Source organism: Buteo buteo, chromosome 7 (genome assembly GCF_964188355.1).
Source record: "Buteo buteo chromosome 7, bButBut1.hap1.1, whole genome shotgun sequence".
Taxonomy (NCBI): Eukaryota; Metazoa; Chordata; class Aves; order Accipitriformes; family Accipitridae; genus Buteo; species Buteo buteo.
Window position 1 is genome coordinate 4,570,451 of NC_134177.1, and position 124,881 is coordinate 4,695,331.

Genomic DNA, 124,881 nt, shown 5'->3' on the forward strand with positions numbered 1-124,881 from the left:
GAAAGCACCACTAGAGGTCACTCAAAATTAGTTGTTACCTAATTAGCACATTTTGACCCTACAGTTTAGGACCTTCTACCACTTGCATGTTTAAGGCATTGTTAACTTTGACTCTTCAGCTAATTCTGACAAAACTCAGAAGAGCTGGAGACAGAAAAGGTTCCTTCAGCTCTTCCTTCATATGACTCTTCGCAAGGCTCCCAAATCAGCTTTGCAGTTGCCTCTGTAGGCAGCAAATTGTTCTTTCCTCGGCAATGAGCTTAATAATGCTGGCAGTGATGAACCTCTAGAAGTGTTGGGTTTAGAGGCATTCAGCCCTAGCTGCATTATCTCAAATAGCTGGTCACCCATTTTGAAAATTAGACCAAAGTGAATTGTACAAGTGAGGGAATATATAGGGAAAAAACCCTTTTTAATGTTTCCAGGTCCTTCCTCCACCACACTGCCCCCCCCCCCCGGTAAATTTTTGACCACTGCTATATAGAAGAAAAAGTAGATCTTTATAACAATTTTTTGACTAACCAAAAGAGGTGAAAAGCAAAGTTTAAGTTTGATTAATGGGTATGTGTTGACATGTCTCTGCATGTGTTTAATCAAAAGCAGATGTTCTATTTGCAGGGGTTTTTTTCATAATCTGTGAACATGATGATACCAATTTATTTGCCAAAGACAACAGGAAAAGGGATATCTAATTAGTATGTACTATAACTGCTGGTGCACATGCATATATCACCTGATATATGTAATCAAACACTCTCAAGGAACTAAGTCCTCCCATTGCTCAGTAGATAATTCATGTTCGACCAAAGTGAGGAGACTTTCGTTTCAAATGCAGCTTAGTGTAGGAAAACTCTTGGGCAGCTAAGCTCCCATAAAGGATGCTCTATCAAAAATGACCTACTCTTATTTAATTTCTCTTTTTGGGTTGCTGCTGATCCTCTCCCCATCGCCACCCCTTCCACTCAGTTTAATTGACAAAAGGTGGATTAGCTAGTGAGTTTATCCATTTGTATGAACATGACAACCGTAAAGAACATTGCAGTTTCCTGAAAAATCATGTAATAACCTCACAAGACCAGCATGTGTGCAGCTGGGGAAAAAAAAATAATTAAAGCATTGTAAGATGAGCAAGAAATTTATAAGAGGCTCTGGTATCCTAGTTTCTTCATCAAGGTTAATAAATAGATCATCAGCATCTGAAAAATCTCATGGCTTCTTTCTCCACTTTCTAGAGAGATTAATCTTGCAGAGGTAGAAAGACAAAGTTAGCCACAAAATAGCATACTCACAGACTCAACTGATGGAATTTGGATGTAATTATCATTTTTTAAAACAGTGAACCATCCTCTCAACTTCTACCCAAGAAGCCTGTAGGGCCTGTTGCAATAGGACAAGGGTTAACAGTTTTAAACTAAAGGAGGGTAAATTCAGGCTAGATTTAAGGAAGATGAGGGTGGTGAGGCACTGGAACAGGTTGCCCAGAGAGGTGGTAGATGCCCCATCCCTGGAAATATTCAAGGTCAGGCTGGACGGGGCTCTAGCAACCTGATCTGGTTGAAGATGTCCCTGCTCATTGCAGGAGGGTTGGAACTAGATGACCTTTAAAGGTCCCTTCCAACCCAAACTGTTCTATGATTCTATGATTCTATGAAGCCAGCAAAGTAAAGGAAAAGAATTCTTTCCTTTAAAATCTGTAGCTACTGAATAATAAGAATAATACTGTTTCAAGGTCTTCCATGATCTGAGGCATCCTTCATCTGCATATACTTAATATGTCCTAAAGACACCGGCTTTCTAGTATTGCTGAAAGTTCTGTCTTGCATCATGCAATCACATCTGACTATTTACTAGGGCAAGCTTTGACCCGTTGGTGACCACATTGCTCCTTCTGAGGAAGCTCTTGGTTGAACATGGTCCCTTTAGTTAGTCCCTACTGCATCCACAAAGATTCAAACTGTATTTGAATTAGAAAAGAAGTCTTCATGCTAGACATATAATTCATGTGTTCTCTGCTCTAAAAAGGGATGGATAAAAAAGATTAAGGGCTGTTTAACAGAAACCCTACTTAAAAGCCAAGCTTATCAGAGCCTTTTCTTTGGGAGACCTCTGCTACTGGAGCTCTTACACTAGAATGAGTAAAAGAGCTATTTAACATACTCACCTTCTCCTGAGCTTGCACAGAAATGCTTGCTGAACTGTCATCATGCAACAAAACATAATTTTTAAAAGTCAGGGAGGAATAAGATAGTAAGCAGCCAAAGCTTTAAGCCTCATCTAGAGAAATAGAGGAACAGATTTGCCTTTTTTTTCCCAAAAAAGTAGCTCTAAATAGGGAAAAAGCCCACACCAAAGAAGAGTTAATACAAAAGATCAATGGTTGAAGAGTCTTACTAGAGAAAATAAAAATCAGGTGGGCTCAGTCAGAGAAACTGCCACTCATTTTCAAGGAAAATTGCAGCTTTTGATATGTAAATAGCTATCAAACTCCAAAAGTCTTGAATGCCAGGTGCCTAAAGCTATCAGTTGCCCCGGCTGGGTCGCCACAGAGCGATTTTTGCCAATTATGTATCCCTTGTTCCCTGATCAGTCTATTTTTCTATGCATTGTTATACTAGCATCTATTGTAAAATATTCTCAGTTGGGGCAAATTACCTCCTATTCCTTTCCTTTTCAGCTCCCCCAAAAGATCACCTAGCAGCAGAGAAAAGTTCCTAGCAACATTTCTAGCCAGCTGACACAACAATTTGCAAAGACTTCTTCCCCCCCTACAAACCTGCCTTTTATTCTGTATGCTTCATCATCAAAAAGCTGATTTCCAATTTACAACATCTTCTAAATCCCAGCCACATGAGCCTCCTCCTCTCAATCCCCTGTACAGATTTAACCCCAAAATTAGAAAGTTGGGAAAAACCAAACTTTTCTCTTCTTGTTGAAAAGCAGGCACAGATGGTTTTTACCAAACACATACTTTGGATAATGCAGTCGTCAGCGACACACTTTTTTACCAGGCTTTTCTTTTAAAAGCATTGAATGCTGAAGAATAAATGTAAGCTTTCCACCCTACATTAAAGTCTTCATAGAGGTATAAAATCACTTCATATATAGCAGGGTTTAAGTGCTCTGATTTTTGCAATAATCCAGTAAAGGTTCAAGCTTCACTTCAAAATTAGCACTGAAGGCTAAGGGAAATAAAACAATTCTGAGGTATTAGTGAAATTAGTGGGCATTATATTCGAATGTACGGAGACGAACATCTGAATTCATATGGCGTAAGTTTTTTATTTTAAACTAATCCATAATCTGCTTTTGTAATTCTCTAAAAGCATATAAAAATATGGACAATTCATTTAAAGTGTCCCTGTCAATCCAATCAAAAGTCATAAATTGCAAATGGTAACAAATATCTGTGATACTAAAAATATTCTACCTTATTAAATTAAAACTGATTTTGCAATCTCTGTTACAGTCATTTCTGTGGCTTATACTCTGCTTTCCCTGGGGAGGATTGTGACCAGCACTGCTCTGAGCTTTGTGTCTCCTGCTCTCCTCGGTGAAGGGGTTCAAATGTGCAAAGGCATTCTTTCTTTTAAAGAACTGGGTTTGATGGCAATCTCTCAAATGAACCAATTAAAAAAACAGAGCATGTTTCCTAAGTAAGCTGAAATATGATGTGAGAAGACCCAGATAGAAGTAGCACAGCTATGGGAAATGAATGGAACAAAATTCAATACAAAAATGCAAAACCTTAAGAAGGGGAAGGATTTGGCCGAATGTCTCGGTTTGTTTGACCTGCTCAGTCTTACCCTTGCATGCTCCTAAGGGCCGAGATGTGTGTGCCCAAGTGGTCCAGTCAGGATCACTTGTGTGTGACAGAGGACAAAGGACATTGCTGACTTCCTCACTTTATCTTCTGGTTCTTCTCGAGTGAAGACAGCAAACTAATTCTGGGTGTGCCTTTTATATGCTTTAGAAATTGATGTTGGCCAGATATTTTGCCTCATATATTTTATGGTTCTAGTTCTGTTCTTCATCGTCCTGTCACTTATCTTTATGTCATTTGGTCTCCATCTTCTGTAGCGATTAAAAATGTCATTCCTTTAACCCCTGTTTTGCTGTTTCTTCTGGTGCTTTCCACACATTCCCGTTCCTCTGCATTTGTGACTGTCACCAGCCTGTGCGCAATGACTTCTGCCTGGGTACAAAACAGTCATCATAAAACCATTAAATACCAGCTTACTTTACTCTGTGCTTTGCTTTAGTTACTTTTACCGTGATGGGGTATGTGGCCGCATACACAAATTCCAGCACACGCAGTCACTGCGGCAGCAGAGAGATCCTGGAAGCGCCCGCTCTCTGTAGGCAGATTTCTTTTACCACTGCACACGGTAAATCCTGGAATCGCAGCAGCTTGGAAATTGCCCCAGACAAGGCACACAAGGGAGACTGGGAATCACATGCTGGAATCACACCCTCTACATTTAGTGACAAAACCTTGGACATAGGCTCTAGCCTCTGAGGATGAGAAGAAAAGAGGTGCTCAGCTAGTATTTTCTGGTAACGTGAAGATAACTATAGATAAAAAGGGCTTTCTGTGTCCAGAAAAGAAGCCATTAAATTCCCCAAGAACCGTGTGTTTGCAAATAGAAAGAGTAATTTGAAGCTCAGTTGTTAAAATTGCCTTTGGACATTTCTGGGTGCCCAGAGCTGGTGTTCTGAAGCCCGTGAAGATGTTAGCAGGTATTCAGCATGTGTTGTGTAAGGGTAACCAGTAACCTCTAAAACCGATATCACTGGCCAAGCATTTTGATATATCCACATGCCCGTGAGGGTATTTTTTTCTTTCAGCATTCATGGTGGAATCCTGGAGAGGCACTGGAGGACAGTTAGCACTTCAGTTAGCTTGCACGCTGTCCTGGTTTTGGCTGGGATAGAGTTAATTTTCTTTCTGGTAGCTGGTATAGTGTTATGTTTTGGGTTCAGTATGAGAAGAGTGTTGATAAGACACTGACGTTTTCAGTTGTTGCTAAGTAGTGTTTACACCAAGTCAAGGATTTTTCAGCTTCTGATGCCCAGCCAGCAAGAAGGCTGGAGGGACACGAGAAGTTGGGAGGGGACACAGCCAGGGCAACTGACCCAAACTGGCCAACAGGGTATTCCATACCGTGTGATATCATGCCCAGTATATAAACTGGGGAGAGTTGGCCGGGGGGGATCACTGCTTGGGAGCTAACTGGCCATCGGTCAGCAAATGGTGAGCAATTGCACTGTGCATCACTTGGTTTGTATATTCCAATTCTTTTATTAGTATTGTCATTTTACTATTGTTATTATTATCATTAGTTTCTTCCCTTTCTGTCCTATTAAACTGTTCTTATCTCAACCCACGAGTTTTACCTTTTTCCTTCCGATTCTCTCCCCCATCCCGCTGGGTGGGGGGCAGTGAGCGAGCGGCTGCGTGGTGCTTAGTTGCTGGCTGGGGTTAAACCACGACACACGCTCAGCGTAAACTCATTCTTTGGCATTGCCAGTGCCGGGTAGGTTGGCCATCGAGCCAAGTGCAAGAAGGACCAGGGCAAAAACCTCCCCAGACTTGGGCAAGAAAGCGGGATGCGTGTGTGTCTCCCAGCACACCCGATGCTGTTGCCCGGACGGTTTGCAGCGAGGCAAAGCCCTGGGCCCAGAGGCAATGCTAAAGGCTCCTCTGAAACTGCGGAGACTGTGCAGACACAACTAGTAATTTGTTATCTTTGAATGAAAGTGTTGGGAGGCATTAAGAGGATGATAGGTGTCACCTGCAGATGTGCCGTAAAGATGCTCTTTCCCTTTTTCATATTCTTTGTAAGATATCTTCCTTAATCTTCAGCGCAGTTCTCTCCCCAAACCTGGAAGTCTGAATTGAAATGACAATTTGCTCCTCTCCTAGCTAATTGGAACTAGAGCACAGATATTTCACAAGAGAAAAATGATGAGCTGGCTTCCCTGCATCTGCTCTGTTTGTCTCCATTTTTATGTTTGTACTGTCTCGTCTGCTCTGCTAAACTGCCAGTCATCTCCTGGGGACCCTTTCTCTCCTTGACAGCTCGTAGAACTCTCTGACTTTCCTCCTCTCCAGCGTACGCTTTCGGGACCTGAGGCTGAGACACGCCATCTGGAAGCTGGACCTGTGGACAAGGCGGCTGCTCAGAAAGCGCCTCGTAGTTATGGGTCTCCTCATTACCACCGTGGCAGATGTTTCGGAGCTTGGAGGAGCTCGCCGCTAACGAAGGAGCGTTGCCCTCCTTCCGCTGCGCTAGGTCCGCTCCTTGCTTGGCTCTGGAGGAGCTGGTGGCTGAATTGCCTCCGGCTCCCCTCAATCAACTCCATTTATTTAAGGGGTTTAAGTCACTGCCTGTGAAAGCCTCACCGATGGAGGTATCACGTGGCTTTCCTTCGCCCACAGACAACGATTTCGTCTTATTAATCTTATTGTCAGATTTCGGCGCTGCCTTCTGCGCCGTTGAGCGCGAGCTCCTACGACTCCCAGAATGCAGCAGCTTTACAAGAAAAAAAAATACCGGACGGAATAATTTCTTTTTCCTTTCAGTAATCCTGAAAATGGGCCATGACTGACAAGTCTGAGGCAGAGAGATTTGAAGCACTTGATTTTCTTTTTTCAGAGTATTTTATATTGAAACAGTGGATGCCACTGTCATTGCAGGAAGGGTTATGAGAACATGAAAAGGGAGAGTTTAGCTAGGCCTGGGGACACTTATAAGCTCTGTATAAGCTGTACTGCTCTACCCTATCAGGTTTCTTTCTTGTTGAAATACTGACTTATATAATTGCCTAATTCATATAAATTTGCAAGGCAATAAATGGAATGAAAAAGCTTCTGCTCACATACCTTGGAAACACCAGCATTACATAAAAATACATATAAATCAGATAAGCCTCTCAAACACCTAAAATGACATGTAGCCACATTCAATTCCTGCACTGCAAGCTGCTAAGCCTATGAAACATAGTAAAAATGCAAAGCACAAAGAAAAAAATGTGCAGCCTCTTTAGAAAGCTGTGCATATCATTGTCAAGGGCTGGTTTGCATTAGTGTCTCTCAGTCCTTTGACTGATTTATTTCTTAGGTGTAACAGCTGCCTACAGGTTGTACCTACACAAGCGAATCGAATGTGACACAAAGCCAGAACATTGCGGTACGTTGCTTCTTGTACTAATAAATATTTAAGGATAAAGCCTAAGTACTTCTTCAGCATCAGATACTTCTCTGTTGCAATTGGCAAAAAACAACTTGGAAATTTCTATCTATAATGGGAAACATATAAAAAGGATGTTGATAAGCTTATGATAATGGGTCGTATTTTCTGAATTGATTTTTGCTTCTCAGTAAAATTCCACAAACATTTTATTTCTTTTTTTATATAATTTCTAATAGCCAACCCTGTCTCTCTACTTATAGCTCAACCATGAGGGAATGGAGAAAAAAAATTGCCTACAGGCCGCACTTCAAAGTTCTTTTCTTCATGAAATTTTGCCTAGGAAGGGGAAGAAAAGCACGTCACCCATTCAGGGTTGGAGCATCCTTCCCTCCTTTTCCCCCACTTAGTGTCAAGCGAGAGACTTACCCAGCTCAGACCCCAATGACACTCGTTAGCAAAATGTCTTGGCTCCAAATGACAACGCCAAATCATTTTCTAAGCTCACCTTGCCTAGTCAGTTCTGTGACTCTGGGATAAGCAATCCTAGCTTTACCAGAAACCCTGAAAATAATATTTGTACAGTTCACATGACAAACAGGCATGGGCAGAATGCTTTTATAAGACCAGACAATGTTAATTGCTTCCGGGAGTGTCTAGAGATTACTCTACCTGAAAATATTTGAGGGTTTTGATGAAAACTCATATATTGTGGCACACAGACAGCAAAGCAAACATTTCACTCATTTCCTCTCTGGATTTTGAAATTAAGCACAAAGGGAAAAAAAATGCAGCTGGTATTTAAAAAAAAAAACAAACTAAACAAAAAAGCCACATCTGTGTTTAGGAGTCATTTAAAAACTCCCCATCCAGCTCTGTTGGCTTTCATGGCTGGACAGTCTTTTGAGTAGAGTAGGTCATAAATTTGGGATTTACTTCTAGATCCTCAAGTGCTTACACCTCTTGGGCCATTTCTTGCTTGAAAATTCGGAATTCAGGAGAAGAAAAAAGGGGGGGAAAGTAGCTCAATGTTTTCTTCTAGGAACACCCTCCATCCTCAATTCTACCATGAGATTTGGCTTCTGTGGGCATTTTCTTCTGAGTTAGGGTAAAGTCTGTGGTGCAAAATTTGTTGTTTCACTTGCTGTGAGTATTGTTTCCTTTCTCTCAGAAAAGCCCCTCAATCAGAGGATAAAATCCTAAAGCCATTTTTTGTGTGGCAAGATTTTTATTGATAAAAAAGAGAAGAATAAAGTAAAGCAATGACTTTTCACCAGCTTTACCAATCTTTATTTAATGTGCCAGGAAATTTCCACTGGTTCAGTGGGAGCAGGAGATATGTTTGGCCTCACTATGGGTTTTATTTCTATTATTCTGGAATACCCATTTATTTTTCTCAAGCGGTGAAAGAAAATTAACCAATGTAAATATACTTTCTTATTTCTGAATGTTGGTGTGGAGTTAGCTTGGGGAAAGCTTGAAAACTGATGCTATCAAGATTCTATGGGAAAAAACAACCATTTAAAATTCATAGTTTCTTTTTTTATGAGATATGAATCCATTCTGTTTCATTATAGACTAGAAAGGGTTTTTCGCTGGGATCCCAGAAGTAAACTGGAAACAAGAAGGTGGAACAGAGATTCAGAATGACTATTTGGGAGCTGTGATCTTTACATAGGATAATTAATGCTGCAGACTGAAAGAATGCAAGGAAACACGGCTAGGAAACATATTTCACGGAAAATATATTCTACGGAATTGTATATTCACTTTAACAGAACCCACGTCTGACTTCCCACATATCTTTGCCAGTGTTCCCATTAGGCTTACTTAGGTAATATAAGTTCACCCCAACAATTACCCTTGCATTTTAAGTGGGAGCTAAAATCTTGTAAATACTGTGTTCTTTCCCCACTGTGTTGCACACTGGGATGCTTGGGGCTGTGATTTGTGGGGCAAATTGGAAAAAAAAACACCCACAGAGCTTCAGCCTCGAACAATGCAAAAGTCTGTTTTCTTCCATCATGCATACAGAGTATATCCCAGGACTTCAGAAGTGGAATTTCATAAGTAAATACGAGATTGGATTGAATTTGGTGAATCCACGAAGTGGATTTTCGATACTGAAGGACTGTCATTCTGGAGGGTGATTTAAGAGCTTTGAATATTGTTGTCATCCTCAGTGTTATGAAATGCATGCATCTAGCCGTGCTGTCTGAGATCCCTTCCAGCTGCTTCAAAAGAGCAGTTATTATCATCTGCAGGCAAGATTGTTTTGCACCACAGCAGATATTAGAAGGAAGCCTATGTAATCATTTATAGCATGTGTGGATCTTAGCACTGTAGCTGAGGTTTTTAGAATAGGCTGTAATAAATTCTGGCATCACAAATTTTCTTCATCGTTACTCATGTTTCTCCATCTCAACAAATCAAAATAAATGCAAAAGGGCTGCTCGTATGTTAGCAGTGAGCACTCTATCTGACATATTTTGAATGTAGGTTAAGAAGACAAAAAAAAGGCAAAATAATTGTTATGCTACACAACACATACTCACAGTCAATAGTCTATGAAGAAGTAATTTATGTAGACAAATCGACACTGCAAATTTTCAAAGTCCTCTTTAAAAAGACACTATTTCTTCTGAATTTTCTTCAGTTGTGAATGACAGAGGTCTCTGATTCCCAAGAAAATGCAAAAGGACCTTGAAATAAAATGATGCCATAATGGCTTGCAGTGATACACTCCTCCCAAGTTTTCAGCACAATTATATGCTTATTACTTTGGAAGAGTTAGAAAACAAGCAAGCTGCAGCTTTTAATGAAGCTTTCATAGCAGTGAGAAGAACTATGAAAAAGCATTTAAAGCGGCTCATCTCCTCCTCTATTCAGGCTCTCTTTCATTTCCAGAGGCAGTTGCGATGAGAAATTGGATGCTATCCAGTTCGGATTTATAAGGAAGCAGAAAAGGAGATAATGGCGGAAGTATGTGCTTTTTTCCCCCCATGTAAATTCAGATCATCTTTAACGTTTGATCAGATTTTGAGGAACATGAGACAAAAAAGCAGCAGATATTTCCAATCATACATTTTAAAAACTCAAAAGAGCTTTGCAGAGTCTCCCTGTATCCAGAGCTGCTTCAGACTTGCCTTTTATTATTTTTTGGGAAGATGTAGAACATAACCATTTACTTAGCTCTGCTATCTGATTATAAAATCCTGAGTCAGAGCATCTAAAAGTTATGCTTACAATGCACAGACATACATCCCAGTCCTTTGTACTGTCATGCTGTCACCCTAACAAGCTAGAAATATGTATGTGAGTGGAGAAGACATTTCAGGATCAGAGGAACAGTCAGTTAACAATATATTACTGAGACCGATTTCCTTGTCAGTCCATAAAAACTAAATGTGACCCCAACGGAGACATTTTTTATTATGGGGAAGCAATTTTCTTACCCTTTTATGACACTATTTTTATTACCAGCATTATTCACTATTCTTTAATTAGAGAGCACAACATTGTTACGCTAGTTTTTACTCTTCGATTCGGATCCGCACAGGCATTATGGATGCCATGAGAAGGTGTCTTAGTGCAATAAGGGTGAATAATGCTCCTTTTCCTTTTTGGTTTTTCTGTACAGAGGCCGGTGGGCCACAATATTTTACTATGAGCCTGCTCTAATCCTGTGACCTTACATATCCACTTGAAAAGAAATGGGGAGGCTGAAGAAACTGTTCATTTGTTTTTCTCTTTAAAAGAGCTTATCTGAAACTTTGCAATCGAAGCTTAGTTCAGGTTTTATTTCTAAAGGTGTACACACCCATTACAGTCAAAAAAGTAACAAATGTTGATGTATGCAAAATTGTTCCGACTCAAGGACTTGAATTCAGGACCCTGCCTGACCCTTCTGTGCTCTCCAGTGGGTAACGTGGCTTTGTGTGCGAACATGGAACTGCCCCAGGGGACTGCAGAAAGAAGCCATTGCTTCGTACGTGCCCAAAACTTGACCAATGGAATTTAACTTTGGAAGGGATATTGCTTGTTGCTTTGTCTGTTCGTTTTCATAAGAATTGCTATTCATAGCAGGGTATAAAACCTCAACTTGAAGAGAAAAAACTATGGAACATTTCTGGGTTCCCAAAGAGTTTCTGGACAACTGTGAAGAAGTCTCATCATGCAGCAAGCTATTAATACCAGAGAGAGTACAAACTGCCCCAAATCTTCCTTTTCCAGACCTTGAAGAGTCATAACTCTTTGGCATTTCGAGGGAAGTTGTGAATCAATTCCCTACTCAGGATTTCACTTGAAAGACCCAGTACGGCCCTAAATGTCAACTGTGTGGAAATGGTTCCTCTTTTTTTTTTTTTTTCCCTCATCTGAAGTCTGTATATATTTCACTGCTCAGAAGTCAATGAAGGGGTTTTACAGCAGGTCTAGTAAAGTGCTGTTCTCCAATTACAACCTAGCTGTAAAATATACAGTAGGGTTTTTTCCTTTTTACTTCCAGGCAATAAGTTTTGGTCATGTCAGTTAAACCCACCTAAAAGAAGGAGAAAGAAAGAGAGAAATGACTGTTCAGTGAACCTCAGGAGAATTATGAAGTTATACAGCCTCAGAAGGATTTTAGGCAGTTTTATATTGCCCAGTTCAGCTCACATTTATATCATCTGCCTCAGTGCCTGAAATGAGCTAAGCTATGTGCTTGATAGAGAAAAGTACCTCTGCTGACTGATGTATCTAAGAAATCTGGTTTGGATATGGCTGGATGAAACAGAAAAGAGGGTTGCTAGCTGCACAGAAGATGAACTTTGCTATAATATATTTCATCTAAGCAAGAACTAGATAATGCTCAAAAAAAAAGAAAAAAGTACATGGAGGAAAACAAGGAACCAGTAAAGAGCTAGGAATTTTTTTAAAATTAAACACTTTCATGTGAACTTAGTTATGTCCAAATTACTGCTTGAACTTGGAGGAGGAAAAACTGCAGCAATCTGGAAGGTTGTGCTGCAAATTTAACTGCTATTCTAGATAAAAACATAAACATATCCTAATTCAGTGTAATTATCCAGTTGTGCCTGGATTTTGACTATGTGAGACGCTGGGAAAGTCTTCGAAGAACCTAGAGATATTCTGAAGCGTAATGTTCTGCCAGTGAAGATTTATCTACAGTTTCACCTGATAAGATTTTTCATCTTGTTTTGAACAGCATAATTTACCATACTCAGCATGCTGTATTGCATTCATATATGTAGAGAAGAACTGGATTGATTATCTTTAGGCTTCCTGCCACTAAACTCAGCAAATTAGCTGCTCATGATTCCAGCAAATGACTGCTCTTTTTTTTTCTAGTGCTCCAGGAGAAATTGAACTGTAAAGCTTTGGCTGGGAAGCTAAGAACTTGTTTAGAAACTCCCGAAAGAGGAAAGAGATATATAGCTGCTGTTATAATTAGTAAAGTAGTGCAGCAATACATGAGATGATTATGATATCTCAGAGAACCCGAAGAAACTGAGCTCCATTCCTCCTGGTGTCTTTTCTGCAGAGGTAGACGGCTGATGTGTGTTGCATTCAGTGGTAATATCCACTTGTAGCAGAGCTGATGGCGGCTGGCCCACTTCCTTGCGGTCACCAGAAAGGTCCCAGAACACATCCTCATTTAATTTGTTGCCTAATGAGGGCAGGTTAAGTCCTTCAGCCAGCAAGGGTTTACCAAGAGCAACCCATGCTTGGCCAACCTGACTCCTCTCCGTGGTGAGACAAGAGCCTGTGTGGAGGTTCCCCAACCTCCTCCTCCGTGAGCCGAGGAGGTCGGGTTGGATGATCAGCCCCTTAGAGTGGCCCAACCTTGCCCGAGAGGCTCTCTGGAAAGGAAATTATAAAACTGCGGAGCCAAACTCTGGTTGGCGCTGGCCACTGGGAAGTGGTCGGACTTTATAGAAACTTCTTGACTAGGCGGCGCTGGACCAGGTCACCCAGAGTAACTGTGATGTCTCCAGACTTGGGGGATTTCAAGACCCACCCAGAAAACCACCGCTGACCTGATCTCATGCTGCTGACAGTCCTGCATTAGGCAGGAGGTTGGGTTAGGTGTCCTCCGGAGGTCCTTTCCAGTCAATCCTTCTGCTATGATATGATTCTGTGAAAAGAAAAGAAAAGAAAAAAAAAGGAAAAAAAGAAAAAAAAAGAAAACAAAGTGGGATCTGAATCCTAAAGTTTTCAACTTTGGGCATTCACCAACACTCTTTTGTTTTGAAAGTGGATTCCACATTGAAATGGATTAGATTTCTGATTCCCATTTTCAAAAAAAATGCTAGGATCAAGGAACAACAACTGCAGTCAGAAAATATGGTGGAAATCAGGCAAAAATATTTTGGCTTAGGTTATCCAGGACTAGGTAGGACAGAAAACACACCTGAGACATGACAAGCCCACTGAAGAGAAAAGTTCTGGTTCAGTGAGCTGAAAAGATCTGGAGCCAGCACTGATAAACCCACTATCCATTGCAAGGTCTTCAACTCAAATGACCTGTCCCATTCCTAATATTAGAATTATACAATTATAGACCCAGACTGTATATGCAGACTATATAAAACTATATAAACCAACAAGAATCTTTACATTTAGGTATTGAACTATACTGAGCACCTTGTAAGTGCAGCACAGACAGCAACCACATTTATTCATACTATTCATATTATTTCTTGAGTAGCATCTACCCTGGAGGTCGGTCTCTGAGGTAGTATCATAATGTGGGAGGACCTGACATCACTGGCATTAATCCGTTGTCTCGAGTAGGGCATAATGGCCGAGGAAACAGGAGGGGAGTAGATAGAGGAGAATGAAGAAGAGGAGAATTCACACACCAATTATCTTGCTGCTGTAGTGCCTGGTCATGGATGAGGCACACAATTAAAGTGCTCTACGAACACATGACAAAAATGGCCTCTGTGCAAACCAGCTTACATTAAATTTCCCAAAATAGAAAAAAACCCCACTTCTCTTTTCAAAATTAATGCAGTTACCCACGTCTCCCTAAGCCTGGATGAATCCCACATGACTTTAGAGTGGCATAGAAATAGCAGAAATAAGTCTTCAGAAGGAAAATCACATCTTTAATGGAACGAGGCACCCTTTAGCGCTCTCCACTCCACAGAGACTCTCTCAGACGCTCCCTTTCAGTTGAGAGGGAACAATTTGATATGGTGTATCTGGGCCCCGTGTCCAGACGAGGAGTTAATCCATGTTTGATCCATTATCAGAAATGGTCTGGCTGCCTTTTCTCCTTGGCCAATTGTACGAGATGAGTCTACTTCTGCAAGCGGGGCTGAACCACTCTCAACGAGTGATATACGGTGCTTGCGTAAAGCGCATGGGATATTAGAATCCTGGGGCTGAAGCGGTTCCCAGTAGAGGCCAAAGCGTGCGTGAGGATGGCTTAAAAGAAAATGTGCGTGGGAAGAACGGCTTTGTCAAATTAGCTTGTTTCCTAACGTAGAAAAAGGCTTCTGGTGTCCACACAGGACAGACACATCTTTCTGTCTGTGGGACACTCGGGCTCATACTCATCCTCTGAAAGTTCATTGAAGTCAGTGCTCTTAAATGAGAGTTGACTACTAGGGACTAAAACCCGAACAAAACCAAACTAAAATAAACCCAAAACACATTTCTAAGGAGAAATACAGTGCATTTCCCACAATTTATGGTAAAAAAAGTAGGTTGTAAAGTCCTCAGGGGAGGATTTGTATCTTCCTATGTGTTTTTGTAAAGCTAAACTCGCATTCCCACAGGTAATTATGGCTGCAGCACAAATAATAAATACTAACAATTATCATCAAAGAATAGATGATGAGCATTGGGTATATTTTTTTAATTTTCCATTCAAAATGCAATGTTCTTTTCATTGCACAGATATTGTGTATGGACGACTATATAGTTATCCTGTTATTAGATTAACAAGATGCTTTTATAGTTAAATTGTTATCACTTCATGCCACAATCCTTAAATTATTTAAAATATGTTTTCTTAATTGTTCTTGATCTCAGTTTATCTTGTTATTCTACTGCAAAACTATAGAGAAACGGCTAGTATTTTCAAGTTTTTTAGAGGGTTTTTCATTTTTAAAGATAAATTAAGATGAAGTCTTCAACATTTCATTAAAAACATGAAAAGTTTTAAAATGTTGCTGATGGATTTCTCTTTATGGAAGTGAAAACATTTAAATCATTTATGGAAAATGTTTAAACTGATTTAACTGTGGGAGAAATTGTGCCAACAGTTGCCTCAGTGTAAATTTGGGGTAGCTGTATCAACAGACTGCCAGATTAAAACAAATTTAAACACAAACAGAATTTAGGTTGTGACTTATTTCTGTTCACACTGGACAGGTTTGAAGTCTAGTAGCTTTGGGAGAGGCCTTTTAAGGAAACAAAATCAACAAATGCTATGATGTAATTATTTGGCTAATTAATTACTGTATTTCATAATTCTTCCAGATCAATTTTCTTTATATATTTAGAGAAATAATTTTAAATGGACTATGTCTATGAATACCTCCAAGTTTTTTTCCCACTCCACAATGGCAGACCATGCTTGTACAATATCTTTTGCAGAAATATGTCTGAGAGCCTGAGGTGTAAGGACAGATTATAGGACATTTATATCTTGCAGGTGGGGCTTATTCACCCATGCAGTGAAGTTTCGTAGATCACTCTCAGGAATATATTTTTTTCCATACAGGACAGGTTATACACAGTCAGAGATAATATTTTTAAAAACCCTAGTGTGATAGAGTATATAACAGAATACACTGTAGCCTTCTAATAATTTTGTGATGTAAAGGATGAAGGATGCAGGACCCTGCAACCAAATATTGTATGCAAACCATCTTTGGTGCTTGGGGGATAATCAGCAGGGACTCAGAAATCTGGAAAAATCTTTTGTGCAGCCATCCTTATGTGAGCATACATCGGGAGCAAATCCAGCCTCTAGAAATCAAGGCTAAAGCTAAAGTGAAGTCTGTCAAACGTGCATTTCTCAGGAGTTTCCTTGTTTCCACCCAGAGATGGTGCTGGGTGGGAGCAGAGCATCTCGCAGACGGTCCATGCATAGGCAGTGAAGCCAGTGATGCCTCTGCAGAGCGCACACCGCATCTCAAATCTCAGCTCAGCTCTCCAGCCGGTTGTAGTACAGCTATATGATCTTGGACAAAGCACTTTAATTTTGTCTCCTTGTTTTCTTTTCACTTTAACGATACACTTTCTGCCATTTAGGAGAAACTAATTTCTCCGGTGAGTTTTGGCTGGGGCATGGACTTTCCAACACAAGTAAGAAATAATAATCCATCATTTTTCAGCTGTAATACCTCTGCCAAAAAAAAAGAAAGAAAAAAAAAGGGGGGCAAAAAAAGTTGATTCAAAGCTGGCAGAGGCTGTGATCCTTTAAGGAGTAAAGACATCTTCCAGTCTGGAAAATTTTAGGTTGCTGTGGCTACACCTCTCTCAACAGATGAGCTAAAACTGCAGCAACTGTAAGGCGGTGAGAGCAGGACAGGTATGGCCTGGCTAAGAGAGGGGTCCCTGAGCTCCCTGCATGGGAGAGAATTTGAGGCAAAAGTCCCACTTTGCAGCAAAAATAAAGTTTGAAATAGTGCAGGGAGAGGGAAAGCACAGGGACCAGGCACTTTCCTGGGCTTCAGCACACCGCTCCGTGTGCTCACTTGCTATTTCTCTTGAAAAAAGTTTAATTAGGTTCAGATACACTATTTTCATTTTCTCTCTGACCATTCATTTTTCTCAAGCAAGGAGCAAGGCACTTCTCTGAATACAAATCTGGCTGCTGTCAGAGCCACGTGTGATGAGTTTCTTACCCATGGGAAGCAGGAGAGCGAAGCCTTGTGAGCTCTCTGTGAAGACCCCGGGCGCGTGTGACACCCCGACCTGCCCAGTATGTTTCAACCATTTCCCTCTCCTTTCTGTTCAGCCTTCTTAATTCTAAATGCCTCTTCTTCCTTTGTCTTTTAAATGTTATTTGTACCATTTTATCCTCGCTGTTCATTTTTTTCCCTTCCATAAAAAACAATAAAATATTAATGTGGCATAAAAAATCTGTCTGTGTTGGTAGTCTCTTGAAACCATTGATGAATCCATGAATAAAATATGAATCTTTATTTTGCTTGTGGTATATCAGATTTCACGTGTTTATTATATTTCCTGTGAAGTAAGCTTTGTCCAACAGAGTTTTTGTTTGTTTGTTTGCCTGCTTTTGTTTTCGGTAGCCCTTGATTTATTAACCTTTGGAAAAGCTAATGCCTGATGTAGTCTTACATGAAACATGAAACTTTCATTTGGATCAATTTTATAGTCTCTCTCATCTGAAAAAAGGAAAAAGAAAAAAAGAGAAACCTTGCTTATCCCAGCAAAAGCATATTTTTTTCATCCTTATGCAGTTGAGCTGCATCTTCCAGTATTACCTTGGCCTAAGAAAAAGTCTTTTGAATGCGATGAGTGATGTTCACTACGAAAAAACCAAAATCCCCAGACCTGAGGTATTGTAACAGTAATGCTATTTTCTTTGGAAAATATATCTTTCTTTAGCAATCTTAATCAACATTTTTATTCCAATTACACGCTAATTTGAAAGTTTAAGTGTGGTTTGTTTTTTTAAACTATAATTATGCCTTAGTCTTTTTGTGCAACACTGATGGCAATATAAATCTGAAGTAGTTTTTCTCGAGACGTCTACTCTGCCTACAGTTCTGCTGGTTTACTGACAAAAGATCTGCTTGTTTGGGCGTCATATTCTTGAGATAATCTTATCAGAGATGGATTTTTTATAACATCACTTTTCTAACAATCCATTTAACGGAGGCAAAAGACAGTTTTGAGTTAAATCTGTGAAACAGAGACAAAGAATGCATGACGAACAGCTGTCACTTCAAGGGATGATAACAAACATAGCTGCTGGCATAAACTAAGAAATCACTGCCTATTTAGGCTCTTTCACTTGTCCCTCTGGGCCACACAGCACTTAGAATATAGATTTTCCTGCTCCAGAAATGCAGGTGAAAATCCTGATAAGCTGAACATTACGAGTTTAGTTTGGAGAAGAAAAGTCTACTCTTTTAATGAAAAGCATATTATGCATTTAGAACAATGCATATAGAAAAGAATAAGAAAGATGCCCAGGAATCCTTAAAAAAATAAATATAGAAATTGCAACATTAATATGCAACATTAATACGTGAAGCCTTTTAAAATTCATTCTGAAAGAGGTCTTTCCAAGTTTGGTAACTGCATATAGTATTATCATAGCTTTATAATTGTACTTTCGGCACATTTCTTATTGAATATTTCTCAGGTAAACTGTGCCTCATGCTTAATATGACATTAAGTCCTAAAGCTCAGCAATGGCCATCCAAAGAGGAGACAAGCAAAAAGGAAGATGAAATCCAGGCAGAGTTTTGGCTTAAGCTAGAAGGGTGAGGAAAAGCTGACTCTCGGGTAATGTCCCCTGACAAAAGTCCTCTAAACTCACAAGTCTAAGCAGAGCTGTAAGGGAAAATGCACTGTTTGGCTTACAGTACTTTCTGTAGTACGTTAATATTTATTACTAAGGATTAATGACCTACTGGACAAATACCACTGTATGATGGCAATGCAGTATAGAGGATTTTCTTTCTTTCTTCTTTCTTCTAAACAAAGTTCACCTCCACAGCACATTCAAAGCAGCGGTTTTTTCCAGTAATTCACTTCAGTTCCTTAAAATAGAAATCAGGTGATTAATAATTATAAAAGGAATAGCCACTACTAATTTTCCAAGAGTGTTTCCTATTTGAGGTGCATAGTCCGTACCGTGAAGTGTGACCCATGTGAGCCTGGGCTACCTTGCCCCCCCCGCCCCAGATCTTTAGCATTACAGGTTGCAATGCAGCAAACCATTTAAGAGCTCTCTTAGACATAAAGGGATTTTTTTCCACAGATTGGTAGCAGCATCTGCCTTCCCTTTGAAAGAAGCAGGTATGGATAATTACTGGGTAACTGCAAGTGCATTTTCAGACCCTCGAGAAAGGGTGCAGAGGTGGGGAAGGAGCATCTCCCACCACCCCTCCACTTTGTGACTCTGCTGCCCACCTTCTTCTAGAGTCTATAACTGCCTGAATTCAGAAAACACGGACAATAACGTGGAAAATGTCCAATCGGATGAAAAAAAAGGAAACTCCGAGGAGTGTATGTGGAATGGAGATTAGTTGCTGCAGTGGGCACCGAGGGATTTTCATTGAATGAACGTGACAAATGGCAAATGCAGGTACAAATCAAGACCTACCCACAGACAGATCGCAAGCAAACAAGAAAGGGGTTGTTTTAAAGAGACTACTTAAACCATTCTGCTTGTGACAGAAAATAAAAGATGATGACAGGACTTATGCTACCTAAAAAATGAGGTGAATTTGCTGAGCAGGGAGAAAATACATTGCATCCTCTTTTCAAGGAGGAATCATAGGTTTCTACTTTTTTTTTTCTTTTTTTTTTTTTTTAGTGAAAAGCTCCCTAGAGGAATAACAGTCATTGTCTCTTGTGGAACTCAGACAAAAGAGACTACTTGATCGATCGCTACTCCTTACTGCAAAGTTATAATTAAAAATAAGTATTAAAACTGGTTACAGTATAACCTGGCACTCTATAGCTGGCTGTGTACAATAAAAATCACATCATGTTCTCCTCGTCAGAAAAGCCATCACCGATCCAATTTCAAAGTTCTGCAGTGGTAATTGAAGGCTGCAGGAGGTTGTTCAGCAAAACTTAAGATTAGGACTTAGCTGAGAACATGTCAGCATGCAGCTACATCTCAGCCTCATCTTGTGCAAATTCTGGGTAGGCAGCGCTGCAGAATAGGGCTTAATATTCTGACGAGCTGAGAAGCCTATTACTCTGCATACTCAAGAATTAAGGGCATTTAAAGTATATGCCAGGCAGTGGATACATCTTATTTTTTATTAGCAATTACTTTTAAAAAAAGCTATTGATCTTTTATATCTGCTGACTTCTGAACTCTGACAGTTGGGTTGGGGTTTTTTTGGCTAGGAAGAAAAATGATAACACTGCCAGATGATCGGTCTCCGAGACTGGAAGATCAGTCTCTGAGTACATAAACAGTATGAATACATATGCCATAAATATATTCATAAATATGGTCAGGATAGTATATGTTTAAACAGGAAAGGTCAGGATTAAGCCCTCAGGAATCTCATTTCAGACAAACCGAAGCTTGCACTTCTGTGACTGTTTACACCCGCTCGCTCACATTTCACAGTTGAAATCGCCTCTATTACATTTTATTTTATTTTTTTCTTGCAACTGGGTGATTTTTAAAATCTAAGTAGTCTGTATTGAGTTCTCAGACTCTACGACATCACTGTGCAAGATTTTGTACCTTTGAAAAGCATCTCAGACCTTGTGCAGCCTGTCCTCAACCCCAGCCCTACCCCAGAACTTTGAATTTGTCAACTTTTGTGCATTTTTTTCAAAAATGAGCAAGTACGCTGTGATCTTATCTAGCTACTGATTTGTGGTAGCTGCTGATCTTATGTGCGTTGGTGGTAGATGGATGATATGAGTTGTAAATTACTAAGGCAAAGAAAAGGGTAACCTGTGAGATTACTAATCAATTTTCTAAAGAATTATCTAGCAGAAAGGCCAGTTTTAAATTGTTTCATATTTCTTTTTAATTTAAATAAAACCATCTAAGGTGACCTGCTGGCATCTGTCTATGTTGACTTTCATGTATTTTATTGGTCTTTTAGCATTGCTTCTATTGCTCGTCAGTGCCTCTGAATGTCCCTGTAAAGTTTCCCAAGGAAAATGAAGATGCTTACTGTGGAAATTATTTCCGTCATTTTGGGACACATTACATTTGTTAATCTAATGCCGAATCTCTTTGTATTACTGCTTTTGAAAGAGTGATTGGCAATTTAGGCTCTCCTGTGCTGGGTGCTCTGCTTCTTAATGGGACGTATGCTGACACTTGATCTCGCAGGCTGAATGAAGAGATAAAACATGTGGCAGAAAAATTATCACCAGTCTCTTTCACAGACACAGAGCTGAGGTGCAGGAAGACTCGTTCAAGTTTATATCAAATAGGCTGTGGCATGGTCAGGTGCTGAACTTTTGTGTTGGGCTCTTCATCTCAGCTCCAGGTACACATACATCCATCCTCGGAGAAATATGGACAAATCTTTTGGGAGAAGTTAGAATGAATCAAGGGGAGAAAATGATAATTTGTTAGACTGTGAATTTGAAAGTTACTGTCTGTAGGAGTAACATTACAAAAATTGCTGTATATCACTTGCATTTTTTAAATAATGTGAAAGCTGCTTTGACTTTAGAGTGTAGAGAAAATTAACTGTCAGCTTTTCTAAAATTTGCTACGTCTCTCAGACAAGAAAGGAAAAAGTCTTGCCGTTTAAAAACAATAATTGAAGTTTGTTAATTTGCAGCTCTTCACTTTTGCTTTCAAACAATTGTAATGTAACAGCTAAAGAAGGATGTGTGATAGTGCCTGCAATAATAACACTTATAATGAAATGATTTGGTTTTGTTATTAATACATCTGAAGAAAACTTAGCATAGCTTTCAGAAAAGCTTATTGGACTTTTCTACCCATTTCTACAACCTGACATCTGATTATCCTCTTCGTTATTTCCATCAGACACTAATAGTACTTCACATTACTTAAAAATTGAGGACTGCTTTGAATGGGAAAGCTGCCTGGGCTCACAGTCCCTCGATTACACCCACGAGAATCTCGCTCCTACTTTAAACAATATAAAGCGTTTATGTCAGGAAGAGCAAGATGCTGCATTTGTTTAAGCTGCTTCAATAAAGGTAAAATACCCCTTCAATTATTTTATTTTCTCTTTAGCTTCCAACATTCTTTCTTTCTGATAGTAATTTTTATAATAAGAGGAAAATCCTGGGTAGGACAAATGGTTTAAATATTCAAATATAGAGATTAAACCAGTTGCTGTAAGCTTACTTAATCTGGAAAAGCCAAGCAGTGAAATGATAATGTGAATTAGCAAAGACACAGCAAATGGGAGCAGGGCTTGGAAAACGCAGCCGTAGCAGTGCCAAGCAGCACAGCTTGGTACCGCACTCCTGTTACCAAAAAGTCCGCAATGATTGGGAAGTTTGGTTCAGTGATCAATGACACCGAAAGCTCAGGTGATTTATTCAGAAAGGCTTTGCTTAGCTTTTAAGACAGAGAGAATTTTCCCTTAGTAAGGGCTTCAGGATGAGACCCCAGATGACAAAAGGCAATAGATCAAGAAGGACGTATTAAGTTTGTGAAATGTGGAATGTCACTCATGCACATTCAAAGGCATTTCCTAGTCCTTGTCCTAGGCTGTGTGCCAAGCAAAGCAGTACCTTCATTAAGAATGAATTACAAATTTTACAAAGTAAAGATAATCTTTACACACTAGATTCATACACACCCCCCCACGTGACTAGACTTTAGCTAAATATTCCAATATTTACAGAAAAGGATGTAAACCTTGACTGCGAGGTGATACAACTTACACCAGCTCTTTCTTTTCCTTTTAAACTCCAACCAAATCAGCAAGTCTTCACTTTTATTGGGCTTCCGGTATCACTTGCAAGCCCTTGAAGAAGAATAGGACTAAAGGTTTATCACAACAGGATCATAATGAAGGATGTATGCTTTCTTCTTCAAAGATCTTCTTAACTTGTTAGGGAGCACTTGGTGTGGTTTTTTGTTGTTTTTTTTTTTTTTTATGTGTCTGCTGCAGTATATACAGGAGACGGAAAATGAAACACCACTTTGCAGCAAAGAAAGTGGTTTTTTCCTCTTTATTTTCAGTGTTGCTCTCAAGGACAATAGGTTATTAGTGGCCTTTCACTCCCCAGTACAGGAACTTTTCAGGCTTCAGAAATTTTACCCTGTTGAGTGAATGCAATCCATTGAATTTCTTTATTACTTTCATGTTGCTAAGGTCTGTTTCAATTTTTGATAAAATAATTAACAGCTACTCAAAACAGGAGAATAAAACTGGAAGAGTAAGAGTAACAACAAAGAGCTCCTCAAATAACCCAGGAATAGTATGAGCTGATTTTTTGTTTAGCTACCAGTTCTGAAAAATCAGGGGAAATCACTTTGGACTGGCTTTAACAAAAGCATTTTAAAACCTTTTGAGCTAAAAAGTAAAACTAAAGGTTTTCTTGTGAAATTAAAACCTCCACTTGTTCTGGGCTTCTAAAAAGTTTGAGGTTGTTTAATATTAATTTTAAAAAAGATGAATGCATTTCATTTAGTACAACTTTGAATTATTAGCTTGGGATTTTCCCCCCAAATTTTATCATCCTTTTTCTGATTAAAAAACTTAATGGAACTGGCAAAGTATTATAGTAGCTGTATGAATTGACTTGTCTCTGTATTTTTGGAAAAGCTATAGGCAAAAAATTTTTCTAAGGACAAGTCTGATTGACAGACCAGAAAAGCAATGACAGTATGCCCAAGGGAAAAAAATCACGTTGTTTTTCATTAGCAGCTATTAGGCCTCTCCCTTACCCAGAGATAACAATAAGCAACATATATTTAATTATGTTGTCCCTGAAAAGCATATATGTGTGGACTGTGAAACAGAAGAGAAACAACTTTTTCTTTAGCTGAAAGGGTTGGTAGAGGACTGTGCATACCCTCTTATCTTTGTAGGGGCGCACTAAGGAGCAGAGAACACAATTCCCTCCGATGAAGCGGTTAGCATAGGAATTAATTGCAATGATTTCGTAAAGGTAAAATAATTTTTTACTTGGATGAGAGGAAAAGAGTATTGGACAATTGTGTGCCATCCCCACTTACATCACGTACCGCAGTACATAGTGTAACAGGCAGCGATGCAGTAACTGGCATCATTTTTATGAAAACTATGGAAAGGACAAGTCTTTCACTTCATCTAAGCTAAAAAAATATTTTCAATGTTGTTTTTGTTATTATCGAGAGGTCAGTTACTGAAACACACAAGTAGAAAACCAGTGAGTTCAAAATCCTCTGAATTAGTACATCTCTATTGCATATTATTTGTAATGTAAAGAGCTATGTGATATACTATGTGATATTGCAGCCCAAGAAAACAAAAGAGTAAAATGGTCACCTAGAAATACAATCCAGGTGAAGCCATGTATCAGGCAAAATGATATTTTGAAAATTAGTTCTTTGTATAACCATATCTGTGATGGTCCCCCCAGAAACCGTGATGTCATCAGCACTGCAGCGCGCAATAAGGTGCCACATGACTGTGTCGGCACTTGCAAGAATTTGACCATTCAATCTTCATAGTCAGATCATGGTATGGGTCACTCAAGAAAAGGCAAAGTCCTTAAATTTGAACTGCTGAAGTCAATGACATTTGCAGTTATGTCATATCAAATAACTCTTTACTGCACAAAGGTGTTTCGACCAAAAGCTCATAACTACCTTGTAAACCATCAACTAAGTTTGGCTGTTGCATTTTTTCTATTGCATAGGCAGGCTTTTAATTGCTTCTACTGAAAATCCAATAATACTTGGTACGTTTGTTGACTTACTTTTTGAAAGTGTTGAAGACTTGGAAAATTTTGCTGCTTCTGTTGTAAAGGTACCTTTGAACTAATGTCCTGCAAGTCAACTTGAACACACTATCAGCACAGCCAGGGAAATGCAGGTGTATTTTTTTTCATCTTACTGAAAAGTTTCAAAATCTGACCCACTGGAATTCATTTAAGTGTCAAAATTGGTATTAAAAAACTGGAAAAAACTGTCAAAGAATAAATAAAAGGAAGAAAAGATGTGACACATCTATTCAGTCCATCACTAACAAAAGCCAGGGTCACCTGTCCTGAAAGCATTACTGGTAGATGTTTATTTAATCATATTTGAAAGCCTTTACTTCACAGAAAATCTATATTTTCTGCAATCTACTCCAGCTTTTAGCCATCCTTACTGTTAGAAAACTGAAAGATTGTCCTAATAATCTCCCGTTGGGATTATGTCATCCAGGCAACACAAAACACTTTACTCAGAAAATGATCCTCAAACCACCTTATTCCTAATGTAATTTTTCCAGCCCCACCCTGCAAAGGGCATGGATCCAACCTGCTGGGCACGCAGGAGATAAAAAAAAAAAAAAAAAACGGTCAAATTTCTCCCATGTCCAAGCAGCCAGATAAAAGAAAATGCTACCCAGGTTTGGATGGAGGAATGAGAGCTCCCGCAGCACGGGGGTGATAAAAGCTGGGGAGAAAGACGTGTCGGCGGTGCTGCTGGGGACTCGCGGGTTGGCTGTCCGTCACCCGGCAGCTGCTGAGCCGTGGAACCGCTCCGAACTCTCCTGGGTGTCCGTACGCTTCTGCCTTTTACAGGACGGCTGCAAATCTCGTGCGGGAAGGGCCTCGGAGCCCTCCTGCTAATTACCCTGCCGAGTCTTTCTATCTCCCAGGGATCGCCATCCAGCGCCTCGTGGCCCTACGAGCTTACGCCGCGTGTGATGGATGGCGTTCTCCGCTCAGAAGCACGCACATAAAACTTCATTTGACTTTGGATTATCCTGGTGTGTTTGTAACTCAAAGGGCAGCTTTTATTGAAAAGTTTCATTTATTGGAATAAATTAAATCCAGGCATGTAGAACGTATTTAAACTTTGGAACAGCGGAGACCATTTGTAAATAGAAGCAATCAAAGCAGACAGTGTTTAGACTATAGTGGAGACATCAAGGGACAGCTTGTAAGATAATGTATTAGAATTATACAGCGATCTTGTCATCGGTGACCCAAGAGTGTTTATAAAAGTTCTCTGCTGAAACTTTTTGAACCGATGTACTGTTCAAAATAACCTTGGCAGAAAAAAAGAGCAATTGACTGTCATTAATTATGAATACATGCAAAGAGAATATAGCTTTGTGCAAAATCAAATTGTTTGAAAAATCAAAATAAAGACCGTTGCTATATCTGCAAATGTGTTCCTCGCATTACCTCTTTCTCTGGGTGATTTAAGAGAGTAATAATGAGGTTATTGCGTATGAAAAGAAAAAGCCAGGCCCTCAGCTGTATAAATCAGGGCTCAAAAGTCGGCAGGTTACCAAAGTTTAACAACAGAACAACTGTAAATGACTGTGTGCCATCATCTGCCGTAAATGTAATATGAAAAGCGTTAGTTAAAACCTCCATGATAGGTACAGTATGACATAACATGCCACATTATGACATAATGTAAGAGCTGAGCAGGAGCAGCTGTTTTCAGTATCAGGGAAAAAATGGTTTCATAGTAATGCAGCTGTTCCTCTAATTAGTACACCGAAAGATTATTTTTTTTTCCTTAATCAGAGTGTCACAGTGCTAAACAGTTTCATCACAACAGCCAGAGAATAATCTGATATAGAAAACATGATGTTTAAAAATGCGAAGCTGCACATTTCAATGAATGTAATAACAGAACAAAAGTTATCGTGCTTTATAACAGAGAAAAAGATGGCATGCCCATGGTAGTACACGCTATATCGTGTAACCTGGCACAAATGTCATGAAGGAATAAAAGATGAAGTATGGTCCTAAAAGAAATTGATCCAGATTTTTTTAGATTTTAATATATATAATAGATATTTTGTTGAAATTATCAAAGTTTTGCTTGGATTCAAAAAGAAAATAGGGAACGTAAACTATTTATAGCTGAAACAACATGTTTGCCTGTGAATACTCTGCCTTAGTTATTCTCTCTCTGCTCAGCAAAAATAAACTACTTGAAACTCTCTTTTCCTGAGAAAGGCCTTCGTTTCCTTCACCCCTCAAAAGTTTTTGCTTTCCTCCTTCTCTGAGTTTCTGTATCAGGACTTCCCTGTCCCTCTCCATCACCAACTCCTCGCCAGATTTTCGGGGCTGTTTCATTTTCTCCCGTTTTGGACCGTGCCTGAGCCCCTGGCAGGCTGCTGGCTCTCCGGTCCCTGCTCCTTTACGGTGGATCTCGCTGCGTTTGCGTTTCACGGCCCAGCTAATGCAGCTTTTACAGTTTGGAGGAGGTCTGAGGTGAGGTTTATGAGTCCTGTCTGTAGCCATTTAAGGTTATCATATTTAACATCTGTTTCTCCTTATGTGTATCATACATCACGTAACAGATTCTATTTACATTACAGAGGCTGGCCCACAGTTGCTGCTCTCTGACACAAGAGTGGAGATAGATAGCTCCTTAAACTCCCCTGTAATTATTCAAGGTTTTCAGGGGTATAGGAGCAGAGTCGGTTGTAGAAGAATCAACCACATTTTTCCTGGCCCAAATATTTATCATTAAATTGTTCTCAGAACTATTTTCATTGTCCGTCATCTGACAAGGAAAACCTGATTTTAGTTTTACCGCAGCATCCTGCATCAAGGCATCAGCTTTCATCCTCCTAATTATTCTGGACTGACATGTACTTTGGATTTTTTGCACTTCAGCCCTCTTCCATTTAGTAACAACATAATAATGGCATTTAACTCCCAGCCACGATGGGAGTTTCGACTAGCATTTTCCATCATTGCTGCAGCTTCACAGTCTGTTTTAAACAGCTCACTCCATTTTGGGAATCAATAACACCAGATATATATATGTGGCTTTTCAATTTCTCACAAACTGGCACTTTAATATGTCCCACAGGGCCAGCAGATGACCTAGGAAAACCTACACGCACTTTCAGGCTTGGCTTGGCTTGACCTGAAATTAGTAAATCCCTTTCCTTTTCTCTCTTTCAGAAATAATGAGCTCTTTCTTTGCCTGGGATATATTTGCATACCTGCAGTGACACCAGACAAGGCAACGGGGAGAGCCTGGTTTAGAGCAAACATGGCAAACCTTTGTGAAAAAAAAAAGCTTTTTGTGGAAATATTTATATCCTCACTCCTTGTAACAGGAAAATTCTTAGCCAGATTCTCTTCTTTCTAGATAAAAATGAATGTGCTCAGGTACAGCTGGTAGTATTACATTAATTAGTACTATAACAATAATTATTAATGAATTAACATCTCAACATTCTTAGCAATCTGAATAATGAAATATAATTGCATATATTGTATTGGAAGTTCACAGCTAAATCAGATCATCAATAAATAAAAGAAAATTAAGCTATGGTGATCTACACAAGCTGCAGATTAGACAAAAATTAATGTCTTTGTGAAAAAGATCCATGTGACCAGGAGAGTACTAGGTAGGAGAAGAAGTTTCTGTCCAAACCAGACTTTTCTCAAAAAAACCCCTGATATACAGAGATGAATATCAATATCTGTAGTTTATTAGCTGCTGACAGTGGAGAATGCATTGCTACTTCTGAAATTTGTAAGCAACACAAAAGAATTGGCTCTAGTGACAGGTCAGAGAACCTGTTCTTTAGGTTAAAATTTTAGCAGGCAAAATTTGAATAAGAGAGTGATAATTATAAAACACTGTCAGCGCTTATAATCTCCCAATGTTGCTGTTCTCCTCTGTTTCACTTTTGCTGTTCAGCTCTGATGTGTGTCTATTTAATGAAGCTATTCCTAGGAATTATGGGAAATATCAAAATTTTTTCAGCTTGCTCATCAGCAACATACACAAAAGATCTTGTTCAGGATTCCTAGCAGTTTCCAAACCATGTCTAAATACTTGCCTTTTTAAAAAAAAATAAAAAAATCAATCATACCTGTGCGAGCTTTTACAAAAGCTACAGTGTAAATGTCAAACTCGGGCTATGCCTGTGTGGTAATAGTTCTTCTAAACGCATTACCGAGGTGCTGTAAGGTATGTGCCACATGTGCCACATTCGGAAAACAGTATATTAGGGGAGCGACGGAACGGATTTGTGTTCGCTCGTAGTAAGCCTGTAGGAGATCAGATACAAGCGTGCGCTTTCTGCTGACATCTCCGTGGGCTCGCAGGTTCCTCAGATGCGACAACATTGGAATAAGGATTTTTTGAAAATGTTTTATTGATATAACTTGTGACACAGATGACAAGAAACTATTATATTGCAGCTTTCAGGCAAAAAGGGCAGAAGCTTTTCATTTAAAGATTTAAGAATATTGCCATTGCATTTTTGGAGTAAAAGAAGCAAGTGCCATAAGTCTGTTTTTCTACTTTTCTTTCTTTTTCCTCAATAATCGATAGCTTTTATCAGTATTACTACTGAAACCAGACTTAAGAACCTGACCCTGCCCTCAGCTGCACAAGCCCACTTCCCTCTTCAGGCATCCCAGTGGAGATACCAATGTCCAGCTGGTGGCTCACTGCTTGTCTCCAGGTTTCGGTTTGCACCCAGGCAATTCTCCACCACCAAATAATATTCAAAAGTTCAGTGTAAATGCAACCTCTGAGTAACCTGCTATGTTATCATTTTCCTCAGGGTATCCGTCTAGGACACAGGACAGTTGACCTAAACTCAAAGCCTTGCTATGTGGATTTTGATTCCTACCTTTACTGTTGCCTTACTTTCTTTGTTGGGTTAACTCCACAAAGCATGGGCTTTTATACATTCTTTTTTTTTTTTTTTTTTTTTTTTTGTCTGGCTTCAATTTAGATACTAGCTCTTTAGGGCTCTACACTTCTCTGTAAGAGCATACCTAGCATAATAGGGCTCTGATTTTCTTGGCACCCTGGTGTACTAATATGTAGTGTTATGACTACTGTGCAGTGCAATGCTGAAATCAGCATAAAACCTGCCTGAGCCCACTCTGACTGTGGCAGAGCTCAGAGCTAATAAAAACAGATAAAGTACAGTTCTAGGAGAGTTCTATTTAACATGCCAGCTATTAGTATCTGGCAGCAGATAAATATCAAGTTTTAATATTTTTATTAACTGAGAATTCAGAAAGTAATCTAATTAGCACCCTAATAAAGAAAAATGTTTGCCAAAGAATTAATCACACCTTGCTATAGTTCACTCCATTAGTTTTGACATCTTCATTTTAAGGAACTGCCTCTGCATCCCGTTCTGGGCACCATTAAACGCAACTAATTGGGAGGAAACAGCTGTTGTTGTATCATTTACTATGACCGAGACAGAGATGTTACAAAGCTTTTTGTTATAAATATTCTCAAGACCAATTCTGGTAATTCTGGAAGTCAGCAGGCTCTAGCGAGAGAGTGTCAGGAAATATATTCTCCCCGGTATGGAGACAGGGAGGGATTTCTCCACGCTTAGCTCTCTGCTGGCTCTAAGCCACCCCTTGAGCTTGCTCATGCTTTGGGGTCTTCACAGCAGCTGTAATGGGCTTGATGGGAGCTGGAAATAATTGTTGTAAAAAAGGAAAGATATTTTCCATGTCGCTTATCTAGACCTCGGCTGCAAACTGAAAGAACTTGCATGGTCATGTCTCAGAGAACGACACAGCAAACAACAGGGAAACAAAGTGATGAAGTTTTTCCAGCCCATCCTCTCTAAGCTAGCAGGGTTGTTTCCTAGAATAGACACTGAAGTCAATTTTCCAGACTAGTTTTAAGACTCCCGAATGATGGATACCCTGGGGGATTTTTTTTATGATACTTCTTTACCTGCTGTCCTGATGTTCAACCTTCATTTTTCTTTTTCTTACTTCTAATGAAATTACCCCAGGTTATGAAATTAAGCATGTTATGTCATTTAATTGCTCTCTTCTCTGACTCTGCAGGATAAAAAGTAGGAAAAAAATACTAGCAAAAAAGAACTAACAGATGTCGTAGCTGAAATAAAGCAATGCTAATTATTTATACTTTATGAAAAAATCCCGTTTGATATTTGTAAGTTTAATGCCACACCACATATCAATATTGATAATAATAGAATATATAGAGCCTTCATTGTCTGTAGGCATAATGGTTTTGCCTCCACATTGCCTTACTTTACATAAGGAGAAAATCAGTTGCAGATTTTAAATTAATTGTTCGAGGTTAGCAATCCTACTTCTGGCAGAGTGAGGAGTCAGAAAGTCACTGCCTGCTGCCCGTCCCTTTCCCCTAAATCTCACCTTGCTCTTTGCTATGCTATGTGCATATATGTCCAACACAACACATACCGTGATAGAAGAAGTGTTGTGCTTTTGATTACAAAAGGAGGACAACAAAAGCTAAACACCTCTAAAACCCAAAGGCAAAAATGGGAGTAAGCAGTATTATATGAGTGTGGGTTTAAACAAAAAAAATGTTGGTATGGGGTGACAGAGAAGATCGAAGGAATTATCTACTTTGCCAGGCTATAAAATGAAGTGGAAAGAAGCAGCCATAAAACACTGAGTAGGAAAGGTGGTTTCATTTCTGCACCAGTTTGTACAGCTTTTAACTTGCATACCTTTGCTCCAACCCTACACAGCATGTATGCTGCCGAAGATAGAACATTATTTACATTTCCTCCAGCCTCCCCATCCTTTAAGCATCACTGATAGGCAGTGTAACAGTAATCCTCACCTTCTGTCTCTTGCATTTTCTCCGTGTCTCTTTAGTAGCTCATATTCATGTGTTTCCAATAATGAAGGCTTTCTGCTGATAAAACTCTTACATATTTAAGTGGCATTTTCAAGCGAATGTAGTCTTCTCTTCTCAACTTCCAGTCGAGAGAAGCAAAAAAAAGCCCAATTTAAAGGAAGGAGGCTATCAACCAGATGGGTAAAAATATGTTCTCTGTGTGCCTGCACTAAAATGAGAGAAGTTATAAAGCAGGATGTATTGGTCTACTAAAACATGTTAATGTTGTCTCTTTACTGTCCTCTTTCTTTCATAATACTTGAAAAATGTTTTTTTCTTGACTAAAAAGTCAGGTTGGAAAATCAAGCCTCGCTCCAACCTCAGCTGGTGAGTCCTGAGAATTGAGAGTGCGGCAGGACTGGAAAAGGTATTCTTGAGAAATTTTGCCTTCAGATTGCCAGAACCAAATCTTCCCCAGGACCAGTGAAACCAGGGGTTTGGGAAAGTGATTCACTCAATCAGAACTTTGTGTCTACATTCAAAGGTCTACAGAAAAGGTCTAATTTAGTGTCATGCTGAGTAACCAATGTCCTCTTTTGGCCTTAATGAGACCATTCAATGAGAAGCCTCAGTGCAGCTAAGGAGTATAAATTAAGGCAATCATTTTTCAAAAAGTTTCTTCAAAAGCTTGATTGCTTAGTGGAACCAGACCTTTCCGTAAAGCTTACTCATTTTTAGGGCTGTAGGAACAATACATAAGAGCATATTATCAAGTCAAAGTTAACAACGGCATTTTGATGGAGAACCCAAACCACAATTCATTTCTAGCAGGAGCTAGTCCTGAACGGTTTACCTTAGGAAAGCAAGTGCTTCAGTGCTGTTTGGCATTTCTGAGATATTCCTTGTGAGGAAGGAAGCTGTCCCAGGGGGACCTGGGATGCTTCAGTCAGTCCTTCAGGGTCTCTCTGAGACCTGGGTTCAGCACAGCAAGAACAGAGATTGTTATGTGAGGCACAAAGGGAAAAGACGGAATGATCAGAGTCTTCCCCAAACCATTTTTCATACAAATATCCAGGCAATAAAGGATAAAAAAGGAGTATTGAAGACTTTTTTTTCCTGAAAGTACAAGAGTACTTTTAGTATAAGAGACTAATATCTTTTCTACATCAGAGGAATATGGACTGACATAAAAAATCTACTTAAATCTAATCAAGCCCTGATTTATAGTGCAGAGCTTTTCCCACATCCATGGAGATAAGGTAAATATGCTGAACTCAGAGCAAGCACACCAAAATCAGCCTCTTTGCACTGACCAAAATGCACTGGTGTAAACCCAACATAAATGACAGGAGAAGCCAGCCAAGTGAGAAAGAAAAGAGAAGGCAAAGTACAAGCTGGTTCCAGGGAGCAGAGTGGGGAAAAGAAGCTCCAAACCAACCCCGAAAAATGTTTTTTTCCTTTTCTATCCTTACTACTGAACACACCAAAAAAACCCACCTCCCAAGGGATGGTCGGGGGAAGAGATCATTGTGGAAACTTCACAACACTTTAAAATGAATTTAATTTCACCCACATTCATCTGAGAGACTGGAAGAAAGAGATAAGAGGAGGAGAGAAAATGGTATGAGGAATAAAATATTAACATATACACAAAATGTCAGAAGCGCTAATAATTGAATATTTGATATTTTGACTCTTTCAAGCTTTGTGATTCCCCAAAAGCACTTTTAGGTGTATGTACTTTTGAATGAATGAATTAAATTTACATTAATATCTTTCCTTTCACTCACATAAGGTCTTAAGGTATTTTACCAACCTGGGAGAGACGAATCACCAATAATTACAAGGCAGCGTGAAAAGGAGCTTCTCCATCTTTCACTCTTCTTCTGACATTTCACTGTTTCTCACAACCTGGAAAACAGCAGTGCACCGACAAAAGGTCTGATTCACCTAAGAAAAATTTAGGTGGGATGAGAGTTTCTCCGTTGGATCTCATGGTACCCGCAGGGATTAAGATCCTCTTTTCACTGTGGCATTGGATGTACCATTGCCATTTTCCCATCCTTGCTGAATGTGGAAGTTTCTCATTAGAAACAGTAGCAAAACATTCAACTGGAGTCCTGGAAATGCCATCACAACCTGAGAAAAGATTTTTTTTTTCTTTTCTTTCCAAAGTATTTTTTTAAAAAAATTATCAGTAAATAATAGTGGTTACTGAGGAAGACTGCCTGTCTGGTAGCACAGGAAACTCTCTAGAGAACATATATTAATCTAATTTAAAATTTTAATTTCATATGTGCTGTTCATTTCTACATGTTTTCCATGTAGCAAGCTATGAAGCAATGAAATTCACTTTAATTTTCCACTTCTCTTGGATGCAATGACAAGCTTAGGCTGATTCAGCAGAGTAGAAATAATTTTGACACTTGCAGTTACCAGATGAGGTTTAATATAGGGATTCAAGCTGTCGTGGGAAATCTGCAAGTGCTTGCAGATTCATAAGTTTATCCATAAATGTTTAAGAATTTGCAAGTATTAGAGGCCCATTTTCAAATAAAATAAAAAAAAGAAGAAGAAGAAAAAAACCCCATTTTAATCAGTTTGGGAATTTAACATAACACGTACAGCTAGCAAAAATTCACCTCATTGACAGTAAAGCTGATCCACAGACAAAACTGTTTCGTTAGATATATTACCAGTTCTCCTGTTAAGAATAATGATTACATCTCTCTGGGAAGCCTGCAGTATATCTGTGTGGAGATATGCATCTCCCTCTCCGAACACAAAAGCAGCCTCCATTTGAAGGCTAAATGATTAAATCCTCCCCCTACAACGTTTCCCCAGGTGGATCTATTCTGCTAAAGCCCTCGAGCAAATCCAGATTACGGTTTTGGAGAAAAATCTGCCAAGTGGGGCTGCGTCTAGAGGAACGTCTAATATGGTGATGCCCCAGGTTTCCTCCAAAAAGTGTAGGGCTTAAGTAAATAAACCATGCACAGAAAAAAACCCCAGAGAATCACCAACTCCGTTGCAATGGCTGTTCGGTGCTTTAACAACCTTCGGGGACCTGCCGGATTCAAACTACCCGGCTCTGCGGAGTGACCCGGGTTCCTGCAGAGAACATTCCCCTCCCGGACCCGCTCTCGCTCCCCTTCTTGCCCAAACTGCCTTTGCAATATGTTTCTGGCTCCGTTGCCACGTCACGATATTCCTCCGTATCCGACAAATTGGTTTGAAACCACTTTTCTGGAAGCAGGCTGCTTTTGAAGCTAATCAGCGAGGGTGGCACGCTTCAAGATCGCGTGCGGGGAAAACACTCGCACCGTGTGTTGTTGGCTCAGCTAAAGAGAAACCTCGGTCGTCGTCTTACAGTTCAATTTCTGCAGAAGGTGCTGACAGGGGCTAAAATTTTGCAATTCTGGTATATTGTTTTTATTGCTATGTAGATTACAGAAAGCCTGGGCTGAACTGTACCCTCCCCACCTCCTAACTTGTTTTAAGCACTTAAAAACACATTGCTGGAGCCAAGCTCTGCCCTACTCAGAGTACCTGAACGTCCTCCACGTGCTCCAGCAAGACGTCCAGATGACATTGCAGTCTCCTCAGACACCTAAGCTACTCATCTTAAGATACTTGATGTGAATATACTCAACAATCTTCCCCTGCCTTTGGTCATTTTTAATGTTATTTGGCTTTGTTCACTCTTATCATATAATGGCTTTAATGAGGATGGACCTCCATCATTGCCATGTTTTGTTTAAAAATGGCTATTTATAGAAACTTCTACGTGTTGCTGGTCACAGCACCTAGGGATTAATATTTGGGGTGACAGTATGCAAACACACAGTAAAAGAGAGCATCTATAAAATGTTCAGAAAGAGGGGCAGGGAGGGTGTGGTTGAGGAATGGCTACTATCACCTACGCTGCAGGTGTAAAATTTATGTGTAGGGAGATAAATGATTTACTTAAAACTACACCGCAAGTCGATGGCACGGAGAATTAAATCCCAGTCTCCTAACCTCAATACGTTAACCGCAAACTCATCTTTCCCAGCATGTAAATATTTGTAAGCAGAATTTTTCTGTTTAACAACTTGATGTTTTGTATGCTAAAAGATTACACTTCCTATCTGTGAATTTCTGAGTCCTGGCCCCAGAGTCACAGCATCTTATTATGAACAAGAAGTAGCAGGCAATACATTGGAAGCTATTGCTACTTTTATCTTCTGCAAGATTTTCTCTGGGATCTGTCATCCATGCATCAGCCTATTCCCCAGTGGGAGCAGGTGGCTGTTTCGCACAAACATGCAATAAATGATATTACCAAAAGCTACATAAATAAAAAATAAACACCACAAGAAATTTTCATGGCGTCTCGAAATATACCGAGGCAGGGAGGGATTTGTGATGGAAGGGGACAAGCCGGTTATACTTTAGCAGCGAACAAATTAAAGGATTAATGCTCAGGGTATTGTGGCAAGGGCTAAAAGTGTTTGTCTGCAGCCAGAGGAAATAGGCTCCAGGGTCGTTATGTTTTCCCAAGCACAATGATAAAACACGTGCATTCAGTCTCTGGAGATGTTACCCACTCGTAACACACCTCCATAAAATCTGCCTTAGGTTACTTTGTTGTGACTGCCGTTTGGTAAGTAGTTTCTCTAGAAAAAGACATATGGCATCTCCATTTTGCTGAGTGAGCAGCAGATTTACATTCCTATTCCTGATCTGAAGCTTGGTGTAGAACAATCAGGTGAAGGTTAAAGGTTTGTTTAACGTTTAGGATGGACTTCAGACTTAAAAAAATGAATAAGTAACTTAAGGCTCCTCAAAACTATATTTTCAACATGAGATGACACATACAGGAATAAAGTCAAAAGGTTGGTTTATTTCCCTAAATTAATTATTATTATTATAGGGTTTGAAACAAAGGTGTTCTTAACGCACAGAAAACCTGTTTGCAATGCTTCACAAGCAGTACAAAATATGGAGGATGTTTGACAGAGGTTAAGGCAGCAACACTGGCTCAGTGTTTTATATATCCGCTAAATATTTGTGTGTGTTTATACAGTGCTACAACTTAGACATTTAAAGCACTAAGTGCAAATCATTTCTTTTCTACCACTGACTGTTCCTATTCATCATATGCATTACGCCCTCCTAAAGCGGGCAAAAAAAAAATGTTTAAAAAAATTGCACAACCATGCTGAATTACTAGTTTTTAATGCTCTTGAAAAGAAGGGAAAAACCTGTTTGCTGTGTCCATAGAGAGTAGGACAAGAAGTAATAAGCTTAAATTGCAGGGAGGGTGTTTCTGCTCAGGTGTTACAGAATTTTTCTGTAGTAGGAGGAGGCTGCAGGTCTTCAGCATTGTATGAAAAAGCTAGATAAACAAGGAAAGATGTTTTAGATAATCGGGTCTTAGGGAAGAGAGATGGACTAGATGATTCTTGATTGCATGACATTTTATTAAATTATGCCCTTGAACCCTTTTTCTTTTTTCCATCTTCCAGTTCTAATATGTGATTCCAAATTACCTAAAGGAAGCTGAAAGGTTTTCAGGCAGAAATGTCCACTCTCTTCAGAAAGAACTGGCCAAGGAAAAAGGGAAGCCCAAGAAAAACTGTTTCTAAGAACTTGACTAGATACAAAATAATGAGTTGGTTTTTTTCTTACAATTTTTCTAAGGGACCCTATTGCACTCTCTGTAAATTATTGAAAGATTGGACTGATAAAATCTGCTAAGGCTAAGATGTCCAGATAAAAGGAGATATAATAGGTCAGAAATTAAAAAAAAAAAAATTAAATCTCATTCATCCTATAAATAGTTATCTATAAGCAACAAGAGTTTTTATACAGACAAGGTGCTATGTTCTGTTCGGTTTTGGGCCCCTCACTACAGGAAAGACCTTGAGGTGCTGGAGCGTGTCCAGAGAAGGGCAACGAAGCTGGTGAAGGGTCTAGAGAACAAGTCTTATGAGGATCAGCTGAGGGAACCGGGGTTGTTTAGTCTGGAGAAAAGGAGGCTGAGGGGAGACCTGATCGCTCTCTACAACTACTTGAAAGGAGGGTGTAGCGAGGCAGGTGTCGGTGTCTTCTCCCAAGTAACAAGTGATAGGACAAGAGGAAATGGCTTCCAGTTGCACCAGGGAGGTTTGGATTGGATATTAGGAAAAAATTTCTTCACCTAAAGGGTTGTCAAGCATTGGAACTGGCTGCCCAGGGAAGTGGTTGAGTCACCTTCGCTGGAGGGATTTCAAAGACAGGTAGATGTGGTTTAGTGGTGGACTTGGCAGTGCTAGGTTAATGGTTGGACTTGATCTTAAAGGTCTTTTCCAACCTAAACAATTCTATGATTCTATGAATCTATGATTCTTTTAAAATGTGTGTTTTATATGCTTGTGATTTTTAAAAGTTTCATTTTATTTTATTTTATAATTACAGAATTATCGTCAATGAAGACAGTTTTGCCCTGGGTACATAAACAAGGTGGCAATACGTCCAAAAGCCTCAGAGGATGGTTAGTTCTACAGCACTTTTCATTTTAATGAGCAACGTGGCATCCCTTTGCTGATCGTAGCTCATGCTCCTGAGATTTGTGGCATGAGACATTTTTGGAAAGGGATTTGAAGGAAAGCAGGATGCAGATTAGACACAAGGTCCTTGTAATCAATAGGACTCGTCATATTGATTTCAAGTAGTTTATGTATTATTTAAAGATATAGTTACAAATATGTCAGGAATCATCTGAGAAGGCGCATACTAAAAGCAAGTTACTAAAAGTAACTCCTCTCTTATGGGAAATTCTCTCCTTGAATGTTGGTGCCCATTTCTGCAGATATTGCTTCTTGAAGGGAGCCTTCGACCCTTAGCATATCCCAAACAGACATGGATCTGTATTTCAGAGACCCCCCTGGAAATTAGAATACATCTTGCAGTTTGAAAGTGAGACCAGCAATATGAAATATTTACTTTTTTTTTTTTTTGGTATATTTGTATCTGCCAAGGTAACACATTGCCTAAAAGAGTGTATTTTTCCACATGCATTCACTGTTCCCATTTTCATTGTTCATAAAGCAGCAAAAATGAAAGAGAGAAAAGATGAATCAATTAACATCTGATGGAGAAATTGATCTGTTAAAAAATGCATATTGAGCACAAAGAGGTCTTTAATTTGATGGTCTTCTACTTAAGAAGCAGAGAAAGAGTAAGCATGTGAGAAAAACCCAGAAAGATCAGAGAAGGTGTGAGTAAAATGTTCTAGATTTCATCCACCAAAAAATAAAATAAAGGAGATATATCAGTGATTTGCTTCATATAGGAACATCAGCTTTCTCCTAAATTGTTTTAATTATTCTTGGCAAAGGCAGAATAATTCTACAAGAGTTTTAAATGATTTTTTTTAATTAATTGAAGAATTTAAATGAAGCACTTTAAACAATAGTGCACTTCATTAAATATGCACAGTGCGATTGGCAGCTGAACACTAGAGCTGGAAACTGTGGTAGTCCAACCCAGGCGGTTTCCATGCTTTCCCGTGCATGTAGGAATTTGAAATGTGTAATACATTTGTGCACATAAATTTCACTTGCATAATGCTTTGCTTGAAGGTTTCAAACCAAATTAAGTCCACTGATAAATTCTTGGAAATCTCCATACACATTACAGATGAGATTTTTGAGGAGCACCCAGCATTTGTCTTGGTCTGCTTCCATTCCAGATGAATTACCTATTGATTTTGATGGGAGTAGAATTAGGGCAATGCAGTGACTTCTGAAAATGTCACCATCTTAAAAAAGGATGGAGCGACAACAGCGCCTTGTGGTGAGGAGTGGTTTACGACAAAAAATGACATCTTAGAATATCAAGCCCTGACTTTGAAGGTCTCTTGACCTTCTTCAGGATCATTTCTTGTCCAGTGAACATAGTGGGATTTTAGTCATCAACAACTAATTGGGATTTTTGGGTAGATGAACCCATAGCTTGATATTGCAGGTGGAGGGGACATGCACACCATTCTGTATTTTTTTTCACACAGAACATACAGCTTTATTTTTCTCGATCACTGTCATCAGTGTGATTCTTTCCATTGACCTTATGTAAACATCCATGAATTTTTAGTAAAGTTCCCTGTTTGTCCCCACTTGGAAATCAAGGAAAGATTATTTTCTTTTTCAGAATTACAATATTTTTGCTTCCTGCCAAAATAAGACAAGACTATGAATTATAAAATACACTGTTTTCAGTGTATAGCTGAAAACTGTCAAGATTTGAATCACGTATCAGCCAGGTTGGTTCATACAAGCTCACAACCCCCCTTTCTAAACCAAAATAGTCCCTTTATTAGCAGTGATACAAAATCAGAGAAAAGCAATTCCTTCACCAAAGAGCTTAAAAGCTAAATAAAAGTATTCCTATGATTTCTATCCTCCTTCAAATAGTTTTGCACTATTTAAAAATAATGCTATTCAAAACCTGTAAAAAGATTTTAGAGTAGAACATTGCCTTGCAAGATGCTCCAGGGTACTGCAGGATGTAAAGCTTGTGGGGAAGAGATGACTTTGAGTTGCTAGAAAAAAATGTTGGTACAAAATTTTGGGTTCTGGATGCTTAAGGTTAAATAGAGCAGGAAAGAATACAGAGGGTAGAATTAAATTTAACAGCACATGGCCTAGAAGTATACGATAGTGACAGATTTGGCATGCTGTTTTACTTTTGAAACAGTTTTGAAACAGTTGTAGAAACTTTTGGGGAATATTTTGGCTTTGTTTTCCTGGTAATAAAAGTTTTAAAACTACTCAACACCCAGCACTGGAGGAGTATGTACCTTTCCATTTCAGCAGTTTTATATTCCTCTAATCATCAGGTTTAGTAGCATCCTTCCACTGCCCCCAAAATCTAAAAATCATAAAAATCACTGAGTTCTAAAAAAGAACCCTTTGGCTTCTCTGGAGCTATGCTGGCTGATGATTTGCTTTCTGCTTTCTAGCCTGCTTAATCTAAGATCCAAACCCCCATCGCAGTGACCAACCCCTGTGTGCCACAGTGGGGTACGTCAGAAGGATCCCATCACTCTGCCCGTGGATCCATCCCAGAACCGCGGCAACTGGGAGCTCAGCTGGGGCCCATGGAAGCGAAGGGTCCTCGTCTTCTCTCCCACCACTCAAAAGAGACCAAAGCAATCACACATTTCAGGGGACGGTTGGTTGGTTGTTCGGGTTTGGGTTTTTTTTTGCATGCTGATTTTTCTGTTTTTAATAGGAGAAACAGACTTCATTAGCTGTTTGCGTATGAGAAACTTTGCAACAACAACAATTATTTAAACAAGTCAGATATGTCAAAATCTATTCATCTGCAGCTAGGAAGCAAGGATACATAAAACTTGGGGGATGCATAAAAACCTATCTGAAATGTCTAGTCCACCATAGGATTTTTGCTCCTTTTTTAACCTTAGGGTATGCAGTATTAGCTAATGGATTTTAAACTAGATATAGCTCAGTGGAGAAGGCTTTTCAATTTTATCTGCAGCAGAAAAAGTGAGTTTTCACACAGCATTTATATTCCTTGCTGAATTGGAGTCCATTTGCCTTTGATCATCATAAAGAAATATAAATCAGCTGTAGCAATCCTTTTGATTATTTACCCTTTTACACAGAACCCTTAGGCAGAAAAGACTTGTGTTTGCTCTTGATTAATTTGCTGTTGTATCTTTTAAAGGCATGTGCTGGTTGTAGATGGTTGTAACAGAGATAAGAGGTTTTTTTATGCTGAAACAGTGGACAAGTCATACCATTTCCTCTTAGTCCCATTTCAGGAGAGATGTAGACAAGCCATAAAACTACCAGGTTTTGAGCAAATGAGGTGGGAAGTTGTGGATATGAGGGGGTTTTATAGAGCAGCTCTTATTTCATATTTCTACTGAAAAAAACCCACTGTAATTTCTCAGCAGTGCTCATAGGCACTGTTAGACCAGGAATTGCTTGAAGTTAAGCCACTGCACATTAATTAGAAATTGCCTGCATTAAGTTAGACTTTTCTGGAATCTTTTTGACATATGGAAAAAGGTTCTTAAAAAATGCAGCTTCAGAGAAAATGTACAGAAACAGTTGCCTCCTTCCTGCTCATTTACAAAGTCCTGTAAATCCTGGGTTTAAGGGAAAATCTTTCAAAATGAGAAATGCAGTATTGCATTGTAAGGATGAGAAAGACTTGGTCTCTTTTATGTATTATGAAACAAGGTGGAAGAATGCAGATGGAGACAAGGCATGGGAGTGAGTGATGGGATGATGAACGTGGGGGGTACCCAGCCATCCGGCTCTCAAGCCCTAAGGACTGAAGGTGGGGGACTTGAGGCCACCTAATACAGGAATTATGGTCTCCAAACAACCAGCTTTCCTTGCCTCAAACGAGAAAGAAAGTCTGAGCAAGAGAGAAAAAGAAGGGATTCTGCATTTCTTAAACAGACCCAATAAACCCCCAAGGACCTGGAGCTAGACTTTGTGTTTCTGTCCTAAACTGATGCACATGGAGCTCCTGCTTTTGGTGCAATTAGTTGGAAAAGCCCTTTGTTTTCTCTTGTTTCAACCAAACATTATACGTGACTAAATATCGAGGGGGTTTTGATTGGTTATTTTGTTAGTCAGCAGTGCGCAGGGTAACCGTAGATTTGGGTAAGAACAAAGAGTAGGTGGCATGCACACACCTGGGAGCTCGGAGACGAGGTCTAGTGCTACATTTCACTGCTAATACCAGCCTCGGGCATCTGGCAGGAGACTGACCATAAACCAACATTTGTTCTCATTATCATTTTTCCGTGTTCATTGTTTTACACCTTGCAGGTACACATGAATCACCAAACCTGGACTTTTCAGGATCAGCCCTCAGTGTAAACTATAAAATGCCTCGTCACAAGGTTCACGGTAGTGCTTTGTTCCCAAGTCATTGCTTTTAATTTAACTCCTGTGACAAAAAATAAATTTCATAGCTTTATCTTAATTTCAGGCATTAAATAGAGTCATTCCAGATTACTCCTCTGTTATCTTTTTAACATGGAAAAAGTCACCAGATGGTAAATGTGTTTCAGATGTGCTGACCACCCTTCCTGAAATACTTGGCAATAGCTGGGAGTTTTATTTCTCTTAGCCACTGGTAACAGATGTGCAGTAGAGAAGAAAATGAGTGGATGGATGGATGGGCACGTACAAATTGTTTGAATATGATTATCACTCTGCAGTTTTATATAGATCTCCTTTATTTTAGATTAAATATCCATATTGTTGACATAAAGAAAGAGTATTTTAGGGTGTGAAATTTATTTTGCAGGTGTTGCCTGGAAATCTAGGAACCCTCCTATGCCTACACCAGGTCTGTAAAACTAACAGGTGACTATCTTTGGCTGGGGTGAGCTGGGTTTCTGCTGCGGTACTCTGTGAAATAGCAACCCTCCACTTAACCACAGCTCAATGTCACAAGATGCAATATCAGCAGAAATAATCAATTGCCTTTGCTGAGTTATTTTCAGTGAGATTAAATGATATAATATTTTTTACCATAGTATGAAAAAATTACTTATGGTCTTGCAAGCTTGGCTTTCAAAAAAAGATCAGAAAACAGAGCGTTGTTAAATATACACTCCCAAGCCATATACAAGGAATAAAAATGTTATTATTCTTGGCCACATTGTTCTCACTAAAGGCAATATTAATGCACCCAATTTTATTAAAATATAAATGTTAATAAATGCACTGGTATTGCTGACTGTCAAAAGTTACTCCTGGAGTGGTTAAATACTTGAGGCTGCATTACTGTTGGCAATAAAAATATTCAAAGTGCAGGAAAGTTTCACATATTCAGAAGCATTTTATGAAGTTAATCTAGAACACTTAAGTTAAATTACCGATTTGGGTGTGAAGGGGAATGGGTAATTGATAAAGGTGAAATAAAATTAGATTTTCTAGTAAGCATGTCCTAAAACAAATCAGAGGTCTTCAGCTGGTTCTCAAGCCATTAAAATGCACACACTTTATAGTAGTAAATATCAGTTGCCTTTTATTCACAAGTAAAGCTCCCAGGTGTAATTTTAAGTAGGTTTTTTTGAAGCTCCTTTTTCTTAGACATCAATAGCTGTCAGGAACGTGGAACAGGCAGGTGGGATTTTGACAGTCAATGGAAACACGAGGGTTTTTAAGAGCCTATGTTCAGCCTAGCAGGGATGTCTTGAAAGTCAGTGGCAGATGCTCCCATTGACTTTGGCAGAGCAAAGTTAGCCTGCTTATGGTCTCTTCTGGAAGACCCCTCCTTGTTGTTTATCAAAAGCTTACTTGAAGTATCAGACACTTGAGTCTACAAAAATAGGCTGGAAATCTCTTGAGAAAAAGGATTTATTATTGACAAAAACAATCGTTGTACTCCTTGCTTTGGTTACGACAGGAAAACCTCCAAGCCAGCCTTTATTTTTTTTTTTTTTTTTTTCAGTATTTCTACACAGCTGCCTCTGGTCCTCAGGTCCTGAAGGCACTTGTAAACCTGCACCCATGGCTACACCCGCAGCTGCGGCAGCTGGACCGGCACCGCAGCCCTCCGCGATGCCTGCCTTGTCTTCGAAGCAAGCCTTCAAAAAGACCTGCAAGCCCGTGGAGATATTTGGATAAGAATACAGATAAAGCAACGCTGTACCAATGGCATCTATCCAAAATAATGCTTCTGTGGTCCCCTGGGAGACGCAGTGCTGTCGCATTTGGAAGTTAAAGGTGCTCTAGGAGTTAAAAGCACTGCACATATGCCTGTTTCTCACCCCAAATATTTGCAAATTAAGTAGAGGAGACTAAGGAACCTGTTGTTGTCTCATTTCTTCTGTCCTTTGGCAGGTAGGGGACGGATTTGAGAAATAAATTTAAGTTTTTCTAGCATATGGGCCAAGCTGCTGCTCATTCATTCTCTATGAATGTGTTAAATTGTTTAATAAAATTAAACAGAAAAGTTGGGAAATATTGTAGGGATTTTAAGAAAGTATTTCTGAACACGAGGCCATTGTTTGCCAGCTGCCGTGTGTTTTGTGGGTCGGAAGCCTGCCTCCACCGGCAGCAAGAACAAAATACTGCAGGGTCAGGCGGTAACGGCTACTGTTGCTACTTTGCAATTTCTTGGTGACAGTGATAGATTTTAAAACAAATTGGTGCTTAGATTCCAGGGGAAAATTCCTCAGCAGATTACGGCACTATCAAGAGGGGTCAGAGCCAGAGCCTAATCTCTTTGACGGCGTCTTGCTACCGTCTACCCGTCGCTGTTGCGTGGCACGGGGCAATGCCTCAATCCTGCCCCTGCCCAAGTGGCACGGACTGTTGTAATGCTGAAATATTGTGCCAGCCCTCTCCTATAAACATTTTAGTACATTTTTAGTGCTTTTCCTGTATGTGTGGTAGGTAGGGAAAAGAAGTAAAGAGGAATCCTTATCACACATGAAGTTGTTTGTCCTGTTCCCACCAGCTATTTGCTCTACCACAGGCCAAGACCAATAAAAAGGGAAATAGCTATTTTATCTTGTCTAGGCAAGACCCAAATTGTCAGAGCAGCCATCCTGATGAAAAACAAATCCACCGAGGACATCCAGTCTTGCAACAGATTCACTGGCGAGACCAGGATCTGAAGACTTTTAACTGGCAAAGGGCTCCTACAGATGCTAATGGATAATTTGTGATATAGTGAGGAATAGAGTGAATTATTGGAAAGGTTGCCTTTGTGGTACATACATGGTGGGGGGACTGAGCCAAGATCTGCCTACCCCCTGCCCCATGTGTTCTTTGAAATAGTGCCAGTCCATGCACAACTTTCTGATACAAATGGAAGTAATGAGTTGGCCATCACCAAAAATCTTCCAGACCTTAATCCAAAAAGCATCAGAGATTAAAGAAGGCATGTGGAAATTCATGGATTAAGCGAAGGTATTGCCTGTACCTAGGACAGAGATAGTTGTTTGTCTCTGTTAAAAAAATAAATCTGCCATCAATGAAAACACAAAATTGCCAGGTTATAACAGCAAAATTAGAACATATTTACTTTTATTTCTGTAGACCAGAGAGCACTGACAGTTGCTATACTTAAGGTATAGTTATCCGTGCTATTCAACTTCACTGCAGCAAAGAAATAAACAAAACAAACCTAAAATTGAATGCCGGAGAAACTGAGATGATCATGAGATTGGGGCTCCGCTGACATTGTCTGTCCCATCACTCAACACGGAGAACATCTGCTTTCAGGTGATGTGTGCTCCACAGCGCTCCCAGGGACACAAAAAGCGACTGCTAAGAAAAAAATTGCTCTCAGTGGCAGGGAGAAAACGTCTTTTCTTGCAGGTTTTGGAATGTATCATTAAATAAGACATTCCCCAAATTTGTATTTTTTAACCTGTTTGCGATGACTCCCATCTACTTTGATGTGAAACCGCTGTAAGCATGCAGCAGAAATTACATGCTGGTTGCAAAGGGAGTTAGCACTGTTGACCACCCTGTTACTGTTAAGTTGTTGTAGACTAATACAGTATCCTTGGGCTTCAGCTGCCAATCTATTTAATCAGATGTACTGTTATTTGCTGTCATTTCTACAAGTCTAAATTAGAGGCTGGATCTCTTCCCCTTGTCATTAAGGAACTATGAAAGAGCAATGGCCATGGTAGATGGTGATTATTTTGACAAGGGGATCATATTAAACCTCTGCACTCTCCCAGAGCAAATCATACTTGATCATTATAATTGAAAGGCACATTTCTTTAGACTGATGACTTCTATCTTTGTAGCATTGCTTTTCAGCCTAGAATATTACTTGTTTCCTTCCTTCACTGCCACTAAGCACTACATGAGCAGGTGTAGATTTTTATTCTTTGTCATCCCTATAATCTGCTGTTATTTCTGCAAGATAGCCCTTTGAATAAGGTATTTCAATTGCAGTGATGTGATTCCTTTAGCAATGTTTACATAAATAAAACAAGGCATAACAATCCAATTTGGAGCTTATGTGATTGCATTCACTTCCTTTGATCCCCAAACATTTGAAATGTGATTCCTTTCCTCAGCACAGATACTGTCAAATAGAAACATCTCTCAGCCGTATTCAATCCAGGCCTATCACTTTTAACAACCTTCACTTGAAAAAAAAATAAAAATTAATAACCTTACTCCTAGCAAAGTGATGAGTGGAACGATTTTTTGTGGCTTAAATTATTGATTGCCCTTAAGCATCTCATTTCAAACATTTTCAAAGGGGAAGCAAACAAGAATGTATTTTATAAATAAAAATCAGTTTAATGAAAAAATCCATAAGACAAATTAATTATGATTCTTGCTTGGTTTTGATTAAGAATGTTTTAAAATTATTTTGAAAATGGTTTTACTAGTTACATTCCTGAACTCATTATTTACTGAACTTCGTAGTGTACATATGGATGAAAACTAAAAAGAGAAAGTTGATCAGAGAATGACAGAGATTTTCTAAAAGGGGGATTTACTGAAACGGATCCTTACTTGCTAAGACTGCAGAATGTATTTATATAAGTGATTCACCATACGGATGTGGGAAAATGTTCAAATATTTGTGTATCAAGTTTCAGACTTTCATAAATGTTTGCTACAGAAAGTAACACTGACTATAAAATATCTTTTTGCTATAGAAAGTAACACTGACTATAAAATATCTTTTGGCTTCAAATCATACATTTAATTCAGGAAACCCAAACTGACAGAGCAAACCAAATGCATAAGCAAGACGTTACTACCTGGGTAGTAAGTCCCCATCGTGAAACCGAATCCATGATGTGACCCTTACTGCCATGTGCACATTTACATAGCAATTGCTAAATCCATCTATGCCGTTCTACGTGTTTTTCAGATCTTGGAATTACATACCCTACTAGGACTTGGCCCAAAAGATAGTATCAACAACAGCAGCTTGTGATTGCTAGCATCTGCCACAAGCTATCCCTGTAGGTTTGCTGGCAATTCCCCATCCCACCCTTCCTGGGTATAGAAGAAGAAGAATCCCACCATGGTCCTGTGGGATTAGTGGTGCAGAATCAGTGCAGAGAGTTGCTCCAGCACATTACCCGTTAATACAGTCCGGGTTAGCGAGGTTGGAGGAGCTCCTAATGAAAAGATAGACCTTAAAAATATGTGTTTTAACAATAGCTGGTAAAAAGTGGTCTGTAGGGTGACATTCTACAGCTGAAATCTCTCCGGGCAGTTGGAATAGCAATGTAGTGCTACCATTCTTCTCTCCCAGGATAGAAAACCAGAGCTGCCTCCCCAGACCCCAGGTGAAACAGAGCTTGAACGAAGGGAAGACTGACAGACCATGACCAAGATTGTATTTACATTGATGAGCAAATCTTAGCCATGGCAAAAACATGCATATTTTAGTAAAGTTATTTATTGTGAGATTTACTCTTTTGTTCTGTTTTTATTTCCATTCTCCCTACAATATAATGGATTGTTTTTCTCAGCATAATGAGGTTCAATGAAAAGGAATAAAATTCATAGCTGGTACTATGTTTTGTATTTTGAAAAACAAGAACTCAAAGAGAAAATACAGTATGACATACCCATTGCTGCAAACGCTATATGCTAATTCAGATAATTGAAAAATGCAAGACAACATAATTATCTGACATAGTTCATAAAAATAGCTGCTACTGCAGTGTTAACTTAAAAAGTGAGTAAATGCAGGAATACCTTCTTGCCCACAGAGGTCAGGGAAGGGTACTATTAGCTGAAAATACTGTCATTATTCATAGGGCTGCAGTTCAGCTGGTGTAAAATATGATGCACTGTCATTTAACAGGCCTACAAAAAACATAAAAATCTGTTTGAATCATGTAATCACAGGTACCTCTGGGACAGCTTCTTTGTCCTAAAGAAGAACTGAAGATATTTTGGAAAGCACATCCACTTTATGTCTTCATCCAAGGAAACAATCACAAATCAATTAGATTAGAGCGGTGACTGGGTGATACAGGAGTTAAGGTTGTGCATGTCAGCATTTCTATTAGGTTGATAAGTAACCTGCTGCGAAAAATCTAAACAGTAGCAGAGATGGTCTCTGCAAAGAAGTTGTCTTATTATTTTCTCTAAATTTTAAATCATTGGTCATTTTGATCTCATGTCAGCTTCATTTTGCTGCTGTGTGCCTGCCAACTTCAAGAACATCCTTGTGCAGATATTAATACCTGAAATACCTGTGTGAATTTAATTTATCTGGTAAGGTTGTGAAAATGAATGCTCAGTTAGTCCCTGTTGGTGGTAGTGGAGGAGTTAAGGCTCCCAGCAATTTCGTGGAATGTAGGCTTTAAAAATTTATTAATAAAAAATGATCCAGCAAGTTTAGTCGTCTTGGGTTTCTTTAATGAAAAGATGTTTAAATATATAAACACGTAAAGTAAATATTCAACTAAAAATGATTCACAGATGCATTTTTAAAGCTTCTGTGACAGATTTTAATATAAAGTTTAAACAAAATTGCCAGAATAAAGCTTGCGGATATTGAATTCTTGGCTTTGTTATTCTTTTAAGAATATATGATACGTTCAGTAACAGAGATCCACCCATAGAGAAGTCTTACAAAACAGACAAGATCTTAAATAGGCCAAATTAACCTGGAAGGAAGAGAAAGACAAAGCTACGCATACTACCAGTGGAAACCAAGAAGGCTTAAGAAGTCACAATGCCATTGCTTCATTGCAAGGACTATGTGTAATGCCATTAGACATGGAGGTAAAAAGTGAAGACGCCAGGCCCCAAGGTAGACTTCACACAAAACATTTTTCCAGCCACTCACCTGGAAGTCAGGGCACTCAAGGGGTTCGTTTTTTTTGTCACATCAGAGTCACAGAGGGGCTGAGGTTGGAGGAACCTCTAGAGCCCATCTAACCCAATCCTTGCTTGAACGAAGGCAGCCAGAGCAGGCTGGGCTTTGAATATCTCCAAGGATGGAGACTCTACAACCTCTCTGGGCAACCTGATCCTGTGTTTGACCACCTTCTCTTATGTTTAAACAGAATCTCCTGTATTTCACTCTGTGCTTGTTGACTCTTGGCCATTCACTGGGCACTACTGAGAAGAACTTTTGTCTGAACAACCCCAGCTCACTCAGCCTCTTGCTGCGATCCCTTAATCATCTTCATGGCCCTTTGCTGGACGTGCTCCAGCGTGTCCTTGTCTTTCTTATACTGGGGAGATCAGCACCGGACCCAACACTCCAGCTGTGTCTCCTGACCATTGTCCCCCTTTACTGCAAAGGCACGTTGCTGCCTTATGGTCAGCTTGATCTCGACCAGGACCCCCAGGGCTTTCTCTGCCAAGCAGCTTTTCCAGCTGTTTGTTCCCAGTATGTACCGGTGGGGTTGTTCTTCCCCAGGTGCAGGATTTTGGACTTTCCTTTGATGAAGTTCATGAGGTCCCTGTCAGCCCATTTCTCCAGCGGGACCAGGTCCCGCTGGATGGCGGCAGGACCGTCCGGTGTGTCTGCCACTCCTCCCAGTTTTCTGTCATCCACAGACTTGCTGAAGTTGCACTCTGTCCCATCCAAGGTCATTAGTGAAAAGGTTAAACCGTGTCTGTACCAAGGGAAGTAAATCCTATACCCTCAACAGTAATAAATTAGTTTTCCACATAAGATAAATGCTCATTGAATGAAAAGGATGCATACAGTTTTTTCCATTTTCCCCCCTCACTAGCAGTATGGAATAGAACACAAGTGCACCTTGGGGAACAAAATTTATATCTTCAAATAAGGTTTTTTTGCATCTTGAAAACAATCTGTAAATATCTTTCGTAATACGTTCAATCTATTTTTAAACTTTATGGGTGTATCATGAAGGAATATTCAATTTGTTAGCCAACCAACGAAGTAAAAAAGAATTTACATATCAAGTTTTAACAATGTGTTTTGAAATTAAGTCTTAGTTGTATTGACCTCTGTGTGCTAAACTTGGGGACTAGCTCTATTTTTCAATGGGCCTGTAACACATTGAATAGCACTACGAAGAACAAAGGTGTTTTTGACAAACTGTCTTTGGAAATGCCTTTCAAAACTGCAGGTTTATGTTAAAAAATAAAAATGTAATTGCTTGGTTTTCAGTTAACACTGCAGAATATTGATAATAATATTTTATCTAAGATAGTTATAATTGTTTTGTTTCAGGAAGCCACATTATAATCACGTTAAGACACTTCAGGGTGTCTACCCTAACAATAGCATGTCCTGCTGTGTCTTATTACTTAAATCTGCTTGCAATTTGCTCTCCCTGCTGACTATTCATTTGTCTTTTCTAGGCATAGATTGATAGCAACTTTTACCAAGTTGTATTTATTTTACTAAGAGTGTTGATCAATACCGTATGAGCTGAGACAACCAAACTCATTTTTCTAATGATACCATTTTTCCAGAAAGCCTGATGAGACGTATTTATTTGTACCATACCTTACAATCAATTACTCCGTACGGATGGTTAGCAAGATAAAAACCAAATGATCAAACAATGATAAATGTTTCCGCATTTAGCAAGACTAGTGACCCTCAGGAAAATTTAAGCAATCATGGGAAGTTAATGCAAATCCAGACTCATGGACCTGTACTGCTCATCCCAGAAAGCCCGACACTTCCAGTTTGGCTGTTTTGAGACTGTTGTAAGACACACTGACTTGCTGGGAACAAGGTATTTGGGAATACAGCACTAAACATCACAGATAGAGACCAGCTGCTTATTTCTGTGGCAGCCGTATATCATGAGTAGATATGAATGTGTGAATGTGAAAAGGGGTATTAAACACTTTTTTTGTACTGAAATATAGACAGAGTCTGTATTCTTCACTGTAAAGGCATGTGGAAAAGTGACCAACAGCCTCAGAAGTGCTCAAGCCAGCTTTTTGACACCACTTTAGTACTGCAATGACATTAATTTAGTCAGTTCACTTAAGATTATTCACATGAAGGCAGTGAGTAGCCAAACCTGATAAAGTGTGTGGAAGAGCTTTGAAGTTGCTTTCAGATACTTCAGTTTAAACAAATTCCTCAGTAAACCAAAGCCACTCTGAGTCACGTTCGACATCCCTCCTGAGTGGAAATCTCCCCGGGGGGAAAGCCCGAGGTCTGCAGCAATCCCCCAGGGGGGACTGCCACTTAGTTCTGGCCACGGGTGAGCAGCGTGCAGGCTCTGCACATCGCCTCTGCAGGTCTGCAAGTGCTGAATTAGCTAAAGCCAGAGATTTATTCCCCTCATTGAATATTAATTTGGCTGTAACAAGGTCAGGCTAAAATGTGTACTTCCTGATGTCAGGGAAGAGGGCATGAGGAGCAGCTGAGCTCATGAGGGTGGTTTTTTACACCCATCTGGATTCTCTGATGTCTACTAAAGGATGAAGTTTTCTTCATTCTCAGTGCCGGCACTAATATCTTCCCTCTCCTCCAGCTTCTGGTTATTATGAAATTGGAAGGGATTAATATCTCTGTGATCTCCATCTCTTTGTTAAATTTCGTTATAAATACTTAATGGCTTAAAAAGACATTAGTACAGATAGCTGGATAGGTAAACAGACACATGAGTATGCAAGCTTATATATATAGCTTATATATGTAGCCCATACATATCTAAAAATAAATTTCTCCTTGGTCATATTAGCAATCTTTTCCTACTTCTCCAATAATATTAGAAAGAAAAAGCCTTACTAGCATCATTAAAGCTAATTTTGTCTTAGACTTATTCTCCAAAATGACAAAGCACGAAGCCCACATTTTATACAGGTGAATTACCCACAGTTTGGAAATGCCATGTTTAAGTAATGAAAGAATTCCCTTTAGGTTTGTTAACTCAGCGTGGCCTAAATTAGTTATATACCTCTCTTGTATCCCAAGCTAGGACTGTATGCATCAAATACACAGTAGTATGTAGAAACCTATAGAAAACTATGCAACAAGCAGTAGAAATTAATTCCTTATGTTACACTGAAACAGTACCGCTCTTCTGAGGTTGTAATCCAATACAAACTGCATTGCTTTTAAAGCTGAAAAGAGGAAAAAGCATACTAATACCAGGATAAACAGTATCGCTTCTGAGAGTCTTCTACAGAGAAAGTAAAACGGAAGCCACACCTAATTAATGGCACTTTATCCGAGAGTTTTCTTAAGATTGCAAGATCCAGAGACCCAAGTTCCACATTAATATCTGTTTTATGGTTCCCCCTGCCCTAGAATGAACCATAATTTCATTATCAATTCCAGACATCTATGTCTGAGATGTATTTTCAGTGTTTACAATGCTTTTCAAAACAGAACTAATGAACTGTGTGTTTTAAAGGATTCTGTGGGTTTTGTAGGCAGGCCTGTTATTAGAGATAGAAAGCAAACGGGAGCAATAAAGTTGAAATGATGCCTGGTGTACAAATAAAAGTTGTAAGCAGCAGGTTCAATATCTTTGCATAATCGTGACTCATCTAGCTGAGTTATCTGCAAGCAGAGATCTCGGGATGTGAAATCATGAAATGCTATTTCATGAGAGAAAGGGAAAAGTTCTCCATGCTGGGAGCATATCCATCACAAACTCATGTATATATATAACCTAACATCAGAAGGAGACAGAGAGTCCCACTACAGAAAAGTCAGCATGTTCAGCCTGTAAAGTCACCCAGCAACTATACCCTCAATTTCAAAATGTATATTAAAAACAAAAAAAAAAGTTACAAGTCTTTGCATCTATTCTGAAGATTTTTTTCCTAGAAATTCTACTTTAGTCTGATTTCTTCCATCTCTGGTTGATTTTTTTCTTTACCCTTCCTCCTTGTTTTGCTGAGCCAGCTCCTGCAGACTTAGCTTCTTGTCTGTTGCTCCTTTGCCCAGACATATTACCCAGATTTGATCACAGCTAATAACAGAGATCCTACTTACATTTCCACTTCTGATCACTCTCAAGTCTCTATCTACATCAGTTTTTCACATCTCCACAGTCTGATATCTACATGTGCCTCTCTGATATTTCATGCTTGGAATTATTTTGTTTTCCGGTAATGCAAGAACCTATTCTTTCCTCATCTTCTCCAAAACATCCAAACATATCTTCTCTTAACATTTTACCATAGTTCTCACTGCACTTACATCCTTCTGCATATCTAATTATTTTTTAGATGGAGAAATTTTGTGCACAGCTTCATAATAACCTATTTTCATATTTAACATACACAAGAGTGTTTGGGCAGTTCAGATTTTTATGGGAGCAAAATGATCTGTGGCACCCAGATGCAGAATGTAAATGCATATTAGTGAAGAACATGTACATTCAAACCAACCAAATAAAAGAAACCTACAGTCTGGGAAAATCCTGCCCTTGAACTGTCTATGATTGGTAAGCGTTGCAACAAGGTTGTAAAGCTTCGGCATGTGGCGTATCACAGCACGTCCTGTTGTAAGCACCTTTGTAGATGACAGAAAGAAACCTATTTTTGGGGATCAATTCAGTCATTCTAAACCGGACATTTAAAATAGGTCAAAGAATTATAAGAATGACACCGCTTACTAGCCATTAGCCTCGTTTCAGCTCACCCACCGAATTTGTGCTAATAAGCATTTGTCCTTGGCTTTATGGTAGAAATCCTTACCAAGACAGCCAAAGATTGCTACTTCTGCACCCAAATAGGAAGAGATATTGCAAGTGTAGTGGGATACCACATAGACTTTGGAGAAATAAACCCTCTGTGCATAACCCCTTTTTCTTCTTTCAAGTTTTTTCCTAGGTCCTACACCTGGACAGAGGGTATATAAGGCTTGTCAAACTACTCTGTGCTTCAGTCAATTTTATCATCTTCAAAGCAGATTTAATTTTGCCTGTACAGCAATACCACTCTTTTCCTGATGGAGATCAGTCTCACATTTTGTTTTAATGTATGGCAGGCTGATTTTTAACTTAGCTAGAAACTGTGAACATGGTCAGAATAATGTTCTGAAACATGGTGGGTCTATTTTGCCAGTAATGTATTAGCTATTTCCAGAGGAAATAATTCTTCAGGTTCATATGTTTTCCCTGCTTGCTTAGCTACATAACTTCTCCCTGGTGGGTAAAGTCTTTAAAGGTCATCGTGTGTGTGTATATAACATAAAATTGCTCCAAGATCGCACTGCTTGTTACTCTGACATCTTTGCAGTGGGGCATTCTCCTCCAGGTGAGGCAAGGTCTCATTATCACTATCATTATTCTAAGTAAGCCAATTTAGCGATGCTTTGCCATCTGGAGCACTCTTTACTCGCTAAAATGCAAAATCAAGTCTGAGACAGGATCATTTTATCAGATTAGGGAGCAGTCTGGAAGTATTTGTGGGACTTTTATCCTCGGGGAGAATTTAACATGAGGAATGGATCTTCTAGTGTGGCTGGGATAGATTCTTTAAGATTAAGAGCCTATCTGCTGTCTATTAAATAACTTGTATTTTGTATACCTGGGGGTCTGTCCAAATAGGAATTATATAAGAAGTCATGGAATCTACAGAGGGAACAGAAGCAGGAAAAGCTGTGCATGAAAAGGGTTGGTTACCAATGTCCAGGCCTGAAACACTGCTGAGGGAGAGCTTGTCAGGAGTCCAAGCAGGGATCACGCCGCAGAAAGAGGTCTGCTAGAGAGGCATGGACTTGCAAGAAGTATTTTGGAGCTGGGATCTACATATTTTTCTTAATCCTCTTTCTTCAAAGGAGATTGCTAGTGAATTGTATCGCAATGTTCCCAATTCAGCTAGGTGCATGCTGACACCAAAACCAGAGTAAGACTCTCTCAACCTGCATACACCAGGTACGTTAGAGGTGAGAGGAGAAACAAATAGACAGAGCAGGGTCTGAGCCCATCTGGGTCCTGAATGAATCTGGGATCCAGACAGAATCCAGAATAACTAATCGCCCTGTACCGCTCCATTAGTTTCTGTTTGCTTTCAGCACTTAAAGCCTTTTAAAATTCTCACCCAAAGCATGTTTTGAGCATGTTTTCTTAATGCTTTCTTTTTCCTGTTGAAAATATTACCATTCAGTTTGTATTGTGAACTCTGCATTGAATAAAACCTACAGGAGAAAAAAAAAAGTTGCTGGCAAAACATCCCTTCATTTTGAAAGAGCTTACCCTGAATTTAGCGAGGTTGCTGCTCACAGCTCTGCCTCCCCTCTTTCCAGAGGTGATAGGGACCGGCCTCCACTTCACGGGAGCCTGGCGAAAGTATTTTCCTTGCAGTGCCTTTAGCTAGGAAAACTCTTGTTGGATATCGCCCAGAGGGCAACATATGAAATCCTCATAACCACTAATTTATAAACTAAAATAAGCAAACTGGGAGAACTAGCTTAAAGAAAGACTTTGAACTTACAGGCATATGTGATTGCATACGGTGATACAATTTCTATCACCATTTTTAAACAACAGTCTGAGTTGCTTCAGAAGGCATTTCTGGACTCAGGATATTCTAAGTCCCTCCTGTTTACATGATGATTGGGTTATTTCTTCTGCCAGGCATTCAGGAATATGATTTTTATAGAGAGATATTTCATGTATTAAAATTCTCAAAAGGAGGAGTAAATATCTCATTGTCTTGCTCCAAAAAAAAAGTGCCTGAAAACAAACAAACAAACAAAAATAAACAGCTGGATCCATAGAGATACCTGAAGGAAGAGAGCAGTAATAGAAAAATGAAGATGTCCAGTGTGATAAATAACATTCTATATTATCCATCTTGCTCTCCATGCACACATGACTTAGAGTGCATTTTGATTTTGATGTTTTATTACAGATGTTTGTTTGTTATTATTGCCAGTTTCTCAGTAAATTCCACTGTCTACACTTGGTCTTTATGTGATATTGCTGGCTTAGGTCATTTACTGTCCTCAATTCAGAAAACAGTCACACACAGCGCTGAAGGGAGGTATATAGCCCTGAGACAGAAGTCTGGCAGAACTAAAAGATAGCTTGTTAGGGTTTTTTCCAAAATAGACGTGTCTGACCTATTGCAGATTACAAAGGGAGCCTTAATGGAAGCTGGTTGCTGTGTTTACTTGGGGAATACATCTGATAATGTTGTGATTATAAAAATAGATACTTTAGTTTAGTTGACCCGTCCTAATTTAATTATTTTACTTTCCAGAGCCTTTCCTATGCAGCCAGGCGTCCTTAGCAATCAATGTCAAGGCAGGCAGCTCTCGTTCTCCTGGTGGCCTCCCCTGGCATTAAATGTGCCTCCAGGTTGAAGTGACCTCCGTGCCTCCATCCACGCCTTCTGCCAAGGATGTGCAGGCAGGAGGGGAGAGTCTGGGACGTTGTGCCTGCTCTCCCCATAGCTGTCCCCAGGACGTGGGACGTGCCAGGGCTGCCCCTGCTCCATGCGCTGCTGAAAATTGCCTAGAAGTCTGTATAAATGGCAGGATAATGTAAAACTTCAAGCTTCTGTGCAAGCTTGGGGCGTGCCTGGGCTGAAGCTCGTTTGGAGGAGAGCTGGACGCGATGGGAAGGGTGGACGAGGCCAGCTTTGCTGGGTACTGCTCTTCGTGGAGCATTAACCTGGTTGCATGAGCGAGAGCCAGAGTCAAGAGGTCCTCTCTGAGTGCTGGCACCCAAACTCATGCAGAATCGAGGCAAACCAACAGCTGAGTCCCCTCCTGCCCCAGGACTCAAACTCAGCTTCAAGAGAGTCAACTCAGCTTCTCTCTTACCACCTTCAAATGTCTGTTAAATAGGGATGGACGATCATTATTGGTGGCAAAATTTATTGGCACCGTATTTCTATTTGCAAGGTAAAGGTGGCCTTTAAGGGAATGAGTCCCAAGGGGATTTGGAGACTTCTTTTTTTTTCCACGCTTGATTTGAAGCTTATGTCATTTCGCATGAGGTCTGAGTGGCATCCCAACATTCTTAATCTACTGACTGCAGGTCCTTTGAAACTGAGGGGCTTAAATCTAGTCATTTAATTTAGTCCAAATTTGAAAGTTTTTGTATGATCTCCTTTTAATTCATTTTTAATTCCTTTATACATTTTTAATTACATTATTAGAGTGCTTGTGTTGAAATTCACCTAGAGTGCTGCGCAGAGATAATTAGTTAATGTATAACGAGAAAGCCTATTGTATTTGGTACAGTTGAGGATTACTGGAATTCAAAATATTCTGGCTTTTTAACTTTAAGATTGTACACTAATATGGTCCAAATGAAAATTTGCATACACAATATTAACCTGGCAAATATGAATGGGAAAGAACAAAAACGCAAGCAAACACCCACTTTCCCTGGTAGTCGTATAATGCTCATTATTAGACCTGAACCAGTAATGACATTGAATCTTGATTAAAAAATTAATTGCTGGCTAACTAGAAAAAAAAAAAGAAAAGAAAAGAATACAGCAAACAAGGAAAGGGGCTTTTATAGAGGTGGAATTAATTGTAACACAATGAATTCACAAATCCAGCAGTGTAGTACATATTCTAACAGCCTTAAAATGTCATTTCCCACTCCAACTCCAGAGTACAGGGCAATAAACTCTGGCAATGGCAACAATACCAAGGAGCATTCCTATTTCAAACAGTAAGTCCTAATTTGTTCTTTATTTACATATGCAATTGAAAACAATAGTGTTACATTTATGCTGTGGAACTGTAAATGTTAGCTTTGCTGGTTTGCCTCTTTGCGTTTTAGGTCGTCTCTTATTGAGCGGTGGAAGACAAGATTGGCTTCTTCTGCTTCACCCAAGAATAATTTATTGCTTGGCAAAGTTCAATTCATTTTTAATTCTTTTCTATCCTGATAGCCATGCCTCATAATTACATTTGAGATCATGGTCCTGTTATGCTGTGAATTGTGCAGATACATTGAAGAGCCGGCAGTCAAAACAGGCACAGTAGAGAAAGAATAGAAGGGGAAGTGGGCAAAGGGGTGGTGTAACCTGCTCTGTGGCAGAACTAGAAAATAAAAGCCAGTTCCAATTAGTGTTAGCTCAGACCACTGTTCACAAGAGAGGAGTAAAGTACAAATCATATTATAGAACAGACTTCAGAGAAAGGCTAGAGATTGTCTTGCTGAAAGGTGATATTGTGCCCAGTTAGAAATTTTAATACCACTTTGCTTCCCTGGGAAAGCAATTGATTTCACTGCAGCGTGGAGCATGTGCTGCTCCAAACCTGGAAGGATGCAACTCTGCTCAATTCATGGTTAGCTGCATATGTGATAAATTCAAGAAAGTGTATGTCAGAAACTCCCCTGACATCCTGGTCTCCTTAAGAAAAAAAAACGAAAAAGAGAGAGAGAGAGAATTGTATTTGCCTGTATTCTTTACAAACCTCTTCAAATGCTGCAGGGAGGATAGAATTTCCATTTGGGAGCAAACCAGCAATACCTGGAATGGAAGATATGAAAATTTTAAAATCCCATGTAGTTAGTTACTTATTTATACCATAAGACATTTTCACAAAATTAAAAGGAAGTGAAATCCAAACAGCAACTCGAAAGATTTTTGGAAGAGAAGATCTGTACATGTGGAAATTTGGACTTTTCACAAGAATATAGAAACCTGACATTTTGTAATCAGAATCTAACCACTGCGATTTAAAGATACAGAGATACTGCTTCAGAATTACAGCTCAAGCATTCATTGGACCCTCCATCTGCAGTGAGGCTTCAGTGTAGACCTCATTTTTGGTACAATATTGGAGATGAGGTGTGTATGAGGAAACTTAGTAACAGAGTGCCTCTGAATTGAACCCCAAATCCTAATTTTCCACTGAAAAATCAGCTTCACTTATAAATTTGAGACTGCCCATTGCCTTCCTGCATATATTTCACTTGAACCTGGGTTTCTTTTCTCCTGGTCTTCTTATCCAGCCAGGTGAAATGGTTCTGGTGGAGAACTGAAGAGAAAGATATCCCTCCTCTCTGGTACCAAGCATTTGCCAAGGATAAAGATCAAAACTGGCAGAGGAGGAATTTGATTTCTCTTCAGAGGATGTCGCTAGCTGTATCCCACACAAGGATCTCAAAGCTGAATCCTCCTTTGGGCAGTAAGATATCAAGGTATCCTCGCAGAATACCTTTATTCAAGATTCAGTATTTGTTTTATGTAACTGTCAAAAAAGGCCAAAGGTCCACCTTGAGATGAGCAGTACTCCGAGCCACCATGATTAAAGCCCATCAGTTTCTAAATCAAAAGCATACTAGGAAATTATGTGGGTAGCATCAAATCTCTTTGTCTTTTGATCACACCGCCCATGGGGCTCTTAATCCCATGTATTTTTAGATGAAGTGGAGATTTCATTCAGCCCATGGCTGCAGCGTGGAATTCACCGAAAGAAACTTAAAAGGTACTTCTCGTTTCCTCCTGTGTGGGGAGGTTGGCTGGTCTTCATTTTCCAGGCTTTCTGCTGGACCATCTGGCTATGACTCCAACCACCGTGATGGACTTGCACAAGGAAAAGAAAATTAAGCCACTTTTTCTTTCTTCATTTTTCCTTGAGGTAGTTTGCTTCAGCTGTACAGTAAAATGTCTTTTACAAGGACATTACATATTTGCAGAACAGAAAAAAACCTCCTTCGGGGGGGTGAAGGAACACATCTGAGATGGGGGCAAGTCGCCAATTCCAGAAGGAGCTTATTAGTTTCTAATAGGTTCGTCTTTCTGAAGGGAAGGAATAGACGGTGTTGCTTCTGTGGCAGCTGAGAAATTTCAGGGACATTTTTCAGCATGAAAAATGCTGAAAGATGGTAAAACCAACCTGTATTTGTTGTTGATGCAGTAATAACTACAAGTAAATTTGAATTGCTGACTTGGGCCTGATTCAGAACCTTTTAATGCCTTTACAAGGCTTGCTCTTACAGATAGCTGGAAAACAGGATTGCTTTTCTTTTTTGCATATGTTCTTTTTGAACATGCTGGGTTTAGTTTTTATATTTGTGGCAAACTGAAATTTCAGAAAGTCTCCATCAGCCAGGGCATCAATAAGTTACAACAATCTAATATGCCCATGGGTATGCTTGTAAAAACTTCTAACCCAAATAACTCATGTACATCACGTGTTTAAAATATTTTAATCCTTTGGTAGTAAGTGGAAATAATTTCTGTAAAAGTGTGATTATAGCTCAAATCTCTAAGCAGTCTTTCCTCAAAAGACCTGTGTAAATGAAGCTTCTCTAGGCATTTCTACACAATCAGCCCACTCCTTTTATTTTGTATACAGGTATTTCATTTAAAATATCATTCCCATCTCCTTAGCTGAATACGTGGTACTTTCTTAGATCATTCTTCACCTTATTTTGACACTGACCTGCCTGAAGCACTGCTCTAACCTCATGTTAGATGTCTGCCACGTACGTGTGGATCAGCTACAGAGCATTACAGCTTCCCGAGCCTCAGCTCCCAACTTCAAACAACTTCCAACTCAGAAGTTTGTAGCTTTGGGTGCTGGCCAAAAACGATGCTGTCAAGCTGATATAAACCATCTGCTATTGTATTTACCATTTTTTCGGCTCTATATAACTCTCTGGTTTGGAGGCAAGTCCTTCAGCATAGTCCTTGAATACCAGGTCTTTGATGGAAGGGACAATATGGTCATAAGCCATCAATTAAAAGAAGCTCAGAAAAAGTGCCATTAATATAACAGAATACCTCCACAGCCACCTGTGAGATCGTGGGCCTGTTACAGATAGAGAAGGTGGCTGCACAATCTTGGTTTCCAGGGTCTTGGAACGGAAATTGTTTTTGTGATGACAACAAAGACACAAGCACAGATTTAGAGCTTTATCTTTTCCTTATTGAAATTTATGTCAAAGCTTCCTTAACCAGATAAAAACATTTCAAATGTTTATCCATTTGGTTGAAAACTATTTCCTCAGTGAGAGGATTTAATCAGAATGCTAACATTTCTACCAAAGAGAAGATAGGAAAAAGTTTTATCATAGTATTTTGGCATGATTGTTTCTCTTCTCAAGTGGAATCAGAAAGGACAAACACAAGCAAAACACAATAATGAAGCTACTTGCAAAACTAGCTTTCTCAAAGGGAGTCTGTCTCTGCCTAGGTATGCAGGTTTTCAAAAAATAATGTCTGTGGATAAATGGATTATCATATCTGACCTGCCACTAAAAGGGCAAATAATACTAGTTTGTAACAGCTACTTTTTTTTTTTTTTTTAATATCCAGGATGACTTGATAAAGAGTAGGAGTCAAGCCATTGTTGCAATTTCATTTAGTTCATGAAAATACAGCAAGAATTTATCTCTCCATTGTGTTGCTGTGCAGTGGTCGCAGAACAGTGTCAATGGCCCAAAGGCATGACCCAAACTCCTCTGGTTTTCATAAGCATGAAGTTGGAGTGAAATGGTAGCCTAGGAAGTGAAAAACTTATTTTATTCAGACAAGTCACCTGGCTATCAGTTTTTGCCAGAGTTGACAGAAGGGAAAGGACAGCAGATGCAAGATGATGATTCTGGAAAATCCAAATAATAATAAAAATCCACTAGAAGTAATAGTGGTTTAAGTAATCTACTTCACCAGACTTTAGAGCATGCCACTCTATAATCTCCACGAAAATAAAACATCAGTATTTATCTGTCAACATTGCTTAATATATAGTCAGCAAAATCAGAAATAGGCCTACATAAAAGAAAATCTGGCAAAAGCAGAGAGACTGCTTCCCATCCGGCACTTTTCAAAATGTCACCGAATGACATATTATTGTATTTTGCAGCAGAAACCACTGCTGTCCAAGTACTGAGATTTAAACAGACATATTTATGTGGTATTCCTGATCTTGACCATCAGCTAATTAATTTTCTTTTTTTTTTTTTTTTTAGAAGTATGTTACAAAACTTTAGAGAATATCGATGAATTTGTTATGGTGTTTTTATCCACAGACTCTACTGTGCTTTAAGGAATCTTTTGGCCAAACAAAATTTCTGGCCTGTAATAAAAGCGATGAAAGAGAATACAGGCTTTTGAACTTCCAATCCTCTCCATGTCATGAGATTATGCATGAAGCACAGAAATTATTTCAAAACCAAACATTGTCTCTGTGTGTAATAGATGCAAAGCCAGAGCCCTTTGGCATTTTTAGCACTCATCAGCATTGCGGCCGGAGACTGCAAATCCTTCCACAAAATTCTGACAAACCTGATTACTAAAAAACTGTCAAATCTTCCCATGTCACGTGTAACCCAGCAATCAAATATGAGCCTACAACAGTTTATCTGATAAATCCTATTTCTCAACCTTATTACCAAAGGATAAACTGCTAAAACAAAACCCACCCTTTCTTTTTTTTTCACTATTGCTCTGAGATTTTAGAATATGCAGTTTATCTATATTTATCTGAAAAGAAGTCATAAGCATGACTGGGGAGAAAAAGGGAATGGAGCAATTTTAAATATGAGGTTTAAAAAAACTACTCAGCAGACAAAACCCAATCCCTTAGAACTGGCTAAGTATAAAGTTCAGTGTCTTTGCTATTTCCACCTTAGGTGCCGTCCTTCTCCTCTCTTTTCAGCCCCACCTGTGGCTCTTCTTGAATCTGTGGATTTGGTTAAGGGCCCATGCTTAAACTAAAGCTTCAACATGATTTAATATCATTAAATCACACGTGATAATGATGAGTCAAGGCAGTGTCATGCAACCAAGACCCTTGAAAACAGTGTTAAATGAATGGCGAATGTTCTGCTAAGTGTTGTATTTAAATAAGCTTGCTTTTGTATTGCTTATGCCTCAGCACTTGTTTTTTGGGACTGGGCCTATTGGTGTTTGACTAACGTTTTACTAAGACAAACCAAGTCCATGGAAACAATTTTGAAATTATAGGTGTTCAGGAAACCTGCTTGTAGATAAAAAGAGTGAGTCTCCAGGGACTGGAAGTATTTGTATACTCAGGCTAATCAGGGAGAAGGATATAGCTGCTGGAGAAAGGCAGAGATAAAAGTAAACAAACTCAAATAGTAATTTTATTCAGGATCTTCCTTATAAACAGTCCTAGGTAAATTTTTAAAGTTATTATGAGAAATATTGCATTATTGCACAGTAAAGACACGATACAGTTGCAATATTTCTTATTGCTAATCATCCCTTAATACTTCTACCAAAGCTGAATCTTTGTTCCTTGTACACAGAGCCTCTTCTTTTTTGAAAGAAGGTGAAGGACAATGCTGAAAATCTCATCTCAGGAAAACATTTTCCATTCTCTAATCATGTTAGGTTTATCCCCAAACAGTGTGCTGTATGCATGAATTGGTAAATCATATTCATTGCTTATGCAAGGCACAATATATTCAGCACATTACATTTAATAGATCAACGTTACAGTGATTGTTTTATTAACATTAACATTGTATTATTAATGTACAATATCAGTAGCTCCTTTATGCTAATAATGATTAATTGTACTTCTGTTTTGGAAAACAGCCTACCTCCAATGATGTATTAGAATAACATTTGGTGCTAGCATACCTTCTGCAAATCTTACAAATAATTTGGTATAACAGATAAGTATATGACAAAGTTAACCAGTCTTCTTAATCTCTTATCAGATTTCATAAGACTATTCTTTTACAGAAGTCAATCATTATACATTTTTTTGCTGTTTTTCACTGAACAGTTAAATGTTAAATCAGGATCTCCTATGTCTACTCCACATTAACTCCACTGGAGTTGCGCCATGGTTCATTTAATCCAAATATTTCTGAAGTTCTGAAGTTCTGTGACTATATCTTGTTTAAAAGGAAGAATGTGCAGAAATTTGTTGTAAAAATAATATATGTAATATGGAAATATTTTTAATAAGAATTTAATACTTAGTGCATAATCAAGCAGGTTTCAGCCCTAGAAGGAGCCCAAACACCAGAAATTTAGTTTGGATTCTGTGAGATATGCAGAGAGAGTCAAAATAAGAATTATTAAACGCTCATCGTAGAATTGGTCCATGAAATGGTGGGGAAAGGTTCATAAAAACTGTTCCTATTCTCAGAAGAACACTTCCATATTAATTTTATTTCCAAAATAGGTCACTCTTTGTTATTAAATAACTATTGCTCACTTGATTTCTTTTTTTAGAGGAAAACTACAAGGCTGACATGAAACTTTTGACTGGAATGTGCTTTTAAATGAGACCTACTTCTTCTAGTTCTTTTCTCAATCTTGTACTAGTTCCTCTTGTTGAATGTTCAAATTCAGGATGAGATTATGCCCTAATTTATTTCCTCTAGCTCTGGGTTGGTTGCAGAGCCTTTTTTTTTCCCCCACTATTTTCACTCTCATCACTTTTTCAAAAGGAGGTGGGATGAAAGGGTTGTATTTATGGCAGTCCTTTGTGATTTATGTTATATTTTTTTAAACTGTGTTGTACGCTGGACCAGATCCATGGGCCCACACCTACAGACAAATTCAGGAACAAGAGAAGTCAAACCCTGTTGGCAAATGGACAACAACTACATTTGAGAGCATGTCAAGGGCAGGGGTTATTTTTTACCTAGCTTAGTCACAAGTGATATAATAAAGATGCAAGAAATATTCAAAATACAGAGGAGAATGCAATGAGACCTAAAAAAATCACTGAGTTTGTATGTGAAAACATCAAAAGAGACTCGGATGGAGATTATCCAGATTGTGGAAAGAGTCAAGTCAATTCCTCTCTAAGGGACCCGCATGAGATGCCCGACCCATCAGTCCCTACGCAGTCCCCACTCCGCAGCTACCCGACTGGCTACAGGCACTGTGACCCACCGGCACTGTCCCTTCACCCCTTTCCCCACCACCTGCACCCCGAGAGGTGAAGATGTGCCTGCTCCGTCGTGGGTGCTTGGAGAGAGGCAGCCTCTCGTTAGGTTTCCTGATGAGGAGGAGGGAATTTATTGCAACGGGCAAGTTGTCCCTCTTCTGCTTGCCACAGCACAAGAGCATCCACTGTGAAGATGGCAACCATGGTAACTGTGGCTATATAGTTATATAGCTCACATTTCTGACAAATTGGCGGCAAAGTGCTTCCCATATCTCTCTTAAAAGTAGCAATTATGGTATCTCCTGCATTTTATCTTGCAATAAAACACCTGATTTTAGAAGTTTTTAGGAAATATCAATACACAGTAGTTGCCACTTGGTGTTTGTTGGCCTCATAAACCCTGTTATTATTCATTTTTGTTTTGCATAACTGCATGCCAATTAATTTTCTGTTAAACTAACTTACCTATGCAGGAACACACAGTCCCCAACTGAGTAATACATGTTCACTTCCCCTTCTCATTTTCTTCCCCAAATGAGCTGCAGGCATTTAAATACCCACTATAACTGTAAATCTCCAAAGCTGTCTAGGAGAGGTGGTCTGTAGATATGAGGATACAATCCGAAATTTCTCCTAAATGCACTGGGATTGAGCCATGAAGATGAATTCTTGCAAAGCACTCATGTTTGAAAGGGAAGCTCAACTATACTGCTTTTAATATACTGGGTTTAATCCTCCAGGTTTTGTCTTATTTCCTAGTGTTGTCAGGTCAACTTTAGAAATAGGTGACATATCAAGATATGAACAAGGGCCTATTTTCTTAGACCTCTGCCAGCTAGAGGTGATTGCAGGGTATACATAGGGTAGCTCTTCTGTGCTTGGTATAACCTATACCTGCACCAAAGTATTTATTGTATGCGGTATCTTAGGAAGTATATGGCCCTTGAGACAACTGAACTGGCGTTAGTGCTAGAATAAGTTATGTTACAGCTAAATAATGTTACAACCCAAAGAAGATCATTGTGGTACAAGAAGCGGTGGGAAAAGGTTTAAAGGGAACTTTTTTTTCCCAAAGGCTCTATGTTTCTTCACCTTCCACTCTTACAATCTAAAAATGTTATCTCTATTACCTCAACAATCTTTTTTTAAGACTTTACAGGTTATTTCTGTGTGCATGTACATTTTGGTGGCTTTTTTCCTCTTTGCTTTTATGTGTGTGTGAAAAACGAATAAAAGCTAGGTGATAAAAGAAAAGATATTTCATTAATAAAACCTTTTCAGATCTTTACTTTATTAACCACTAGTACCACTAGTCAGGGAAAAAAAAATAATCCTTCACAGTCAGAATTCCCAAGTGGATTCTCTTAGACAGCAAAAAAGGGTAAAACCCAGCTGCATTAAAAAAATATGGAAAGTAGCAATCTACTGCTTTCATTGCCTCATGATTATGTTACTTACATTTATCTGACGAAAACAAATACTTGCTATAAATGTAAAACAACATGATCTGAAGCAAAAGTACTGGTAGCCTGGCACACAATTGAACCATTTACATCAAATAGATTGCAGTTATTGCTAACGTACCCTGTATTCCCGTCATATTTTGTATCTTTGTGACTAACCATGCACTAAAGAACTGTACACAAATGCTTCATTTAGGAACTTCTGATTTGTCATGAATGCTCTACAGCCATCAAGTGAATTGCTGAATATTAAAAACTTCTGCTGTTTCATCTAAGTATGAAGAAAAATGACATATTTTATAGGATCAACTAATCACGTCCTTCTTTCTATATTCCTCTTTTTGGAACCTAAAAGCCAATTTCACAGTAAGAAATATTCGTCTAAGTTTCCTACTCTGCATTTGTCAGATAAATTTTTATTATCATCTTCATTTACATATACATGATATTTGGCACTAACACACAGGAAGACAAGAAGTCATCTTTCAACTTGTGAACCCTGCAGTAAATTCTATTTTTGGACAATTCCTGAGCTCACCTGAAGCCCTGTCGAGGCTGTTTAGAACATTCTCATACACACTTGGCAACTCTCCTGCAAAATCAGTCTTCTCTTTGGATCTACAGGGGAGCTCTTTAAGGGTGTAGGGGGAACTCCTAAAAATATTCATTAAGTATTCTTAAAAGGAAGAAAGATCCCAAAGGTTTGATGGTTCCATGAGCCAAAGGATATGTTTCAGATGAGATGGTTAAAGTGGCAGGGTGACATGATGTCTATAGTTAATCAAATGTAGGCATGAATGGCCATGGTATTTTGGGGATACTGTTTCTGAGGAAAATGACCCCAAGCTGGCTAGGACTCAGACTTGGACTTCATCTGGTGCTCTGTCCTGGAACATAGGATTTGATTTTAGATGGACTGGGAGCGTTACAATGACAGTTCTCGTCATGGTAGTTGGTAATTTCTATTTCTGGTCCAGGCTGGAAGTCTGAAGTGAAGAACCATGGGAAAAATATCATGAGGAAAAGATTTTGGTGCTTCAAAAGTGAAGATTATGTTGAGGCTCAAAAGGATGAAGATAAGTGTTTGCACCAGAATGGATAAATTAGTCTAAATGCTTCAACTATCCCTGTTTTATAAACAATCATTAAATTACAGTAAGGAATTAAAACCAGTACTGTTTGATTTCTCTTGCTAGTTAGTTTTTCTTAATAGAGGACATTAGACATCTATGATGATGCTTTCTGACCCTTTGTACCAAACATAAATTAAAAAAAAGTTACAATGTTTGCTTCAATAGTGTTACTGAAGTTTAACACATACATTCTAGACACCTCATTTCGCCAAAAACAGGAGTTGATTTTCCACTAACTGGGATAATTTTCTAGGTCTCGGTAGAGACACTCCTTATTCATATAGCTGTGAAAAAGGAAGGTCCATAATGTTTGCAATGAACTTTGCTTCTTCCTTGAAGATAAAACAACCAGAATTACATTTGCAGCAGGAATAACCATGGCCTCTATTCTATTGATTTTCTGTGCTATTGCAGATCTGGAATATTGTCTGTTCCTGCTCAGCTGAAGGTGTTCTGTGAATTTCTGAGATTTAACTATTTATTGTTTTTTCAGTAATTTCTCAATGTTTCTCTGAGTTTTTCAACCTGCCTAATCCTTAGACAATCTACACCTATGGGAAATAAAATTTTTAAAGCTGCCAAAAGCCAAAGTATTTTTAGAGAGGGCATTATGTATTGATTATTGCCAAATCTCAGTGGACTAAGACACTATGTTATTGTCAGCAATTTTATTGCTGCCATTGCTTTTTCTTTTTTTTTTTCCTTTAATAGTTATGAGTGTCTCTAATGTATTTTAGACAAAACTGTTCCACCAGCTAGAAGATACTGAGAACTTTCCATAAGAACCATATCTAGCTTTAAGAGACAGAAAAATGAACATACTTGCTGCATTTCTGTTTCTATCAAGCATTGTCAGTCCATAAGCAAAAAAAGAAGAAATGCTGTTTCTGTTTGTTTTGACGAGCAAAGGGAATAATCTCATTCTTTTCTTGATCTAGCTATCCCTTTGCAGACTATGGATATCTTATATATAATGTAAAAACGTTGTAGAAATTGAAATGTGTGAAGGGTAGACAGAAACAAATCTATTGGGATGCATAGAAACAGGAATTCATCAGGGGAATTGGGCCCAGAACACACAAGGATAATTTGTGAATGACGAAGATTCTGCCCATCTGGAAAATTTTATAAAAAGTTCAGCTTGATGCATTGTCTGAGAGGTAAAGCCCTCCTTGCTTCTGTTATCCTCTCTCTGCAGCTTGGTAAATATTTACCCTCTTAAAACAACCTTGCACATATCACAAAGTCGAAAAGAGAGGCTTCGGCTCTTGGACCCAAACTGTTTATGGTCATGTTGGAGCCAACAGGAGTGATGCAGGACTGGTGATAACCACAAACCACAGAATAAATAAATTAAAAATTCTGAGAATAGTCTACCTGTTCTGCACATAGTGATGCATCTTAGTGGCTAGCAGAATTTTATTTCTGTATTTGTCTTTGATAAACAGCTTTTTATCTCTCCTGCTTTAGCTTATTCAAAAAAGAAAATAATGTCAAGAGATTTTCCCCTTTTCTCATGACATAATTTGGCATACTCCCTGACATTAAGCAGACCTTTTTTTCAGATACCGATAGCACATTTCTGTTCCCAAACAGACCCAGATAACCAAGGCCACTGCCGGCGAGAGGCTTATCTGTGGTGTTTCTGTCAGAAAATGGGCAGTGTAACACAGGTCAAGTAAGCTGGGGCTTGAGCGAGAGAAAGTGAAAATTAACTGAAAAGTCCAACTTACAAGACCTCAAATAATGAACTTGTGCAACTTTCTGTTCTCTCTGATGTTAATATTCAGGAGGCTCAGGCTAGCCTGAACCTGATGTATTTAAGCTGTGCATAGGGTACTCCTCCCTGCAGGCATGCTAAATAATATTTTTATTTCTTCCTCTCCTCTCTTATGGGTCAGACTGAAGTAGGGGCAGTGTCAGTGGGGATGGTGTGACAGTTCAGACAGGAACCTCAGGATCCCCAGATTTCCTCCTACATTTTGAGACGTGCCATTCCTGTGTCTTGATGTCCCTTGTAAAACATACTGGGATGGAGGGAGGGCACTGAAGGAGTCCCCCGGAGAGACGGAGCGGAGCAGGAACGCTGCAGCTGCTTTCCATCGGCACGTGGAGGGAGCAGAAACCACTCCAGAAATAAGGTGTGGAGATAACTGATCTCCACTTGAAAGGACTTTAAGAAAACATGCAACTGCTCAAGTTACTGGGGTCAGTGGGTGACAGTAGAACAGCTCCTCAGCTCTGCATCTGCACAAAGCAAACTCTCTGGAAAACACGCTGGGCTGTTACCCAGGTACACCCATTATCGACATCAGGGGTCTTTTCTCAGAAAGTGTTTCTTCTTCTCCTCTTCTTTGGTGTTTCCTATTGCTTAAGTAAGAGGAAGCATAGAATGGGAGTTGGAGCTATACAAACTCCAGGGATGTTTTTGCATTTTATCAGCCTGTTTGCTTGTCTTCACTTGTTCTGGAGAGCACCTTTCGAATGATCTCTGCAAAGTCAAAACCTAACATTGTCATCATGCTCATCCTTTAAAATAATGCAGATATTTTTAGCAAACTTCTAAGCAAAATCTAAAGTCTTTCATAAATTCTACATACCCAGAGAGCAGTTAAGGAGCAAATAATATGGATCGCATTGTGAGTAACATAGCTAAACTCCTCCTAACATACAGCACAGGTCAGCAGAACAAATCTGCAGTTAATTTAATAAGCAGAATTCTCCTTTCTGCATTTGTTACACACAAACTTTTCTTTGTACAAATAACATATTTTTTTTGCCTTTGCTTGTGTTATTCCCAGTGGCTATCTTTTTAGTGTCATTTTGCCATTTCTTACAGGTTTCTTTGTACTGTAATTATGCCAGTCTGTTTCCCAAATATACATTTTTGGTACTGAAATACAAAGGTTAGACTGCATGAAGAAAGGTAGAATAATTTTCACAGAATTATTTCAGTTACTTCAGAGACTGCACATAATGTTTTTACAACTTTCCATAGATTTTCCTTCTCCCTATACTTGCACATATCTGGTAGTCACTCAGACAGTAAGACATCCTGACTATCGCAGTGTAGGAAAAGAAACTGCTGCACCTATATCTATTATGAGCACATAGTGCAGTCTACATAGATATTTTACATGAGACAAATGGTTATTGTCAAAGAGACTGGTAATATCTTGCTTGAACATTTTCAAGCTGGCTCTAGGACTGTATATGCAATGCTAGCAGTGATGGAGTGGGTACAATATTCCTACAGTAGCATAGCTCCCTGCAGACGTCAGTAGGTTTTATCAGGCTCAGAGGGAATGTCTGCCTGTTTATTGCACTGGTGAAGTTCTCCTGCTTTGAAGAGCTCAGAGCAGATTAGGCTTTTAAAAAGCACTGACTCTTTAATTTTATATTGTAATGTTTTTTGACTAGGAGTGGGTCTGAACTTTTTGCAAATTTTTATCAGAAACAAACAAACAAATATGCAAAATATTTCCCAGAGATTGCTCTACGGTCTATAATCTTGTATAATTTCAGGTTTGAAACATGTAAACAACATGACTAGGCAACATGTCAATTGCCATAGAAGATAAAACTCCAAGAACTAAGTTTCTAAAATTCCAAGCAGGCTTTGGGACGGGGTGGTAATAGTTAAACATATAAACTCCAGCTCTCTTAAGGTAAACAACAGAAATCCACTGAGGCTGGCTGCATCAAGGTACTGGATGGATATTCAGAGTTATCTACTTTAAAATATTTGTTCATCAGTATGGGAGGCCAGCTTTCTTGCATTAGCTTGAAACTCTCCCTCCAGCAAGGTTATAGAGTGGCATTATAATTTCATAATAAGATGTAGTGAGGCATAGGATGAGCACAGTCTTCCTGATGATATGTATAAGACTATTCTGAACTAAAGGCACAAGGAGGTGCCTCACATTAAACCATGGGAAATTACACAGCCCGGTTAAAATATTGACTCAGAACTTTATGCAGCAAAGTGCTTCAGCTTAAGTCTATCCTTTTTCAGCAAAGCACTTATTTTTGTGGCTAGCTTTAAGCACCAACATAAGTCAGTTGATTTTAATAGGGCTTTGCTGCATAGACACAGCTTGTTGAAACTAAACCCAGAAAAACAGTTTAGCAAGGGCCATCCAGTTTTCCTGGCAGAGGCCAGGAGACATTAGCTCTTACATTAGCTCCCCTCTCTTGACACCCTGAAGCAGAGATGAGATTTTGCTCCCTGCCAGCACAGCACCTTTGCCTTTCTCCAAACCCTCGGCTCATTTGCTGGCCAAGGGACCGGTCTGTCACTGTGCCAGGCTGGGGAGGAGATGCTTCTACCAGAGCAGCTTCACTCTGGTACGTGACCCAGGGCAATGGCATTTCTGCTATTCCCTTCCGTTTCCCGCTTGCATCAACCCCAGCATAACTCTTCTCACCACTCCTCAGAGCATGACAGAGACAGTAATCAGCTATCTGACTCCATTTCCTTCCAGGCACCTGCTTGCTTGAAAATTATCAAGGGCAGCAAGCACTGCGACAGGATTAGAAGGATAACAAGCTAAAACCTTACCCTGCCAGATCTGCAAGGATGGTTATGAAGGAACTAAAGGGACTTGAAGTCCAAAACTTCCGTACCACATATGATCCAGGATTGCAGTAATCCTGTTGATGGCAATTTACTTACACACATGCAAAGATAAAAAAGAAGAACGAAATCCATATTCTTAAGTCTACTGTTACGCAACTGTGATTTCCCATCTCAGTATTCATCACAGTGTTGAAGCCATAGCAAAGCAGGTAACGTCCACAGGATCGCCAGCCAACACACTAGACTTTGCAGTGTCACACATCACCATTCGTGAGATTGGAAGAAGTACGGAGGAGAGGGTGTATCATCCTGCAATGAGGTTTTCTACCAAACCGCTGCTCCTAACACAGACCCTGCAGGAGCAAGCTGAAGCTGCTGAGATCTCTCTGGTTTATAAGGCCCTCATGCAGCAGTTAATCTTGTCTTATATTATTGATATTTTCCTAAAGGAGGGGGATTCACCATTTCTAATTATAAGAAGCTGCTAGAAAATAAATTAAACCAATAAGTAATAAAAGACAGTTCTCAAGAAGATTGAATCCAGATTATCCATTGCAGATGTGAACTGGAGGCAGCTAATGGCAAAAGACTTTGGTCTCTAACTTCTCAATTGAAATACTATGGCTGAGTTGGTGGCTGTATTATAACACTATTTACAGACACTGTGTGAAATCACAGGCATAATAAACCCAGAGAAAGTGCTAGCGAAATTGAGAGGGAAATTCGCACTTCATTGAATTCAGTGTCAACTTCCATTAAATTCAAAGGGACATGAGAGTCTTCACGGGGTTACTGAGCATCTGTAAACATTTCCAAGTATGCCCCAAGTTACAGGTTTATTTTTCGGTTCAAAGAAATTGGCCAGGCAAAGGTACGTTTATTTCTTATTCTAGAAATAGGAAAGCAAAGAAGAATCAGACAAGAGGCTTGATAAGAGAGCAAAGACATTTAAAAAATTGATCCAAATCTTACGATATTTGGGGTGCTGCACAGTTTGGGAACCCCACTGGATATGGGGAACCTAATCTGATATGACATATTCAAGCATGGCCACCTGGAGCCAGTTGCCGAGGACTGTGTCCAGACAGCTTTTGAATATGTCCAAGGATGGAGACCCCCCCGCCTCCCTGGGCAACCGTTTCCAGTGCTCGGTCACCCTCACAGTAAAAAAGTGTTTCCTGATGTTTCTGTGCTTCAGTTTTTGCCCATTGCTTCTTGTCCTGTCACTGGGTACCACTGGAAAGAGCCTCGCTCCGTACTCTTTGCACCCTCCCTTCAGGTATTTATATACATTAATAAGATCCCACTTCAGCCTTCTCTTGTCCAGTCCAAGCTCTTTTTGGAGAATGCTTCCTCCTTAGCTGTCTTCATCAAAAGGCAAAATATCAGCTAATCTCAAGGTAGGGACAGCAAGATCGCTGGATCCTATATTAATGAATAAGATTGAAATGAGAAAAAAACCCGCTGTGATGAGTTTAGAGAGCTCTTGTTCAAATAAAGCTTCTTGCTGAAATAGCACAGGAAGAAAAGAAGAGTGGAAGGATATCTAAACATTTCAGTGATAAACAATATTTAAAGTCTGTGCCTCTCCCAGCTGTAATAGGAGAGGCAATCCTGTATTCTACAAAAGTGAAGTTGGCACATCACTCTTTTATAAATCTTCCTGTGGTGAAGGTTACAGTCAACAAAGCATTGCAATTCTTGGGCATGTGTGACATGCTATTACTTGTGCATTCATCTTAGTTATAAATACATGCTTAATTGTTTTGGAATTTGTGTGTGTGTGTGTGTGTCAAAGCATAACCTGTACATTGACTTCTGCTGAAAGGGTCATTGACTTCTGTTGAAAAAGTGAGGGCTGGCTCAGCTCCTAAATTAGGGTTCACTTTAAAGCCTACAAACTTCAACTGAAAGGGTTTTATTGACTTCAATCACCTCTAGATGAGGTTTCTAGTGCAAAAAAATTTAACCTATTTGCATAAAAAAATCTTAGAGAATTAAATCAAAGGATGACTGAAAATCAAATCATAAAGTTTTCTTGAAAACTTGGCTTTTAATTGCTATTCAGAGCTAAAAGGGCAAACACAAAAGCTGGGATAAGATCTACTAGCCTGAAGATTTAATAGTTATAACCAACTTGGAGTGGTAGGAAAGGCAAAATGATATTTGTTAAGAAATGGACTGCAGCTGAATTCTGTGTACGGGAACACCTTAGTTGGCAACCACTATCAAAAATCACCTTGTCTTTTTTTTTTAATGATAAAGCAAAACAATATAGAGGAATTCTGCAGATTACTTAAGGTTCCACAGCACTGAATAACAGTCTAGGCAACATGGAGAGGAAAAGCAAGAAACAGAAAGAAAAGGGGAAAAAATACATGAGTAACTGAAAACTACCTGATGCAATTTTCTAGAAGGATACAAGAGGAAAATAGAGAGATTACTTAGTTATTAGTGAGAGATATTAATTAACGACAAGGAAAATGACCTAAGTGTTTTGGTTACATGAATTTGAATTGAAACTGGAGATTAAAAAGTATCACAATCAGGTGAACTGTGGATTCTGCTGTAGAAAAAAAATGTAAGTGTTCATATTATGTAGCTTGCTGGATTTTAATAATCTAAATATTGACTGGGATAAGTATTACACACACACATAAAAAGAGAGGCTATTTGACTAGAGGAAATGGTACTTCTCTTTGAAGACTTTCTTGATTAATGAATTTCTTCCCTTACTACTGTACATTTCAGGTTAGTCACAAATCCGGGTCTGAAGTTCAGCAGCTTTTTAATCTGGTTGTCAGCGATGTTGCTTCTCTGGTTGGAATACTTGATGAGACTGAGTTCCACCAAAGGAAGCAGCAAAAAGTTTTCCTTCATAATGTAGGTGGTAGTGAAGAAAAACTACATTCTCAGCAGTTCTGAGCACCTTTCTGGTTATGTTTGGCAAATCTGAGATCTACAATCAATCAATGAACTGAGCTTCTCCATATAGTATGGAATTATAGTGTGTCTCAGAAGAAGCTAAGATATCTGGCTAGGGGACTATAAAGTGAAGTCAAGCAGATAAGTCCTGATTCCCAAACAATGAATGAGAACTTCCATAATTCAAACAGAAATACCCTTGGAGCAGTACACGTATTTATTGCAATTCATTTCTTTACATTTTATTTTACAAATCCTCCATTACTTGCTTCAGTTACAGTGAAATGGCCTACTGTATTTCAAGATATTTCAAGCTGATCTTGTACTTCACTCTTCTATGTCAAGAAATATTCAGACAATTGAACAATCAGATTACTGAAAAGCTGTTAAGTGCTTTGTGATGCAAGGAAGTGTGAGCTATTTAAGAACTAATGTGAAAAATGGCAACTTATATGCTATCAGGTAGGTCTAAAAGGGAAAAAAGGAAGAATAAGTCAACATGATTAGACAGGACTGTATTCAATAAGCACACTTTTGTTTTGAAATTGTGAGAGAAGAATGCTATTTCTTAGGAGATTTTCTTTTGGATTGTAGAGGAAGATACTTCTACTCTGTAACATGTATTTGGCCCCTGCAGTCCCCATAGTTTGTAAGAGTAATCTGATTGAAAACAATTGGCTGCACAGAAATAAGAATTTTTTTTTACACTGGAGAAGCTAAAATGAATCCCCTATACTAAAAATTGCAAAGATTATTCGTGCAAGCAAAGAGGTGTTCAATCAATCATTTTAAAAGCAGAAACCAGGTCAAAAAGAAAAATGTTTCATTAATGATAACTATTTGGCAACTCTGAAGAAGTTTCTCTGGAAAGAGAAGTTGTGAGTTCATTTGAGTGGACGCACCACAAAACCATTACTTTAAACGACTAGTAACTTTGGCCAAAGGACTAAGTGAGCATTTGCAACTAAGTGCCACATAATTGAATAAAACTTAGAATCATAGAGTCTGTGTTTTGCTGTGCTTTATCGATTGAGATTTCCCAAGCCCTCAGTACTGAACTAAAACTACTCACTCTGAGGTTAAAAAGCTAGACAAATATTAACGGATGAATTCCCACACCACCAATAGGCAAACTGAGATGCAGGAGGTTTAAAGGAGTGTGTCCTTCTTTTGCAAAAACTTTGAAGAGACCCAGCTTGCGCTCAGTTTCTTTCTTGCATGAAGCAGGAAGGAAGAACCACTACCGACCATTCTGAGTTTGCATGCTTTTATCTGCAAGGTTTGCAAAATGGATAATTTAAGTGGGGGGGAGAAAAAAAAGCAACTTCACTGTAAAACCACAGCACTGCACTGCACAAGGTGTATGTGAGTGAGCAGCTTCTAAACTGACCCATGGGATGTCCCAGTGGGAATAGTGGGTCTGGGTCAGCCAGGAGGAGGAGGAAGGACTCTGACATGAGCCCGCTCCTCTTTGCTCCCAGACCCCAGGTTGGCCCAATTGCCTGACCTGCCCAGAGGGAAACCGTCCACCACTGATCCCCAAAGGGCATCCAGCAGCACTGGTTTGTATCCCAAAGTGGTGCATGTTGAGTGTAAATCCCTTTTTCATGCTGCCCCACTTTCCCTCACAAGCAGATACTGCAGTGCTGCCTCAAACACAGTTATATAGCTGCCTTTAGTGCAGTGTCAGAGAATGCCTGGTAGAATAAGTGACTGGTTTTAATTCTTATAGGTTATCCTAATCACAGTAAATGAATGAAATCCAGCTTTCAAACACCAAGGCTGTGTTCCAGCTGCCAAACTTTCACTTCCCACTCTCAGAGATGACCCCCTCCCATAGCACCATCATTTCTGCACTGTATGAGTTAACAGCCTGAGGTTATCTTCACAAAATTCTACCATTCTAAAACATATTTAGGTTGCACTGAAAGTCTACATCTGTCTTCAAAAGGACTAGGAAATTGGCAATGCAGAAAATTCAGTAACTCGTGAGTCATGTGCTCATAAAGCGAGAAAAGCCTTATATCAGAAAATACTTTTTTAATAATATATATCGAAACCATAGCAGAAACTGTGTTTTTAATAGAGACTCCAGGATGGAAATACAATCAATGTTTATTAACATTTGAAAAAAAACCTAAGAGTTTATGGTAATTGACAATGGAGTGCCAAAGAATTTACCAGAGATGAGTGCCCATTTCCATCAAAATTTAAGTCAATGACAAACTATTGAGACATTTTCATGCAGTCCGAAGGATTGAAAGTGTAATGATACTTTTAATTATAGCATTTTCTATCAATATATATATATTTACAGAAGTAGATATACCCTACAGAAATATGGTAAGTATTTGTACGAAGAAAGGTGAAGAGGTTCAGAAAAAATGCACATTCTACAGAAAATAGGGAATATGGGCACTGTAATTAATGGATCAAATTGCCAAGGAATTGCAAAGAGGATCAGAGGGTAAAAAGATAATTAGCAGATCAAAGGGTAAGAAGCCAAGTGTTGAAATAAAGTGGTAGTAATTCAGAGAGCTAAAGAGGAATTATTGACCAATAATTGTATTGCTTTAGGCAATGTATGCTTTGCTAGAACCATTATTAACAAGGTTTTTAATGGACTAGTCTATTTTCATAAATGCGGGGTTATGAATGTCAAATGCCATGAATTCATTGTAGAGCCAGAGTGCACTACCAGTAACTTAGATTTTAGGAGTTTGTAACAGTAATAGCAACGGGAAATGGAAGGAATTCAGGCTGCAGTGGCTGATTACATGGTCAAAGGAGCTTCCTTTGAATATAGATATAACACAGAGTGTGATTTTCAGAGATTTGGCATAAAGCTTGTTCTTATATCAACATAAATTGCATAGTTTATTCTGGAGTGGGTGACATCCTGGGCTAAAGCCTCTGTGAATCCTCTCCGTTGCTCAGAGTGAGTTTTAATCCCTCGGTTATTCAAAAGGGTTCAAAAGTCTGCCGACAGAAGACCATTTATTTTCATGATACAGCACACCTGCCTCACCAGTAACGAGGCTAGATTGAATGAGTGAAAAGCTAATGGGGATCCAGGGGGTTCCAATTGTCCCCTGAAGTACTGTCTCACCAAAAGAGCAAGACCTCGGCCTAAGTGGAGATTTCAGTTTTCATCAGCCCCCTGGGCTACAGACATCGGGTCCTGCTATGGCCAACACCATGGAATCTGGTTAGCCAGAGGTTAACTAGGTGGAGAGAGCAGGTAAGACCCTGTTTATGTTCTGTGTTTATTGACTTCAGCACAAAGCTTTGTAAGAAACCTCATGCATTACCACTGTTTGAGGTAGCTAGAGTCATTAATCTGGCATTTTTGTGCCCAGGGATAGGAAAGAAAATTCAATGAGACTTTCTTTATTGCTTTCTTTGCTCCAAAGTGTTGTCAAATTGCATTGCTCAGACCCAATCCAGCTGTTTCTTGGAGTAAGAGTAGAGACTTGAAGGCTGAGTTTTGACTAAGATCCCTCTTTGCAGTTCTAGACCTACAGAGGATAGTCACAGGCTTGGGAGCTCCTGTAGTGGTTAGTTGTCAATACTCCTCTCTAGAAAGGAGTTCTTGGCTATACTGATCTTTGCATTTTTAATAATACATCACTATCTGAGCGTGGATAAGGACGGGAACTGCTACAGTGGATCCTATTTATGGTACAATTAAAGTAATCTGTTGAGAGCCTTGATGAAGGAGCAGAGGACCCTCAAGTGAGCTGAAAGTACACTGCCAGTTTTGCCAGGGATTGGCAGAGGATAATTTTGGTTTCTGCTTCCATTTTTCAGAGTCCATCCATTAGTAAAATAATAGAAACATTTAAAACATAAAGTAAATGAATTGGTGGCATTTTTAGTTAGCATCTAATAGATTTTCCTCTGCAAAGTGGAGTACATAAATACAGTTTGTCCACAGTTTTACTCTCCCATTTAGCTTGTCATTAAGAGAAGAAAAAAAAAAAGTATGTTCTGAGGTGTGGAATTTTTTTCTTAAATAGTAAACATCTCCTAGATTACTAAGTGATAGGGAAGATTGAAAATGTCAGTCAAAGGAGCTCTTGTGCTTCTGCTGAAGGCAATGACAAAGCTTTAATTAACTGAAAGTTACCCAATGATCTAAAAGAGTGCTGAGGTCATTCCCAAAGACAGATGCAATATAAAAGTCTTGAATGGAGGCAACCATGTGTACATAAGTATATACTTGCAGTTTTGGTTTGTAATAATCATTTGTGGAACCAGAATTATACCTGCAATGAGAGCTACAAGATCAAGCTTTTTTAGAGAGCAGAGGTGGGGAAAACTCGAACTATCCAAATCACTGTAGCACTGAAAACAAAACATGAAATGGGATGAACGTCTAGATAAAAAAAAAAAAAAAGTTGAAAGATAACAAAGCAATGTTTTTCTGCAATTCTAATTCCTAATTTAAATAAAAGTTAAATATACTTGCTTTAACTCAGCAAAAATGAGGCAGGGTTAATATTATTTAATGACTGATGTAACTTCAGCTAGCACTATCTATAAAATTTGTAGCTCTGTAATTACCGAGTGGGAAAAGTTTAATATTTCAGAAGTATCACTTTGGATGTGTAATTCCAGCTGGTTCTCACAGTCCTAAATAAGGTCCATGTGAATTACTTTCTAAACAATTGTTGATAAATGATCAGTCACATCTCTTGATGCTTTTTCTGGGTTAATACCCTAATTGTCTCACACATGAGACAATAAAATAAGATTAATCTAAAACCTCAGTTGAAATGTATCTATTTTATAAGAAATGGTGCTGCATAGCCTGTAATAGGGAGAGGATGATGAGGTACCCTGAAGTGATTAGACATGCTGCAAAAGTGAATTTAATTTGGAAGATTGAGAGGTGTGGAGATAACTGCTTTCTGCCTACACACTTTTACCACTGCTCAGTATAACTGAGGACTTATAAATACTTTATAAATTAAAGAAATTAACCACAGCACTCCCAAACTGTGAGAACCACCTACACCATTTGTACGTTGTTCTATTAATAGTGGCTAAAACATTAGCTCCTGCAACCATGGCATATATTAAAATGGAGCAGAATTGAAAAGATCAGAAGCTGGTGTTCTTTTCCAGGCAAATATGTGGATTTGGAGGGCCTAGATAATTTTCAGTTTTAAAAAAATGGTAATGTCCTGGCTACCTCCAGATCCCTGACCAGAATGACAGTATTCTTAAAAAGTTGGTGATCTATGTAATGACCAGATTCAGTAAATTACAAAAGATAGACCCCCACAGCCTCTGTACATGTCCTCAAGCTACTGTGATGCTATCAGGAAGGAAACTTTTTCATTGTTCACTTTTGTGTAACAGATCCTGTGCTGGAATTAAGCTTCGTTTTTCCTCCTAATTCTCCCCAAAATAACTTAGAGTTATGTGTCTAAGCCCCCTTCACCCCCCCCAGCCCAGCACTTCTGATTGCAACATGCCTAGAAGCCTTATTTAATCTCACCTGCAATCCAATTAAAAGCCTCTCAAAAATTCACACCTGCCCTAATTGTAGATTCACATCACTGCTTTGTAGTCATTAAGTCTATGAGTTAACGTTTTTATGAGTGCAACTAATCTAGTTTATCAACAAAATGCTGGAAGGTTTACGTGCTAAAACAAGATAATCAGTATTCATGCTTCAAGATTTCAGCAGGGGTCAGGAAGGAATTATCTTGTCTTATGAAGCATTTCAAAATGGCTAATTATGTTTGTTCATAAAATTTGGTCCTAAAACAATTGAAATCAGAGTAAAAGCTTTTGAACTTTTAACTGTGAATGACTAATTTGGCTGAGGTGTTGATTTATATCTGAAAGTCCTGTGATCATTTTATTCTTCAGTAAAGACCAAAAAGATACACTTTGAAAGCATACAAAACCAATAACATATAAGCCTCTGTCTCCATGTTGCTTGCACAGGTTGGAAATATACTGTTGAGAGGCAATTGCTGATGAAGCTATATTTCTATGTATGTATGTGTGCATGGATGCATATTCTCTAAGGCACATGATTTTAAAGCAGTGGTCCTCTTGGCTCACAGAACCGGGTCAAGGTTGTTAAATATTAACCATGTGCACACAGTTTCCAAGTACCTCTTATAGATCCCAAATATACAGTATTCAAATAGTCTAAAATTTTCTATTTTGCTAGAGATTTTTTCACCCTCATACTGCAGCAATCATCTAGCAATAGAAAACCCATCTAGAACCTTAGACAGATGAGGACAAATAAACACAGAGCAATGAGAAAGAGAAATACCTGTCATTCAGCCAGGAACTCTTTTTTTTTTTTTTTTTTTTTTCCTAATGGATTCTTGCTCCCAATCCACCCAGAGTAAATCAACAGGCGTGTGGCATGTACTACAGATGGATCAGCCATGGTAAACACATACAGCTGCACAAATCTGTTACACAGGTGCTTGGTTTTAGACCCTGTGGCTAGCCAAGAGCAGTCAGAATTTTTGGCAAGTGCCCGTAGTTCCATGGATTGGAAGAGAAAAGACAGTGAGAAAGTAGTCAGCTGGCACTAGCACTTTCCATAGCAGGCCCCAAGCCTGAGCCAAACCTGCCTGTCTCATTCCTCACCCCATATTCTGAATCACTGTCAAATTCCTAAACCTATTTTGCCAATTCAGTGGGAGGGTTTTTTGGCTGGAGTTACTGGAACAGAGACACTGGGATACTTAGTACCTCTGTGTACAGTATTAAGCCCTTCAATTGTTGATTGTTCTGGGGCAAAAGTGTTTGTGTGGGAGTTTTATGGGGTTTTGAGTTTGTTTTTGGATTTTTTTTCCCCTTTGTCCGTGCCTCTGGGTTGTTTTTTTTTCCTTTTTCCCCTCCTTCCTCCTTGTCTCTCTGGCAGGTGGTCCCCCCTTCGGCCTTGTCTCTTTGTTTTGTCTTTTTTTTCCCCTTCAGCCTTGTCTCTGTGGCTCCCCCCCCCCGCTTCGGCCTAGTCTCCTTGGGTTCCCCCCTTGCTTCAGCCTAGTCTCCTTGGGGGTGGTTTTTTTTCCCCTTCGGCCTTGTCTCTTTGTGTGTTTGGGGTTCCCCCCCTCCCCTTCGGCCTTGTTTCTCTGTTTTTGAGGGGGGGTGGGGGTGGTGGTAGTGTGGGTTTTTTGTTTGTGTTTTTTTTTTTTTTTCCCTTCGGCCTAGTCTCTTTGGGTGTTTTTTTCCCCCCCTTCGGCCTAGTCTCTTTGGGTGGTTTTTCCCCCCCTTCGGCCTAGTCTCTTTGGTTTTTTTTGTTGTTTTCTTGTTCCCTTTGGCCTAGTCTCCTTGGGGGTATTTCCCCCCCCCCCCCCCCTTCGGCCTAGTCTCCTTGGGGGTATTTTTTTTCCCTTCAACCTTGCCTCCTTGGGTTTTTTTTTTCCCCCTTTGGCCTCATCTCTTCCTCGCCCCCCATTTCTTCCCTGCAACTGGAAGGCTGCTCTTTGCTAGCTGGGTACGCTGCAGGTGGAACTGAAGTACAGTGACATTTTTTTATGTCCCTCTAAATAGCTGCTGCTGATGTTGCAGAACTGGTGCTGAGCCAGTAGAAATGCATGAACTATAATCAAGCCTGAGAAGACAACGTTATGATGTTGACAGAGACAAATATATATCTCTCCGCTGTTAATGTTACGTTCGGATTAATCTGTGTGATATCTGCATATGACAAAGGGCCAAATCGCTTGCTGATGATCTGTTGTGATAGGAACATTAGAGAGGCCTACAGAGGTCATATTAAGCTTATATATAATGAAATATATGTACATTTTCCTGAAAGTTCCATCAGTTTTTCATAATCTAAGATAATTTTCTCTCCAACACTCTACTTAATAATAAAAAAAGGACTTATATTCCTTATGTTGCAAGGATAACTTTCCAGCTATAAGCTGACAGATTTGCCTCTGCTCCTTGCTATTAAGAGATGCATATGAGTTGTCTGTTCATGAAGATCTAAACTGGGCATGTATAGCCATGTGTTTATAGAGCAGTAATCTCTGCTCTATAAATAGCCTGAGCCTGTAGTGATCAAAGAGGGCCAAAAAGCCAGGCTTCCACTTAAACAGAAATTTGGCTTTTAACAGTCTGATAAACCTAGAGTGATGGCCAGGGCATAGGACAGCAAGCACCCGTCCCCAAAATCCAAGCTATGAGTGTAAAATCTGCAATTGGGAGGAAGCCTGGAAACCTTGGGGGAGTCTTAGTTCTGCTAGAGACAACTTTTGGGGTCTGAGGGCTCCTGTTCAAAGCCAGAAAGTTTCATCCTTGGTTGGTCCAGCTATGCAGACCAGTGTGCCCTAGACAGGTGTTCTGAACATCCCAGCTCCTTCAGTTTTTGATACTTCAGCAGGAGCACAGATAAGCTTTCTGTAAAGTTAAGCATTATTTAAGTGAAATCCTATCTAACCCAAATTCCTTTAGACAAAACATTTAAAATGCAGAAACTGTTGGTTTTAATTAAACGGAGTTTTGCTGGGAAATTTCTGACATCAGTCCTCTTAAGACTATCTCTAAAATATGTGTGAAATGTCTGTAATTTAATCAGTGTGCTGTTAGCTTATAAACCTAATGACAACTGGTTTAATGCCAACATTTTTGTTGGCACTGCAGTTCATTTTATTATAATCTTTCAGCAACTCTGGGACTAAATTCACAATCCTTGCTTTGGATATCAAGAGTGGTAAGAAAGAATCAACACATTTTCTCTGGTTTCACAGAGAAACCTTGGTTTCTTGCCTCTTTTGAGCCAAAAGAAAACATTAATTAACAACATTACATCTTCAGTGAGGTCTGGGCAAGATATCCTTCTAATATGTAATCATCATTCTAAGCAATGACACAGTATCCTCAAACAATTTCCAACATAAGTTTGTTTGACCTTTAGTTTGAAGATACCCGCAATGGGGACTGGTCTTTTTTCACTCTTCGTTACCTTAGCCACTTACATCCAAGTACTTAAGGCTTTCCTATTTTTGCATAAGTGAGGGATATGAATATATGACTACATGATATATTGATTTCATATGAATAATAAATGGAGATATTATTTCCCAGCATATGAAAAAATACAAAGCTAGCAATATATTCACACCAAGAAAATCAGAAAAAACATAATTCAAAAAGTGGTTTAAACTTTATTTTATTCTGCTTTTCTTTCCTCTTCCCTCCATCCTTATTCCTTCTTAAGAACATCACAGGTGTCGTATGCATACTGTGGGAAGGATATTAGTCTTCAAGTAGACCTTATTCAGCCTAGCTCACAGCACATACAAAAGACACCTTCCTAGCAAAATATTTTATAAACTGCTTTGCAACCTGCCCTTTCCAAAGGTTATTTGTGCATTTTAATTAGCTCAGATTTTTTTTTTCCATTGATTAGGCTGATTAGACAGATAGTGAAATATAGCTAAGAGAAGGATATCAGAAGAGACAAATGCTGCTTTTAAACGTGCTTAGGCATTGCTGGTGCTGCCAAGGCTCACTGCAGCACATCAGCACCCAACATGTCTATGAAGCGCACAAATGGGGAGTGCCAGAACTGGCTCGATGACAGAAAATTCATCCTTCTGTGGTTTTTTTTTTTTTTTCAGTAGATCATCACTGGCATGAGGAGTAGCTGATAAATACCCAATACACTGTAGACTGACACAGCTCTCCATGCAACTATTAATAGCAGTAACTATGCTAATGTATGTAATGAGCTAATTACCTGTGGTGTAAACATGAAGTGCTGCATAAAGAGGGCTTTTTAATCCCAGATAATTTCAAGTTTTAATCAGCTTGCTCAAAAATGACCAGGTTTTTTGATTGCACAGGTTTGATTGTAGTCTTTGGAAATACTGTGCTAAAAGGTGGTTTTCCATAATTTAGTCAGGAAATAATTGTATTCTCTTAGAAATAACTGAAAAGATGATAAGCCATCATCTCTTGCAGAATTTGGCCTTCCTGCAAAAAATAAATCCCTTCGGTGTAGGGATCCTGTGTGGTCAAACTGATTGCCAGAAAGAGCACGCTCTCTGTTCATTATCTAGATCTCTTCAGCCTACTCAATTCAAGAAGGAATTTTGCAAGAGCTCACAATCACTAGAACAGAAAATAGATGTACTGAAATGCTGTTACATTTACAGAAAGCTTCAGGATAATTCATTTATGAGATGAGTTGTTGCTTTTACGTACTCCTTATGTTTATCAAATTTTTGGCATTTATTCTGCCCAGTTGGGCCAGTGAAAAACAGCCAATTAAGGTGTTATTCAGGCATACAACTTCCAAACCCATCCAGAAGCAGAGAAGTAGGAAGAAGAATTATCCAAGGGATTTTTAGAAGCTTCTAATACATTCAGCTGAAGTAGGTAGAAAGGGGTACAGGAGATGCCTACTTGCATGGCAACTAGAGCTCGCTTGACCATGTCAAAGACCTGGGTCCTTCCCACCAAGGTCACAATGTCCCTCGGCAGTGATATCCTCTGCAGCCTTCCCCAAGAGGAGCAAGGGCTTTGTGGCCATGTCCCCCTCCACTGCTGAGGGCTGGCTGGCTGAGCAGGGCTTTCATGGCTGATTTCTGATAAACGTGCTGACACGCAGATCGATGCTCTTCTGCAGGTATAAAAACTTGTCCATCATGTTCCAGTAAATGTGGGGTTGTCCCTCAACTAGGAGGTAACTCATGGACAAAACAAACAAACAAACCATATTTGGAGCTTACTTCCATAGCAGAGGTTTTACCAGTTGAAGACAGTGGGTGCCTGAGCAGGGAAAGCTGCGAGTTCATTGCTTTGTAAATCTGTACGTCTTTACTCCTTGAGAAATGAGGATAGCAGAAGCAGAGGTGTCAATTTTTCTGGCTTGTCTCACCACTGCACTTGCACACAGAGTACTGATGATTTAGGCCTTCAAGACATAGTTTGAATACTCTCCTACTATGGCTTTGTCCTACAGATTTGGCCATAAAGAAGCAATGATTTGGGCTTCAATGGCGGTCTTAAAACTTTTTGGTCTAACAAGCAAATATCATTTGGAGTGTCCAGCAAAGTTGTTATCTCTTTATGTTTATGTCAATTAAATTATGTCTGAAGCAAGGTTTAAGTGCGGGAGCATTGCTGTTAAAGATCAAACCCGATTGTGTATTGCATGGCAATACTGTAAAACAGTGCTATTTCTACTGAAAAAAAATCAATTTTTCTATAACAGATTACATTGTTTCTTTGAAGTGTGAATTTAAACAGCTAGTATTTATAATATGTACATCATTAATCTTCAGACTTTAATCTCTATAGTCCTATTTAACACAGTGAAGCTTCAAAGGGTATGGATGCCTTATATTGTTTATTGAGATATGAGGTAAAATAGAAATGAAAGATCTGGGGAATCAAAATTATATCCATAACATTTCTTTAATCTGCATAACATATTTAATGCTAGATGTGTTAGAAAGCTACCTGTATATTTGCTTGATGATCAGTAATACGGACATACCGGAAAGGGTAAACATATTAATTGGAGCCTGCACATCTCTCCTTCTTGCTAGTGTAATCATTAAATTGATTTTTCCAGTCTGACATGTAATTGTTCCAGCGATGGAATCCTGCTTTCCACTCTCGTTCTGCTTCATCAATATTTCCTGTAAAACATGAAATGGGTTACATTAATCTAAATTTGAATCTCTTTATGTGTTAATTGAAAAATAATTTTGATTATCAATGTCATTTGCTCCAAATACATTATAGGGTGGTCTTTTGTCTCATTTCTTAAACCTGGAATGACTGAAAATTCAGTGATTAACACTTTATCTTTAAATCAGGAAGAAAGTACTGCAAAGATATCATTCTGGCACACCGCAGGGTAGTAAATATACTTATGTATGGGCTTGTTGCTTCTGGATAATGCTTCTGTCCAAGTTCTTCATTTTAAAGCTACCTTTTTTTTAAAGCCTCAAAATATTAGTTTGGTTCAATATACGCTACAGTGAAACTTACACACCCTGAAGACTACGATATGCAAACTGAGATAGGTGCTTGTAAAGGTACAGTGAAATCACAGCTTTGTTCAAGGCAACAAGGGTATTGCCATTAGTTTCAATGGATTTCAATGGATGGCCAGGATTTCACCCTACTGAGGAATAAATCCACAAGTTTAATGTATAAGGGGAACAAGTTTGGAGAAAGATACTGTAAAATGTGCACTATGTCAACATGAAACCATCTCCTCTTTTCTTTTTCATTCTAGCCTATAAAGAATTTGCCGACTAATCCTGTGTCCCAAGGCAATATTTATAGCCAAATTTGTTATAGACATCAGAGCAGAGGGTGAGGATGACACTAGTGATAAAAATGTATCATTTTACAAGGTTCCCAGAGTATTTTACGGACAGGGATTACTTCCTCCAGTCCCAAAAGGTAATTAACACTAGGGAGAAATGCAGTGACCTTGCAGGAACAACCCATACAACAACTAAAGGAAAGGTAATGTATGTAGGCTGTATTGCATACTGTGGCTTATTATTTTGGATCAGTTGTAGACTTCTTCTTAAAGTTTAGAAACCATTTGTGATCTATGGATGCCTTTATTCATTCTGGACCTAATTATCTCAGTGTCCCATATTGACATAGCTTGCTTCCAAAAAAATTTGGTAACTGTGTTCATGAGATAACAGTTCCACGGTTTCTTTATGCTCTTTTGGCTTTATGTTCTTCTGCTGCAGTAGAGCATAGGCCCTTTCCCTCCATAAATACACCCTTTTCCCCTTTTTTATGATCTGTCAGCACTGCAAGTTTAACTGGTTATGTGAAAATGAAATACTTTTGTGTTTTACACATCAGTAGAGAAAATATTCTGGAAAGAGAGTTAACAGATTCGGAGATTTACTTTGGAGAAGCATCCAGTAATTTGGTTGCTTATCTGCAGTTTAGCTCAACGTTTCCAAACCTTTTTGGTCTGGAAATCCAGATGGCAATTTAATGATACTTTGAAATGAGATTTACATTACTTCTTGGTTTCAGTGAGACCAGAAATAAAACCAAGATACTTTTTTCTTGGGGAGGTTCTGTACTTCTGCTTGTAGTCAAAAGGGAAATTGTGAAGAACAAATATAGGAAAAAAAAATTAAAAAAAAATTAACCATACTCCTTTCCCTCATTTGAAGATGCAAATAAGCTTGGTTACATCGAGATTAAGAAAAGTTCAGACAATTTTAATTTTTTTTTTTTCTGCAGGCCACAGTTGTCATTAACTCAAAGAGGATTTGTAGATGCTGGTAACAATAAAACCATGTTTTGATTACTAAGCTATGCAGATATGACTCACAGAACTATGGGGAAAAGACATGCACAACACTTTACTTTCCTGACTTGCCTTTGCATGTTTCTTAATTTAAAGATGTAGCCAGGGTCTCAGGTAAAGCCAAATTTTCCACATATGTCAAATGGATTGGTAATTTAGTGTATGAACCAGTACTAGTACTATTTGGAGAAAAAATGTCTTAACTGTATTTCTTGTCTTATTCTTGATTATGAGTATCCAGCTTTATCCAAGCAAAGCCTCCACTTATGAATTTAAAAAACCCTGTTCCTTCATTAATTATTCAGGTTTAGATGTGTTAGAAGTCTGCCCAAAGACGTTAGAAAATGGAATACTTCTACCATACACACAACTTCAATTAAAAGTCACTGTTCTAGAGTATAAATTATGAGGCATTTCAGTGCTTCTTCAAGATTACGGTGAAGTGAGTCAGCTAGAGAAAGCAGACAACAAGAAATTCAGAATAGCCACCATTATGAATCTAAAAGACAAAAGGGGGAAGGAAAACACTGAAATAAGAACTTGGATTCCCATTTGTTTGCTTTTTTCAGTGATAAGATCCAAATTGAAGTCACAAGTCAATGCATCCCATTATCAGCAACATCATCAATCTCTTTGAAGCAACCACCCATGACTTAGATGAGCTGACAGCTAGAAGGCAAAAAAAAAAAAAAAAGAAGATTAGAGAATTCCACTTGACCGATAATTACAGCTCAGAGCACTGGGTTACTACAATGTGCTGCAATACTATGGAAGTCAGCTAATCATACAGTGAGGTTATTTTGCTGTATGCAGTCGTTTAGGCAATCCCAAACTTTACCAGTTAACCTAATGCAAAGCCTAGTGATGTTTACAAGGAGAAAAGGGGAGATTTCAGTAGGCAATGAATCATACCTCAGTGATCGGAAAGGTACCCAATTTAACAGAGAAAAAAAAATATTTTTTTTTTTTTATTTTTCAGCACTTTCAACACAGGCAGCTGGCATTTCTTTCCTTTCCATAGAGGCATATAGCCCTTACATTAATAGCATTACAGCAAAGTTAAATTTATCTCCATACCATCTTTTGTTGAACTGCTAGATGTGCCAATAAAATGCTAATTTTAAATGTATTTTTGTGGTATTAACATTAAGATTAGGACAAATGCCATATAGCTGTTATGATATAGTATAATTAATAAGGGATGACAAGTTGGAATTAGTTTTTCTGTCCTCAACAGCTTATAAATGCAAGTACCCGCAAACTTCTTGATTCATTAGTCTGATAAATGCTACAAGTTATCTATGCTGTAGATTCTCATGGTGATAGCTTCTACACAAATGTTCAGAAAGGAGAAAACAAATAGTATCTATACTTCAGTATCTCTAATGTTCTTTAATCACACACTCTGAACATCAGTGCTTTTTCTACCCACAACAGTATATTTGGGTTTGTATGTATTTTTAAGGACTTCAGACTTCTAACTTTTTTTGTTGTTTGTTTGGTTTAAATTTTCTTCTTCCAAAAGTCAATAGAGCTCTCTGGGAGATGAAATTTTGTAAGGGCTGTTATCTCTCCTGTGACCTGGGATGCAAGGTACTGGAGTTAGAATGAAATCAGGTTGTTAAGGCACATAACTTATTGCCCATAGGTGCACTAAGTACCATCTTACTCTGTCAGTAGGTGCAGTGGTATTGGTGAAGTTACTTTTGACTCATTAACTTTTCTGCATGCATGAGTGCAGCATCTAGCTCTATGGAATTTGAAAACTAATTCTGATGATAAATTTTCTAATTGGTCACATTTTTAATAGTCTTACTACCCTGAGTATTTAGCTCTATAGAATCTAGAAACTGTTTGGAGGATCATAGCAAATACAATTATTTTGGTTATTCACTGGTCAAGAGGTTGGTTGAACTTCTCTCTGTCTCCGCATTTAAAATCTTTTTAGGGTTGTTTTAAAATAGAATGTATTTATATTAGCTACTTTGATGTTTGATTTCTCTACGGATGATACATGATGCAGTGATATTAAATAAAATAGAAAAATATGTATTAGGCATACTAAAATAGTAATGGAACAATAAATGGAAAGGTTGACTGCTTGCAGCTCTCTATAACCAAGAGTAGGCACGTGTGTGTGTGTGTTATATATATAGTTAGGGCTCTAGATGCCTTAAAGATTGTGTTAAGGAGGTGGAGTCTAACATAGATGCTTTTATAATTAACATAGGATTGCTCTAAAAGCTACTTAAGAGTAATTTACTGTTTACTGTCCCTCTGGTGTGTTTTGTTTTAGAAGCAGTCATCAGAAAAAGTTCTGGTGATTGTCCCAGTGCTCACGCCTTCAAATAAAATATTAAATGCTGAATGCTCCCAGCTTGTCTTGGGGTGAGTGGGAATGGAGGGTATTCTTGGTGCCTTTGCAATAGAGTTGAAATCTGTACAGAAATTGTCTAGTTGGAACTGAGAGCCCATGTAAGGCATGTCTAGGTCTAGTTTACCTGGCTAGTGATTATTACCAAGCTAGACACAAAATTACACATTTTGACTCATGAGAAATCTTCCAAAATCATACAAACTTATGCTTATTTTTTTATTATTAGTTTTCTCCATTCATAACCATGATTATTTTTTTTGAAACATATCAGATTTTGTTGCTTGAGGAAAATGGAAAATATCTAACCATAATGATGACAGGGACTAAATATTTCCCTCTCTCGTATATTTAACTGCCTCAGGGAACCTGTATTACCCAGCCTGTTGTGGGAGCAGGCTTGCTCAGATGCTGAACACATTTGGAGCTGGTCATTACATGCTGAGAAGACCTCAAGGGGGTAGCAAGGCTTGTGCTAGCAGTGGATCAGTAACTAAATAAGTGGTTCGTTACCAAACACATCCATGCCAAATTCTGACCGTTTGGCACAATGAGAAATCCCCTTGCAATTTCTGCAAAATAAATCAGTTTGATTGTGCTCTTCAGGTTCTAACTGATGTAATTCCACTCTGCCTATCTGAATCCTACTTGAACTATAACTTGCAATAATGATAACATAAAATTTCTTTCTTGTTCTCTGTCATCTTATATCATATCATATTAAAGCAACCTTCTTTTTATAAGAATATTTCAGTGGAAGAAATAATAAAAAAAGATAGAGCCTCAGAAAATGGGGAAATACATGTATTTATGGTGTGCACTGTCCTTTGAGCCTAAAAGGAGATAGTAATGCAAAATAATAATTTCAGCGAAGAGAATTATTACAATATAAAGTATTATATCATGTTTATAAACAGAATCTTAAAGGTTTCTTTGTCAGAATTGTATGAGACTGTATAGGCAACATAAATATAAACCCATAGTATTTCTGTTACAATATTTCAAGGACTGATAGATGTAGATGCATGACAAAGCAATACTCTAGATGTAGATGTGTGACAAAGCAGCACTCCTTCTTGACAGTACTTTTGTCTCATTTCTATATTAGGATCCAGGCACAATGATTCTTTCTTTTTTGCTAAGGATATGCTCAGGAATTTCTTTTAATTAAATTATGCAAATTTATGTTTTAAATTACTGAATATGGCACAGTGGTGTATTTATGTCTCCTGGCAGATCCAGAGTGTTGCTTTGTCATCCTTCACACCACAGGACCGTGCAAAGCAACTCTGCTGTCCTGCGAAGATATGTTGAACTATGTCTGGTGATGTGCTCTCTTCTGCTCCGCCACAGAGCATTTGGTTATGCACAGTCCAGTTGTAAGATGCATGGTACTCAATGGGGGTTCACAGCCAGGTTAAAGAAATATAAAAAATAGTTCAGTTCTTCTGGCACAGCATAAAGGACTTGCCAGAATTTGAGAAACCTCCCTAAAATCTATCCATAATTTGGTATATTATGATTTTAAAAACAGGGTATGCTTTATAAATTATTCATTTTACCTACTGATTTTTTTTCTTGTTTTTCAATTAAATCAAGACATCTATTGAATTGAGAGGGGATGAAAGTTGAGCCATAATACACTTATAGGCTCAAATGAGGAAGGAATAAATTATTTCAGAAAGAATCATCTGTGCACCATGAAGGTTTACGTATTTTTAAGACTAACGTTCAAACTGAATCTTACAGAAAGCTGGTAAATTACTAATTAACATTTTAAAAGTGTATCTTATTTTTGAAATGTGACTTCCCCCCATCAAACTGCAGAATGCTATTCCAGAGCTGCAAAATCACTTTATAAAACCAATTCCTTTCAAACTCCAGAAGCACAGAGGCTTGGCTTGTTCGGTGGGCTTTGCAAAAACAGTGGCATTGGGCTTCTAAAGAAAATCTGAGTCCTTTGTGTTCAACTGAGCCTGTTATACTTTTCTAGGTAGTGAAATCTCATCAACTTATTGTATACAGGGTCAGGCACAAATCAGTTCTAATTTGCATAGGCAAATCCTGAAGTCTCTGGCTTGTCATCGATGACTGACACTCTAGAAATAAAACAGAAGGTGCTCTCATGTGAGATGTAGAACAGAATCCCCTCTTGGCAGCAGCGATGCACTTAATATCCTCTGTGGATTAGTTGCATAATAATATAAATCCCATAAATAATAGATAATATAATCCCAATATCACATCCCACAATGCACCTTAGGTACACAAAGTTTAGACAGAACATCTAAAGCCTCCAGAAACCCCAGCGCAAGCTTCCCCTTTAGCAATGTCTTTCGTGCTCTCGCGGGTACCCCAGGACCGCAGAGCCTGGCAGTGCTGAGACCCTCGCAGGGGGCAGCTCGAGAGCAGAGATTTGCAGCACTCTAAAACGTCTCGTGTTGTGGCTGCGTCTGCGCTTTGGGGCAGAGAAGCTCCGTATTGAGTAAATCCTGGGCTTTGGCTTGTCCCCGGGGTTTGTCCTCGTACATAACAGGGTGCTACAGGGTGGTGAGCCCATGGCCAGAAGCACAGGGCACGTTACAGGGTACAGCCTCACCATGGCATGGACGGTCTCATCCGACATCTGAACATCTCATGGAAATTCAAATAAGAATGTAAGATAAATGAGAAGATTTAAACTCGAGTATTACGTTAATATCAAGGAAATGATCCTTGTATAAAAGTTACATAAAAGCCTCTATAAAAGCATTTTTACCTGTCATTTCCAGGACTTTGGGAAAAAAAATATTCCAGAATCGACACTGCTGAGCACGTAATTTTGTCAGTATCTCTGATGTGTTGGTATTTAATGTCAAATATTTTTGTTCAGTACTAGTGAAGACTGGCCATCTTGTTCCATTAATCAGGGTCCCATTTGGAGTTCTAAATGAGAAAAGAAACATTTCATTTGGAATGAGAAATTACCTCAGCACATCAGTAAAGCTTTATTTGTTTTTTATTTAACAGTTATTTCAGCTTAAGCACGTTAGTTTGGAATTACTGAAGTATACTTTTGTAAGTAATGGGAAAAAAGGAAGGCAAATTTGATTTAACTTCATTTGACGAAAAATAAAATTATTTATATTCCCCTTTTGGGGTGTTCTGGGTTCACCTAAGAGAAAAAAAGTTAATAAACAACCATACACAAACTACACCTGTTGAATTTGGAGATTCTCACAGCTGTAAATTATTATGGATTACTTAAGAACAAACCAACCACCTTGGGAGGTTGTGTGGTTTATGTTTTAGTTTGAATCTTGCTGATCCCTTCAGAGAGACAAATAGGTTGGACTAAATAGCTCAGATAAAAATGCAATTGGAGGTACAAATAATGTCTAAACTTTGGTTGAGAGCTGTCTTGGGAGAGAAAACAATTATTCCTCATTAGGAAGGAACCATTCTTCCATGAAGTATGTTGAACCCTGTTAGCAGAGTGCCAAACAGGAACAATCTCAAATCTTTTGGAAACTGGAAAGGGGTACAGAGCGCTTGGCTCTTTATAAAACAAGCTCTATGCATTAAAAGATCACAGTTGTTAGTATTAAAATAGTAGCAGTAAATATTTATAATATAACGGAATTCATAAGGTTCTAGGGACAGGCATCCAGGTTTTTGCCTCCGAAAAGGAGAATATGTATTATCTATATGACTAGAGAAAAAAATAATTGGTTTAAGAGCGTAGAAGAACAACAAAATACGGAGCATTGCATTAAGGAACAAATGAGATGGAATATGATTCTTAGAAAAAGAAGTAGATTTATACTTTAAACAGTCACAAATCACCATTCACTCAGAAGAGGTTAAGAATACAAATTAAACATCTTATTGCAGTGCAGGCAGAAAGACTCATTTTCTTTTCTAGAAGCTGATATCGAGGAATCTGGGGTTTAGGGGCAGAACAAGAGTATTTGATGATACTTGATGGGGTAAATTAAGAACACTATTAGCTAACTTAATTTGGTTATCTCTACTTTTCGCCAGGACTCTTCCCAGAAGGCAGCGGTTAGAGAGGAGTCTGGGATGTGTGAAGCCGACCTGAGTTCTGCTTGCCAAGAGTGGGAACAAGGTACCGGGTGTAGGTGGGAGCAGTCAGAGCACAAGATTCAGCTGCTGAAATAATATCGATATCTCTTAGTTCATTCAGAATGAATCAAGTTTTCGGCCCATGTTTTAGTATTCTGGAGTCTTTGGCGTTGGCTGCCTACAGAAATGATGTTAGAGTAAGAGATTCAGCATGTCGTTTCCTGAATTGCTCACTTCTTTACTAATTTTTCTTTACTAATTCAGCTCTGGTTAACCTATGGCACCCTTTTTAACTGCACGTTTATTTGTGGCTCATGAGAATGATGACTTAAGCAGAGCTGACTTGCACTTCAGTTCAAGATCAGAACGCTAATGGTGCTGTCAGTATTCATTTAACAGCTTTTATGCTATGAAATAAATCATGACATTCCACATTATAATTTACAGGTGTGGGGGGGATTACACAATGGCTACAGATGTATTTTACTAAAAATGATTGAAAGAACTGTCAGATGAACACAGCATTTTGAAATACATGAACCTGCTGATTATGACATTCTCTGCATTTCTAGGAAGCTTACTGTTCAAAGAAATGTCCAGTAATTTCCTTCTTAGCTCCATTATTGAAAATTTCCCAAGTTAAAAAGTAGCTCCCAGTTACAGCAAAACAGAGAGATTACAGGTGTATAACTTTTAACTGGGAAGGAAAAATTATGAATATAACCTCATCGTTCTGTCGCAATTACTGTTCATTCCTTCTTGCTAATAACTTCATGATGAGAATTGCAGTGCCCAGAATAAGCTGTAAGATTCCCTGTTCTTTGCACCAAACTCAAAGTTCAATAATATTCATAGACAAAATTAAAAGCATTGTGAGAATATCTTTACTGAACAGAAGGGAATCCAATACACTGCACAACCTTGTCTCTGTCCATCTATGTTTGGATGGACAATCTTTGCTGATAGATTGTAGGAACTGGCTTCTACTGAAACAAAGTTCAAAATTTCCATGGAAACCTCCATCCTATCATCTTTTGTCTGTTCTTTCATTTTCTAGTATTACTCAGTCGTGTCTTCTTCAGCAGATTCCAGTTTTGCCCACCTCGGTGCTGTCAGTGGGGCCCAAAGGCATGTCCTGAAAGGGCTTGGGCCACACATCTTCAGGACGGACCTTTATCTTGTGCATCTACCTTGTCAAATTCTAATCACCCTTCTTAGACCTCTCTCCATATCTATAAGCTCTAGTCAGGGAAGACCTCCATTTTGTTTGGAGAAAAAGTGAACTGCTTCACGGAATATTTTAGAAGGAAGCTACCTCCTTTTCTACACACTTTTTAATGTTTGCAGGAACAAGTCCTGTGGCGATTAAGAAGTACAATTATTTGAATTGCTCCCAGAGGAGAAATGCAAGGGGGGGGGGGGGGGGGGGGAAACACACCAAACCAAAATACCAAACAAACCACCTGTGTTTAAACTTTGGTGTAAACAGAATTTTATTTCATTATTTCAGCTATTTTTTAATTTGCATATGCCCTAAAGTTATAGGCTGGACTCTTGCTATTCCCTGATAGTGGTACAACAGCTCATTTATAGTTAATTATTTCATTAAGGCATGTCTTCAAGGCGGCCAAACTTATTTTCTCGTTAACTCGGAAACAGAGTATCTTTGTGGGCTCAATCTCCAGTAAAGCTGCTTTCGTGTTCTACCTCTATACATGTATGTGCTCTCATTGAAGTTCATGAGCCTTATTTAATCTTGTGCTCGGTGGAAGTTGCTTGGTATTACTCGTTGTTACTAAGATCAGGTTCTTCCCCCTTTGGGTATTGTATGTCCAAAACCGGCAATAACATTTAATTCTCAAGTCTCATTTATAGTAAGCATACTAGATTTGACATAGGAGTGAAGAGGGTTTTGGAGGAGCTTCTTCACTGATCATTTCTGTATATTCAATGTTCATCTTCAACAACTTTAGAAAGAAAGTTAATTTGATTCAGGTGGAAAATGCAACAACCTGAACACAGTTCTGTTAATCATAATAAACATACTTACATTACTATTCTCATGAATATGACTGATATAGCCTGAAATATGATACTAGTTCACTGCATATTTATTAATATTCACATAGCGTTACTTTTACAGATAGTTTATCATACACATACACAAAAAAAGTCATTCATTTTCTAACTGGTTTTTGTAGTAAGCATTCATGATATAAAGTACCTGTAAAATATTCACTTTATTTTTGTGAGTGAGGTCTGAATAGTTTTCACTCTCTGTAGTATCACCATTTAACAGGGAGGTTCTTTTGCACTGTTAAGTCATATTTTGATATAGTCCACAAAGAAAAACTTTCTCTGATATGTCTCCTGAAAATGGTTTTAGGCATCATTTACTTTCCTAATGAGCGTTGTAAACACTAACTGTACCACATGCCAGCTTAGATTGTCCCAAGCTTTCACTATGTTCCTATTTAGCTGCTCTCTTTGTAAATGGATCAGGTTAACATGTTGTGTGTTTCTCTAGAGGAAAAGAAAAACAAAAGCCACATCATTTTAGCTGCCTAACACAGATGGATTGTACTAACCCAAACTCACTGAGAGATTCCACCGGCTGAAACACAATTTTACCTCCAGTCCCTGGTAGCCCCTTCCTCCAGACAGACAAACATTTGTTCTGCCTGGCTGGAGCTGTTCATAGAGATATTGCTCCCTGAGAGGAAGCATACACTAATTCCACCTGAGCAGTGCGTTATTGCTCTTGATTGTCTCTTCAGTTGCAGCTGGCTTCTCTCCGACCTGCTCCGAGAAGAGCTCGGCAAGCTCATTTGCCTACGGTTCACCCCGTAGAGGGTTTCCCATTGCTCCCAGTTGCGCGGAGCAGCGGGAAGGTGGCGTCTCAGTGCACAGCCTTCCTCCCTCCTGCTCTCGTCAGGGTAGCAGCAACCCCACCAAGTCACAGACACGAAGTACGCAGTAAGGCAATTTCTTCCTCGCTGCCTTCTGCGGGTTATCGCCAGGCTGGCGTTCTCCTGGCATGGGTCTCGTTAGCTGAACGGGTTGCCCACTGAGATTAATGAAAAGTTATGATAATGCCGCTGCACCCTCTGCTTCCCCTGTGCAGTAAGAATTGAAATCAAATGGAGAGCTGTTCCTCCTAGGTGCAACTTTATTGACTTCACCCAGGGTTGTAACCGCTGATGCTCATTTTCAATTTGGCCCTCTTTTCCTTTAAACAGCTGGTTTAAAGGGAGGAGAGAGTGAATGTGAATCATTTTTATTAGCTTTCATGATTCCTTGTAGCTGTCAGGCAGTACTGGCAATCAGCTGTTTTTCACGGGATGGCATTTTACAGTGTGTTACCATGGGCACAAGATAAGGAGAGGGGGAACAGCCTCAGAGCGAATGCAACAGCAACAATAACCCGTCTCTTGCACATTTTCTACAGTTGCATTACAAAGCCTTTAAGAATTATGGAAATAGTCAGCTCGGCATCAAATAAGAAGCATGCTGTAGATGTTTCACCCCAGGGGTAGCTCTGGAAGTGAGGGATGGTTCTGTGTGTGTCTGTGCTGTAAAAGTTTCACCCCAGGGGTAGCTCTGGCAGCGAGGGACGGTTCTGCGTGTGTCTATGCTGCAAAGAAAGGGAACTGCTGAAGCTCATGCAGTTGTCCCCGAGGTGGCTTCGGAGCAGCCACGCGAAGGCTACCAGCAGCACGGTGTGGTTTGCAGCCCTGCAAACACTCGTGCAGCAGCCCAGCACAGGTATAAAACCCGAGAGGAGTGAATGTAGTTATCAACGTGCTTTGAGTTTGTGATTGTAGAAATACGTGATGAACTGCTTTTTCTGTGGCATTGTAAATTTGGGTTGTGTTGTGTCCTGTCTACGTTTTCTGCCAGGTGAAAGGGAGTAAGATAGCACGGGGCAGAGAAATCCAAGATTAAGGAAAAATGAACAAAAGGATGAGAAAGCATCAACTGGGCTATAGTATTAACAGTTGATCTTGGCGAGTAAGGGGTTGGAAGTGGAGTTATGTCGTTTACAACAGAAACAAAGATACCAAACTAATAACTGATAGCACAGACTAAACTGTCACTGCACCACAAGTAAACATGCCTGCTTGCTTTAATGAAACTACAGGTAGGTTTAAAAAATGATAGGATGGTAAAGGCTCCTGAGTAACATCATCATGTGAAGGGTCCCCATCAAAGCTTTGCCCTCCAACTCTTTGCTCCTCCAAGGGCTGGGCTATGCCAGCCTTTTGTGCTTCTTTCTGCGGTACGGCCGAAGCCTGTGTCCTTCCTGCTGATGCCTCAACCTACGAGTGATCCCATTGACTTCAGAGGAGGCACAACAGGGATAGCGTATGTTTTGAGGAAAGGCCACAAGATTTGTATCTTAAAAAGTTATCTCAATTTTACAATTGCTTTATTAGTGGTTGTGTCATGTAGAACACCATTAATCATGCTGGCACTGAACAACATGCCCAATCAAAATATATTTATCTAATCCAAATGGATGAACATTTTGGGTTTTTTTTCCTCCCCCCCCTGCCCCGGAAGAAAACATTTTGTTGTTTTCCCTCTTTTCCACTTGGACAGAAGGGCGCTCCTAATTAGTGGGAGAGCTGATGAGGAGCATCAGCCCTCCAGAGCACCACTTGCTGCAGAGGGGCGGGAAGTGTTTGCGGCATTAGTCAGGCAAACGTATCCAGATGTCTCACATAATTTCTAAAGGCCACGATGCATGATATTTATACCTATGTTCGTTTTCTCATCACAACACAACAACTGCCAGGTTAATATCAATTTTGGGTGGTGGCATGGTCCCCAGGGGGATGACGGTGTGGTGACAGTGCATGTTTGTGTAAGGCTTTGCTTGGATGGTACGACTGGGAGCTTAACAGATACTTTCCAGGCCAGTCCTATTAAAAAGAAGAGCAGATTTTACTGTTAACTACTGGTTGAATCTTCTTAAACCCTCAAACAATTTGGCTTAATGCTGGTTTCTTCATACCAGGCTATTAGCTTCAGATGACTCACTGTTAAGTAGACACCGGAGAGGGCTGTGAGGTTGAAGACTCAAAGTCCTTAACCTGAGGAGCAGTCCTAACTATTGGAACAATGAAAATGAACTTGTTCTGGAAACTTTCCTTAGAAAAGTTAGCAAGGGAAAGATCGAAGAAATACCTGTAATACCTGTAAAAAAAAAAAATGTTAACTGTAAAAACATCCCCAGAAGCTATAATTACTGTGTAATCTTTCCATTCAGAGACTGAGAGCTGTATAAATCTGAGAGGCTCTTGCTGCGTAGATTGCATCTGATGCAATATCACCATCAATTGGGTCCACCTGTGTAAGATTCAGTATAGAGAACTTATTTATTTGTTTATTTTTAATTCAGACAGTTATCCAGAACATTTCCCCAAGTCAACTAATTGTCTACCACCTACTAAAATGATTTGATGTACTTCTTCGATAAAATCTTTACATTATGCCAAAATATTTTACATCAAACTGTACACTCTGAGGTTTTTTGTTATTAGAAACTGCAAAAGCAAAGACAGGATGACAAGGGTACTTTTCTGTCCATTATCCAAAGTTTATGAGTTGGTCCATTTGGAATAACAAGCAAGGGGGGGAAGTGCCACCCCTAAATAAGTGAATTGGAAAGCTGACATGCTATTGCTTCACAAATACATATATTAATTTTGATGTCACTACTGCTACCGATTGCTGCTCTTTATTCGTGACACTGCATAACAAGTTACCTTGCTAGTGTTTATTTAATTGATAGAGCTCTTCAGAGTATTCCTTAATATCAGCTGATCACTAACCATCAATATCTATTGAACTGATGGACCCTCCGTACAAATGCACTGCCACACTTAATATTTTATTTTAAAATATTCTCTTAAGGTTTTCATCTTCTTAGCCTAATGGGAAAAACAGCAGCTATCTAATCTATTAGCTGAAAAGGGTGAGTGGTGCCATTTATAATACCCAAGCTCTAAAAACTGCCATACTGAAAGGTGACAACACAGACAGGGCTATTGTCAGCCTGTGCAATACTGGGTGACTGGAAAGCACCCATGATTATCTGTTTCACACACTAAGCTTCCATGCAGCCTTGTGGCATCAGCATTCTTGAGGTATCAGGCCTGTACTTCTGTGGCACTATGAAGAACTGGTGAACTTAGAAAAAAAAAAAAAAAAAAATTGGTTGTGTTTGAAAACATTGTCTTATTTATTAAGAACTTAATTCTTGCAAGAAAATAGTAACCAGTTTCTGGAAATCTGTAGTAATTAAACCTTTGTTCTTTAATAAGATGCAAAAATCATTGGTCCTGATTCTGTGACATTTGAGCCTTACTCAGATTCCCACTGTAATAAATGAAAGGACTCATATGATTGAGGACTACAAGTCTGAGAGAGGTTGCAGATTTGAATCCTTCAAATCCCTTTTCTTAAGCAGCTGTTTACGGGAAGTTCATTGTATTCTGTTGTGCTCAGTTCTCACTCACAAATCACACGTGCGACTTTAGTGACTATAAAGTGCCCCTGAGCCACAGCAAAAGGAAACTGCTTTGCAAGTTATATTGTAGGTAAATATTATTTCTTCTGCTGATCCTTGAAGAAACCTGTAGGATCCAGCTGGCATACTTTTTAACTGACAGAAATTGGAGAAGGACCTTTGCAGCTAGGCTTTCTTACACCTTCACAGGCTAAATATAGCTCACGATATTCCTTCCAGATTCCAGCTTGGTGACAGCAATTGCGTGTTTAAATGTCTTAAACTATAAATTATCACGGTATGCACTATTGCAACCGATATCAGTTTCAGGAAATGAAGCAACAAGCTGTTGCTTCTTTTTTGGTCTTACTGTGTTCTGCTCAAAACAGCCTCATGAAGCACCGATCAATTTGGAATGATTCTTGCTTGTGCATGTTTTGGTACTTATTTGTGAATTCCTGCTATATATAAGGTACTGACAAGGTAGATCTTAAGGTATTGGCCATAAATAATAGAGTATTTGAGCAATTTAGATCCAGGATGTTCTGCCTTAGCTCTTTCGGCATGCTTGCAATGCATTTAGGAACTCAGTGCCTCAAATCCCTGGCTCCTGGATTGGAGTCTGCTCTGGTATCAGCAGTAATAACGAGCCAGGTCAGCCGAGCCAGAGCTAATGAGCCCTTCAGACCCTGGCTGTGTATTTCTAACCTCCTGGGCCCACACTGGCGCTCCTGCACGTAGGTCTCTTCTACTGTGAAAATGTTCCAGCAAAGCCTGGTGCTATTTCAGGAACCCCTGCCCAAAACTCCACTATCTTTATAGGATATGAGGAGACGCAATCATCATACAAGGTCTGGAACAGCAGTCCCACCATTCTGTCTAAGAGTCACTAGCCCTAGAAACTTGAAAGCGAGTTAAAATGTCCTTTCCTGAGCAACTGGTAAAGTTAAATGTGACCAGACCTTTCTCTAAATTTAGCTCTAAATAATAAAGAAGGTCCACATTGATTTAAATGAGAACAGTGTTGTCCCAATATCCTCTGGGTCCCTCTGACTGAGGACTATCAGACCCATGTCTCCTGTCCTCTCAGCAAATCTACACTACAGTCCTAAAGTCCTGACAGTCACAGATCCCTCAGTATCTCAGACAGTACATCCCAAATACATGCATGATCTGCACAGTTTTGGAGAAAGTGTAAAGACGAGACTGAGACCATGCTGAATCTCACAGCTTTCTCATTACAGACCATTATTTCTGGCCAAAGAAAAGAAAGCAGGCTCTGAAAATGGATAGAGCCTGCGATGGTGGACGCTGCCACAGTGGGAACGGTGATTGGCAAGAGGAAAAGAAAAAAAAAACCAAAATGAAACCAAACAACCCCAAACCAGTGAATAATCCTTAGCTTAATGGTATGACTTCAAGAAGACAAAAGATTTGAAGTTAAATTGAGTTCAGGGAGATAGGTGACACTTTGACATTAATCTGGAGATAATTTTAAACCACCAAAAATATGTTTTATCCTGTCTTGTTTTAAGAAATACTCATCACTCGGTGTGATGCTCAGTCACACTAAGCTGAATGTGACAAGTGTCTAATATAACATACCTACAACATATAATTGTAGTCATTTACATGTTTGGATTATCTATTGTGATAAAGCAGTAAAGAGTTTACAAACGTATTACATTCCTTCTGCTTAACATGCCTCGCATCTGATGCATTATTTTGCATGGTGTTTGAAGACCAGTCCAGCACTTTTTGAGGTGAATCACATTACTAGTTAGGGGCTGATCCAAACCCAAACAAATGGAACAGATTGGTTGACTTCAAAAGCTTTGGATCAGGTCCCAGCTGGAGAAATACCTGTAGCTGTTTACAAAAGAAGCTTCTCTCCTGCGGACAGCATTCACAATGATGATTTCACACCTTCTCCAGGACTCCAGGTTCTGGTGTGAATATTCACAGTTTGTATTTACATCACTTTTGAATAGACATGAGAGAGGCAACACTATGGCTTAGTCCTTCTTTACTCTAAAGGAATATTTTTGCCTTTTTTTTTTTTTTAATGTTCCTGTAAAGCATTTTGTAAGATCCTTATGCCCTTTTGTATGGCATCAATTTTAGCTTTCAAGGACCACTTTTCAAAGCTGTTATTTTTTTTACACTCTTGGCTGCAGCAAGAAATCAAATGAAACTATAGTTTTTAGTCTTACTTGTAGAGGTTGAAAAGGGTTATTTGGAAATGGAAGGAGGTCCTGAACTCTATTGAGACCTTGGAGGAGGAATTAACTTCCATAGAAGGTAAGTAAAAGAATAAGTAGACAGGAAGGCACATGGCACTTGTCCTTTTACTCATCCTCTGAAACTGTCTTATCTCCTCTACAACCTCGCTTCTCCTTCTCATGACCTGGAAAAACACGAACTTACATAGTACCTTAACCAGAATTGCTCCCTGGGACAAACCTAAAGAGAGTGTGTAAAGGGAGAGAAAAATGTTTTCATTGCCATGGTACTATTAATACTGTGTTTTAAATTCTCAGTGGCTTTGGTAAAATTTGTCAGCCCAGTTGGTTGTGAGAAAGAGTGAATACTGTACTCATGTTTATATGACTGTTGTTTCCATCTCTTGCTTTCTCTTCCATTAATAGAGTTCATCCCAGACACTCAGAAATTGTTAGATAAATGGATTCAATGCTTTTCTTATCTCTAGAGACCAAATTTTCAGTACAGACTGTATAGTAGATTCTATACTAGAATATAGTATTTAAGAATTGTTTTCAATTGTAGTTGCCCTAATCATGATTTCTTTTCAAGATGGATGCTCTACATAGCCCTGCACCAAATAAAATCATCCAGATTCATTGTGTCCTGATGGACTTGATCACAGTAGCATTTTTCTTGATATTTTCCATTACTGCCACTGTTTTATTTCTGTGAATGGTAGGAAAAGCATGAGTCACAAACTTCAGCTACCAGGTAATCTAGGTCAACTTGAGCAGTCCTAGAAATGAAACCATTAGGTAGCTTTCAGTAGCATGTATATGAGTTATTACTTCATCTGAAACCACTGATACTTCATTATGGGAAGTGTAAATGAGAAGCTATAATGTTCATAACCCCCCCAAAAAAGATATTTAAAAATAGATAATAATAAAAAAATAGTCTTTTCTTATCTCTGTTATAAACTCATTGTAGGTTTGACATTTACAAGTGGAAGTTACATGTAACTTTCTTTGATAAACACATTCAAATACGTCCCAGCATTATAACATCCTCTGAGTCTGATTTGAACTACACCAAGAGGGAGATCTCCAACTACCAACATTTGGACTGAGAGTCATGAAAGGCATGCTCTCGAGAAGAAATAGTATGTAAAGAGGAGAGGATATCTGAGCCTATTCAAAGTCCTTCTCTTTCAAAACTGAGAGGGCTTTTGTGGAAATTATAGTATGCAGACTACATAACTAGGAAAAAACAACTGTTAAACCTCTAAGCATATCCAGTTGTATAGAAAATTCACTTGGAGGCTACTCCTTGAGAACACCATGGTGAATAACATTCACAAGAGGCAGATATTTAAAACTTCATTAGTTAAAATAAAAACCACAGTATTTGAACAGCAGTTCCAGTAGAAAAAGGATCTCTCTGGTGTAAATTTGAGGCAACACTCTAGAGTTTGTATTTTATGAAATTAGGAAGTGTCTTATGTTCCCTCAAGGAAAGGTAGAGAACACAGATGGCGGCCAGAGATGTCTGAGAAAGCAGACGATGGCAGCTTTTAATTTTACATCTGCACTAGCATATAATTGTGTAACATCACTAACTGGAAGCATGAAATGCCTGATTTCTACTTATGCAGCTTCTACATTTGTGGGGGCAGAATCTCACAAATCCTGTGACTAAATTGCTAACTACATTTACCCACAACTGACTTCTCTTGCAGCTGATTGAAAAAAAAATTAAACACCATATTGAGCTACCTTCAAAAATATGGTGTTAGGTAACCTCTGCTGCTCCTCATTTCCTCTCTTCTCCCCTTTGCCACTTCCCTGAAACAAGCCAATCTCTTGCATTGGGGAGTAAATTAAAATGCGTACCGAAAGGTTTCCGTTCCTCGTGTGAAATTTCTCAGTAGGACTTCAGATTAGTGTTCCAGAACCACCCAGAAAAATGGGGTTTGCCGACCTTTAAACTTCAATTTCTGCCTTTTGATGATTAAACAAGGACTAAGCTGCAGAAAAGCAGCACAGAAGAAGAGTGCCCCTAAAAAGAGGATTAACTGTGGGTGAACACTAACTAGAATTTCACAGTGACTTTTGCAACCGTGTGTTTACATGCCTGCCAAAGTTATGATATAGGGAAAGCAACCCCGATCCTAGATTGTCTCTGAAGTGTTTTGCTCTTATACATGAACTTGCCTTACACATAACTCATAAGTTCACGCGTGCATTTCCTTCATTTCACTGTTCACAGACTCTTTCGCTCCCCAAAATGGTTAGCAAGCCTCTCAGACATTTTCTTCTTTTATCTTTCCGTTTCTTTTTGTTCTTTCTCTCTTCTCTATGTCTTTTCTTTTTCACCTAGCATTGTGCATCAGTTAGCATTTCCCTGTCTTGTTTTCCCATCTTTCTTACTCATGTACTTTCCATCAAACCCTAGACTATTTCCATCCAAGCTTCTTATTCCCACTCCCAAATTTGAGGTAGCTATCATACCACGATTTTATTTCAACTCTTGGAACAGCTGTATCTCTTTATTTCTCTTCTTTCCCCAAAATGTAGCAGTGTAGGCTCTTTGCTGGGTTCTTGGCACAGCAGGGAACTGTGTCCAGTACAGGCTCTGTCATGAGAATAGGTAGAGCCAAATCCCAGATATTTCCCTCTTTTCTTTTACAGGGTCAGCCAAAGACAGCATAGCTCTTCAAAAACCCTCCTCAGAGAGAGCCACTTTACCATTTCTTTTCTTGTGCCTGTGCGTGCATGTTTGCATGTCTCTGCAGACACGGGAGTTCACCTTGCTCAGTCGCAGGACAGTGCATTATTACTGGTGGCTTTAATCCCGCAGCCTTTGACGACTGTATTAGAGCTTACCCGTTTCTAGAAAGCATTGCCACTGTTATATTCAAGGTAAAACTTTGCATTATAGTTAGGTTTTAGTTTTATGTCTCACTCAATTAATCCTAAAATATTTAGACATTTCCTGAATAGATGTTCTCATCTCATGTTTGAAAATAATAGTTTGACTCATCTGTTGTAGAGAATAAAAACTGTATGGATGGAATTGCATTTGCTGTACAGAGGGAAAGTAACAAGACTACTTCTTGTAATTTTGTAATATTTGTAATAATATTAAACTAATCTAAACAATTTGTATCCCAGACCTATTTTCAAAAGATGACTGAATCAAATACTCCTGTTTTCAATTTTGAAATTCAATGACAGCTTATCGGCTTGCAAGCCAGAAAGAGAGAGATGACTGCCAAATGCGCGTCTCTAGTTACTGATTTTTTCCATGATGCACTATTTCCAAGTAGATTACTGAAAAGATGTTTCCATTACTGCTTCTGAATATAACAATACCTGTGGACCCTGGAAAGATGACGAGTCATTTTTAAGAACCTAAAAACCAAAAGTAAAGGTGAAGAAATAGGAGTAAGTTTCCTAAAATTTGACCTTATTTTTGTTCACGGCTATGATTTCCACAATATTGTTCATGGCTCAGAGGTGGTTCCGGTGAAAGACAGTGCGTGTGAGAATGCATGTGCCCTTTTGGGTCAAAATTAAAGCTTTGCTTTTCCCTAACATGGGAAGGGAAGACCTTCCTTTCCATGTATGTTTTTGTATTTTTAGAAACCTCTCATGCTTCATTTATACTCCTTCAGTTTTTACCTCACACCCAGAAATCTTCTGTTCTGGATTCTTGACCTGATCCAGTCAAATCACTAGTTGAGATGAAAAATGACTTATTCTAGATAAATGCAAGGTGCCAGAAGCAGCAGCCTGAGGGAAAGCCTCCCTTGGTCCCACTGAGCGACAGTTCTGGTGTGTTTGAAGCCCCACTGGGGACCAGCACCACGTCTCTGCTGAGTGGTTCCAACCAGGCACCTGCCTCTGTCCCTGTGAACATGGGCTCATCTCGGGAAGAAATACAACCCACAGGAAATTTCTTACCATGAAATGGCTTAGTGGTATGTAAAACTTCCTAGTTTCTGAAGTATTAGACAATTAAAAGTGGTTGGAGTTTTTTATTTTCTTTTTTTTCCCTGGTATATTCATTCCTTTCCATACATAGAGTATATAGGTCCCCAGTTCAATCTGCTGTCTGGACTCTATATGAGGCTGTTGTTTTTGTTCTCACAGTTCTGAAACGACTCTCTATAAACATGTTGTGATAAGTTGGTAACAAAAGCACTGAAATTTATTATATGTCTACCAGTGGAACATCAGGGAAAGGCAATAATAACCAGGCAAAGTGCTTCAGAGCTTTAGTGGGACAATCAAAGCCTCACAAATTCCCCTAAAACATAGGAGGAAATATTTCAAAGACTTCACTTTATAGAAAAAGCTGCAAAGATTTGTTTCAGCGGTTGTAAAACTGGCAGCGAGACAAGTTTTGCCAGTTTCCTTTTATCCAAAACATTTTTCACAAAGCCTTAAAAATATTATCTTTGTATGTTCCACTACATTCTTGTTTGAGTTTTCGTCTCATCTGATTTGTCTGTCTCCTTGTCAGTTTACGTCACTCATGTCTAAAGAATACAGTTACCAAATCTGATGAATAAAGTAATGCAAAAGGCATAACCTAGCAACCACTTATTTGGGATGCCATATATTTTTTCACGATAAATAAAACTTCCTTTTACTAGAGTTAGCAGAGCATTCTGCTGCTTATGATTGATAGTACCTGTTAGTATCACTTGCTTACTTTCAAAAGCTTTCTGAAGAATAACAAAAGTGCAGCAGAGAAATGAATTTTAAAAGTGTTTAGAAAGAGAAATTTAAATTCTTCCACCATGGACATCACTTAAAATAAAGTGTGCCAGAAAGCATTCAGGAGAAGGCCACTGAAAACTAACTTAATATTGTTAAAAAGAACTTTACCTATAGACAAACATAACCATACTGAGCCTGATCCAGCCCCTTCCATATGGTATCACACCATGGTTTTCTGCTGAATGCAGTTTGGCCACTTCTCTTTGCTTGCCTAATTTTGATGATGTCTGGCATTTTATTAAATGATTTTAAGGCTACTAATTGATATTCAGCTGCTGATATTCTTAAATAAAAGAATCAGCTGAGGAGACCCTGGGTCAGGGTGAATGGAAGAATTTTAAATCAAAATATAAATCAAGGAGATTGATTTTGGTATCTGTTCTTTCCTATAACCCTAATATTTTATTATACTTGATTTATTCAGACAGCACCAGTAATAACCTTTTTTCTTCCCTGGCTGGTAGAACAGAGACTTTTGAGGCTGTGATGACAATGTTATTCTTTCAAGGCTGAAATACATGCAAAAAGAAAGTATTTTAGGGAATTATGCTAATAGCACTAGGAAAGGCTGGGATACTTGGTCAACCTTATTTGATACTGAAAGTTCAGGCATTAAAAATTGTAGTGATAATGACACAGCAGAGGAGTTCAGGTGACAGAAAAGGAATTGGCGCACCTGGAAGCTTTTGTCTTCCAATCCTAGGATTTTATTGGCAGTTTAGTAATAGTTATCTTTCTTTGCACCTTAATGGACATCAGTATCCACCTCAAGACTGACTTCACACTGTTCAGCCAGGACATTCCTACCTATGCACTTTCTCCCTCAATACATTGAATCCAATTTTAACGTGAAAAGGTCATTGGAAGATACAAGTGTTCAGCTGCCAGTAGACTTCAGCTACCAGTACACCCGGGAGACTGGGAATGCCCAGGACTGGAGGGCAGAGGCGCTTCAGCCATGCTGGGAAGGGCAGGAACTGTCTCCATGTCTCATGGAAGACAAGACTAATTACTGGAGTGATGCTCTTCTAAACACTGTGAATCAGAGCACGGCATTTTTCTCCAAGTGTAGCACATCTTTGCAAGAGTCTAACATAATCTGTAGCACTCATTACTCAGACCTGCTCTTGAAATAAATCATAAGCATATTTTTGAGGGGAAGAGATGCTGCGAGAGTATAACTGGAGGGTATGTTACCCACACGGTCAGTCTGTCGAGCCACAGCTCCATGGTGGGTGCTTACCTGTGTCCTGTAGTCTATCTATGAGCATCAGGACTAGCATTAGCTAGAAATAATCCAAAGGGCTGATCCTAAACATCACTACCGGGAATCTTACGGGCCACCCAGTCTGTCCTTTCTTCAAGCTACTCCATGTTAACTGCTTGAACAGTCACACCCACAATGTAACTTGCTTTATTTTTTTTCATTCTTCTCAGACTATGTGATATGAAGTAACATTATTTATATGGGTAAATACTGCAGACAGTGGGTAGCAGCCTGTCCCTACGGGCAGTAACAGAGGTAGAGACAGTATCCATAGTTCGCAGGGGTTCCCATGCCACCGAATCCTGTTCTGGATAATGAATCTGCAGGGAATCTCATGACTGAAAAGCAGTGGCTTATTGTCAAAGATGACTGTTTCAGCAGGGTCTCCACAGATGTTACAGACCATGTAAATATGTGGCAGATTCCTAAAAATGACACTATTCTCTTGGGTACTGAAGAGAGATATTGGTGTATAACACCAGCATCTAACTTCAAGCCTCACAGGTGAAACATCTGTTCCCATCTCCTACTGAATCACCTACACTACCCATTCCCTATTCATATTCAAAAATAGAAAATCTTTTTCCCTGTTAATTTTCCAGCAAAAATGGTCAGTTATCACCGATATATATTTTTAGCAAGGATGTGAAATAAGAAGTGCCTAGAGACTTGGAAAATTGCATCGGCTATTGATGGGGGTGGTGGTTGAGTGGGAAACTTTTGGGCTGGCTGATAGTCTCCTTTTGTTTATTGAGAAATGTAGAAATCAAGAATTTCACATACGCTCTTGGGATCCTTTGAAGGAATCACTTGTCTTTTTCTCCCTGACATCTTTTCTTTTGTTCTTACGTGACATTAGATATTTCTAAGAAACAGAAAATGCTCCTAGAGGGCATACCTTTGACTTTTCATATCACCATTTTTATTCCTAGCGCTCACGTGAGAATGAAAACCAGAGATCATTAGGGTCAAAGTATGGGCTTGAATACCCCTTGTGAGAAACAGCTCTGCATGTGGTGAGCTGAGCTGCTGCTCGGTCCCTCCCAACCAGCAAGTACCAGGAGAAACCTGATTTCTTTCAGCTTTTGTTGACTCTACCTTATCTCTGCAGGCAGCTTTTCCCTCCCTTGTGCTTTTGTACTTCTGCACATTAGAATATTAGGTCAAACGCCCTCACTAAATGTTGTGCTGTACAATATTTCTGATTTTCATCTTTTTGCTTGATTTTCTCCTCATCTACTGGAGACATCAATGGTAAAGTAATTTTCCCCTCAGACGTTTGCCCTTTCATTATGCCGGAGTTTACTATAAACTTCATGTCAAACGGGGCTTTCCTGGTTCTTTATAAATGTTTACTCTGTGCTCAAAGGTGCCAGGAAAACAAGAATCACCTATTGCTTTTGGAATTATTAACAACTTTAATTATTTCCCCACTCATTGTACGCTATGAATAATGTGTTACAGAGCCTTAGGGGTCTGTGTTGTGGACGATGAGAAAGTGTCACACGATGGGTTAATACTGATCTGATCTTTTACTGGTACATAAATCGCGTGATTGTATTGCTTACAATAATAGTGATGTTTTTGATACTTGCGGTGGAAGCAGAGGAAGGGATTATTTGCTGTTTGCTGTGGAAACCACCTGAAATTCAATCTGTAGGCTAATCTAATTATAGTGCAAATGATAATAAGACTAGATGACAGGACTGTCTTCTATAAACTTAAACCTGAACATACCTTATGTTGTCTAATTTTAGCTAGCTACAGTGACAGGGACAGTGTATTCTATTTTGCACAGCAGGTTATTGAGATTTTTCAATATATACACACACATAAAAATTATATACATGTATACATAAAAATTAAATATACATATATAATCCAGTGGAAACCAATAGTTCACAGAAATGTAAATATTGTTCTGCAAAATCTAATATAGACCTGAATTTCTCTTTTCCTACTGAGAAATAGTTCTGTTTAATGGAAAGATCCGTTATCTCTGGTATAAGATCCTGACTGCAAACTCCTGTAGGGCAGATTGTAAAGCTGTAGTGCGTAATAAGGAGCCTTCACTCCGTTTGCTGTCCATTAAGGGCCTAACGACACCAGCTTCAAAGCAATGTTGTCATAGCATGTCTTCATGATGCAGGAATTGTTACCAAGCTCTACCTGGCCTCATTGTGCAGCCTTCATCTTGGGAGTCTATCAATCAGATGCATTTTTGGCATTGATGAATCAACCGCACAGCTCAATTCCAGAACGTACACCCCTGTGGAATGCTTTTCTCGGTGCTACAGTCTTTCCCACCAAATTCATGTGGAGTGGTGTCATCAGGCTCCAAGTAAAGAGGGAAGCAGGAAGAGCTCATAGATTAAATTTTAGATTAAATTTTACAAGAATAAAACCTGTATTAAAACATTGTGCAGTGATGAGTATAGCTATCTGTATAGTAATTTTCTGAGTTTTAATATGTTCATCAGTTATGGTAAAAAAAAATACTACAGGCTCCAATGTATAAAGGGGATAGAACTTGTTAACATAATTAATATTCCTACGTATCAAGGCAAACAATCAATCCCACCTATGGATAAGCAAATCTGTTAAAAAAAGGATGCACATAAAAAAAAGCTGTTGGTTCACCTCGGAGCGTAGCCTGAAGGGACGACGCAGGGCGCGGGCAGCAGCCGGGCTGCCTGCAGGTTGGTGCCAGCCACCAAGCGCAGCATCTTTCCGAGCCGAAGCAGAACCACCGCACAAAGCTGGGACCGTGGGATTGGGGCAGGTTACAGAGCCGCTGCCCACGGGCAGGCACACGGCAGCTCCTACCCTAACGCCACGGTCAAAGCAAGTAGTGCTTTCCTTGGATGAGTAAACAGGGGAATATCAGATTGAACTAGAGGGGATGGATGACAGCTGTAATTAGGACTCTTTGGGGATGACAGTCTTTAATTCCATTAAGGAAAGTTCCAACAAGGTGTTGATGAATCACAGTTTTAAAGAAGATGCATAGTTATTATTTAAAGACTTGGAAAAAAAAAGCATTATAGTGAAAACCTCAAGAGCATAACCTGTTTTATTTAGCCAGAAAAAGGATTAAGGGTTGTTTGAATAAAGCCTAGAATTATCTCTATATGGAACACAAATCATAATATAAAGCTTAGAAATTGTCAAACAAAACATAGCACCTGGAAAATGTAGAATAGGCAAATTCAGACCAGACACAAAACTTCCTTTTATAACTGTAACTGTTTTAAGTGCAATTAAGCTGTAGAACAACCTACCAACATTTGTTCTGGATTTTTCATCACTGGAAATGGTTAAGTCCTAACCTTGTTTTGGTTTATGTACAACTTATATGGACTGAGCACAGCGGTCTCCTCTGATTTCTAATCTATTAAGAAAAATAATTAGATCCTGTTCCAAAGTTGATTTCAGCCTTTACAAGTCAAAATATCCTTAACAAATCAAAGGAAAAGTCCACCATGGAAGTTAAATTAATGCAGGATTTTAAAATTTAAGTTAATTAAACATTTTTAAAGTGTGAATTAAGTGTTTGGTTGTACATTCTCATAGGCACAGATTTTTATGTGTATAATTTTCTCAGGAGAGAGCACAGACCAAGCTTCTGAGAAGACAAGACACCTCCCTATCCCATCAGGCTTGCAGCCTTGAGAGTAATCGTACATGACTGTAGTAGTGGCTGTTTTTCTTACCACACCGAAATGTTTTCATTTCAAACAGAAAATTGCACTGACAGCCCCATAGCCCTGCCGAGCAGAGCAAGGGCTCTATCACTTCTCTTGGACACCAGCTAAATAGACTGAATGAGGGGTTGTATTTAATCCATTTCAAACATCCAAATGAAATATGCTTATTTGCTTCTTATACAGGCTAGGACATATTTCACTTAAAGATGAGTCTAATGGAAATAGCAAGGGATTTGTCATCGGCTTCAGTGAAACCCAGGATTATACTTACAGTACACATGGAATAGGCTTTCTGAAAAGAACATCCTGCAATCCCAATCACTTCATCATGTGAACATAATATACCTCCATATTACACACCTGCATGTTCTGAGCAAATTACATCTTAAAGGAAATTGGGCTTTTTGCTCCTACGTCTACTGGTGGAAGTCTTTCCCAGAATTTGAAATATTTTGTTTCTAAAACTTGAAACCATTACCTGCCTTTGTAACAACTGCTGCCATGGCAAAAAAATGTTTTGCATTTGCTTTTATGGGTGGATGTACATTGTTTTCTTAAGCTCATCCTATACAGTGAGCTATTCATCAACAGTTTATTTGACAATGACTGTGTTTTTATCAGAACTAAAATAGGAATTCTGGATAGCTGAACAATTAATCCTTCCTCATCATTCTCATCAGGCTTCAAATCACCACCAAAACAGTTAAGCTTTTTCCGCCTGTGAAACAACAAGCATCTGACCAATCAAACAAACTTCCACTGTAAACTTACCCAGTTTTCGCAAAAGTTGCCCAGTATCTCAACATGGACCGGCTTAAGATTTCTTCAGCTTTGGTGTAATTCACTCTTCTTTCTAGGGGCAATCCGAACACAAATTCGATCTCATAACCGTGCATTACTCCCATCCATTCTGGCCAAGGCAGCTTTGAGGATCGATGTTCAAAGAAATAAAAGAACGCGTTGTGTCCTAGTTGTGCAAATTTTTTGGTGAACTCCATTGCAGGACATATTATATTGTAGTCGCCAACAACATCATCCATGGCATCACGGTAATGTTCTGGCTTTTGCTCATTTTCCCAATCTGTGTACTGAAAAATGATCGATTCTATTGCAAGTTGGCTTGCTTCTGGGAAGGACTGAGTTAAAGCTGCTTCAAATTCTGTTTTATTGATCAAGCCATCACCATCCTTGCTTAAGCCAGGGACTCCATATGCTAGAAATGCTGATCCTTCATCTTTATTAACACCAACTAAGATCTGTGTGTGTTTGAAAAGGCCATTCTCAATCAACTTTTCTGGCATGTCTGCAAGAAAATCTCCATCCACAGTTGGACAGAAATATATTTGTAAAAGAGACTCATATGTTACAACAAATTTTTCATTCTCCAGTATATCCTTTGGGTCCTTGTCTTGGAGGCAGAGAATTAGCTCTGTCTCATTGCTGGTGGGACACTGGAGTTGTTTAGCTAAAGCCTCTGTTCTGTTTCTGGCTTCAGATGCTGTTATTGCAGCCCAGGGGGCATTTGCAGATCCACTTTGCATGATGGCTCTTGTGAATAAAGGATGGCTTTTAGGAGAAAGGATATGGTAGCTGACAGAAGCCGAGCCAGCACTCTCTCCGAATATAGTCACACTTTTTGGATTGCCTCCAAATGCTGCTATGTTCTCCTGGATCCACTGAAGTGCCAATCTTTGATCAAATAAACCTGCATTTCCAGGAGCTTCCTGGTTTCCTGGCAAAGCCAAAAATCCCAATGCACCAGTCCGGTAGTTCATGGAAACTACAATGACTCTTTCCACCCTGGCCAAAAACTTGCCATCATAGACCGGTAGGGAGGTTGACCCAGTCTCAAAGCCACCACCATATATCCACACCATGACAGTTGCATTCTTGGGTTTGGGAGAAGGAATCCATACATTAAGGTATAAACAGTCTTCACTTAGGTTAGTTTTTGGATTCCACATCTCTGATCCAGGAAATCCCGGGTAAGTTGTATCTATAAGCTGGTAGCAAGAGTTTGCATGTTTTGTGGCATCCCAGACATCTGACCACTTCTCACGAGGTTCTGGTTTTTGAAATCTCAGTCTACCAATGGGTGGCTGTCCATAAGGTATTCCAAGGAAGGCTGTCACAGTTCCCCCCAGTACCTGTAGGTTCGTCCCTCTAACTCTGCCCTTCTTGGTTGTAATGATGTTATCTTCAGGCATTACCTTCCTGATGAACATATACAGGAGAAGAAGCCACATAAGAGATCTGGTATAGAGACTTGTGCCACTTGTCCAAATCATGATACCTGAAACACAGGAAAAAAGAAATTCAGAATTAGTATTGCAATGTTTTAGTACCAGAGCCAAAACAGTTTATTCAAAGAGGGTGTAGGTCATCCCAAGGGCATTACAAATAAGATGGTGCTGCTGCACAACACTCCGCAGTCTTTAACCGTAAGTTCTTGTTAGTTAGTTGTGTTGCAAAGACTGTGTTTAGTACTTAGTATTTGGTACAGTGCTTCAGAAAAACTCTGTCACTAAAAAAACATAGAACTGAAGAAGCCAGACCAGGGGAGGTAAAGTCATATGAGCAGACTCGGACTACTTCAGTTAGCAGATGACTTAACCACCTGCATTTCCACTGGCACGATGAACAGGACGTTTTATGATCTGTGATGGAAAATGCCATGCCCGACTAGCCGTTATTCTGTTAGAGGTTACTTTGGCAATTCATGTTCTCAAATCAATAAAGAGTGATAACAAACATCACTAGGCACAGATTTTTCCACACATAAACATGCATCCTGTGAACACTGGAGCTTGAAGGCAAGTTTTAATCCAAGGATTTCCAGGTCTACAGAAGTTCTGAACTACATGCTTTTGTCACAGTAGATGCCTGGGCTGAAGCAAGCCATTGAGATGGCATTGGTATGAACTCAAAGCACTGGCTGATTTCACTGTCCTGCTCATAAGTCTTAAGATCTGAAGGTGTTTTAACAAATCAAGTCCATGAAGGACCTCTGAAGTGACTGCATACAGAGGTACACCAAGACCTAAATGAAGCATTTCTTTCAAGATCTTTTTTCTCTAAAGCAACTTAACCAAGTTTACAACCACCATAGTCATGAGAAGTAGTCATACTTCTACTACTTAGAATGAACATTAAAATGTTAAAAAGCCAAGGATTTTTTAATAGATGTAGGTGGTGCCTAATAATTTAAGTATGTCCTGGTCTTTGTTTCCTGAGAACTTTTCATAATTAATATGATCTTAAAACTAAGGCTATACATGCTAATTATGTACCACATTTAAGCATACTAGTAGTCCTATTTACCCCAACTTTTTCAAATGCTATGAAACCCCCAGTATCTTCCCCTGGAAAGTGAAAAGTCAGAAGAAGACTATTTGCATAAACCCATTTCTATGGCTTAAATATTTGAAAATGCTCAACAAAGCTTCCTTCTATTTTTGCTCTTTGCCCTGCCGTACATAGTGTACTCTGTCCTGCCACTTTAAACAGGCCATTCTTTGTTAATGAGGAGCACTTGTGTCCTTGAAAGGAATGAAGCTAATTTCTGTGGAAAGTACAGCTGTGGCCTAATCTGAGCTCCTCCTGCTTGTTTGCGTATTCTTGGAAATTAATTAATAAAATGGAGGCAGGGGGCGGGGAAGGAAGATTTTGCGCAGAGGTTCCTAACTTGGAGATAGCATCAGAGGAGCAAGGAAGAATCTTCAGAGACAATGTTTTTAGCATTCATCTAAACAGATAGAAAATAGATAAATTTTAGAAAACATAAACATTTATGCTTTTGTCTTTTAATTTTTTTAAAAAGTGAATGGGGGCAATAGACTTCAGTGTTGGTCTAACACTCTACCTAGCCTCCAGCTTGACTTACAGAAACCTGCAAATGCCCCCATGTATGCTAAACTTACAGAAACCTGCAAATGCCCCCATGTATGTTAAACTTTAGAGGTGTGAGTAGTCACTCTGGATGACACATGAGGTCCAGCAGCTCCCGAGGAGTTTGGGTAAGCAGATGCTTGCTCCAGCAGCCCGCGGTACCCACACAGGAGGCTCACATCATTTAGTGCCATTTAACTCCCCTCTTTATGTGCCAGTCATTTTTTTTTTTTTTCCATTCATTCCTGTAATAAAATCTTTTAAGACCTGGGTGAGAAAAGGGTTGTGAAGATTAGCTCAGGGCTAAACTCTTTCACCCTATCTCGCAGTCAACCAAGGCAACTGGGGTGGCTGTGAGAAATGCAAATAGTAGGGATCTAGTTGGGTATGTGTGTACCCAATGCACAGCACTGTGAGATGGGAGGAGCACTTTCTGTAACTCTGCTGTTTCACTGACACTCTCTTTTTTTACACATTCACTTCTAACATGCCACACAGGACCGAACCACAACAACAAGCTGGAAATAGTAAGAGATTTCAAACATTGTCACTATGAAGAAGAGAAAATGACACTAAGAAAAGCAAGAGATGTTAATGTTCCTAAAGCTTTTATTGTCTAAACAGTAATTAAAATTAATTCCCCTCTGCACTCTCCTCTTAATTACAAAGGAATGGGACAGGAGGAAATACTGTAGTATTGTAAAACACAGAGGCACAACATTTGACCCTACGAAGTTTTAGACAAGAATTCTAGGAAGAAAAAAACTAACAAGAAATTCAAATCTGTACCTTTTTAACTGGCTCTGCAAAAGAGCAGGTGGCATTTTAAAGAGAAAGTTCGAAATAGATCAAGCTTGAAAAATTTTGTACACAGAAATTTTGTACTACTGAATGAGAGAACATGTCTAGTCTCAAGTTACTCTGCTAATATTAACAAAAGTAGCAAGTGATAGAGAATTATTATTACACCTTGAATGTATGGCAAATATTGCATTTAATAAGGTTCTTAATGCTGCATTAAAACAAACTCAACAACATAAAGCATACTGAGCAAAACAAACGTTACTTGATTATTACTATGAGAGTAAAAGGGTCAGAAGATTGCTGTAGCTCATCAACCTTAACAGAGCAGAGATGTATCATAAAGTGTATTTGCATACTTTAAAAAGCTTCTTCTGTAGTAGTTTCCTCCAGCAAAAGTTAAACAGACCATACCCTTGTGTTCTTATTCAGCAAGGGAACACAATTTATTTCAATGATTATTTCCTCTCCTTGCAAATCTTTACCCAGCCAAAAAATCTATACACAAGACTATATAATCACTATTTAAATAGAAAAGATGGTTGAATTAATAAGTGATTTCTAGCTCAGCTTAATTTACTTAGTCCAGGTTCCCTTGAATAATACCAAGGTCTGATACACACGCGTGCTTACTCGTTCCATTTGCAGAGCAGAGTGAGTTTTCCCAAGAGAGCAACAAATGGGCAGAGCGTAACATTTTAAAAGATCACAATCCCCGTGCAAATCAAGCAGAACTGTAAATTATCCTGGCAGACAGAGACGTGTAAATAGAGAAGCACTTACCCCACTTCTATTACAAGAACTACAAAGTTTTTAAGAGTCAGGATCTTTGAATACTTCAGGGAAAATGCAGTATGCAGCTGCTGCTTTAAGCCCGTAAATTGGACAGTACTGACATTATAATCAACTGTTTCTGACACAAAGCTCGCGAGAGTTGGCAGCAGCAACTTGATCTGCAGGCAGCCGTTCCTTACGATCTGACATCTGCTCAAAGGCTAATGGTCTAGTTGTAGAAATGCTAGAGAGATAAACCCGTTTTGGAGAAAAATCAGGCATGAGCTCCTACAGGGAAGGAAGGTGCAGTGATCTGTTCTTAGCACAGGGCAACAATTTTGTAATCTAGAAAGATAAACAGAATTAGAAATATAATAAAATCCTGCCTCTCTTTCCTTCGTCTGTCTTAGACCACTGGTCTCACCTGTACTTTTTTGCTGTTGTACAACTCAAGATTAGCACCATTTTAAAGTACCTCAAGCTTTTCTTTTCACTGTAAGATAAGTAGTTATTTTGGGGGTTAAGCAACTGTGGCAGATAAAAAAGGAGTGTCCTCTGCACAGAATCGTCAACAACTGGCAAGCATCAGTTGTGTTACTTGACTCATGGCCATCTGTGGGCTACGGCAGAAACCTGCGTTGTCCTCTACTGATGTTAGGGTTAAAAATGGTAGCCCTGTGGTGTCACATGCTGTTTTCTCTCTCTTCTTAGGCTTCATATAGGAAATCACCCATGCTGCTTCGTCCATCTGATACCCTTCTTTTGCCTGAACCTCTCAAGCTTTGTTTCCACAAGAATTCAGCACTGCAGGTGCAAAGCCAGTCTAAACCGCAGGGCAGAGTTGTCAGGGTTGCAGCACAGCTGAGGACATGTCCCACAAAGCAGGGCTGATATTTAAATTGCAAATATTTCGAGGTACAAATGAAGGCAGAAGAGAGAAGAGAGGTGGAGAAGGCAAATAAGTACATACACCCCCCTTACAAGATGTCTTGTCAAACCCACATCCCTGAGCCACCACGCGAAACCAGAAGGCCACCCCTTGGCAGTGGGGCTGCCGGCCCCCAGCAGCATCTGCTCTCTAGCTCTGCTCTGAAAAAGGCAACTTTTCCATAATTTAAGGTTTTCTTCTACGGAGAGCCTTTGCTTCCCCTGTTAGAGCTGAAGACAATTACTTTCCTTCTGTTTAATAATCAAACTACAGCTCTGTTTCAATTACACAAAAGCAATATTTGGCAATGCATAGAACAGGAATAAAGCCGAAATAAAAAGTTAAGAATGAAGTTTATAGACCTTAACATGGAGACTACAAATGATTTTTAAAAGCTAGCATGTGAAACAGTGTTTTAATAGAGAAAAGCCCAGGAAAGCATGGTCATTTGGTTTCTCCCAGTAATTTTAAAGTCTACCTTTAGGTTCAGATATTCAATAGGTATATTGCAGGGACATGTCCGTTGGAGAAAATATGTCCCAGCCTAAACCTAAACCAGGTTATAAATCCATAAGCTGTCAGCATGGAAGTGTCCAATATAGTTGCTAGTTGGGAATTCAGAATTCTTAGCCGAGATTGTTATCTCAGTAATGTAAATAGAAATATTTAATAACAAAATACAATTAATTCGGGATCAACTCTAATGGCAACTCTTGTTGATCAAAACTTTTCAAGTGCAGTTTCCTGCAGGAAACGCTAAGTTGTGCTCTTTAAACTAAGGCAGTTTTCAATGTTCTCTGATGTGCACATTCACTGACTTTCTCCAGTGTCTCTTCAACCCATTTGGAAACATGGCCAAGTGACACACATTTGCTGTGACACCAGAGGAATGAATCATAACCCCCAAATCTTGTTACAGGCCACTTTTAAATGAGGTAATTCTGAAGCTTATGATAAACCATTTTATTCTCAAGCCTCATCACTGCCTTGAGCAGTAGAGAAACAGCAGGAGACTTGAAACACTAAAAATGCTTTTTCTGGCTTCATCTATTTTCCAGCATTGGCCATGTTATCCCACCTCTGCTGTCACCACCGCTCCCTTCCTCTATCCTCGCCCCTCTCTGCTCCCCTTTACAGCACCCAAGGCACCTCAAACAGCATGATCCCCTTGGACTGAATTAAGGTGAAACGACACCAGCCAACCAGTTTAACATTTATTAATACAAAATACGAGGCGTGAGGTTAGACGCAATAACTCGATGGCAACTACCTAACCGGACAACTCAGCTAGACAAACAAGTCCCATGCTGCGTGTCTTTCACAATTTGATAAGGAGAGGAGGAGAAAGGCAGAGGCAGAGACAGAGACAGACAAAGAAGATATCACCACCTGTGGCTCCAGCAGTGTCCCGTTGGTCCTCTTGTTTATTGGTGTCTCGGTGGTGGGAGGTCCCCCCCTCGCAACTGATGGTACCATTTTATACAGTCCGCGTCCCAAAATGTCTGCCCAGTTCTAAGAAATTTCGTGCGTACTTCAGTAGTCAAGGCAACGGCACGTTTGCCACGTAGACTTTGGTTCCCACACGGCGATGGTGCGGTGTCTCCAGTCCACTGCGCATGCGGATGTGTTCTTAGGGGTTGTCGGTTGTCCCCAGTAAGTGCCATGACCACCAGTTGACCTCCCGTTGCGCTTGCGCCGTAGAGATTCCGCCAGGCTGTGGGCGTCGTTGTTATGGCGCAAGTTCACCGCAGGGCCCTGAAACTGGTGTCTTGTGGTTTCCTCTGTACCAAGAAATGTTTAAGACAAATGTCGGTGTGATCTGTCCCCTACAGAGGCAGACACGGTTACTAAATGCAAAACGTGGAGCATTTCTATGGACTCTGACAAGGTGACCCTGGGATACATCAATCAACTGCCTCGGGTGGTTTCTCAGGCGTTAGGAAACGCTGAACTGGGCCTTGGCGTTACCTGGATGTCTTCAGCGAAGGGGGGCATTCGGACAGGCTGTTTAGGTTGTTATACTTCTCGACTATTGTACTTTAGTCTAATGTTAGGCTATTATGCTGTACTTTTTAAGAAAACTAAGCCCTCGTCTATAATTTTTTCCTTTAATTAAAAAATTAACATATAAATTAAAGTTTCACAACTGTGTGCTGTGAGAGGAAACACTTATTTTAGTTATTACTTAGCTTACTAAAAATACCTGCACGAAAATTAGAGATTAAATACATTTAATGCGTTTTGTAATTCTGTGTAGAGTGGTCATTTTCTCGGTTTTCCTTTGGGAGATTGAAAGGAAAGGACGTACAAGCCAGCAGACAGAACACCATATATATATGTGTAGGTATATATATAAGAGCTTTTTAACATACATACATATATCTAATTATGTACATATAGTGGTACTTTTGACTATATCCATCTCTCTACCTATCTATAATGATAAGGTTTTTTTGACATTATGTAAATTTTTATTTAAGGCAAGGTTCTGAAAAATCACCACCAAAGATAAAAGTGTCTTTTCATTATTTAATGTGTACATGAAATAGATGTCACACTGACATGGGAAATTTGATAGCAAAGATGTCCAAGACTCTTAAGGAATGAAAACAAAGGCCAGGTCTAGGAAAAATTGACATTTAGTAGGCTAAGAAGCTTAGAGAATTTAAACAATATGTATTATAGAAATATCAAACCCTTTTGTTATGATTCAGTTCATTATTAAACTGCCCTTCAGGATCTTACCTAAGCATATAGAGATGTTTACACTTCTGAATATCCTAAATTATGCACATTTTGGGTTATCTTCAGGACTTACCTAATAGAGCTGAGAAATTTGACAGAGATAAAACTGCTTGGAAAAAGATGTATCTCAGATATTTCTAGTGGAAAAACACTTGCTTCTCTCCCAAGGTGTCCTCTAAGCGTTCAAGGTCTCCTCACACGTGAAGCGTCCCACTCACCAGGTTTGATCCTGCCCTTCCAAGCCATCTACAGCCCCAGAAAGAGCATCTGGGCTCCTGTAAGGATAACTGGCCTGAAAAGCTTTGCAAATGTCACTTCAAAGTAAAGGTTATCACATTTGAAGTGTGTGCATGGGTGAGGAAATATTTACGCCCTAATAATATGTAAAAGTAGGAAACATGCTTGGTTTTTTTAATCGCCGAGAGGAAAATCAAAAGGCAAATTACAGCTAAACCATATGAAATGTCATTTGTATGAAAATGTGGGGAGGTTTCGTTTAAACTCCAGCCTCGGTAAGGTTCCTCAGGGAGGGCTCAGCCGTCTCTGATCCCCGGCTGAGTTTTCATGCTGAGCATCTGTGTGACCTTGGCTCGAACCTCTGAGAAAACTGCTATGTTGTGAGAAAAAGGTGTGAGGAAAACAAGTAAACTCAAGCTGTACAAGATACGAAAGGTGAAATTGCAGACAGGGGTAAGATTGCTGAGATGGGGACAGCAGCTCAAGGACTCAAAGGGAAAAATATCAAAGCTGCAAGCTGTGAAATCTTCAGGTAAAAACCACAGAAGATGGGAGATCAGCAGCAGCAAGGAATTACTGATGCTCAGCTTTCGGGCTTGCATTCACATTATTCTGCTCTGCATATTAGGAAATAAACCATCGCCTTTACTTTTGAGTATACCCAGCTTGCAGAGGATCTTTCCATGCCTAAATACAGTGATCCCGAAAGGTTACACCTTTCTCTTTTTTCTGTATTTCTTTTGCAAATCTCATACTTGGTACTGCACACAACACCTGTGTATATCTGTGAATGCAAAACAGGGACACCCTAAATAAACCTGGAGAGAGCTTAAATGCTGCTACGGGTGATTGTAGCTGTTGGTCAGACCAGTCTGAAATTCTGTTGTTATTCTGGTTATTCAAAGCAGCCTCACTCCAGAGCAGCTTCCAGGACTAGCAGAAGTTCCCAACAATAGATCTGGAGGGTAATTTGATAATATTAGGAAAGGCTTCTTAGATACATACCATGAAAATGGATACCAATTTATTAAGAAGACACTAACACTCATGTAAGCCATTAAACATGATTATCTTTTCCTCTTATTGGTTCAGTTATGATCCGCTGTACCTTTTTCCTTATTACTCTAATTATAGATTGGTATAATTTCCTCTTTATTATCACAATTATGGTCTGTACTTTTATAAAATTCTTGAAGAAATCAAAGCGAATGAGAAAATATAGCCAGTTAAAAGATAAAGGTATTATTATTATTATTTCTTTTGAATGTTCACTTACTCTTAATTCCTTATGGTACTCTTACATAACTCAATATTTTGTCTCATATAGGGATCAGATTCAATAAAGAAAATAAAAAATGATTAATGGATACACAATATGTCTTGCATGACATTATTATAGCCTGGTGTTTAGCTTATAAGAAGACAGGCAAAATTGGAGTGTCAGCAAAGAGCTGAAATCTTGTGTGAGCATGATAAAGCTAATTAAATTATAAGTTAGGTTTCACAGATTTCTGCAGAAAATTAATTAATTGACAATATAAATGCTTTCTATTTCTGTTTCCTTTTTCTTTCCTATGGAGAGTAAATCTCTATTTGTTTAAAATTATGTAAAGATCTCTGAATAACCAAGCTTGGTTGCTAGTAATCACCTACCGACAGCACTGCGAAGTTCACAACGATAGTATGTCCTCTTATACCCAAACTCTGTGAATAACTAAGAAGTTTGATGGATAAATGAGCTCATTTGAATCTGCTAAGGAGAATATGTATCTGGGAGGTGGGAACTGTTCCCAGTTCCCAATTCTCCCAATTCTTCCTCTTTATTTTAGGCCTTATCACTAAT

The 124,881-nt window shown here is 39.1% G+C and overlaps 1 protein-coding gene across 4 annotated transcripts; it reads right to left on the reverse strand.

The window, feature by feature from the left end:
• Nucleotides 1-58,660: 58,660 nt before the first annotated feature.
• On the reverse strand, nucleotides 58,661-121,518 carry BCHE (butyrylcholinesterase). Of its 4 annotated transcripts, none has more exons than XM_075031345.1 (5): nucleotides 119,138-119,269; nucleotides 114,437-115,958; nucleotides 93,879-94,045; nucleotides 86,944-87,088; nucleotides 58,661-58,994 (listed from the first exon to the last, which is right to left on the reverse strand). In XM_075031345.1, exons 2-4 carry the CDS (start codon nucleotides 115,951-115,953, stop codon nucleotides 86,961-86,963), a joined length of 1,812 nt encoding a protein of 603 aa, XP_074887446.1. In that variant the 5' UTR covers nucleotides 115,954-115,958; nucleotides 119,138-119,269; the 3' UTR covers nucleotides 58,661-58,994; nucleotides 86,944-86,960. The 4 variants fall into 4 exon arrangements, with proteins under 4 accessions (XP_074887446.1, XP_074887445.1, XP_074887444.1 ...); XM_075031344.1 differs by lacking the exon at nucleotides 58,661-58,994 and adding an exon at nucleotides 76,583-76,721; XM_075031343.1 differs by lacking the exons at nucleotides 58,661-58,994; nucleotides 119,138-119,269 and adding an exon at nucleotides 121,446-121,518 and having other exon boundaries at nucleotides 85,050-87,088.
• Nucleotides 121,519-124,881: the final 3,363 nt, after the last annotated feature.

Coding starts and splice junctions, on each gene's coding strand:
- BCHE (XM_075031345.1), bottom strand. CDS start 115,953: ATGATTTGGACAAGTGGCACAAGTCTCTATACCAGATCTCTTATGTGG. Junction 94,046..114,436: donor GCAACTTTTGCGAAAACTGG/GTAAGTTTACAG, acceptor TTTCTCATTTAG/AACTCCAAATGGGACCCTGA. Junction 87,089..93,878: donor CAAAGTCCTGGAAATGACAG/GTAAAAATGCTT, acceptor CATGTTTTACAG/GAAATATTGATGAAGCAGAA.